The sequence below is a fragment of the Cucurbita moschata genome, unplaced genomic scaffold (assembly GCF_002738365.1).
Source record: "Cucurbita moschata cultivar Rifu unplaced genomic scaffold, Cmos_1.0 Cmo_Scf00016, whole genome shotgun sequence".
Taxonomy (NCBI): domain Eukaryota; kingdom Viridiplantae; phylum Streptophyta; class Magnoliopsida; order Cucurbitales; family Cucurbitaceae; genus Cucurbita; species Cucurbita moschata.
Genome location: NW_019268532.1, coordinates 1,002,034 through 1,139,452, shown reverse-complemented (window position 1 = coordinate 1,139,452; position 137,419 = coordinate 1,002,034). Strand labels below are relative to the sequence as shown.

General features: G+C 36.9%; 18 protein-coding genes across 35 annotated transcripts; 8 read left to right on the top strand and 10 right to left on the bottom strand.

Annotated features, from left to right (window-relative positions):
• Positions 1 to 1,491: 1,491 nt before the first annotated feature.
• On the bottom strand, positions 1,492 to 3,162 carry LOC111454005 (serine/threonine-protein kinase-like protein At3g51990). 2 transcript variants are annotated; one of them, XM_023095271.1, is made up of 2 exons: positions 1,726 to 3,162; positions 1,492 to 1,683 (listed from the first exon to the last, which is right to left on the bottom strand). In XM_023095271.1, the coding sequence occupies exons 1-2, from the start codon at positions 3,099 to 3,101 to the stop codon at positions 1,548 to 1,550; spliced, it is 1,512 nt and encodes a 503-aa protein (XP_022951039.1). In that variant the 5' UTR covers positions 3,102 to 3,162; the 3' UTR covers positions 1,492 to 1,547. The 2 variants fall into 2 exon arrangements, with proteins under 2 accessions (XP_022951039.1, XP_022951038.1); XM_023095270.1 differs by having other exon boundaries at positions 1,492 to 3,162.
• Positions 3,163 to 4,937: 1,775 nt separating this feature from the next.
• Positions 4,938 to 5,920, bottom strand: LOC111454013. The gene is made up of 2 exons (XM_023095281.1): positions 5,690 to 5,920; positions 4,938 to 5,604 (listed from the first exon to the last, which is right to left on the bottom strand). The coding sequence occupies exons 1-2, from the start codon at positions 5,812 to 5,814 to the stop codon at positions 5,202 to 5,204; spliced, it is 528 nt and encodes a 175-aa protein (XP_022951049.1). The 5' UTR covers positions 5,815 to 5,920; the 3' UTR covers positions 4,938 to 5,201.
• Positions 5,921 to 7,794: 1,874 nt separating this feature from the next.
• LOC111454006 (transcription factor bHLH143-like) lies at positions 7,795 to 11,677 on the bottom strand. 3 transcript variants are annotated; one of them, XR_002712343.1, is made up of 5 exons: positions 11,520 to 11,677; positions 10,293 to 10,923; positions 10,011 to 10,157; positions 8,378 to 9,925; positions 7,795 to 8,155 (listed from the first exon to the last, which is right to left on the bottom strand). XR_002712343.1 is itself a non-coding variant. In XM_023095274.1 (4 exons), the coding sequence occupies exon 4, from the start codon at positions 9,905 to 9,907 to the stop codon at positions 8,849 to 8,851; it is 1,059 nt and encodes a 352-aa protein (XP_022951042.1). In that variant the 5' UTR covers positions 9,908 to 9,923; positions 10,008 to 10,157; positions 10,293 to 10,923; positions 11,520 to 11,677; the 3' UTR covers positions 7,795 to 8,848. The 3 variants fall into 3 exon arrangements, 2 of the variants coding, with proteins under 2 accessions (XP_022951042.1, XP_022951040.1); XM_023095274.1 differs by having other exon boundaries at positions 7,795 to 9,923; positions 10,008 to 10,157; XM_023095272.1 differs by having other exon boundaries at positions 7,795 to 9,925.
• An 8,307-nt stretch (positions 11,678 to 19,984) lies between these two features.
• On the bottom strand, positions 19,985 to 22,023 carry LOC111454007 (cyclin-D4-2-like). The gene is made up of 6 exons (XM_023095275.1): positions 21,361 to 22,023; positions 21,092 to 21,178; positions 20,905 to 21,003; positions 20,633 to 20,825; positions 20,434 to 20,549; positions 19,985 to 20,359 (listed from the first exon to the last, which is right to left on the bottom strand). Exons 1-6 carry the CDS (start codon positions 21,652 to 21,654, stop codon positions 20,114 to 20,116), a joined length of 1,035 nt encoding a protein of 344 aa, XP_022951043.1. The 5' UTR covers positions 21,655 to 22,023; the 3' UTR covers positions 19,985 to 20,113.
• Positions 22,024 to 29,535: 7,512 nt separating this feature from the next.
• Positions 29,536 to 38,161, top strand: LOC111454003 (probable rhamnogalacturonate lyase B). Of its 6 annotated transcripts, none has more exons than XM_023095266.1 (18): positions 29,536 to 29,688; positions 30,741 to 30,802; positions 31,481 to 31,832; positions 32,900 to 32,983; positions 33,226 to 33,380; positions 33,473 to 33,526; positions 33,630 to 33,749; positions 33,822 to 33,941; positions 34,029 to 34,170; positions 34,524 to 34,694; positions 34,789 to 34,944; positions 35,227 to 35,333; positions 35,652 to 35,742; positions 35,813 to 35,954; positions 36,276 to 36,432; positions 36,508 to 36,624; positions 37,530 to 37,656; positions 37,737 to 38,161. In XM_023095266.1, the coding sequence occupies exons 4-18, from the start codon at positions 32,942 to 32,944 to the stop codon at positions 37,992 to 37,994; spliced, it is 1,959 nt and encodes a 652-aa protein (XP_022951034.1). In that variant the 5' UTR covers positions 29,536 to 29,688; positions 30,741 to 30,802; positions 31,481 to 31,832; positions 32,900 to 32,941; the 3' UTR covers positions 37,995 to 38,161. The 6 variants fall into 6 exon arrangements, with proteins under 6 accessions (XP_022951034.1, XP_022951036.1, XP_022951032.1 ...); XM_023095268.1 differs by having other exon boundaries at positions 32,894 to 32,983; positions 33,226 to 33,347; XM_023095264.1 differs by having other exon boundaries at positions 32,894 to 32,983.
• Positions 38,162 to 38,863: 702 nt separating this feature from the next.
• Positions 38,864 to 39,428, bottom strand: LOC111454014. Its single transcript, XM_023095282.1, has 2 exons — positions 39,190 to 39,428; positions 38,864 to 39,113 (listed from the first exon to the last, which is right to left on the bottom strand). The coding sequence occupies exons 1-2, from the start codon at positions 39,370 to 39,372 to the stop codon at positions 39,000 to 39,002; spliced, it is 297 nt and encodes a 98-aa protein (XP_022951050.1). The 5' UTR covers positions 39,373 to 39,428; the 3' UTR covers positions 38,864 to 38,999.
• A 2,556-nt stretch (positions 39,429 to 41,984) lies between these two features.
• Positions 41,985 to 58,251, top strand: LOC111454182 (E3 ubiquitin-protein ligase UPL2-like). Of its 2 annotated transcripts, none has more exons than XM_023095543.1 (17): positions 41,985 to 42,220; positions 42,422 to 42,542; positions 44,735 to 44,830; positions 44,921 to 45,124; positions 45,275 to 51,782; positions 51,876 to 52,966; positions 53,033 to 53,335; positions 53,412 to 53,616; positions 53,946 to 54,223; positions 54,329 to 54,624; positions 54,899 to 56,012; positions 56,117 to 56,263; positions 56,396 to 56,476; positions 56,562 to 56,787; positions 56,907 to 57,046; positions 57,635 to 57,741; positions 57,816 to 58,251. In XM_023095543.1, exons 2-17 carry the CDS (start codon positions 42,447 to 42,449, stop codon positions 57,916 to 57,918), a joined length of 10,995 nt encoding a protein of 3,664 aa, XP_022951311.1. In that variant the 5' UTR covers positions 41,985 to 42,220; positions 42,422 to 42,446; the 3' UTR covers positions 57,919 to 58,251. The 2 variants fall into 2 exon arrangements, with proteins under 2 accessions (XP_022951311.1, XP_022951310.1); XM_023095542.1 differs by having other exon boundaries at positions 42,419 to 42,542.
• Positions 58,252 to 59,269: 1,018 nt separating this feature from the next.
• Positions 59,270 to 61,427, top strand: LOC111454184 (coiled-coil-helix-coiled-coil-helix domain-containing protein 10, mitochondrial-like). The gene is made up of 5 exons (XM_023095545.1): positions 59,270 to 59,409; positions 59,749 to 59,805; positions 60,688 to 60,771; positions 60,863 to 61,032; positions 61,153 to 61,427. The coding sequence occupies exons 1-5, from the start codon at positions 59,388 to 59,390 to the stop codon at positions 61,249 to 61,251; spliced, it is 432 nt and encodes a 143-aa protein (XP_022951313.1). The 5' UTR covers positions 59,270 to 59,387; the 3' UTR covers positions 61,252 to 61,427.
• An 860-nt stretch (positions 61,428 to 62,287) lies between these two features.
• Positions 62,288 to 67,407, top strand: LOC111454183 (protein CLT2, chloroplastic). The gene is made up of 10 exons (XM_023095544.1): positions 62,288 to 62,806; positions 62,921 to 63,066; positions 63,373 to 63,410; positions 63,872 to 63,987; positions 65,265 to 65,364; positions 65,443 to 65,478; positions 65,607 to 65,657; positions 65,885 to 66,008; positions 66,810 to 66,935; positions 67,030 to 67,407. Exons 1-10 carry the CDS (start codon positions 62,403 to 62,405, stop codon positions 67,167 to 67,169), a joined length of 1,281 nt encoding a protein of 426 aa, XP_022951312.1. The 5' UTR covers positions 62,288 to 62,402; the 3' UTR covers positions 67,170 to 67,407.
• Positions 67,408 to 68,605: 1,198 nt separating this feature from the next.
• LOC111454538 (protein SABRE-like) lies at positions 68,606 to 89,236 on the top strand. Its single transcript, XM_023096041.1, has 23 exons — positions 68,606 to 68,956; positions 70,150 to 70,261; positions 70,819 to 71,082; positions 71,302 to 71,567; positions 71,702 to 71,921; positions 72,530 to 72,700; positions 72,802 to 72,879; positions 75,262 to 75,510; positions 76,188 to 78,293; positions 79,758 to 81,609; positions 81,818 to 81,918; positions 83,006 to 83,362; positions 83,803 to 83,921; positions 84,461 to 84,707; positions 85,214 to 85,438; positions 86,035 to 86,174; positions 86,661 to 86,733; positions 87,219 to 87,320; positions 87,421 to 87,561; positions 87,735 to 88,055; positions 88,131 to 88,298; positions 88,386 to 88,764; positions 88,842 to 89,236. The coding sequence occupies exons 1-23, from the start codon at positions 68,886 to 68,888 to the stop codon at positions 89,024 to 89,026; spliced, it is 7,947 nt and encodes a 2,648-aa protein (XP_022951809.1). The 5' UTR covers positions 68,606 to 68,885; the 3' UTR covers positions 89,027 to 89,236.
• A 1,040-nt stretch (positions 89,237 to 90,276) lies between these two features.
• On the bottom strand, positions 90,277 to 96,422 carry LOC111454697 (GATA transcription factor 24-like). 4 transcript variants are annotated; one of them, XM_023096207.1, is made up of 11 exons: positions 96,321 to 96,422; positions 95,850 to 96,160; positions 95,019 to 95,105; positions 94,809 to 94,942; positions 94,165 to 94,272; positions 93,928 to 94,042; positions 92,898 to 92,957; positions 92,522 to 92,587; positions 92,352 to 92,426; positions 91,677 to 91,757; positions 90,277 to 90,888 (listed from the first exon to the last, which is right to left on the bottom strand). In XM_023096207.1, the coding sequence occupies exons 2-11, from the start codon at positions 96,138 to 96,140 to the stop codon at positions 90,823 to 90,825; spliced, it is 1,083 nt and encodes a 360-aa protein (XP_022951975.1). In that variant the 5' UTR covers positions 96,141 to 96,160; positions 96,321 to 96,422; the 3' UTR covers positions 90,277 to 90,822. The 4 variants fall into 4 exon arrangements, with proteins under 4 accessions (XP_022951975.1, XP_022951974.1, XP_022951976.1 ...); XM_023096206.1 differs by having other exon boundaries at positions 95,850 to 96,219; positions 96,321 to 96,412; XM_023096208.1 differs by lacking the exon at positions 96,321 to 96,422 and having other exon boundaries at positions 90,277 to 90,732; positions 90,820 to 90,888; positions 95,850 to 96,314.
• Positions 96,423 to 97,554: 1,132 nt separating this feature from the next.
• LOC111454698 (GATA transcription factor 25) lies at positions 97,555 to 103,035 on the bottom strand. Of its 3 annotated transcripts, XM_023096211.1 has the most exons (8): positions 102,843 to 103,033; positions 102,439 to 102,731; positions 102,133 to 102,216; positions 101,917 to 102,050; positions 101,226 to 101,333; positions 100,994 to 101,099; positions 98,425 to 98,484; positions 97,744 to 97,911 (listed from the first exon to the last, which is right to left on the bottom strand). In XM_023096211.1, exons 2-8 carry the CDS (start codon positions 102,724 to 102,726, stop codon positions 97,783 to 97,785), a joined length of 909 nt encoding a protein of 302 aa, XP_022951979.1. In that variant the 5' UTR covers positions 102,727 to 102,731; positions 102,843 to 103,033; the 3' UTR covers positions 97,744 to 97,782. The 3 variants fall into 3 exon arrangements, with proteins under 3 accessions (XP_022951978.1, XP_022951979.1, XP_022951980.1); XM_023096210.1 differs by having other exon boundaries at positions 97,555 to 97,911; positions 102,439 to 103,033; XM_023096212.1 differs by lacking the exons at positions 97,744 to 97,911; positions 98,425 to 98,484 and adding an exon at positions 100,441 to 100,920 and having other exon boundaries at positions 102,439 to 103,035.
• Positions 103,036 to 105,285: 2,250 nt separating this feature from the next.
• On the top strand, positions 105,286 to 108,475 carry LOC111454024 (VIN3-like protein 2). Of its 3 annotated transcripts, XR_002712348.1 has the most exons (5): positions 105,286 to 105,547; positions 105,952 to 106,612; positions 106,795 to 107,114; positions 107,289 to 108,271; positions 108,345 to 108,475. XR_002712348.1 is itself a non-coding variant. In XM_023095294.1 (4 exons), exons 1-4 carry the CDS (start codon positions 105,499 to 105,501, stop codon positions 108,107 to 108,109), a joined length of 1,839 nt encoding a protein of 612 aa, XP_022951062.1. In that variant the 5' UTR covers positions 105,286 to 105,498; the 3' UTR covers positions 108,110 to 108,475. The 3 variants fall into 3 exon arrangements, 2 of the variants coding, with proteins under 2 accessions (XP_022951062.1, XP_022951061.1); XM_023095294.1 differs by having other exon boundaries at positions 107,301 to 108,475; XM_023095293.1 differs by having other exon boundaries at positions 107,289 to 108,475.
• Positions 108,476 to 110,488: 2,013 nt separating this feature from the next.
• On the bottom strand, positions 110,489 to 111,124 carry LOC111454602. Its single transcript, XM_023096101.1, has one exon. The coding sequence runs from the start codon at positions 111,122 to 111,124 to the stop codon at positions 110,489 to 110,491; it is 636 nt and encodes a 211-aa protein (XP_022951869.1).
• Positions 111,125 to 113,252: 2,128 nt separating this feature from the next.
• LOC111454534 lies at positions 113,253 to 118,846 on the top strand. Its single transcript, XM_023096033.1, has 6 exons — positions 113,253 to 113,615; positions 113,791 to 113,989; positions 114,081 to 114,167; positions 114,716 to 115,102; positions 116,891 to 117,050; positions 117,464 to 118,846. The coding sequence occupies exons 1-6, from the start codon at positions 113,560 to 113,562 to the stop codon at positions 118,453 to 118,455; spliced, it is 1,881 nt and encodes a 626-aa protein (XP_022951801.1). The 5' UTR covers positions 113,253 to 113,559; the 3' UTR covers positions 118,456 to 118,846.
• Positions 118,847 to 119,165: 319 nt separating this feature from the next.
• LOC111454487 lies at positions 119,166 to 122,499 on the bottom strand. 2 transcript variants are annotated; one of them, XM_023095978.1, is made up of 3 exons: positions 122,311 to 122,499; positions 120,832 to 121,404; positions 119,166 to 119,828 (listed from the first exon to the last, which is right to left on the bottom strand). In XM_023095978.1, exons 2-3 carry the CDS (start codon positions 121,292 to 121,294, stop codon positions 119,779 to 119,781), a joined length of 513 nt encoding a protein of 170 aa, XP_022951746.1. In that variant the 5' UTR covers positions 121,295 to 121,404; positions 122,311 to 122,499; the 3' UTR covers positions 119,166 to 119,778. The 2 variants fall into 2 exon arrangements, with proteins under 2 accessions (XP_022951746.1, XP_022951747.1); XM_023095979.1 differs by having other exon boundaries at positions 120,832 to 121,403; positions 122,308 to 122,463.
• A 3,960-nt stretch (positions 122,500 to 126,459) lies between these two features.
• Positions 126,460 to 130,636, top strand: LOC111454486 (argininosuccinate lyase, chloroplastic-like). The gene is made up of 6 exons (XM_023095977.1): positions 126,460 to 126,721; positions 126,890 to 127,270; positions 127,566 to 127,714; positions 128,802 to 129,093; positions 129,183 to 129,347; positions 130,318 to 130,636. Exons 1-6 carry the CDS (start codon positions 126,488 to 126,490, stop codon positions 130,567 to 130,569), a joined length of 1,473 nt encoding a protein of 490 aa, XP_022951745.1. The 5' UTR covers positions 126,460 to 126,487; the 3' UTR covers positions 130,570 to 130,636.
• Positions 130,637 to 131,337: 701 nt separating this feature from the next.
• Positions 131,338 to 136,714, bottom strand: LOC111454037 (kinesin-like protein KIN-4C). Its single transcript, XM_023095316.1, has 12 exons — positions 136,405 to 136,714; positions 135,669 to 135,782; positions 135,478 to 135,594; positions 135,299 to 135,379; positions 135,002 to 135,073; positions 134,804 to 134,897; positions 134,685 to 134,716; positions 133,649 to 133,722; positions 132,881 to 132,943; positions 132,635 to 132,776; positions 132,015 to 132,326; positions 131,338 to 131,928 (listed from the first exon to the last, which is right to left on the bottom strand). Exons 1-12 carry the CDS (start codon positions 136,537 to 136,539, stop codon positions 131,920 to 131,922), a joined length of 1,245 nt encoding a protein of 414 aa, XP_022951084.1. The 5' UTR covers positions 136,540 to 136,714; the 3' UTR covers positions 131,338 to 131,919.
• Between the last annotated feature and the right edge of the window lie 705 nt (positions 136,715 to 137,419).

Sequence of the window (137,419 nt, the reverse complement as noted above, 5' to 3'; positions counted from 1 at the left end):
TCGATATTGTCTGTCTTGACCCGTTACGTATAGTCATCAGTCTCACAACTTTAAAACGGTGCATTTATAGATAATGTTTTGTTCGTCTTTCCAAATCAATGTGAGATCTTACGATCCATCTCCCTTGGTGGCCCGCGTCTTCGCTGGCACAACGTCGTGTTTGATTATACTATTTATAACAGCTTAAATCCACCACTAATAGGGCTATCAGGGCTGATAGCGATATTTAACATGCTATTATCTGCTGGCCATGGCTTAGGCCATTATAAATTGGTTTTCGTTATTCTTTTATTCTTTTATTTGGACATATATCATGGGCCTTGTTTAACAGGCCCATGAACAACCACCTCTCAAAGCCCAATTATATCATAAGCCTAATTTATCAGGCCCATGAACACCACCACCTCCTCTCAAAGCCCAATTATATCATGGGCCTTATTTAGACGCCCACGAACCACACCACCTCTCAAAGCCCAATAATATGATGGGCCTTATTTATCAGGCCCACAAACCACCACCACCTATCAAAGCCCAACTATATCATGGGCCTTATTTAGCAGCCCAAGAACAGGACCTCCTCTCAAAAGCCCAATTATATCATGGGTCATATTTAGACGGCCCAGGAACCACCACCTCCTCTCAAAGCCCAATTATATAATGGGCCTTATTTATCAGACCCACGAACCACCACAACCTCTCAAAGCCTAATTATATCATGGGCCTTATTTAGCAGGCCCACGAACCACCACTACCTCTCCAAGCCCAATTATACCATGGGCCTTATTTAGCAGGCCCACAAACCACAACCACCTCTCCAAGCCCAATTATAGCATGGCCCTATTTAGCAGGCCCACTAACCACCACCACCTCTCGAAGCCCAATTATATCATGGGCCTTATTTTGCAGGCTCACGAACCACAACCTCTCAAAGCCAATTATATCATGGGCCTCATTTAGAAGGCCCACGAACCACAAACAACCTCTCAAAGCCCAATTATATCATGGGCCTTATTTAGCAGGCCCACGAACCACCACATCCTCTCAAAGCCCAATTATATCATGAGCCTTATTTTGCAGTCCATGAACACCACCTCCTCTCAAAGCCCAATTATATCATGGGCCATACTTTGCAGGCCCATTAACCACCACCTCTTCTCAAAGCCCAATTATATTATGGGCCTTTTTTTATTTGCACGTGGCTTTATATATATATATATACACATATATTATTTTTTCTGGGAAGCCATTGGCAGATTATCAAACCCAGAAAAAAAGGTGAAGAATAATCATTCATGGCAGCTCTGTAAAAGTGCAAAACATCCATCATTCTTCCTCTTCTTCTTTTTGTTTTTGTTTTATCAAAAGAAAACAAAGCGTTTAATGATTATTTTAATATAGCTCCCCACATGCAAATTTTAAATTACAAAAAAAATAAAAAAAAAATAAAAAAAAAAACCATTAAAATATTAATCACTTTCATTAATTTCAGATTCCCAAAAAATAAATTAAAAAAAAAAACAAAACAAAACCCATTTCAGTTTTGATCTCTACTCTTGGAACAATGGTTTTCCAAGCATTTTTTCCTCATATTTACCATCAAATTCTATCGTCAATTTCGACATTTCAATTTCCACCGCCGCCGCCGCCCTCCGATTTAATTCCACAAATTTTGGATTCTCCGCCGCCGCTCTCCGATTTAATTCCATAAATTTTGGATTCTCCGCAACCCCCACCGACCTCGATTTGCTTAGTTTCAACGTCGGCATTTTCACTGCAACTCCCCCGTGCCTCCGCCGGCCACCCAACGAAGAGTAATAGTTATCGCCCATATTCGAATTAGTTTCTCCCCATTTCACATCGTTCATCGAACCCATTGATCTCGATCTAATCACACGTCTCTGGCTCGAACCAATCGTCTTAATTTTATACTCTGTACTCGAAACACTGGATACTTTCCGGTTCCGCCGGCTTCCAATTCGAGTAGCCCTCACCGGCTCATCGTTACCGTCCGGTTCATCCCAATTCAAAATCAACGGCTGAAGATTCTCCACGTGTCGTTCCTTCCGTCTTAGATTCCTCCACATCGGCCGTACGTTCACCTTCTTCTTTGCTACCGTCAAGCACTCCACCACCTCCGCCATATCCGGCCGCTTCTGCACAGTGGACCGGACACACCTCGCCGCCAGAATCGCCATACACCGAATCACCGCCGGGTCGAATGGCAAGCCGATACGTGGGTCACACAACCCATCGAAGTCGCCGTGTTTAATCATCGGCACCGCCCAGTCAACGACCGACGGCGGACTATGGTCAACGTCGATAGCATTCCGGCCAGTAATGATTTCCAAAAGCAAAATCCCAAAACTAAAAACGTCGCTCTTCACGCTCAAATCCGCCGGCGCGAGATACCCGGGATCGAGATAACCCAACGTGCCAGCAGGGGGCGTACATCTCACGCGCACATCCTCCACGTGTCCCCTTAACGCCAAACCAAAATCCCCAAGCCGCGCGTTAAAGTTACCGTCAATCAAAACGTTAGACGACTTAATATCTCTGTGAATAACCGGCGGATTCGACGCGTGAAGATCCCTCACCGCCTTCGCGACTTGCAACGCGAACAGGACACGTCTGGTCCAACCGGGCGGTCGGGAAGATCGTGAGTGGAGCAGATCGTAAAGAGACCCATTGGGCATAAACTCAACGACGATCAATTTCTCAGTGGAATCGGCGCAAAACCCAATAAGATTAACGATTCTCTGGTTTCGAATCGTCGAGAGAATCTCAATTTCGTTTTCCGCCGGCGTATTTCCGGCGAATTGGCAAGAGCTATGGCATCTATAATGGTGGAAAGTAGAAGATGGGTTTGGGGATTTGGTTCGTTTGACGGCGGCGACGAGCTTGCCAGCGTCGAGGACGGCCTTGTAGACACTGCCGTGGCTCCCTTTGCCCAAGAAACAGTCGGCGGAGAAGCCATTAGTGGAGGAAACAAGCTCGGAATAGCGAAAATGGCGGATTTCAAACGGCTTATTCCGTTTGCAATTGAGATCGCCGCCGCAAGTGGCTATGGCAGAGTCTGCAGAACAGATAGAAAAGAAATCCATTGAAGGGGAAGGGAATGGGAAGAACAAAGGGGGAAATTAATTAAATCCCAATAATTCAATTTTAAAATTAAAATAAAAAAATAATTTAATATTTCATCGTTGTAATAATCAGCCTTTTCTGCATGCAAAATCGTGCAGCTTCGACTTTTTCCTCTTCATTTTTTAATTTTATTTATTATTATTATTATTTATTTATCAATTTCCCGGCTTCCCCATTTCAATTTTGGGTCCACGCTTTATTTCCAAACCAAAATAATAATAATAATAATAATAATAATAATAAAGAGATCATTATTTATTACTGGTTGAGAAAATAAATACAAAATAATTAAAAAATCATTTTTTCTTTTAATTTTTAATTTTATTGGGGGGAATTTTTTGGTTGGCGCAATTACTGAAAAATTGGGACTGTATTTATGGCAACTTTAGTAGCAAGTTTTAGTTGAAATATGCATTAAATGTTACCATGGGAAACACGACGTCGTCTTGATCTTGCGGTGATAAAAAAATAAAATATGAATTATTATGATTTCAAATCAATTAATGGAAATGAGTATTAGAAAAATGCCATTTTCTCTTTAATTAATTAATATTTGGACGAATTTTCAAACTAATTTTGAATTAATAAATACATAAATAAATAAATAAATAAATTTTAAATATTGGGAAGAGTGGGTTTCCTTTACTGACAATTCATTAATGGTGGTGCTCTAAGTGGGTCCATTATATTTGACTAAATATATTTACAATTTTCTACTTTATTTCCACCGAAACCCAAAAGAAAATTAAAAAAAAAACAATTATTTTTATTTATTTATTTTGTGGGCCCTGTATGGAGAAAGTTCTGGTATTGGGCTTGAAGGAGGTCTGGCCCATTGGGCTTACTGATGGGCCTACTTCCAATTCTATAATCCTTTTGAAATAATTAATAATCTTTATTATTATATATTAAGAAAGCAAAAGGAATAAAAAGGATATGATGGGATTATTATATATAAAAAGAAAAAAGAAAAAGAAAACAGCTCATTGACATCTAAGTTATGATAACAAAGATTAGGTTCGATCCCCAGATGAGGTGAAATGGAGTGACTTTATGCCATAATTTATTAAAATTTTTGTAAATGTATTGGCCCACCGTCAACCTCACGATTTTTTGTGACGGTCCAAGTCTACAGCTAGTATATACTGTTCGGTTTGGCCCATTACATATCGTCGTCAATCTCACGGTTTTTTGTAACGCTCCAAGTCCACCACTAGCAGATATTTTTCGTTTCAGCCCGTTACGTATCGTCATCAGTTTCACAATTTTTAAACGTGCCTACGAAAAAGAGATTTCCACCACTAGCCCACCGTCAGCCTCACGATTTTTTGTAACGTTTCAAGCCTATCACTAGTAGATATTGTCCACTTTGGCCTATTACGTATCACCATTGTTAAGGATATTTAATAATAAATTATAGTTTACCATATATATCATATTTGATACAAATATCTAGATAAAGCATTTTTCCATTTATTGTTATTTCCATTATATTCTTGTAATTTATTTGATTATAAATAATATAACTTTCGCGCACCTATTTAGGTGCAGTGGATTAATCAAACATTCTCAACTGTGAATCTTACACATTTTAAAACCCGTGAGAATCACGGCTAACAAATCAAAGTAAACAATATTTGTTAGAAATGGGACTAGAGTCTTACCCTCGTTAACCTATTAAATATAAATTTGTTTAGACTAACGATATAATTCGTCTTAATTATTACAATATTAGTAAAAGTAAGCATAGCCCCCCAAAAAAGAAAAATTATGATTGTGAAGATGGAAGAACATGATTGGTCTGTCACAAAATATGATATGTCGTATTATCCATCCTTCATCTTTTACTTCTTTTATGACGTTATTATCAACATATAATTTAGTGACCTATTTTCTACATATTTATCATTTGAAAAAAAAGAGAAAAAAAAAAAAAAAAAAAAAAAAAAAGAACATCGCTAAAATGCTCTTCCACTCATCCAAGAAGCTTCTGGATTCCCTTCTCTGTTCCACCAACGATTCAAATCATCTGTGTGTTTGGTTTATGCAAGAAACAAAATTCAGCTGGAAACCTCGTCAAGAAGTTTGTACCTTCTCACCTTGTTCCGGAAAATCACCGGCCGTTGGATTCCACTCCGGTGAGAAATCTCCTCCGATCTCGTCCGCCGGAGATTGTCCTCCACGGCGATTGGTTTTCTCCGAGGCGGCGGCGGTGGCGGTGGTTGTGGACGTTCAGAAGCTTCCGGCGACCTCTGTTTTTTGATGGGTCTGGTTTGTAGGGGTAGAAAAGTGCGAATTTGATCCTTGTTTCGGGGGGTTTTGATCGAGGAGTGATCATCTCGAGTGGTTAAGGAAGAAGAATTGGAAGAATTTGGGGATTTGGCTTTGGATTCCTCCTTTTGAGTTAGACACCAATTGCATATTCTGTAACAATCGGCTTTTGGGTACAAATTGCTACAGTACCTGAGACGAACAGCAAGAACAAGAAATGGGTATTAAAATCATGAACCCAATTAAGAACAAACACAAAGAATTTGAAGGAAATTGCCTGTGTTGGGATCTGAATTGGCAGATTTTGCACCGGAAAAGCTCGTCGGAGAAGCCGAAATCTCCGCACATGCAGCACTCTGCTTCCGACGGCGAACTGGCGGGTGCTGCTCCGGTTGATGTCATCTAGAGAGAGAAAACAGGGGAGAGAGAATTGGGAAGCTTTGGTGATGATGAATGAATGAAGGAGTTTGAGGGTTAGAGGCAAATGGGAGTACCAACAAAGCGTGTTTCTGTGGGTGACTTTATATATGGTATGCCATCCTCATTTTATATTAATTTCCATTTTACAAAATAAATAAATAATAGTAAATTTGAGTTCCACGGTCAACAAGTCCTTTCTATTATTATTATTATTTATTTATTTATTTTGAGAGTGGAGAAAAAGTAAGAAGAAAATTCTATTGAAATTGTGTAGAGGTTGGGTCAATGACTCTTGTCTTCTAATATATAAAATAAAAACCACTCTTCAATTAAGGCATGATTATCTCTCTCTTTTTTTTTAATTGTGATGTCCGAGGTAGGCTGGGAGTAGAACAAACTACAATTTACAAGGGTGTGGAAACCTTCCAGCAGACCCGTTTTAAAGCCTTGAGGAGAAGTCCGAAAGGGAAAGCCCAAAGAGGATAATATCTGCCAGCGGTGGATCTGGATCGTTACAAATGGTATCAGAGCTAGGTTCCAGATGATGTGTCAGCCTTCACTCGCTGTTCTCCGAAAGGGTAGACACAAGGCGGTGTGCCAGTAAGGACGCTGGCCCCAAAGGGGGGTGGATTTGAGGGCGGTCCCACGTCGATTGGAGGAAAGAAGGAGCACTAGTGAGGATGCTGGACTCCGAAGGGGAGTGGATTGTGATGTCCCACGTTGGTTGGGGAGGAGAACAAACCACCATTTATAAGGGTGTGGAAACCTTCCCCTAGCATACTCGTTTTAAAGCCTTGAGGGGAAGCGTGGATTTGGGTCATTATATTAATTATCTTTTTTTTTATATATATATTTAGTATATGATAGTTTGATAATTATTGAATTACAAGAAAAAACAAAACTTAGGGTATCCATTAATTTTGAATGTATTTATTTTTGTGATTTATTAAAGAGAGTAAAGTTTTGGTTTGAATTATTGGAATTAAATTTATTTTAATGTTTATCTTAAATGACGTAAATGGAAAGTACATGAATTGGCATTATGATGTTCACCATAATATGAATTCCAATATACCTGAATTGAAAGGGACAAAATAAGAAGGAACATTAAATGTTTTACCTAATTCAAATATGTTTTAGAGTTTCAATGAATTTCCTTCTTAACGTACTACAAAAGAGAGATTCTAATGGGTCATAGTTTAAAAGATTTAATGACATTGGAATGAGTCAACAAAATAATTAATTCCAAAATGTATTATTTTACACTAATTAATGTAAATTGTGGAATTGAGTATTTAGATTTAATTAATTGCACGCTTTGAAATTTAATTAGTCGTAATCCATTGAATCCTTATCCCAATGTTTGAATCTTTGGTTCTTGCCTTTTTTGAAGGAGTGACATATTGATTAATTAAAGGGTTGATCAATAAATAAGGAATACATCTCCTCCAAAATAGATAATATCATATCATTGTGGAGATTCGTAGTAGCTCCTAACAGAACCTCGATATATGAGACATTTGGAGGAAACCAAAAGTAAAGTCACGAAAGTCTATGCTCAAAGTAGACAATATCATAGTTCCTAACAGAACCTCAATACATGAGGCATGAGAACTTAGGATCCATGTGGACAATATCATACTATTGTAGAGATGTGTTAGAGTAGAGATGCGTGGTTCCGAACAGAACCTCAATATATGAGACATGAGAGCTTATGGTCAAAGTGAACAATATACGCAATTGAAGAAAACCAAAAGTAAAGTGATGAGAGTCATATGCTCAAAATGGACAATATCGTACAATTGTAAAAGTTCGTGGTTTCTAACGAGAGAAAATATCATACGATTGTGGAGGTCCGTGATTCCTAATTCAGTTCCTAACAAAACCTTGATTACAAGGCATTTAAAAAAAACTTAAGATCCTATGCTCAAAGTAGATAATATCATAGAAGTTCGTGGGAGAGCACGGACATAAAAGTTCTTTTTTAAATTTATGCGACTGAGGGAGTAATATTACAAACCACAACAACAAAATTTACAGGAGAAATAAAAAAGAAAAGGAAAGGTAATTTGAGATTCCATAATTTTGACATAAAAGGAAGAATACTAACCCATAAAGCATGGCCTATCATCAGCAAAGATGACGTTTTGATCAAATCTCACACGCGTGCCACATCTTGCACACAATCAGAGATGCCATTATCCCCTCTCTTTCCTTAATAATGCACAAACACGCTGCCCCTCATGCTGGCCCCGCCTCCCATCTTTCAACAGAACACATCATCATCATCATCATCTCTTGTTCTTTTCTCCCTCTCTCCTCGCTACACTTGCAGCCAAAAGGAAAGATCAGCAAACACATCGCTCTCATGACCATAAATGCTTGCATGCGACGCTACTACACACGCATAAAGACACCAACCCAAAATTAACTCGATCCCTCAACAATAATCATAACTCAAAACCAAACCCATTTAGATGGTTTTCTTCTCCTTTTCACATTGCAAGGAAGTCCCAGAAAGTGGAAGCTTTGACAGCTTGATTACCTGCAAATTTAAGGCACAAGAGGAGGAGAAAGGAGTGTAGGGTAGGCGGGCTTAGTAAACAAGGGCGTGCACTTCTTTATTTGGGACCTTCTTTTGAACCCCACCTGACCAGTAATCGCGAACCATTCCACTTGTTCAGGTGGGGATGGGGGTGTTCCCCCTCTTTTAATAACAAGACTAGACTAATCATTCTTCTCCACTTTTAAAGACATCTTACCATTGCCACTACCAGCACTACACCCACTTTCGTCGCTGATTTCTAATCATTGGAGAACGGCTTCAGAATTGTTCAGACTTCCCACCTACGATGATATCCAGCATACCTCAAATCTACCTGAAAATCAATCAACCATTTGCATGACGTTTCCCAACTTATTCGCCATGGTCCACCATTGTTTTCTGATCACAAACTAAAACATGTAAACATATAGAGAAATACTGAAAGCATCATCAACAAGCCCAAATGCCGCCTCAGCTTTGAGCCTTAAGAGATGTCAAGTACTGAATTGCCTCGTCTAGTACAACGATGGCCTCTTTGCCTTTCCCGCCCGGAATTAAACTCTGGAGAATCCCTACAGTTTCACGTATTTTCTCCTTTTTCCTCTTTTTGTTGACCTGTGAGGAATCCACATCCTGCATATCCCGGCTCCCTTCATTTCCACAACTAGATTCTGCATCATTCTCGTACTCGGGGGATCTTCGAGTCATCAGTGAACTTGCAGTGTCTGTTAGCGATGTTATATCATAACATCCGTCAATTTTACGCTTCTTAGTCGAACCTGCGGAGCTAGCAACTTCTTCGTTATTTTGCTCACATGGATAATGTATATCTTTAGTTGTCATTGCGCTTGGTGAATGGCCAGTGCTAGTAACTTCATCGTCCTCGTCGAATTCACATTCATCGTCTGAATAGAGGAGAGCATTGAGTTCTTCTGTGTCTTCTTGCATCTCACTCTGGTCTAAAGTTTCATGGTCGTAAGCAAAATTGTTCGACAAAACTTGTTTTGAGTCATAAATGAAGTCTCGTTTGTTTCCAATATCTTCTCCATTAAGTTGACAAGCAGCATTAGGTTGTGGACTCCATGAAGTAAGTAGCTGGAGAGGACCACCACCTCCTGAACATAAAACCAAAGTTGTTTTATCTGCAGACTGATCAACGACAAGAAATCCCTTCTGCTGAGTTCCAGAGCCAGAAAGTGGTGCCACAGCCTCCTTGGAAAGTCCATTGAATGGAACCGCTAGATTGTCAGTGTAAATAGGACTCTTCACAGGTAAAAAGGCTTGCTGTGAAGGTCCCAAGCAATGAAACCAATTACACGGTTCATTTACTGGGCCTACCTGCAACCGAGGGACCTTAAATTCGTTGTTGACTGAAAAGGTTTCGTTCTTCATGACCATATTGTTGCCAATACTTAATGCAGTGGGATTAGGTCGACCCATGGTCGGCACAATCCCGAAAGAATTTAGCAAAGATGGATGCCAATCGGAAAGAAACTCAGTGGGATGTCCAGCTTCCCAAGCTTCGCCCATCCAATCAAAACAATTTACCTAAACGAGATCAATAACAACAGCTAAATATCTGGAAGAACAGAGCATGCCAGAAATTGAAGCAGAGAGAACGAGCAACACATACCAGAAATAGGGTGTAAAAAACTAGTGATTGCAGTTTCCGTATCTCTCAGGATGAACACAAATAAGAAAATAAGCCACCTTAATATGAACGCAAAACTAAAGAATCTATCTACGTGACTGGTTTCAGCAAATGACGAAAGTACTCAGCCTGGAAAAAGTATAAAAATGGGCATGAGTTCATATACAATCATGTTTTTTCATCAAGAAAGAAATGGGATATTAATAACAGCCACTCAAAATCTTATCGTTTATAAAGATGGCATTAAAGGCATTGATTACGAACCTGACAATCCTGGAGAGGTTGAAAGCATGCGATGACTCTAACGATTATGGTGGCAGTTCCAGCAATCCCATTTTCGTGTTTTAATGCTCGAAATCTTGTTTTTGTAGCCGCTTGGCACACCATAACTACAACCCTAGCCCTTGAGTATGGTAATTGTCCAGAGAGGAATAACTAACAGTCTCCGTATTTCGCAAACAAAAAAGATACGCCCACTAAGACCGAATGAGATTCTCAGCTAACTAAACAAAGCAGTAAAGCACCTTCTTCGCGCGCACTTGAATAAAAGAAGACTGAAAATGGAAGTAGGAAAACTAAACCTAATTTCTCAAAGAGAACGAAGGTCAAGAGAAACAGATCAAAAATTTCAACTAATCTGGAGGACATAACAAGGAACGACGACGAAAAAACTGGATCCCATGGATGATAGCTGTTGAAGAATATGAAGAGGGAGAAAGGAAGATCGTTCGCTTCGATCGGAGAAAAATTACAGAATAACTTTACAGTATAAATTCAACGAAATTACTTTGCGAAAAACATCAACTGATAGACTCAAACACCACCGCATGCTGTTTCACCCTTATCCACAAACAGATCTCCAAAAATTCACTCCGTGAACGAAAACTCAAAACTCCTGCAAATTTCAGTTCAATTACCATTATTAACACTTCTCCTACTGAATGAAAATGAGATTCATGTCATATCTAAACACAAAACACAGAGAAAAAAACGCCAGATTAGCCACACGAGAAACAGAATATCACATCATCTCCATAATTGAAACCAATGCAACTCCGACGAATATCTACACACAAAAAAAAATCCAAGTGGCTCCATACATATGGGATGAACAAAAGCAAAACACGAACATCACAAAACCAAATCAGAACAACAGATGAAAACGAAAAGGTGTAAACAGAGGACGCATGTGACCGTATAAAAATTAAAGTCAACCTGACCTTTCAAAAACCAGAGAGGCGTTATTAAGAGAAAAAAGTGTAGAAGCAAGTACAGCAGTAGAGAAGATTCATTAACCAGTAGCAGATGAAAAAGAACAAGAACAAGAAGATAAGAAAATCACGTTTCCAGTTCGAGAAGTAGGCAACCAGAGATGAAATCCAATGCGAAATCTCAAAACAACAGAGTTGAAGAAGGCAGATTACAGTACAAAGCCGGCGAGGAAAGAAAAAAACAACAAAGAAAAAGAAAGGTAGAGAGAAAATCACTTACAGAAAGGAGAAGGAAAAGGAAATCCCCTGAAGAAGCGTCGAAAGAGAGAAGGACGACGGTGTCTGTGCTGAGAGATTTCACAGATCGTACAGTGTACTGAAAGAGCGTCACGGAGAAAGAGGAAGAAGAAACAATGAATACGGTCAAAGTCTAAACTTGTGAATTGCACGGATCCTGTAATTATATATAGAATTCATTTTCACAAATAAATTCCCTCCAATTAAATCAAAATAATAAAAAAAGAGGCCCCGCTCGTACGTGCGCCACGCGCGCACGCTGTGTATAAGTGTGCAATGTGGAACCTCTAAAAATTAGCTACATTTTTTTTTTTAATAGAAAAATGTTAAATTACAAATTTACCCCTATATTCACCCCCTCTTCGGACCCCTCATCTACCGACTCTAATATCATTTGTAACAACCCAACTCCACGACTAGTAGATATTGTTCTTTTTTAGTTTTCCATCAAAAATTTTAAAACGTGTCTAATAGGTAGAGGTTTCCACATTCTTATAAAAAAAAAAATATTTAGTTCCCCTCCCGACCCAGTGGGATCTCCTAATAAAATTTTTATATTTTAATTCTATGTCTAATGTATCTTAAAATATTTTAAATTAGTTTATTTATTATATATAATTTGAAAAAAGAATTTAAGACTTTTGATATATTTTAGATAATATTTTCTCACCAATAAAGGGAAGGCTGGAATCCCATGTTTTGCATTAACACTAATCATATCTACCTTGACCGTTCAACCCTTGGATTCCAGGCCCCACCCGTGAATCTCTATACCAATCATGTGTTTTTCCCATTTTGTTGCCGGTGATCGCAACTTCCTTACCGGATTAAAAGGGCAATAAGGTCTTTTACCGCCATCAATGTCCTGGGAGAGACGTGACCACGTTGCACGGGAATGCTTCCAAGTGTCAAATTTGGATTCTGAATACTCTACATAGGACGTTAGAAACATAAATAATTTTGCGGGATGCATGAGAGTGATGACAAAACATGCTGAAAGAATTCGTGCTGGTCTGTATGGATAGTCTTCACTATTAAGAAGCGAGGAGTGCATTGTTAGATGATAAAAGTCTCACGTCTGCTCATTTAGGGAATGATCATGAGTTTATAAACAAAAAATACTCTCTCCATTGATATGAGGCATTTTCAGGAGCGATGAGAGCTTGTACTCAAAGTGGACAATATCATACCATTGACGAGAGTCGTGTTCGTCTAACAAGGTATCAGAGTCATGCCCTAAACTTAGTCGTGCCAAAAAAATGACTAGGACTCCAAAGGAGGCGTGGTTTGTTCGAGGGGAGGTGTTGGATGATGAAAGTTCTACATCGGCTAATTTATTTGTTCTCTTATAAACAAAGAATACTCTCTCTGTTGGTACGAGGCCTACGAATACTCTCTCTATTGGTATGAGGCCTTCTGGAGAAACCCAAAGCAAAGCCACGAGAGCTTGTGCTCAAAGTTGACAATATCATACCATTGTGGGAGAGTCGTGTTTGTCTAACCTGGGACGTTATGAATATAAAGTCATCTAAACATAAATTAATTAACAAAAAAAAAATTAGAGTTGATTATCGTATTAATAATTTAAATTGCTACGAATTAACTTTATAGAAAGCGATAATTAAATTATGGGAAAAGGGAAATATAAAGAGTGGAGTATGGAGGAAGGAAAGGGGCATAGTGGAGGGACATTAATTAAAACATAAAGGGATAAGAGATTTTGGAGAGGAGATTCTGGTGTGCCCTAAATGTGTATCAATTTAAGTAACCAGGAAATATTATTAAATTATAAAGCTAAGATTTTTAAATTGTTTATAAGGTTCACGGCCCTTTGTTTGGGGCTAAGGGAACAGTAAGGACACTCGCCAAATGCCCAAAATACCCTTTTGGAGGGCACCAAATCATCTTTCTTTTGTACTCAAATGCCCTTCAAAAAGAAAAGGAAAAGGACAGCTCGCCTGCCCTTTAACCTCTTTCTCTTGGGTTATTTTCTCATCATTTTGTGCCGTGCAAAAAACACGTTAAAAGGCGAGATATTTCTACGTTTATGCCATATATGGTCCAATCTGTCGTATCAGACTAAACGAACTGATATCATATTCAAACGAGAACGATCTGATGATTAAAAAAAACTTAAAATAATTGAATGTTACTACACATATCAACAACAATGGTATGATATTGTCCACTTTAAAAGCCTCATATCAATGGAGTCTTTTGTTCGACATTTGAGGATTTACCAATCTATTAGCACGACTAAGTTTAGGGCATGGCTCTGATACCATGTTAGACGGACACGGCTCTCCACAATGATACGTTATTGTCCACTTTGAGCATTGCTTTGGGCTTCCCCGAAATACCTCATACCAATGGAGAAAGTATTCTTTGTTTATAAACCCATGATCATTTCCGCCCGACTTTAAACGATGCATGTGAGTGAACACAAAACATGCTGAAATGCTATGTGTAGTAGGTAACATGAACTCTGTTTGAGCATAAGCTCTCATGGCTTTGTTTTGGGCTTCCCCAAAAGGTCTCATACCAACGTAGATAGTATTTCTCACTTATAAACCCATGATCTTCTATTATATTAACTAATGTGGGACTCACTCCCAACACGGTCATTACACAATTAATAAAATTTTCTTTTGATCTCATCGTATAAATGAATGGGTCTTTTATTATTGTGATATTTAAAAAATGATTAAATTTTAAATAATATGAGTAGTTGAGGTGAGTGTAAGTACATGAACCTTCGTGTGGTTGGTGATACGTATTCCACGTCAGTTTGAATACCATAAATTTAAATTAATTTTAAAAAGTAAATTAATAATAAAAAAAATTCATTATAAGGTTGAATGGATAAATTGGTTGCTTAAAGAAGGAGGCATGGTGTGAAAGTAACATTTAGAATTTTAAAATAAGATGGGAATGGAAAATAATTCATATGCGTTACGTTTACAATATTATAATTTTAATTATATAATGCCCCAATTGTATAGATTTGGCTTGACTTTATATTATTTTGTATGGATAGAGTATATAAATTATTCACAAACCTCCCATACTAATTTTAATATATATCTCTAAATCCCATCTTCAAAAATTATGATTAAAAAAAAAACGTCCTTACACTTTATTTAAAAAATATTCATAAATTTTTCATAGTTTTAACGGTCAAATTAAAATAAATAATATATATACTTTCCGACGTAATTAGTTAATATATTGTAAAAAAAAATACCCTCCAATTAAAAAAAAGAGTTAAAAATTAAGTTAATACAACGTTTAAAAAATGTCATTATTAAAAACGACATTAATGGCATCAACTTTCTATAGAAAAAATAATTCAAAATTTATTTTTACTATCGTGGATAAAAAACATCTAAACACTTTATATATTATCTCTCTTTTTAGTATTAATTTTAAAAGTTGATTAATATTTTTTAAATATAGATATAGCCTTAAAATTATTTTTATAAATTTTAAAATATTTTTAAAATTTTTTAAAAATAGAGTATTAATCAAACTAATGATTTTAAAATACATTTAAATGTTAAAAAGGTAATTTATGAAACAAAATATTAACCATTTTTATCTTTTATATTATTATTTGAAATTTTATTAATATTTGCAAATCAAAAGAATGAAGAGCGCGTGTGATGCAAACATGAGTGTGGTGGGGGCGCGTGGGATATAAAGCCGTGGAGCCAATTTGGTTGTGGATTCTCCAACACAACGTTCACGCTTCCGAACCCTTTTCATTTCTTTTTATTTTTATTTTATTTTTTAATTAATAACACCTTCAATCAACACCACCACCACCACCACCACCACCCTTCCGCACTAAATAAATAAAAATTAAAAAAAAAAAAATTAAAACAAAACCAAAATTAGGGTCCTTTTTATTATTTAAATAAATAAATAAAAATCCAATTTACGGAAAAGAAAAAGAAACAAAGAGAGGGAATCCATGCCTCCACGTTTGATGACTATCAAACATATATTATAAAATGTCCCATTCTAAAGTTCCCATTTTATTGCCAATTATTATCAAATTTCCCAATCATTTCCCAATTTTACATACATCATACCCTTTCTTTCAAGGACAAAAATGTAATTTCACGCTTCCAAATTTATGTTTTAATGGGAGCAGCCTAAGTCCTGAAAACAGGGTAGTGAGAGAGTAATACAATCGTCGTGCTGCTAGGCGAAGCGGTGAACTGCTGCACCCTAGATGGCTAGAATCCAGTATCTGAAAGCATCGCTGGCTTACGCTTCGACCCGAGTAGCATGGGACACGTGGAATCCCGTGTGAATCATTAAGGACCACCTTACAAGACTAATACTTCAGGGTGACCTTCGATATTTTTTTGTTTTATAAAATATCATTCATACTCGGTAAACTCAAACAAAAAATTATACATATAAAAGTAAAAAATATTATCTTCTTCGGTTAAGAATGAGAAATAGAAATAAAATTGGAATCGAAAGTATTGTATTCTCATAAGCTTAAACATAATACAAGCTAGCAACTAAGGTGTATAATTAAAGGAGAATATAAATTAATTAAATATTGATAATAAAATAAAATATACTATAAATCAAATCATAAATAAATAATATTAAGATATATTCCATAAATAATATATACTCTAAATATTATATTTAAATATATTCTATTATATTTTTTAAAAAATTAAAAATAAATAATTTATTTTTAAAGTCGACAATATCATACTATTGGAGAGATGTACTATATATATATATATATATTTGGCTCGAGAAGGCACCAATAGGTCGGGTTTATTTTGAGATAGAAAAAGAAAATAAATAAAATAATTCACATCACCAAACACGTGCAAATGGCGTGCTCATGATTTTCCCGGTAATATGCAAGACATGATGGAGGGTGTGCCATAAGGGGATTAAATTAAATTAAATTAAATTAAAATTTACTTTTTTTTAGCTCTCACCTACTCCACTCAATTACATAATTGTTAATAATAAAGGTTTGGTTTTAATTGGTTTATTTTAAAAATAATATAATATTTTGCAATTTTTTGTTATGGATATTTATGCTCCAAAACCAAACATGAAACAACAAACAACATCATTAAGTTTGGTATCACCTCAACTTCCTTATTTTACACGAAACCACATCCTTAATTTAAGCATAGCTTTAACAAATTAAACAACAAAAATTAAAATTAATAGACGGAATAAAACACAAATACATTAATGAACCTCGACTACATTTAAAATAATAGTGATCTTAAAAATAAAAAAGTTATTTATTATGCTGACTTTATTTATTTATTTATGTTCTAAAATGATGCGTGTTAGTTTATGGAAATAGTCTATAACACATTCGAATAAAAGTGATCATAATGATATGATAGTTGAATAAGACTGATATGAACCCAGAAACATCGATCATACAATATACGTCAATGAATATGTGAAAAAAATATTGTCGAAGTTATCAAAAAATATTTCAATTCATGCCACATTGAATAAGAATGAAGTTTCATGTTATAAATTTTGGGTTGATTTAAATTTTAGACTTTTTATTTACTTTAGTTACAATTACAAATGGTTAATTATGACGGTTAAGTATGAACGTTATAACTTTTGGAATGTCTTTAATAGTTTCATTTTGAGGCTAGCCATGCATATTGTATTGTAAGTAGATTAAAAAAAAAATTTGTGCTTTCTTTAGCCAATGACTAAGTTTCTTTGCAATTATATTAGTTTAGGTTGCAGGTAGAATCATTCAAGCTCGACATGATCAATCTTGTTCGTGAAGTGATTTGAATCTCAAACAAATGTTTTTGATCAGCAATAATCATTCAAGCTAAACATAATTGATCTTGCTTGTGGAGTGATTCGAATCTCAAACAATGTTCTTACCAAATATTCGATCAACAAGGTAATCCAAATCTGACTCCTCTCGCAGTGATTTTCACGTATCAAAGACTGAAATTTTTTTAGTAGATAATATATATATATAGTTAAATAAACATTTAGGGGAAAAAAAAAAGAAAGAAGAAAAAGGAGGGAAGAATGATTACCTTTTTAATTGATTTTTAATCACAATTATTACGCCATTTGACATTTAGTTTAGATGGAAGCACGGTCTTAATCATGCCCACCCGAGATACTCGGATTGAAACACCAAAATAAAATAAATAATTTTTTTTTACATTTAATAAAATAATTTAAAATTAAAAAAAAATTGATTACTATATTTAAGATATGTTGAATGGGGTTATTTATTTTATAGATAATTAAAATACGAATATCAATAAAGTTAGAATAATAAAGTATTAAAAAAGATAATTAGTGAATAAATTATTAACTTCTCGGGGTAGAATTTTTTAACAGAACCGAATATGGTAATTAAAAAAAATTAGATGTTTACTAAAAGGAGAAAACACTTGAGAGGGAAGAAGAAAATAAAAAAGAGAGTAATAATTAATAATAAAGAGTTTGAAAGAAAAAAAGGCACCTGTAACAGTGCCGTAATTATCAGGTGAAACAGTAAAAATTAAAAATGATAATAAATAAATTACATCAGGTGAAACTAAAAATTAGGAGCGCGTGCAGGAAAGGGTAAAACTGTAATTTTGAATCGATTATTAAATGGGGAGAAAATATTAGTGTTTCCGACCGCCAAATCTTAACCACAGAGTCCGCCCATTATTTTAATTAAAGAAATTCAAAAGTCACCCACGCGGCTTGGCGACTTTTTGATCGACATGTCGTTTTATATCAGACGCCATTTCTCTCTCTTTCTCTCTTCACATCTTCCACGCCGTCGGATCATATGACAAAGCAAATCAACGGTGGTCACGCTTCCTCCGACAAATCCCGCAAAAAATAGAGGCTTTTTTTTTATTAGAAATTTAATTGGGAATGGAGATAAAAATGAAGAGAGAGAAAGGGGGTTATGCGGAGAGTATCGGCGTTGGGATGCGGTGGTAGCAGTCAGCACAGCCGGCGGAGTGGTGGGCGGAAGCGCATGCACTGCACCACGCTTGCCTGGGCGCCAACTTCTATGCACCCAAATAAACAATGGCTTTGTTTTTGTTTGGTCAAACCATATTTTAATGTGGCGGAGAGAGAGAGAGAGAAGGACAGAGCTTGCACGCCAGCGCCACTGCTCCCTGCACCCAATAAAACCCTAAAAAAAAACCCTAATGGGTTGGGCTATCATAACTCGGTTTAGCCCACAGCCCCACAATGGGCCAAATTCAAGAGTAGAATGACCCAGAAAAGGCCCAGCCCGTTAATAAGCAGGCCCATGATGAAGCCTGTATTATTTGGTATCAAACAACCGGCCCAATTTGGAATCCAACCGTCCAAATAAAAGTCCAGTCATGACCGGCCCACGATGTGACATTTGGATTATCTTTTAAATCAAGTATTCTTTTTATAAAAATCATTTATTTTTTTTTAACACTATTACCAAATTAATATAAAGGATGAATATTAGTTAAAATCTATATTTTAAATATTATGATCAGCCATGAGCTACCAAAAGGAATCATCGAAGTGATCACTTGTGATAGGATGGCAATGGGCAAACAACCACCAAATGGAATCATCGAAGTAAGGGTGGCAATGAGCGAACAACCACCATAAGGAATCATCGAAGTGATTACTTGTGATAGGGTGGCAATGGGCGAACAACCACGAAAAGGAATCATCGAAGTGATCACTCGTGATGGGGTGGCAATGAGCGAACAACCACCCGAAGTAATCATCGTAGTGATCACTCGTGATGGGGTGGCAATGGGCAAACAGCCACCAAAAGAAATCATCGAAGTGATCACTCGTGATAGGGTGGCAATGAGCGAACAACCACCAAAATGAATCATTGAGTGATCACTCGTAATAGGGTGGCAATGGGCGAACAACCACCCTACCAAAAGGAATCATCAAAACGATCACTTGTGATAGGGTGTCAATGGGTAGGGTAGTGGTCATGTTGAAAGTGGAGGAGGGGAGGAAAGGACGAGAGAGATTTCAGAACGGCAATATAAGGGTATTTTAGTCATTTAATTTCTTACAAACTTTAACCGTTCACAATGATCATAAAATGCCAATAAATTACCGACTCGGTAAATTCTCTGTATTATTACCCTACGCATATGCCCTCTCGACCAAATTATCAGGTGAAATTTTCGACCAAATTAAAAACAGTAAATTTATTAGAGGTAAAATTTTGTAATTGGTAAGCAATAAAAAAAAAAAAATTAAATTGTTTAAGAAATTGTCTCCCTCTACCCTCTTCTTAATTATTATTAATGGAATGGGCTTTTACCATACAAGTGGTCAAAGTAGACAAATGGTCAAACAAAGGGCTCCAGGCTCTGCCCATAGTGAGTTTTAAAAAAAAAATAAATAAATAAATACCTCCACAGAAGATATATTAAACAATTCCAAAATTCATATATATTTATATATATTTTTTATATTATAATTATCCTGTTTTTCAAAATCCTCACAAAAAATTTACTTCAGGACTGGAAGATCACACTTCCCATCACCCTTTTATTTATTTGTTCTAAACTAAAGCTCCACTTCACAGGCTCTGTTCAATCTCCTCCTCTTTGAACCATTTGAACTGTTATGATGTGAAGAAGAATTTGCACATGACCCAACTGCTGTACTTTCATTGCTTTTATAGCTTAAGCACCTCACGTTCAATACCCCGCTCGGGCTCTGCGGCCCCTCCGACATCGACCTCGACTCCTCCTCCTCCTCCGTCTTCCCCGACATCTCCTTCACTATCTTAATGCACTTCACTACTCTTTCCTACACAAAAAGAGACGTTCAAATTCAGATGATGATCGATCAACAATATGATTACTAAACACATTCGATATTACCATGTGGAGTTTCTGCTGAATTAGAAGAGGAATTGCTGTCTCTTCACCTTCTCCAGCTACTGATATTGCCACTGCTGCTGCAATCTCGGATGGTTTGAATTCCAAGAACTCGATCCCTGCGTTCATTTCCCGATCAATCAAAACCATTTCGATACCTCGACACGAACGTATTGTTTATGTTTAGGGAACAAGAAAGGACCTTGAATTATGTTCAATAGTAAACGAATCGAACGGGTGATCGATGTCTTGTCGTCGTGATGGATCTTGCCGAGGTAATGATCGATAAACGAGAACGGCGTAACGGCTTGCATTCTCCACCCCAATGTTGTCAACACTAAAAGCTCCATTCTTTCTATGGTTCTTGCTTCAAACACAAATTTAGATCCACCCACCTGTGATTGAATGAACTCAATTATTAGGAAAACGGTTGAAATCGTTTTCGATCGATCGAGTATCGAGATGATCGTTAACCTGTAAATCCAACGAGATTGGGACTTCAGTCTCCTCCAATTTGGCTGCAAGAGACAGACATGCCACTGCCAGTAGCTGCATTGTCCAAGCTTTGCCTTTCTGCAAATGGCACAAGAACAATAAGACATCGTGTCGAATTGAATCGATCGAACCGAGTTACGGAAAAACGGAGGGCAATTGTTCATACTGGTAGAGTGTAAGCGGAGAGGAATCGATCCATGTAGTTTACGGCTAAGTATGTGCAGAGAGGACCAAAATTGAAATGAGCACTCACCTGTTCATCATCCAAGCAACATAATCAACGACATTGGCTATGAATCAAACATGAACACATCAAACAACCTTAAACAATCAGAAAGAACAATCAAAACATCAGCCAAAACCAAACGAATCAGGAATCAAACCACCATCAGGGAATAACAAAACGATCGATTCACAAGAAACAAGAACACCCACCTGTTCAATCCAATCGACAGCATCTTTTCTAGCCCCGACATCCAACTCGCCGTTTTGCAATTTCATGAGATACCCATCAACAGGCAAGTGGTGGGTTTCCCTCTCCACCATTTCAATCAAACATTCATCGCTTGTAAACGGAAACCCATCGCCGCCGTGACGCCAACTCTGAAACCCATTACTCGTAAGAACATAAGGAGCGACCAGACACTCGTCATCATCGTTATCATCGAAAATACAATTTTCTTCAGCGCATAAAAGATTGGTAACAGCAAGGTCAAAACTAGGCGCCATTGAAGCAAAAAACAGAGCGGAACAGAGGCCAGAAACAGCCGATTACAAAGAAACTGTGGAAAAAATCGCTGTTGATCTTTTTAGACGGAGAAATTGATTGGGAAATAAGAACAAAAAAGCTATTGCGTTGCAGAGGGGCAGAGGCAGATGGGCTTGTTCTTGGTCGTCTTCTTTAAATTCTTTTCAACTTTTTTTAAGCCGGCGATTTCTTGCCGTCCCTCCGCCCCCGTTCCTGCAAGATGGCGCCGGAAAAGACCGCCGGAGATTAAGAAGGAGAGAAAAAGGCGAGGCTTTTTAGGTTAAAGTGGAGAGGGAAGGAGATGGAGAAGAAGGGACATATAAGGAATCAGAAGGTATGAACGGAAGTGATACAAATATACAGTAATATATATATATATATATATACCGTTTATTTATTTATTTTATTTTTCTCAATTGTAAAATTACAGGCTGGATTTAGAGAGAAGAAGGGCAGCAGGTTAGGAGAAGCCATTGGTCCCTTCTCTGACATTCCCAATAACCCAACCAACCCAACTCGCTACTTTTCTTATTTATTTATTTATTTTTTTTATAATTCTTATTAAATCTAATTATATCCCGGTAAAATTACCATTTTAACCTCGTCGTTTCGGTCGAGTTTAAAAATTTTAAACTAACTTTTACGATTTAAAATTTAAAGATTCGTTTAAATGTGAATGTTTTCATTAGATGTGTTTATGTGACTATTGTGATCCGTACCATCAAGATAACAATATAATTATTAACTGTTTAAATAATTAGAGGTTAAATTAAAAAAGATCTCGTGTAAAATAAATTGAGAATTTATTAGGTAAAGTATTGCGGAAAAAAAATATAAGGACTAATTTGTAATTTAACTATAAAAAAAATTGAAATTGAGGGTTAAAATGGTAATTTGTCCTTTTAATTTTGGTTTTTTTTTTAATTTCTTTGGTTGATTATTTGGGAATAGAGAGGTCGAGAGGAGATGCAAGACAGCGTATTTATTTATTATTATTATTATTATTATTATTTATTTAGGCAAAAATATTTTGGAAATCCGTTGTTTTATATTTTAGGAATTACATTAAATAAATAATAATAATAATACGGTGCGATAAATATTGAAAAGCAGTCTCTTTAGGAAATAACTAAATAAAGCGACACGTCCATTCAGAGGGGAAGTGGGGCCTGGTTATTGTGGTAATTTCACAAATGAAGCAGGGTTAGAATGGTAATTTAGTGCACACGAAGAGGGTAGCCAAACGTACTGGGATGCTGTCTTTTTCGTCCCCATGCTGACACGTGTACTGTGGCAGAAGCAGAAGGAGCTGCTGTCTGGGAAGGTGGGCCCATTTTTACGCGCCTAAATTTACGAAACTGACACTGACTTTTTTGTCGAAGTATTTGGTATTTTATCGTATCAGAATTAATTTATTTTATATTATATATATATATATATATATAAACAAAAATAACACAGACATATTCCCTAATATACGGATTCCCCTGTAATGAATCCGTTCCTATAATTAAATTTATTATTTTCTTTAATTCGCATTATTTTTATTATTATTTTATTTAAAATACTAATTTTCACATTGTTATAAGTAATATTTTATTCATTTCTCTAATTATTTGAGACCTTAGGTTAATATTTAAAATTTTAATTAATATAAAAAAAACATATTACGAAAATAAAGCATAAAAAATGAATCATATAAAGAGAAAAAATGTTGTGAACAAAAAATGAGTCAAAGTTGTATTCTTCAATTGTTTTAATTTCCCAACATTTATTTAATTTAAGAACCAAATTTATTTAAAAAAATAAAAATAAAAAAGATGTATATTTTATTTTCTTGGTGCTTTGCTTTGCTTTTTCACACTGGAGCCTCTCGCCTTTTGGTGCACGCAAATCATTTCATTTTAAAAGTTCATACAAATTTCACTAAACCATGTGATCAAAACTTTTTAATAATTTTCGAAATAAAGCTAATATAAATAAAAATATATAGACAAATTTACAGCGTAAGTAAAACTTAGACGAACACGACTCTCCATAATGGTATAATTAGTCGCGATGTGGAACTTTAATCATTCAACACCTCCCCCTCGAACAAAGTACACTCATTTTTCTTTTTGGAGTCGTAGTCATTTTTTACTATGCCTTTGTGGAGGCTCAACTCCTTTTCTTCCTTTGTTCAACATTTGTTTAGGGCATGGCGGCTCTGATACCATGTTAGACGAACACGACTCTCCACAATGGTATGATATTGACTCATTTTCTTCCTTTGTTCGACAATTGAGGATTTACCAATCTATTGGCACGACTAAATTCAGGGCATGGCTCTGATACCATGTTAGACGAACACAACTCAACACAATGGTATGATATTGTCTACTTTGAGTATAAGTTCTCGTGGGTTTGCTCTGGGCTTTCCCAAAATGTCTCATACCAATGGAGAAAGTATTTTTTTTATTATAAACTCGTGATCATTCCTTAAATTAGTCGATGTGGGACTTTCATCATCCAATAGACTCCACTACCCACGTATTAACGAACTACAAAAAAAAATTATCACCTTTTAAGATATAAGATAAAGACAAAATTAAGACGAGAAGAAGTATATAGATGTATATTAATTGACCTCGATTTTATATCATTAAATATTTTTGCTCGTTTGACAAATTTTACAAAATTTAAAATAAATTATTAAAGAAGCACGGAAAATGAGAATTATATGTTCAAGTAGGACATAAAAAAAAAAACCATATAATTATATATACATATACAAATATCTCCTTTTTTTGTACGTCGTTATATTTTTGTGTTTAGCGTTGAAATTATAAATTTTGTATTTTTTAATTTTATAAAGTAATAAAGAAATCCAAAACATTGGTAATAACATATTTTAATATTATTTTATTAGTAACAACATTAATTTCTTAGGATGCTTGTCCTTGGATTCACCCAAGACCAAGGGCATCCATCCCTACTCATTAAGGGCAACTTTCAAAATTACAACCCTAAAGACACTTTAGAGTATCATTTTCTCTCTCTCTCTCTCTCTCTCTCTCTCCTCCCTTTTTCAAATGCTCTTTTTGTCACCTTTGGAATTTTACCCTCTTTTTTAACCTTTTGCTCTCACACTAGCATGCCCCATATTCTCTTGCTTTTCGAATATAACGCTTTTTGGTCGAATACATGAGCTTTCTCGTTCTATAAATATGTTGAATTACAAATTTAATCTTTATAATCTCGAAAAAGTTAGATCATAAATTGTGAGATCTCATATCGGTTGTAGAGTGAAACGAAACATTTGTTATATGAGTGTGAAAACCTCTCTTTGACGCATTTTAAAATTAGGACAATATTTGTAGCGGTGAGGTTGGGCTGTTATAAATGATATTAAACCCAGACACTGGGCGGTGTGCTAGCGAGGACGTTGGACTCTTAAGGGGAGTGGATTGTGAAATCCCACATCAGTTAGAGATGAGAACGAAATATTTCTTAGTAAGGGCGTGGAAACAAACATTTAGGGGAAGCCCAGAAGGAAAAGTTCAAAGAGAACAATATCTGCTTGCGTGGTTTGGACGGTTACAAATCTTAGGGGTTGGATTGTGAGATCCCACATAGATTAAAGAGGAGAACGAAACATTTCTTTTATGGATGTGCAAATCTCTCCCTACCAGGCACGTTTCAAAATATTAAGGGGAAGTCCAGAAGGGAAAGTCCAAAGAGGACAATATCTGGTAGCGGTGGGTTTAGACTGTTACAAATGGTATCAGAGCCAGACATCAAGCGATGTGCTAGCGAGGACGCTGGCCCCCATGGAGAGTGGATTGTGAGATCCCACGTCGAGAACAAAGCATTCCTTATAAAAATGTGGAAACTTCTCCTTACCAGACACGTTTTAAAACCTTAAGAGGAAGCTCATAAGAGAAGTCTCAAAAAAGACAATATCTACTCGCGGTGACTAATCTCTAGTTTATCAAACTATATCCACAAATATGCAATAAATTTTTAACATTTTTTCAGATCAAATTTGTAATTTAACTTTAAAAAAAAAACACTCAATATTTATTATTTTTATGGAAATATTAAAAAGACCATAAGGGAAAGTCTACTTATAAAATAGAAGCCACATTTGAGATCCGAGCTTTTCTTATTTATAATTATTTAAAATTTATGTATATTAATTATAATTATCGAATATTAGGAGGATGGGAAGGCATTATTATATTAAAGGATTTAAATTCCACCATTTGGACACAACCTTGGCCTTGAGATTCACTACTTGAATAAACAAACTCAGTAATTAAGTGTGGGATTAAAAGGATAAACATGGATTATTATGTTAATTAATCAATTTCAAACCAATTCCTCAACATCCGCCCCATCTTCTGTGTTTTTCACAATAAATTTCACCCCATTTTATTAAATTATTTTTTCTTACTTTTAATAAATATTAAAATTCATTTAATTCTCCGTTATAAATTCATGATCATTCCCTAAATTAGCGGACGTGGAACTTTCATCATTCACCACCTTCCCTCAAACAAAGTACGCCTCCCCTTAATCGAAGCTAAGTTTAGGACATGACTCTGATACCATGTTAGACGAACACGACTCTCCACAATGGTATGGAGTCAGTGGATTTATGATCATTCATTAGTAAACATTTTAGTAGAGGTGTACATGGATTGAATTGGGTTGGAAAAATCTTTTGGACCCACTCGAAATTTTGAGTTAGCTAGGTTGGTGACCTAACCAACCCGAATAGAGTTCACAACTCAATTTGGGTTGAGTTGGGTTGGATTATCAATTTGTTTTTTTTTTAATTATTTAAAAAATCATACTTATCTATAATACATGTTATGATAATCAAAAAATTCACAAGTCGATATCATTAACATTGGTTATAAATGTCAAATATTCATAATATTAAAAGTAGGGTACGGTTGGATTGTAAACCTATTTTGGAGTTGGTTGGGTTGATCCGGTTGGATGAAAGTCGTCCCACATCGGCTAATTTAATGAATGATCAAAGGTTTATAATCAAATAATACTATCTCCATTGGTACGAGACCTTTTGGGGAAGTCCAAAGCAAAGTCATGAGAGCTTATGCTCAAAGTGGACAATATCATTCCATGGTGGAGAGTCGTATTCATCTAACATGGTATTAGAGTCGTGTTCCTCGATTATAGGTATCACTCAAAGTGGGGAATATCATATCATTATGGAGAGTCGTGTTGTCGTGTTCATCTGACCAATCCAACCGCGTTGTCGTCAAAATTAAAAAAATATTTTATAATTTTTCGATTCTTAAATAAATATATTTTTTTCCCATCAATTTTCCTTTTGGCAAATTGATTTAATTTTACTTTTTGTCTTTTAAATTTTGTTGGGGAAGGTTTAGGTAATAAAGCAATGGATTTGGCATTGGCTATGTGGGCAATAAATTATATTATGTAAATTTAAAACATTTATATCAATATTGACTTTTTAATTTTTTAAATTTTAAATTTTTTCAATTTTCATTCATTAATTTTATTTTTTTACTTTCAAAATTTTTATAATTTTCCATCTGACTGTTTTGCCATTATAAATCTGTAAGTTGTAATGTCTAACTGGATGTCACTTGAATTGAATCATAAAGATGTCAATTATAGGTTTATGAATATGATGAAATTTAGAGGGTCCACACAAAATACTTTATGCTAAATTTTATAGTATAGTTTTTTAATTAAATTTATAGGGTATATACATAAATATTACCTTATATAATAATAACTACGTAATAATAATATTATTAGATTCGAACTCCCGTGTTAGTTGAGAACTTGATATTGTTTTCGATACCTAATTGTCTCAAATTGCTTTTAACACTGATCGTCGTATTTCCTCACGTGTTTTCTATAAAAAAAAATTAAGAGGGTATCCAACGAAGGATTAATCCAAACCATACGTACATAATGGAGCTCTTATGATAAAAAAAAAAAAAATGTAACAACCCAAGCCACCGTTAGTTGATATTGTCTGCTTTGGCCCATTACGTATCACTGTCAACCTTACGTTTTTAAAACATGTCTTCTAGGGAGAAGTTTTCACACCCTTATAAGGAATGTTTCGTTCCCCTCTCTAACTGATGTGAGATCTCACAATCCACCTTCCTTGAGGCCCAACATCCTTACACTGCTCGATGTTCAGCTCTGATACCATTTGTAACATCCCAAGCCCATCGCTTACAAATATTATCTGCTTTGGTGTGTTACATACCGCTGTTAGTCTCACGATTTTAAAACGCGTCTACTAGGAAGAGGTTTCCACACCTTTATAAGAAATGTTTTGTTTCCCTTTTCAACTGATGTGAGATCTCATAATTCACCCCCTTGAGAATCCAACATCCTTACTGTCACACTACTCGGTGTCTAACCCTGATACTATTTCTAACAGTCCAAGCCAACCGCTGGTAGATATTGTCCGCTTTGACCCATTATATATCGTTGTTAGCCTCACAGTTTCAAAACACATCTATTAGGGAGAGACTTCCACACTTTTATAAGAAATATTTCGTTCCTGTCTCTAACCTACATGGGACCTCACAGAAAATTTGTCCATTTTTAAAAAATAGACTTTTAGTTAACATTCAATGTTCGATTTCTTTCACACTTAAGTCTTATGGCTTCGAACAATCAAATCCACAAAAAAACAAACAAAAAGATTGATTATTGAGGTTATAAGTCAAATAATGCGACATGCCCACCTCCATCACTTACTAAAGTGACAACAACGTTTGACATTTATACTAAAAAAAAATAATGTTTGATATTTATACTAAATTATACAACTAATGTTAAATAAAAGTCGATGCTATATAACGCATGTTATCGACTATTTTTTTATTCAAATAAAGCCAACCCCTATAGTTTATTTGAATCTCGTACATTAATATTTGTCCAACATCTCGAAATAAACTTTATGTATTTTACATTTTTGTAGGTTACATAATTCATATTGCATCCCGTTCCATTCTTTTAACAAGGTCAAAGATCAATAATTTACAAAATTATTGTAGAAATATAAATACGCTACACACATACTTATTAGTAGCTATACATTTTTATTAAAAAAAAAAAACATAGTAAATATAATAAATAAAAATTATTCGCAAAAAATAATTTAAAAATTTTAATATATATACTAATTATTATTATTTTTAATTTGTCATATTTATAATACATAAGAATATTAATAGAGATTTAAAAAAAATAAATTTAATAAAGGCACTCTAGCTTGGTATAGAGTAACCAATTGGATGAATTAATTACGTGGCGGTAAATTATTGGTTGGATGTCTAACTGAGCCGCCAGTAATTAATTAATTAATAAAGTAAGACCATGAAGTGAACAGTTAATGTACTAAAAAATGTATTAAATAATTGAGTTGCCGTATTAATTTTGAAATACAAAGGTTAATGTGATGTATAACTCAAAAAGGAAAAAAGAAAAAAAAATGGTATATTTATATATTATTTAGAAAAATAATAAAAGCTACTAAATGATTTTGAATAGTTGTTGAAATATATCAAATAATAAGTTCCCAATAAAATTTCAATAAATATTACTATATGTTAATAATATTCACATCAAATTATTGATGTTTTGTATTATTTTGATTATTTATTTATTTCGTATTATTTAATAATTAAATTAAAAAAATTATTAATTGAGATTATGGGCCGAAAGCCCATTTGAAATGGGCTTTAAGACAAACTTGGGTCCATAAAGTTGAAAAGGGCCCAATGGTGGGAAGAACAAGACGGGGGTGACAGAAAAAAGGCGCGACACGCACGAGTAGAGATATTAACGAGAAATGGCCTTCACTCTCTGCAGTAGAGACGCGGCTCCTTTGCTCTCGGCCTCTGCCGTTGTATGTTCGTTTGCCGTTCAGCTTCCGGTTCTCCAATCTCCTCATCTTCCTAACGGATTCCTATCTTTCTCTCTCTCTCTCTGTCGTTTGCGTCTCTCTTGAGGTACTTGTTTTTTGATTCCTTGCTTTTTCTCTTGATTCTTTTCTTCTATGTCTGTTTCTTGATGTGAATTTGATTTAGTTACTGGTTTGTATGTTTAGATTCTTTGTTTGATCAGTGTTCTTGTTGGTTTACTAATGGAAAACGTATGTCAGTTCGAAGATTGCCGGTCAAGTACCGGCTGGGGATGTACATTTGATAAAAATGGAAGGGAGTAGTGCTGCGGTCCCTAGTATTTGTCACAAGTTAGTGCAACTTATTTTAGTTTGAATTAGTTATGGAATATATGATATTCCTAATCTTCCAGAATATATTAGTTAGGAAATATATCTTAAATATCGTAATCAGTTGAATTTGAATAGTTTTATTATCCGGATTTAGTTAGTTTATATTTTCTTGGTAGATATTATTTAGTATCTTGTATCCTATTTAAAGGTCGTGAATATCAATGAAGATAGAACATTCGATCCCAATTCTTTTTCTCATTCTTAAATCTGTATTCTTTCGTTGAGAAATAATATTTTCATATCTATGCACACTTTTGAGCGGTAGATATTGCGACAGTATTGTTGTTTATGTCACTGTTTCTAACAGTAAGTCTTGCGTTCTTTGTGGTCGGATTAAACTAGATGTTTTTCGTCGCTATATCTTTTTGTTTTGTGGTTTTTAGTATCTTCTGTAAGGTTGCTTGTCAGTCAATCTAGTGATCAGTCAGTCAGGCTCTTTTAGCACATATTGGTGTAGTGATCGAATAGTATGGGAGTTGGCGGTATGGTTTCAGTAAACTTGTTATGCCAGTAATGTCTTCACAAGGCGTTTCTGGATGAAAATTATGTTAGCTACTGATGGAGTGAATGTTGATAGGATATTGTTGATTATGAGCTAGATATACTTAGCGCATTGAACAAATAATGACCAGACCGGGTCAGCAAACGAAGAATTATATCTCGACAGTTAATTGGCTTCTTCTAGTGTTAATAAATACTTGGCAGAACTGTACTTCATTTTAGTAGATGTTTTATGTTTCTTTATAGTCATTATCGCTATTTCTGCAGGTAAGAAATTGGCTGAAAGCATTTTCAAGAAAAACTTGCTGCTTGTATTAACATAGTACCTGGTACGTGCATATTTTCCCGCCTCTGATTGTCATCTTAGTTGATAGAATGCATTTCTCACAGTGTGGAAAAGACAGTATATCAACAATATTTATAATTCACGCTTGGAGAACATTTGATGTTGTCCTATAAGTTCTCTGTTCATATCAATGAAGTTGCTTCTGAACATTGAAAATTTGAAGCTTCCTGGATCTTCCCTGTAATATTCCATTGCTGTTTTTCAGTGAAGGAAACTTATTAGGAATAGTTCAGTTGATCATATTGGGAAACAAAGTTGTTTTTCTTTTGATCAATTCTCACTTACTAATTGTTTTTGAACATTTCCTAATTGCTAGTACTTATTCTTTGTCAACTCATGTACTTCCGGAATGTTTTTAAAATCTTAGCTAAAATTTGAAAACTAATAAAAATATAGTTCTTAAATATTTGTTTTCTTTTTTATTTCTGAAATTTGACTAAAATTTTAGAACTATCTTTAAGAATGAAAAACTAAACAAATAAGAGAGCCATAACTCATAAGTAGCAGAAAACCAAAAAAATAAGATCTTAGTTATCTGTTTCTTGTGGAAATCTGAAGGTGTTAAGACGCTTTTCAAGGTGTGGGCCTGGGGGAATCAGGGAGATTTTTTAAAAGCCATGTTTTGTCCCTTCCAAGGATTTACTTCCATTTTCTTACACAGGGTGCCTGAAGTTCTTGCTTTGCCTATCAATGGTGGCAGCCTCAAGTACCTAGACTGGATCAAGAGCAGCACCAAGGACTGACTTCCTCTGCTTTAACAAGTTAATTTGATTATATGAAACCCTTCCCTCCCAGCGTTATGTGCAAGTGTGTCAATAAACTCATCTGTCGTCTTAGTAGTTGAAATATATGTGTTGTCTTCTAAATAAGAATTGAAATTTGGTAACCAGTTAGATATCTTTTGTCCTTCAATCTCTGTGCATTGGGCTTTACTCATTCCCTAAACTTACAGAAAACATGGCTTGGCAAAATTTGTGGGAGAAAAACTGCGGGAATATTGGACTTGATTCGAGGTCAGAAATCTCAACCTCAAAACTTCTCACTGTTTCGCATTTCATAATGATTTCCAAGAAATAATTGTTGGTTGAATTCTTTCCTATATCGTCTTGCAAATAACTCCACTTGGTCAATAATTTTATGTAAAAAGTTGAGACAAAAACTAGTGAAAATGTTTCGCATGTGGCTATCCAAGGTTTATAAGATGGGTGATTATACAAAGGTTTATAAATGGCGTTCCATATCTCAAGCTGTGTTTTTTTATTTCTTATTTGTTATTTGTTTTGAATCCATGTTCAATCCACGTCTTAGTTGAATTTCGAAAAGTTTTGATAGCTTTCTCCCATGGTTTTCCGAAATTTCTTATATTAAACCCACAGAACTTTTCATTTTCAAACGAAAGAGCATTGTTGTACTTCCGATCATGATTAGCTTTTTCTTCCCTTTTTCTTGATCCGTCGAATTCCATTTGAGCTCTCTACTCAATGGGGACGTCAAAGACTACCCATGAAGGAAATACCCAATTTTCATTGATAATTTAGTTACTTTGGTCATTAACTTTAGCTAGTTCCCATTAGCATTGGGTAATAACTTTTTTCTTTTTGGGACAGTTGCATCCATAACTATTCACAAAAAGAAATCTCTTGCGATGCTAAACTTCGATATACTTGAAAGTATCATTTAAGAAAACAAAAACTTATTTTTAAAAGGAAGTAAAAAGATGATCTAATTCGTTTAATATTTTAAATTATGTCGCGATAACTTGAAACTCAACTAAACTTAATCAAGAACATCAAGAAGGGAAAGTGAAAACTAGGATGCAACAGGAGTTTGTTTTTGACTTGCAACTCTAAGTAGCGAATCTTACACTTCACGCCTAATTGGCGACCAAGTAAAGATATAGAAAAAAACAGACCAAAAAGATTCTTAAAAAAGTTTGTGGTTTTGGACCTTTTTGTTTATGTAAAGCTAAAGAAACCCAACCCTGAATTCCACATTCAAATGTAAGTAACCTCTTCTTCCCCAAACTTAACACATTATCCTCAACTTCCCAGAAATAAGACATTACTTTTGTTAGATATAGAGGTTGGCTTATCTATCAACCAGTAGGTCGAGGGCTGTCAACATGCCGCCACTGGGTGTGCAACTCTCCATTGCAGAACATCAGGTACGTCCATCCCTCCCTCTTTCTCTCTTTGTGTCCTCTCATTTTTGTTAGGAATCACGGATATTCACAATGGTATAATATTGTGATGCTCAAAACTTTATTTTTGTTTTTCCCCTCAAAGTCCTTATACTAATGAAAATGTATTCTTTATTTATAAACCTATTATCATTTCCTTAATTAGTCAACGTGAGACTATCTCCCATCAATTAACACTTTTGATGTCAAAACCGAGAAATGTGCAGGTGACAATGGACAATGGCATAGTCCAAGTCACGTTGTCAAACCCAGATGGCATAGTGACCGGAATTCGATACAATGGAGTTGACAACTTGCTCGAAGTTCTCAATGACGAATCTAACAGAGGGTATATTATGAACGAAAAACTTGCTTCATATAAGTCAGTAGGTGTTCCTATTGGCTTGTTAATTTGACCAATGCTTCGTTGATTCAAAAATATATGCAACCTAAGGACATGTTCCATGCATGCAGGTACTGGGACCTCGTGTGGAACCCATCAGCCTCTGCAACTGGATCGTTTGATGTGTATGTATTCTGCTTTTTTGCTCACCAACTTGCCTTTCTTGCTGATCTTCTGGCCCGCAGTTCTTTGGTTGTATATTTTGAGTTAGCCAAATTTGCTTTGTAGGATAAAGGCTACAGATTTTGAGGTTATAGTGGAAAATGAAGACCAAGTGGAGCTCTCCTTTACGAGAAAATGGGATCTGTCTCTCGAGGGAAAGCTTGTGCCGTTATTGATTGATAAAAGGTTGAGATTGATTCAGATCTTGATTATTAAATTGCAAACTTCTTTCTCATGAATGGATTTGAAGCTATGTAGGTTTATAATGCTTCGGGGTTCATCTGGATTCTATTCGTATGCTATTTACCAACACTTGAAAGAATGGCCTGGTTTCAACCTTGGTGAAACCAGACTCGCCTTCAAACTCAGAAAAGACAAGTACGAAATTCTCAATAATATTCCACTGAATGTTTACTTTAAAGCATTCTTGTGGACTTTATAGTTATTCTGGACAATCTTTTGTAGGTTCCATTATATGGCCATGGCAGACAACAGACAGAGATCCATGCCACTTCCAGATGACCGGTCACCACCGAGAGGCCGAGCTCTGGCCTATCCAGAGGCTGTCCTGCTCGTCGACCCCATCGAATCCGAGCTTAAGGGAGAGGTCCATTATTGAATCTATTCTAATTAAATGTCATTTTTGTTAGGAACCACAAACCTACACCGTGACATGATGTTGTCCGATATTGTCCACTTTAAGCATAAGCTCCTACAACTTTGCGGTTGGTTTCTCCAAAAGTGTTCATATCAATGAAGATGACCTATAATCATCCTCTCTAAATTAGCGAATGGGACTCCCTCCCAACAATCACAAAACCCAAACAGCCTAAATTTAACTTAATACCTTCTCTTACTTAGCTTGGAAGAACGAAATTTTATTAAACTAATGGGAAAAACCAGAGTCGTGGAAATGTAAATGTGTTCTGATTCTTCTTCTCATGGTTGTGTACTGTAAAGGTGGATGACAAGTATCAATATTCATGCGATAACAAAGATAGCGGCGTCCATGGATGGATATCCACCGACCCGCCAATCGGGTTCTGGCTAATCACCCCCAGCAATGAGTGCCGTTCCGGTGGACCCGTTAAACAGAACCTGACTTCGCACGTCGGCCCGACCACTCTTGCTGTAAGCGATTTTTCTTGTTGCCTCCATTCATGACTTTAATGTTTGTGCGCATCAGAAGCCAGAGACTAAGCCAAAAACGACCGTATTGAATCAGGTTTTTATTAGCGCCCATTACACGGGAGAGGATCTGGTGCCGAAAATCGGAGCCGGCGAGGCATGGAAGAAAGTCTTCGGTCCTGTGTTTATCTATCTCAACTCCACTTACGATTCTAGCGACGCCCTTCAGCTCTGGGAAGATGGCAAATCACAGGTTTTCTCTTTTAACTCTTCATTTTCGTTGAAAATTCTTAGGAGAGAAAAGGAGTCCCACCAGTTAATTAAGGGTAATTAAGGGTGGATCATAAATTTATATAAGAAAGAAATACTATCTTTATTAGAAAACCATAACAAATTAGACAGTGTATTTGTGGTTATCCATTGTGCCTATTTAGTCCACAACAAATTACATAGATTTTAATTAGTTTAAAGAGTAAATTTGTATTTAAAACTAAATTATCGTTCAATCGAAGACTAATTTCTTCCCTACAATAAGGCATCGATTGAAGTCCAAAGTTGGCCATACAGCTTCCCTGCTTCGGAGGATTTTCCAAAGTCAAACCAACGGGGTAATATCAGTGGCAGACTATTAGTCAAAGATAGGTACACATTTTCCATTGAATTTTATTATGAAATTTAATTTTAGAAATAAAAATATTCTTGAAATATATTTTATGGGTAGTGTATTTTATTTTTAGGAATGGGTTGGTATATAAGTTAGTTGGTAGCTTGTATCTTTGCATGTAGGTAGCTAATACAAGTATGTAGAGTGCTTATATAGTTGTATCTTATTAAATGTTGGGAACATTAATGAATATCTTATTTTCGATTCCATTTATATTTCTCATTTTTAACAGATTTTTGTTGAATTTTTAGTTCTTAATCCAAAATTGATTAGTTAAAGTAAATGACATGATCTAGCTACGTTAGTGAAGACTACATTCCAGCAAACGGTGCGTTTGTTGGCTTAGCTCCACCAGGAGACGTAGGTTCATGGCAAAGAGAGAGCAAGGTAGACATTCATATTTTTTGAAAGAAAATATGAACAATATATATTTAATTCATCGTTTAAATATTATCAGGGTTACCAATTTTGGAGCAGAGCAGATGAAGATGGATACTTTTTCATCGACCACATAAGGCCTGGCGACTACAATTTATATGCATGGGTCCCCGGTTTCATTGGAGATTATCGTTACGATTCTATCATCGACATATTAGAAGGTTCTTGTTTTCTTACTACGATTCAACGATCAATTGATTCCAATTAACGTTAGAGATGGTTGGAAGATTTCCACGTTGGCTAATTTAAGAAATGACAATGGGTTTATAAATAAGGAATTCATCCCTATTGGTATGAATATTTTTTTTTGGAAAAATTCAGAGTAAAATCACGAGAGTTTATATTTAAAGTAGACAATATCATACTATGGTAGAGTTCCATGATTCCTAATAATTAACTCTATACGTGTGAGAATATAGGTATCATACTATGGTAGAGTTCCATGATTCCTAATAATTAACTCTATACGTGTGAGAATATAGGTAGTCAGATAGACGTGGATGAGATAATATACGAGCCTCCAAGAGCAGGGGCGACACTGTGGGAAATTGGAGTCCCGGATCGCTCAGCAGAAGAGTTCTATGTTCCAGATCCAAATCCCAACTACGTCAATAAGCTCTATCTTAACCATTCCGATAAGTAAATCAATCTTCTTGCCATAATTATACATTAATCCCTTCGATTGATTCTCAAAGTTGATGGTTGATTTATCAGGTTTCGCCAGTATGGTCTGTGGGAAAGGTACAGCGAATTGTATCCCGATGCAGACTTGGTGTATACCGTCGGCGTCAGTGATTATACCAAGGACTGGTTCTTCGCTCAGGTTACCAGGTGTGCTTCTTCTTTCTCATCTAAAAGGTGCTGGAGATATCAAACTCGTCTGGTCTCGAAAAATAATTGAAGTTGTCTTCTCTAACTCTAGAAAATCAAATTGATAAATTGTAACTTGTCATTTTTGGGTAGCTAGGGAGAGGCTTACATACCCACCCATTATAAAGAATGTTTCGTTCTCCTCCCTAACTGATGTGGGATCGCACAATTCACCTCCCTTCAAAACTCAACGTCCTCGTTGGCCTCGTTCCCTTCTCTAATCGATGTGGGACTCCCAATCCACTCCCATTCGGGGCTCAGTGTCATTACTGGCACACTGTCTCGTGTCTACCCCCAATCCATCCCCTTCGAGGCCCAACGTCCTTGCTGGCACACTGTCTTGTGTCCACCCCTCTTCCTGGTTCAGTCTCCTCATTGACACATTGTCCGGTGTCCTTTCGGGATTCAATTTCTTAACTGGCACATCACCCGGTGTCCTTGCTTTAATACCATTTGTAACGGTCCAAGCCCACCACTAGTAAATATCATTTTTGGATTTTTTCTTTTGGAATTCTTCTCAAGATTTTTAAAACGCGTTTGCAAGCACTCGTTATAACGAATGTTTCGTTATTCTCCCTACGTGGATCTCACGTAAATGAGTATTGAAAATGGGCTTGTTGCAGTTGTTGTCTTCTAAAACCTGAGTCGTTTCACGAAGTCCAAATCAACGATATCATGAACATTTAACAATATGAGAGAACAAGTCGTTTAGAGTATCAGATTTGAGTTGGAAGCAGGCGGCTATATATGAAACCAAATTGAGCAGTGAAAGATCAATCAAAGTTGTATCTAATCATATGTATTAACGTCTATTAACCACTGTCAAGAAGAAGAAAAGAATACAAACAGCTTCTGTTGATCTACAGGAAGACAGAAAACGGAACATTCAAGGGAACAACATGGCAGGTGAAGTTCGAGCTGGACAACGTGGACAGCCAAGCAACTTACAAGCTTCGGGTCGCACTGGCCTCCGCTTCTATCGCGGAATTGCAGGTTTACAAAATTAAAATTTGTTCAACTTTTGCAGAGTTTCCAACCATTAATTATTGAGACGAAAGTTTGCTGTTTTGAAGGTTGGAGTAAATGACCCGAAAGCAAAGCCGGTGTTCTCAAGTGGGCTAATCGGAAGGGACAATTCGATCGCTAGACACGGCATTCACGGCCTGTACTGGCTCTACAACGTGAATATTCCGGGAAACCGGCTGGTCTCCGGCGACAACACCATCTTCTTCACGCAGCCGAGAAGCACCAGCCCTTTCCAAGCCATTATGTACGACTATATTCGTCTGGAAGCTCCTCCGCCTCCGTCCTCCGCCCATGGTTTGTTATAATATTCCCTTCTCATAATACTGCTCCTTTATTGCCCCATCACCATGCTCTGTTTTTTCTTTCTTCTTTATTCACTATTTTTAGATTCATTCCCTCTTCGAAAGCAATTATGAACTATGAAATCCCATTTACGAAATGTATAGTATTTGTAAAAGTTTTTGTTGGGAAGCCAACCTCCATTTAGTTGTTAAATCGGGTAGGGAGAATGGATGAGAAACATTAGAATTCGGTAGGGAGAAGGATCCATCTAGTTGTTAAAGATACATGTTGGCATATGGATCTAATGGATGGAAAATGTTAGAATTTGGTATGGAGAATGAATGGAAAAATATCGAAACCACCAATTTTTCCAACGGTATAATAGTGTCTATTTTCAGTTTAAGCTCTTGTAACTTTTCTTTTAATTATCGTATCAGACAGACTTTCTTGGAGTTCTCTTCAAGGTTTTTAAGACGCTAGGAAAAGGTTTCCATATCCTCGATAATATAGACTTTCCTAATTATCGTATCAAACAGACTTTCCTGGAGTTCTCTTGGTTTTTAAGACGCTAGGAAAAGGTTTCCATATCCTCGATAAGGTAGACTTTCTTAATTATCGTATCAGACAGACTTTCCTGGAGTTCTTTTCAAAGTTTTTAGGACGCTAGGAAAAGGTTTCCATATCATTGTAAAGGTATTTCGTTCAACTCTACAGTTCACATATCACATTTGGTTTCTCTAAAAGGCCTTTATTAGCCGCGCAACGGAGACAATCAATTAATATAGATTGATCCAATGATACATTGATCAGGTATTATAAGAAACGTATTCGATTCAATTCGATTCTTTTGAATGAATAGATTCATTTGAAATCGCAACTTACGAATATTGAATTCAAACAGATGAAATGGGAAATATACATAAATCATAGAACTAATTATACAAAATTTGAAAAATGGTAAGAAGAAATGGTTACAAGGGGGAGGGCTAAACTTCTGATGATCCATTCTAAAATATTATGCACGCAAATTAAGTTCCCTTCTTGGCGTTCTCCGCGGCCTCAGTAGCTTCAACCTGCATTTTAGCCATCTTCAAATCTGCTTCCGCCGCTTCCTTCTCGCTCTTCGCCGTCATCTTCTTCCCCTGCCAAACTTCATTTTCCGTTAACACAGTTCCGAGAGCTCAAATAATCACAATTCAAAATAGTAACAGAACCAACCCAGCCAACGAAAAAAGCTTTCACATAACGCAGTGCCTCTTGAGAAGACGCATAAACGGCCCTGCACCCCTTCTTAACGCGATCCATCACCGACGCTTCTTCCTTCGAGCCAGAAAACCTCCCTGCTCCCTCGTCTTGCGGCGGCGGCGGCGGCGGCGGCGTTGAAGCTCTTATCTCGTCCATGGTTTATGCGCGCATGGAATGGGGCTATGGTTGCATCTTATGAGCAGGGACAGAGCCAACGCATGTAGCAACTTTGTGCACGTGCCAACTCCTCAGCCCGCCCACGTTTGTTTAGGCTATACAATAATGTTACAAGAAAGTAAGAAGGTGTTATACGGCATTTTAATATATTAAAATAATCACTGATTAATGTATTTTTTTTTTTAAATCAAGTTAATTTTTTATTTTTTTATTTTGAATGAAAATGCTAAACGAACACGACTCTCCACAATGGTACGATATTGTTCACTTTGAGTATAAATTTCATGGCCTCATACCAATTAAGTTAGTATTCATCACTTATAAATCTACGATCATTTCCTAAATCAGCCGATGTAGGACTTCCATCATCCAACAATATCAATATTGACTTCTAAACGTTTTGAAAATATTATTGGTGTTTAAAAAAATGTTAAACAATATATATATATTTTTTTTTGATGGTTGACAATTTTTTTATGAAAATATTATAATTTCGTTTCAATAATACTTTTGACGGATAAGAAATTTTAAAAACAACTCTTACTAAAACGTGTTTGTTCTCGTTCGTTTGTAAATTATTATTCTTTTTATATGAAAGTGAATAAGAACGAACAAATTGTTAACACTAGAAAGATCGTAGTAACGATTGATCTAACAAGTTGCAAAGCCCAAAATCCACAATCACAAACATCTCTCGAAACTCTCCGATACAAAATAAAGAGGTTAAATGTAACAGTCTAAACCTCCCGCTAGTAGCTATTGTATGTTTTGACCCGTATCATCGTCAATCTCATAATTTTAAAACGCATCTATTAGGACGAGGTTTCTACACCTTTACAAGGAATGTTTCGTTGTCCTCTCCACCTAGTGTGGGACCTCACATTAAATTATTTTAAATCACGATTAGTGCTTAAATCTAAAAATCACTTACGACCTTGTGATCGATTTAAACTTAGAGTTCTCTTCAACCGGTCAGAATTTAGTGCAACTTATTTCTAGTTTGAATTAGTTAGAATATTGATTTAGTAATATTTAATATTTGAATAATATATTAGTGAGAGAATATATCTTAAATATTCATCATCAGTTAATTTTGAATAGAAGTATATTTTATTTTATTCCCAAGATTAGATTTAGGAGTATATTTTATTTTATTATCAACATTTAGTTAGTTTATATTTTTCCTGTAAAGGAATATCTAATTCTGATTCTTTCATTCTATAAAGGTTCCGGTTCCGGTTCAGTTTAGGAGAGGAGGACGTTGATCAAACTTTTCCATGCCTAGTTTCGGTTAAAGACCCAGAGCGGGCTGCGGATCTATACCAAGCCCGTTACGCCATTATTCATTGAGGTTGATCCCGAAGTTACGTTCGAAACCGTAACAGTAGTCTCTATTTATTCACATAATGAACGAGACTTTGTGTTCACAGGATGGATTTCATTAACACGTCTCGACCAGAAATAGTATTCGCAAGCATACCGCTTTCTGTTCAAGAATCGGTAGCGGTTTTAAGGAAGACTATCGAGCTCATGGATAAGCGGCTATCATCTCTATGCTCATTCTGACTTTAGCTTTTCGACTTTGATTAGTATTAATGAAAGCTCGCTCGACTTGCATACTAGCTGCCTTTCTGACTAATATAATAATTTGACTTGTGAATTTTCGAGTTCTAAACTAAGTACATTAGGAGAACAGTAGTTTCCTCTTATTTCCTTTTTATGAATATGGAATGATCAACATTCCTTCTCTGGAAACCCATCTCGTCATAACCAAACTTCATATCTCGAACCAAGCCCGAGGAGCCGAGGAGAGATATATACGAGACCATATCTCGCCTTTTTTCACCTTCAAACTTTCCCTTCCTCCCCCTGAGCTCGAAACTCTAGTGGAGGACGAATAGAAACCAATTTGTGTAGGTCTTCATGAAGAAGGGCCTTTTTGACATCGAGCTGATACAGTGACCAAGATCTATTAGTTGCAACTGAGGCTGTGAATATCAATGAAGATAGAACCTTAAATCCCAATTTTATTTCTCATTCTCAAATCTATATCAGTAATAATATTTTCATATCTATTCACACTCTTGAGTGGTACATATTCAAAATTTCCCTTCCACCCCCTGAGCTCGAGACCCTGGCGGAGGACGAATAGAAACCAATTCATGTAGGTCTCCATGAAGAACGGCCTTTTTGACATCGAGCTGATGCAATGACCAAAATCTGCTACCTACAATTGAGGTTGTTGTGAATATCAATAAAGATAGAACCTTCAATTCCAATTCTATTTTTCATTTAAATTTAGTAATAATATTTTCATATTTATTCAGTACATATTAAGTCACAACAATCATCGTAATATTCACTCCTAATTACTACAAATATAATTAATTAAATAGTGAAAATTAGAAGAAAAAAGGAATTATTTAAAAACAAATTTAAGGAATAAAAGTATTTATTTGGAATATTATTATTGAAGGAGAAATGTGATGAACGGGAGATCTGTGGAAGAAAGGAGTTGGTGTCAGCTTCCCACCATATATATATATATATATATCGACTTTTCTTCCTTTCCAAGGGTTCACTATTCAGAATTATACACATTTATACGTAACAATACAGCGACTCGCGGCTAGGCTAGCGACCCCCACCCCGCCCCGCCCCTTCTCTCTCTCTCTCTCTCTGTCCTCTTCTTCCTTTTCTCCCATCGTTTCGCGGTTTCCACCTCTCTCTCTTCCTCTCAAAACCCCATCGATTTGCTTCTTGCTGTTCAACACTCACCAATTTTCGGATGTGCGCGTTTGCGTTCTCATTCTATCTTCTTCCTCAGGTACCGCTCCTCTTCGTTTCTCTCTCTAACTCATTCACTCCATATTTTGTGTGTCACACCCATTGCAATTATTTTGACTTCAGTGTTAGGGTTTTTGATGCTCCTGTTGCTCTGTTTGATTGTATCGGTTCTCTTTATTCTTAATTTTGATTGCATCTTTTCATTTTTTTTTTTGTTTTTTTCCCCCCCTTTTTACAGTAGTTGAAAGTCGAGAAGACGTGGTGAGATGACTACGCAAAGATCAAGCTTGCCGTCGAGGCTGCGGCAACTTCTATCCGGCGAGGGCTCCTTTGGTCCCTCTGTTAAACTCGACTCTGAGCCTGTTAGTTTTAAATTTCTTGTTTTTTTTTTTTTATATAATTTTATTCTCGATGAGTGGTTTCATGCATTCTGACTTCTATGCCGCTTTCCGATGGATATTATCTATCCATTGCACTAATTGGTATGCCCAACTAGCGATTACGTTAATTTGATTGTCGTATATTTGGTTCGGATGACTCGATTTTCTGGGAAAGGGCGTCAATGGCAATTTTAGGCGACTATTGTCTCTCAATGTTTTGGTAGTAATGTGGCGTTTAGTTGATGACGAGTGCAGATTTTGACTGAGGAATCATTTACGTTTCTTATGTATTAATGGAGATATTTGTGTTATACTGCAGTATATCACACTTTTCAGCACGATGTAGTGTAGTTTAAGTTAATCGAAGAGCTTTTTTAATTATGTCACATTTGTTGGTAATGTTTTTTTCACTTCATAAGTTATATCACATGCTGCGTTCACGTTTTGCGGGTTTTTTTTTTAATGATTTTAAACAATGAGCGAGCAATTTTTTATGGATGAAGCATTGACAATTTAACTTTAGAGGCTATTATTTAAGTAGGACATTTATTTTCTAGATATTGACATTCGACACATGCCATATTCAGTCATATTTTGAATGCCCCAAAAATTGGATAAATATATTTGTGTAGGGCTGGATTGAAAAAGCTAAATTGTAGTGTCTGATATCCCTGCAAGATTCAATGAAGTTTGATGTATATGAGCTTTTATTAGATATTGTAGCTTGGTTTCTTATTAAAAAGAAGGAAGATTGATGTATGGACATGTGAAGTTCCATCAAGTCAGTATTGGTAGGGAACAAAATTTTCACAATTTTTTTAATCTGATATTTCTATTACTTTTTAATACCGTCTGTGAGTTTTTTTTTTTTTTTTTTTTTTTTTTTTTTTTTTTTTTTTTCATTTCTTTAAAAACATATTAAATTCAATTAGATAATTACGGCAATGATTGATGGATGAAGATGTTAGTACTCCTTCGCCCTCCAAGTTCCCACAAGGAGAAAAAGAACCGTACTATAGAAAAGTTGGATCTTAGAAGTGAGAATTTTGTGCACAAATTGAGCTTTCTTTACTCATGAACAAGACCTCCTAATCTTCAAGAAGATAAGGAAAAATCTTCCATAGGAAGCTCGGACACTTTTTCTTTGAAGTTGTTATTTTTCTCCTGCAGAACCGAACATAAGAATTTGAGTAAGCGGTGATATTACTACTGTGGTAGTGATGTTGCCCTAAAAAGTATGAGTTCTTTGTTTGTTTTGTTCATCCTCCTCGGAGATGTCAGGAATGGTGGCAGATATTAGCCATTAAGGGCTTTGGAGTTGCTTTTTTCAATTAAATGATGAGTGCTTGTGTGTGTCTTTTAAAAGTGATTTTGAATCGTAGGATAACAATATTCAATTGTTGCCTAGTATTGTAAAATTGTTAAAGATAAGTGTTGCAACTTTTAGAATGTGTGGATCTTACCACCTTTTGGGCTCCTCTTGGTACACACTGTCTATTTTATTTTGTAATTTTTCCTACTTCCTTTGGTTCAAGCCAAAACAAAATGGTTATAACTTTATATTGATGGTTTAAAGGCTTGACACTTATGCCAGCTTCAAGGTGTAAAATTTGTAGATGAGTTTTATGCCTTCATGAAACAATAGGCTTCAAGTTCTATGTCTCATTTACGCCTCATGAAATAACTGGAAGAATAACATGAATTTATTACATTCTTCCAAATTAGAAGGTTCACTAATGCATTTTATGCCAACATACTACCAAGTAAATAATTTAGCCCGTTCTGATTTTACCATAAAGACTCTAGGGGTGGAGCAAAGTTTTTCCTTAGGGAGGGGTAAAATTCACATACCTTTCATTTATGAAGCATGTTATACAGACCTCTACATTAATGATATCTCCCTTTCATTTTTGCTCACACTGCTCTCTTTTATTTATAATTTTCTGCTAGGCCTTGTTATTTTGAACCAGAGGCTTTTTTTCTTTGGTATAGTTAATTGTTTGGCCTCTTTTTGGAGGGCTCTCTTTTTTTTTATGGCCTTTGTGTTCTTTCATTTTCTCTCCATGATAGCTTGGTTTCTCATCAAAATAAAAACTCTTCGCTCTCTTTTCTATCTAATCTACTATCCTTTTTTTTTTTTTGGTGACACGATTGGTCTATATGTTGCTTTGCAGCCTCCAAAAATCAAAGCTTTTATTGACAAGGTGATCCAGTGTCCATTGCATGATATAGCAATACATCTTTCTGGTTTTCGATGGGAATACAATAAGGTGGTAAATTGTCGATACTTTTAACATGAAGTTTTAGTTCCTTGAATGATTTCAGATATCCAATATAAGACTTGTTTCCTCGGGTTTCAGGGTAACTATCATCATTGGAGGCCTCTATTTCTGCATTTTGATACATATTTCAAGACATATTTATCTTGTAGGAAAGACCTCTTGTCTGATAAAATTTTAGAAGATGATAGCCCATTTCCCAAACATGCAATTCTACAGATTCTGCGCGTCATGCAGATAGTATTAGAGAATTGCCACAACAAGGGATCCCTTGATGGATTGGAGGTATGTTATGCTGATGTTGATTCACTGTGCTTTTTTACATTTTGGTTGGTAAAACTTTTTATTTTGCCTCTATCTTAGGATTGTCCTACTACCTTTATTATAAGTCCTGAGTTTCTTCATAATTCTGTTTTTTATTTCTTCCTCCAACAGTATTTCAATCTCCTACTTGCATCAACGGATCCTGAAATTCTTATAGCTGCGTTAGAAACTCTTTCTGCCCTTGTTAAAATAAATCCCTCGAAGCTTCATGGAAGAGGGAAGTTGATTGGTTGTGGTTCTGTAAATAGCTATCTTCTCTCTCTCGCACAGGGATGGGGAAGCAAGGAAGAGGGCTTGGGTTTATATTCATGTGTTGTTGCAGATGAGATAACCCGAGAGGAAGGACGTTGTTTATTTCCACATGATGTTGAAAATGATACTAATAATGCTCAGTACCGGATAGGTTCGAGCCTATATTTTGAGTTGCATGGGTGTGGTGCCAAAAGTAGTGATGAAAGCAGTTCAAGTTCAAGCTCTTCTAATTCCAGGGTTATACACATACCAGATTTACATTTAAAGAAGGAAGATGATTTGACGGTGTTGAAACAGTGCATTGAGCTGTATGATGTACCTCCTGAGCTTAGATTCTCACTTTTGACCAGGATCAGATATGCTCGTGCCTTTCACTCTTCTAATTTAAGAAGACTGTATAGTAAAATATGCCTTCTTGCCTTCATTGTACTTGTTCAGTCGGGTGATTCTCATGACGAGCTTGTTGCTTTCTTTGCTAATGAGCCAGAATATACAAATGAACTGATTAGAATTGTACGGTCAGAGGAAACTGTTCCTGGAACCATCAGGACACTTGCAATGCGTGCTCTGGGAGCTCAGTTTTCTGCATATTCATCGCATGAACGGAGGATTTTAAGTGGATCTAGCATTAGTTTTGCTGGGGGGAACCGTACAATACTCTTGAATGTTCTTCAGAAGGCTATTTTATCATTGAAAAATTCAAACGATCCATCATCTCTTGCCTTTGTGGAAGCGCTCCTTCAGTTCTACTTGCTCCACATGGTTTCCTCTTCAGCTTCAGGAAACAATATTCGGAGTTCAGGGATGGTTCCCACTTTCCTACCTCTATTGGAGGATTCTGACCCTTCCCATTTGCATCTCGTTTGTCTTGCTGTGAAAACATTGCAAAAGCTCATGGATTTCAGCAGCTCTGCTGTATCTCTTTTTAAGGAGTTAGGGGGAGTTGAAATTTTGGTTGAAAGGCTGCAGACAGAGGTACATAGAGTAATTGGCTTAAGTGGGAATAATATAGATTCAATGATTATTGGTGAGAGCTCCAGATGTAATGATGACCAGTTGTATAATCAAAAACGGATGATTAAGGTTTCACTGAAGGCACTGGGGGTTGCTACATATGTCCCAACGAGCTCTACAAACACTTTACCTGACATTCTGTCACTGATATTTGGCAATGTAGATAAATTTGGTGGTGATATTTATTGCTCGGCTGTGACTCTAATGAGTGAAATCATCCATAAAGATCCTACTTGTTATCCTTTGTTGCATGAGTTGGGTCTTCCAGATGCATTTTTAGCTTCAGTGGCAGCTGGAATACTGCCTTCTCCTAAGGCAATTACTTGCGTTCCTAATGGGATTGGTGCAATTTGTCTTAATGCCAGAGGACTGGAAGCAGTGAAAGAAACTTTGGCACTGAGGTTCCTTATTGACATTTTTACCAAAGAAAAATATGTTTTGGTAATGAATGAAGCAATTGTTCCTCTGGCTAATGCAGTGGAAGAGCTTTGGCGCCATGTTTCATCATTGCGAAGCAGTGGAGTTGATATTATCCTTGAAGTAATTGAAAAAATCACTTCCCTTGGGGATAAGGACCCTGTTGACTCATCAGGAAAGCTTAATGGGAACACTGCAATGGAAACAGATTCTGATGACAAAGACAATAACAGCATTGTTACTGAAGAAGTGATTAATACTGAGCAAGTCGTTCAATTATGTATTTTTCATCTGATGGTACTGGTTCACAGGACAATGGAGAATTCTGAAACATGTAGGATATTTGTGGAGAATTCTGGGATTGAGGCTTTATTGAAGCTGTTGTTACGACCTACCATTGCTCAGTCAGCTAATGGAACTATTGCTTTACATAGTACAATGGTTTTCAAAGGTTTTACCCAGCATCATTCTGCTCCCTTGGCACGTGCGTTCTGCTCCTCGCTTAGAGACCATCTGAAGAAAGTCTTGACTGGGTTTGACTTGGTTTCTGGATCATTTTTGCTTGATCCCAGGACAACACCAGATGAAAAAATATTTTCTTCACTTTTTCTTGTTGAGTTCCTTTTGTTTCTTGCTGACTCCAAAGACAATCGATGGGTGGCGGCATTGCTCACTGAGTTTGGCAATGAGAGCAAGAATGTATTAGAAGATATTGGACGTGTGCATCGACAAATTTTGTGGCAGATAGCCCTCCTTGAAGATGTAAAACCTGAGTTAGAAGATGAAAGTACAGGTTCTATTACTGAGTTGCAGAACTCTGAGGTCCATACAAATGAAATTGAAGAGCAAAGGTTTAACTCTTTCAGGCAGTTCCTCGATCCCTTGTTAAGGAGGAGGACATCTGGATGGAGCGTTGAATCTCAGTTTTTTGACCTTATTAATTTGTATCGGGATCTTGGTCGTGCCCCTAGTTCTCTTCAAAGGATGGGTCCTAATGGTTCTCCACTCCTGCAATTTGGAGCCAATAATCAACGACGTTCAGAGTCTTCTGACACCATTGGGGCCTCTAACAGAAAAGAATATTCCAAGCATAGAACTTGTTATGCTTCTTGTTGCGACCTCGTGAGATCCCTTTCTTTCCATACTACTCATTTGATTCAAGAGTTAGGGAAGGTGATGCTGCTTCCATCTCGTCGCCGTGATGATGTGGTAAATGTATCGTCTTCCTCCAAGGCCGTGGCTTCCACTTTGTCCTCCCTTGTGTTAGATCATATGAATTTTGTGGGTCATGTGAATGCTTCTGGATCTGAGGGATCAATATCAACCAAGTGCCGTTACTTTGGGAAGGTTATTGATTTTGTTGATGGCATATTACTGGATAGACCAGATTCCTGTAATACTGTTTTGCTAAATTGCTTATATGGTCATGGAGTTGTGTCATCTGTTCTGACCACTTTTGAAGCTACAAGCCAGTTGCTTTTCACAATAAATAGAGCCCCGTCTTCTCCTATGGAAACCGATGATGCAAATTTAAAGCAAGATGAAAAGACAGATAATGATCATTCATGGATTCAAGGCCCCTTAGCTAGCTATGGAAGACTCATGGATCACCTGGTGACCTCACCGTTTATATTATCTTCATTCACTAAGCATTTGCTTGCACAACCACTGACTAGTGGTGATGTTCCCTTTCCTCGCGATGCTGAGACTTTTGTGAAGGTCCTCCAGTCCATGGTGCTGAAGGCAGTCCTCCCTGTTTGGACCCATCCTCAGTTTATTGACTGTAGTTGTGAATTTATTACCACTGTTATATCTATCATTAGGCATATATATTCTGGGGTTGAAGTTAAAAGTGTCAGTAGCAATTCCAGTGCTCGTATTGCTGGCCCTCCTCCAAATGAAACAGCAATTTCGACAATTGTTGAGATGGGTTTTTCAAGGGGTAGGGCAGAAGAAGCACTGAGGCAAGTTGGATCGAACAGTGTAGAATTGGCTATGGAGTGGTTGTTCTCCCATCCAGAGGAGGTCCAAGAGGATGATGAACTTGCTCGTGCACTTGCCCTATCATTAGGAAACTCTGAATTGGAAATGAAGGAACCTGTTTCAAGTGAGGTCTCAAAGCAGATAGAAGAATCAGTCCAACTCCCTTGTACCGAGGAGTTGTTGTCTACATGCGTAAGGCTTTTGCGAGCAAAAGAAACTCTAGCATTTCCAGTTAGAGACCTGCTTGTGATGATTTGCTCTCAGAATGATGGTCAAAATCGGTCTAATGTGATGTCTTTTCTGATTGAGAGCGTGAAGGGCTGTGATAAAATTTCTGATAGTGGAAATAGTACAACATTATCTGCTCTTTTTCATGTTATTGCCTTAATCCTTAATGATGATACTGTGGCACGAGAAGCTGCCTATCAAAATGGTTTAGTTACAGTTTCCTCAAATCTACTTTCGCAATGGGATTCTGGATTGTCTTTTGGCGTTAAAGTTGAAGTTCCTAAGTGGGTTACGGCTGCATTTCTTGCCATTGATCGGCTTTTGCAGGAGGAGAAGAAATTCAATCCTGAAATAGCAGACCAGCTGAAAAGGGATAATGTTGGTGGTGACACTTTGACCATTGACGAAGATAAACAAAATAAGTTGCAGTCTGCCTTGGGACTTTCCCCAAAGTATATTGATGTTGGCAATCAAAAAGAACTTATTGAAATTGCTTGCAGCTGTATCAAGAAAAGGCTTCCATGTGAAACAATGCATGCTGTTCTGCAGTTATGCTCGAGTCTCACCAGATCGCATTCTGTTGCTGTTAGTTTCCTTGAAGCGGGGGGGTTAACTTCCTTGCTTTCATTGCCAACAACTAGCCTCTTTCCTGGGTTCGACAGTATTGCATCTACCATTATCCGTCACATCCTTGAAGATCCTCAAACTCTTCAGCAGGCAATGGAATCTGAAATTAGGCATACCCTTATCACTGCTATGAACAGACATCCAAATGGGAGGGTAACCCCTAGAAATTTTTTGTTAGGTTTAAATTCTGTTATTTCAAGGGATCCTGTGATATTTATGCGGGCTACTCAATCTGTCTGCCAAATTGAGATGATTGGTGAGAGGCCTTACGTTGTATTGCTGAAAGATCGTGAGAAGGATAAAAGTAAAGAGAAAGACAGAGACAAGGAAAAATCAATGGAAAAAGAGAAAACACAGAATCATGATGTGAAAGTTCCTTTGGGCAATGCTAATCCAGCCACTGCAGGAAATGTGCGGAGCAAGTTTCATGATTCTAGAAGTAGTCGTGTTCATAAAAAATCCTCTCAAAACTTCATAAATGTGATTGAACTTCTTTTGGAGTCTGTATATACGTTTATACCTCCTATGAAAGATGATGTTACTGTGGAGTTGACCAGCGGTGCCCAAGCATCTTCTGATATGGACATTGATGTTGCTGCAGTTAAGGGAAAAGGGAAAGCCATTGCTTCGCTATCTGAAGATGATGCAAATAGCCAGGAAGCTTCTGCATCATTGGCGAAGGTGGTGTTTATTTTAAAGTTGTTGACAGAGATTTTGTTAATGTATGCCTCCTCAGTTCATGTCCTGATTCGGAGAGATACTGAAGTTTGTTGTTCCAGACCTGTTCATCAAAGGGAATCTAATGGCGGATGCACTGGTGGAATAATTCATCACATCCTTCATGGATTTATCCCATTATCACGAAATTCTAAGAAGGAAAAGAAAGTTGATGGTGACTGGAAGCATAAATTAGCAACCAGGGGGAGTCAGTTTCTGGTTGCCTCCTGTGTCCGTTCCAGTGAGGCAAGAAGAAGGATTTTTGTGGAGGTTGGTTCTATTCTGAACCAATTTATTGATTCATGTAATGGATCTAGGCCACCCAGCAGTGACCTTCAAGCTTTTGTTGACCTGCTAAATGATATGTTAGCTGCCCGTACACCCACAGGCTCATACATCACTACAGAAGCTTCTGCAACTTTTGTTGACGCTGGTCTTGTTAGGTCTTTCACTCAAATTCTTAAAGTCCTGGATCTAGACCATCCAGACTCGCCTAAAGTTGTTACAGGTGTTATTAAAGCCCTGGAATTGGTAACCAAGGAGCATGTTCATTTTGGAGATTCTAATGCAGGAAAGGGTGATAGTTCATCTAAGACTCCTGATCACCATCAACCTGGTGGTGAGAATATTGGCGAGACACCCAGGGCAATGGAAACAGTGTCACAGTCCAATCATGAATCAATCCCAGCTGAGCAGATTGAGCCGTATAATGCTAACCAAATCTACGGTGGTTCCGAGGCTGTTACTGATGATATGGAGCACGACCAAGATCTTCATGGGGTTTTTGGGGCCAATGCCGAAGATGAGTGTATGCATGTAACACCGGAGGAAGCACGTGGTCTTGAAAATGGTATTGATACAGTGGATATTCAAATTGAAATTCAGCCTCATGTGCCAGAAAATCTAGATGAAGATGACGATGAGGAGATGTCTGGGGATGATGGTGATGAAGTAGATGAAGATGAGGATGAGGACGAGGACGAGGACGAGGAGGAGCAGAATGATCTGGAAGATGATGAAGTCCACCATCTTCCACATCCTGATACAGACCATGATGATCATGAGATTGACGATGACGAATTTGATGAGGTACTGGAGGAAGATGATGAAGATGATGAGGATGATGAAGATGGAGTTTTATTACGACTAGAAGAGGGTATTAATGGAATAAATGTTTTTGACCATGTTGAGGTATTTGGAAGAGATACTTCTCAAAATGAAACTCTCCATGTAATGCCAGTTGAAATATTTGGCTCTAGACGTCAAGGGCGCACAACTTCCATTTATAATCTTTTGGGAAGAACAGGAGATACTGTTGCACCCTCACGCCATCCCCTTTTAGGGGGTCCTGGATTGCATGCTACTCCTTTTAGACCTTCGGGTAATCTTTTCCCATATTTTGCTACATTTTATGTTGACTGTATACTTATATCATGTATTTATTTTTCATAACAATTTGCTTTATTTGTTTCAGAGAATAATCGGGATATGGTTATTTCAGAAAGGAGCTTGGAAAACAATTCTTCAGGGTTGGATACTGTTTTCAGGTCTTTGAGGAGTGGACGCCATGGGCACCGGCTAAACTTGTGGGCCAACGACATCCAACATAATGGTGGCTCTAACAATGGTGTAATACCCCAAGGCCTTGAAGAGTTGCTTGTTTCCCAGTTGAGGAGACCAACTCCTGAGAAGTTGTCTGAACTTGATGCAAATGCAGAGCCTGATAATAGAGATGGCAATGGACAAATACAGACATCAGAACCTAGTGGAAGGTCTGAGACTATTGTTGAGAACAGTGGGCAGCATGGTAACGATAATTTACCACCACCTGTGGCAATTAACAGTTCTGATGGTACCAATAGTAGACCTGCTGCAAGTGAATCCCTGCAAGGAACTCAGGTGATTCAACAATCACAACCTGTTGAAATGCAGTTTGAACATAATGATGCTGCTGTGAGGGATGTTGAAGCTGTGAGTCAAGAAAGTGGTGGTAGTGGTGCAACTTTTGGGGAGAGCCTTCGGAGTCTGGATGTTGAAATTGGAAGTTATGACGGTCATGATGATGGTGGAGATAGACAAGGTTCTGCTGATAGAATGTCATTGGGTGATTCACAAGCTGCCCGTATGAGAAGGTCCAACGTTTCTTTCACTAATTCTGCCTCACTAAGTGGAAGAGATACATCCCTACATATTGTGACTGAAGTTTCAGAAAATTCAAGTCGAGAAGCAGATGAGGAAGGACCGGTTGGGGAACAGCAGACTAACAGTGATACTGGTTTGGGGGCAATAGATCCGGCATTCTTGGATGCCCTTCCTGAGGAATTGCGTGCTGAAGTTCTTTCCACCCAACAGGGTCAAGTGGTGCAGCCGCCAAGCAATGAACCACAAAATTCTGGAGATATTGATCCAGAATTTCTTGCTGCACTTCCTCCAGATATTCGAGCTGAAGTTCTAGCACAGCAGCAAGCACAAAGGCTGCATCTATCCCAGGAACTGGAGGGCCAACCAGTTGAGATGGACACTGTGTCGATAATTGCTACATTCCCTTCTGATCTTCGAGAAGAGGTAATATGTTACTTTGTGGGAAGGTGGTATTTGTTTGTCAGCTGACATATTAGTTATAAACTGCAGGTTTTGCTAACTTCATCTGATGCTATTCTTGCCAATCTCACGCCTGCTCTTGTGGCTGAGGCAAACATGTTACGTGAACGATTTGCACATCGATATCACAACCGTAGTCTCTTTGGCATGCATCCTAGAAACCGCAGAGGTGAAATCACCAGAAGAGTTGAAGGTATTTCTGGTTTAGACAGAACTGGTGGAAGCATTTCCTCTCGCAGATCTCTTGGATCTAGGCTCATTGAAGCTGAAGGAGCTCCTTTAGTTGATACCGATGCTTTGCATGCTATGATAAGGTTACTTCGCGTTGTGCAGGTATCATCTCTTCTTCAAATGCTCTTTGTTTGCTTTTCTATTTTGCTTTCATTTTCTAATGAATTCCATTTTTCAGCCTTTGTATAAAGGTCAACTGCAGAGGCTACTTTTAAATTTATGCGCACATAATGAAACCAGGACGTCATTGGTGAAAATTCTTATGGACGTGTTGCTTTTTGATAGAAGAAAGCCTGCTAACCAGTCAAACACTACTGAGCTTTCATATCGCCTTTATGCTTGCCAACGTAATGTTATATATTCACGTCCTTCATTTTTCGATGGTGAGGATTTGTTTTCTGTTTCCATTATTTTCTCTTAGATTCATTCCTTTTTAGCTAATCAAAATTTATTAATTTTTCTTGATTGGTTTTGTCCGTTTGCCGAGTAGTAAATCATTTGCAAGTTGAAGGTAGTATATCTAATCTGGTGCTTGTCAATATACATTTTGATTCAATTTATCCTTTAATGCAAAAATTGTATACAGTTGCGAAAGTGGAAGTTTTTCATCATCAAACGAAATTTTGAGTTTGGTTTTTCCTCCGTGATCTATTTTAGCTTGGGTGTTGTCACCTCCCTTGTAATAGCTATGCATTTTGTCTTTACTTTATAGGTGCTCCTCCTTTGGTGTCAAGACGTGTTCTAGAAACACTGACCTATTTGGCCCGGAATCATCCGCATGTAGCTAAGATATTACTTCAGTGCAAGTTTTTCAGACCCACCTTACAGGAATCAGAGAATGTAAATCAGGATTGTGGTAAAGCTGTGATGGCAGTTGACCGAAATGAAATAGACTGTAGGCCGCAGTCTGGAGGTTACTTGTCAATTGCCTTACTTCTAAGCCTTCTAAACCAACCTCTGTATTTGAGAAGTATAGCTCACCTTGAGCAGGTAGTGCAGTATATTGAACTGCATATTTATTTTCTTTTATTGGTCACATTTGGCACATTCAGAAGTTAAAACTATTTTTCTGGCGTCCTTGTATTCCTTCCTCAGCTGCTTAATTTATTGGAAGTGATCATTGACAACGCTGAAAGCAAATCACATTTATCCGATCAACCCACACAATCTACTGTTGAGCAACCAGCTGCTCCTGAAGTTTCCTTATCCGATGCTGAAGTGAATGGACAATCTAGTAGTGTATCCTCTGGGGTTGGAACATCATCTAAACTTGGTTCTTACTTTAAAATGGCAGCTTCAGCTGCTGATGGTGAATTTGATATTCATAGTATTCTTGCAAACCTGCCAGAAGCAGAATTACGGCTTCTGTGCTCACTGTTGGCACGAGAAGGGTATGATTGACAGCTGCACCTCTCCGTAGAATTGTTTATTTGGACATGATTATTATCTAGTTAGAAGAGTATGGTAGTTATGGAGTCTTCTTCTTCATTGTACTGTTTGTTTCCTTCCTTCCCTGTCTTTTATAAATATTTTTTTTTTCTTATCTTAATGAGTGGTAAATCTAGATTCCAGCTTGTCCTAGGTTTTGACATGCGGAGACATTGCTTTGTGCTTTTTTATGCAAATAAATCATGTGCTTGGCTTAATGCCTTTTATGTTGTTTAGGTTATCAGACAATACTTATGCTCTTGTGGGAGAAGTGATGAAGAAGTTGGTAGACATTGCTCCAATTCATTGTCGCCTGTTTATTACTGAGCTATCAGAGTCGGTTGAAAAATTGACAAGATCTGCTATGGATGAGTTGCACATGTTTGGAGAAGCGGTGAAAGCACTCAGCATATCATCTTCTGATGGAGCTGCGATATTAAGAGTTCTTCAGGCATTAAGCTCTCTTGTTGCATTACTGGTTGAAAAAAGAAAAGATTCTTCAATTCTTCCCGAAAAAGAGCATGCTTCTGCTCTTACTTTGGTTTGTGATATCAATGCTGCTTTGGAGCCCTTGTGGCTGGAGCTGAGCACCTGTATTGGCAAGATCGAGAGCTATTCAGATTCTTCCCCTGATACGTTGGTATCATTTCGTACTCCTACATCTAAGCCGACTGGTGTGACACCCCCACTTCCTGCTGGAAGTCAGAATATATTACCATATATTGAGTCTTTTTTTGTGGTGTGTGAGAAGTTGCATCCTGCCCAGCCTGGTTCAGATCAGGAGTTGAATATTGCTACAGTTTCTGAGGTTGAGGATGCTGGCGCTTCTGCTGTGCTGCAAAGAACTACAGTGCCAACCCAAAAAGTTGATGAAAAACACATCGCCTTCATTAGGTTCTCAGAGAAGCACAGAAAACTGCTGAATGCTTTTATTCGACAAAATCCTGGGCTGTTGGAGAAGTCATTCTCCCCTATGTTGAAGGTCCCTAGATTTATTGATTTTGACAATAAGCGTTCTCATTTTAGATCAAGAATAAAGCATCAACATGATCATCATAGTCCTTTAAGAATTTCTGTTAGGAGGGCATACATTCTTGAAGATTCATACAATCAGTTGCGAATGAGGTCAACACAAGATTTGAAAGGTAGGCTGACAGTTCACTTTCAAGGAGAGGAAGGCATTGATGCTGGTGGGCTTTCAAGGGAATGGTATCAGGTATTGTCCAGGGTTATCTTTGACAAGGGAGCATTGCTTTTCACGACTGTTGGCAATGATTCAACATTTCAACCGAACCCCAATTCTGGTTACCAAACAGAGCATCTATCATATTTCAAGTTTGTTGGGCGAGTGGTCAGTGCAATTTTTTTTTTTTTTTTTTTTTTTTTTTTTTGCATTTAATGGATTTAGTTAAACAACTTTGACTTTGCACATGGCTCATTGGTTTCTTTTGCCAGGTTGGCAAAGCACTTTATGATGGACAGCTTTTGGATGTCCATTTCACTCGATCGTTTTACAAGCATATTCTGGGAGTCAAAGTTACCTATCATGACATTGAAGCTATTGATCCCGATTACTACAAAAACTTGAAATGGATGCTTGAGGTACTGATTACAACTGTTTATACTTATGGTTGATAAGAATTATGCCTTCTAGTATTGGCACTTCTATAATGATAATTTTTCTTTTTGAGTTATTATTGAACTCGTGTGTTTGGTCTTTTTGTTGCTTTCCAGAATGATATCAGTGATGTTCTGGGACTTACATTTAGTGTTGATGCCGATGAGGAGAAGCTGATCCTCTATGAAAAGACGGAGGTAATAGTTCTTGTTCTCAATGTGTGGCCTGATGTAAAACGTATACCATACATTTTACTAAGATTTGGCTATCTTGTTCCATTAGGTGACTGATTATGAACTGATTCCTGGTGGTCGGAACACTAAAGTAACAGAGGAGAATAAATACCAATATGTTGATCTAGTTGTTGAGCATCAGTTAACAACGGCTATTCGGCCTCAAATTAATGCCTTTCTGGATGGTTTCCATGAAATAATTCCTAGGGAACTAATATCTATTTTTAATGACAAGGAACTTGAACTGTTGATTTGTGGGCTCCCAGATATTGATCGTAAGTGCTCTGTTTATTCATTGTTCTATAAACAATTCTTTACAAATTAAAATTACTTTCTGCCTCCGAATTTTGAAGATAGAATTCTCGCTCAAGTTTGTGTGATAATTTGTTTTCAGTGGATGATATGCGAGCAAACACGGAGTATTCAGGATATAGTGCTGCATCTCCTGTCATTCAGTGGTTTTGGGAGGTTGTTCAAGCCTTTAGCAAAGAAGACAAGGCCCGCCTTTTGCAGTTTGTGACGGGCACTTCAAAGGTATGCTGATTTTGCTCAATCACTGAAACTAAATATGAAAGGAGAGGGGAGGTTAATTTCGTGCCCCCTCTCTTTATTATTGTGATATGAACTCTGCAATTTTCATCCGGTAGACAGGCTGGGATTAATAGTCAAATAACTGTTCAAAGTTCTGTCAATTCGGTTTTAAAAAATTTATTGCTCTGAAAACTTGTACCCTGGATATCCATTATTTGTTTACCGAGGGCCGGTGAAAATGCTCTTCATATCACTCGAGAAAGGTCGGCCTCATGATGTATGTTAGTATGTACGGGTTGAACATATTGTGTTTGGTTGATTCTATCTTCTTTTTCATTTTTACTTATTACTCATGGACCTGTTCTAAATTCGAGATGAACCGACCCGAAATCGGATCAAAATTCTCTCTAGTTCATTATTCACCATTACCTAGCTGATTTTGCTGTATTTTAACCTGTCGCATACATGATTTCATAATCTATCCGCACATTCACAAAGGCCACCAAATGTAGAACCCATTCTGAGATTTAGTTTCTTCTGCATTTTAATTGTAACTGTGGTCTGAACATTCTCTCTGTAAAATATTCACAGGTGCCTTTAGAAGGCTTCAGTGCTCTGCAAGGAATTTCAGGTTCACAAAAGTTCCAAATACACAAGGCATACGGTAGCCCAGACCACTTGCCATCTGCTCATACATGGTAATAAATAAATGGCGACGCTATATTTGTTACCATCCATGAATTTTTTTGGCTTATCATCTTTGCCTCTACAGCTTCAACCAGTTAGATTTACCAGAGTATCCGTCAAAGCAGCATCTGGAGGAAAGACTGATCCTTGCAATTCACGAGGCAAATGAAGGATTCGGGTTTGGTTGAGAAGATTTGAAGTTCTGAAAAGGATATAAAAGAAGGTATGAGAACAGAGTATATATAAATATATAATTGCATTTGGAAGCTGGGTGAAAAGAGGAATTAGAGGAGAGGTGGTGATGGTGGCTTATGACTTGTTGAGTTCATAATACTGTTTATAATTTTACTGTACAGTCGTAAATCATCACTAAAGTAATTTTGCTTCCGCAGTTGAAATTTTGTTTTACCTGTTTCTCTCTCCCCCTATGTTTTATTAATGTTGAGAGAGAGAGAGAGAGAGAGAACCCCTTTATTCTTTACCTGTAGATTCTTTGTTCATCAATATTTTGTTCTTCATTATTTGTCAACCTCCTTATCGCCTGAACTCTATTTATTTGTACAAATCTTGCCTTTTTTTCTTAGTTCATTAGTTCATTAGTAGGAGGGAGGCTATCTTTACAAATCTATTATACCAAAATACGTATTCTCTGTTCTTGATTCTTGACATTCCTTTTGACTTTTAATTTTATGTTTAATATATTCGTTGCAAATTTGGTTCATAGAATTTTGTTCAGGTAAGGTAAAATAGAATTGTTTATATGGTTTTAGAAGTTAGAATTTTGTTGGGATAAAATTTCAGCTCAATTGTTAACTTTTTAAATCAAATAATCTTTCTTTGCCTAATAAATAGCGGTGAAATTACTTTCTTTCCATTATCAATAGGGGACCATCCCATACCATAGGAAGTTGCTTCTTGGAACAAGCACAGGTTGACCGCTATTCAATTTTATGAGTATATAATAATTTATATTAGTTAAAAAACATAAGTTTAGATAGGGCTTCTTATTCTTTCGTTTATAATGTCATTTTAAATTGAATATTGAATACTTAATGAATAGAGAGATTAAATCAAGAAAAAGAACGAAGAATTCAGCATTGTCCTTATATATATCGTATTAACAATCGAAAGATGGTCCTTATATATCGTATTAACAATCGAAAGATGGTAGAAAGAACACAGGGTTTCTTCCTATATCTATGAATTTTTTGGTTCTTCCAATATCAATAAGTTCTTATGAATCTTTTGGTTCTTCCAATATCAATACCTTTCCAATACTTATTATAGGAACGTAAATGATAGAATTTGTACGTAAAATTCGTATTTAACTAAAATATATATATATATATATATATATATTTGGAAAGGATATTAAAAGGGTTTCCTTTATTATTTAGTTTTTCTTAAATAAAATAATAATTACTTCAAATTTATGCGAGAGAACATTGGAGAATAGTCTGTTTGCCCGTTGTGTAAGGTTGATCCACGTGGCCGTCTCCAATAGGTCGATTACGCGATTCTGGAGGAATATATAAACGGCGGGAAACAGAAACCCCACCAAAACCAGAAGCGCAGATCTCATCGACTTTTAGCGATAGCCGCCTCCGCTTCCGTTACTTTTCCTCATCACCGTCTTCTCGTGTTTTCGTCCGCAACCATGCCTCGTCGGAGCTCTGGAGGTCAGTATTCCGCCGCTTTCTCCTTCATCTCTTCTTATGCCACTTATCATTTCTGCGTTCAGATGATTTTACTCTCCCAGATTTCTTTTTCCTTTTTTCTTTACCTCCTTTTGTGTATAACAGTTGGTTGGATTTTTGGTCAAAAGAAATTTTCGTTGATGTATCTGATTTGAAAACACGACTGTCAACAATTTTTTTTGTGGCAAAACTAGGGTTTGGAGGATTTGTATTCTTTATGTTTTGAAAATTCATTGAATAGCGATGAATATTTGAGCTGTGTTATTTGTTAGAGCTTACTGATGCATGTGGTGGATAGTTAAACATTACTTGTTATTACAGGACGATCTGCTTCCCGTCCTGCCCCGCGCGCTCCAGTTCGCAATCCTCCGCCGCCAGGTAGAATGCCACGAATTTCATATGATTTTATTCTCATAAGAAATGTTCTATTTTTAAGAACTTTTTTGATGTAGAAATGTTGAGTTTGTCTGGTAGCCATTGTGAGTTTCTGTGTTTTAGAAGGTTTATGTTTATCTTATGTATGCCTGTGGTGGATTGGGTTCTTGACCGGGCTTCTGTACACCTGTGTTACCGTGTTCGGATTTTGAGTCTTCAGTTTGGAAAGTTAATAACTTGAAACTGGTCTGGAAATTAATTCTTAAACAAAGATCTCGAGAAAAGGTCAATAAGTTGAACCTACCATAGTGAAATTTTATAGCTTGAAAACTCTGGAGTTGGTGGGGTGCGGTAATCCGATGAGGGGTGTTAGACGAACACGACTCTTCACAATGATATGATATTGTCCACTTTAAGCATAAGCTCTCATGGCTTTGCTTTGGGCTTCCCCAAAAGGCCTCATACCAATGGAGAGAGTATTCTTTGTTTATGAACCCATGATCATTCCCTAAATTAGTCGACGTGGGACTTTCATCATTCAACAAGGGAACCCTCTACATTTGAGCTATATGAAAAATGATAGCTGCACTTGGGTTCGCCTTCCACGCTCAGTTAATTGATCAGTTCCCTTTTTGGGAGGCTTAATAAGTATTTGAACTATGTTACTGCAGATATTCGTAAGTAGATTGCTAATAATCAATGATATGGATTCAAGGTCATTGGCAGTTGTATAGCTGGAGTCTTTGAATGTTGTATTACTCTCAATATGAGTGCAAATAAATATGCTGTTCTTTTGCATATTAAGCCGAATGTTTCCTTATGTTTTTGACAATTTATTCGTAACAATATTGTTTTTTGGTGCTAAAATTGACTTGACTTCTGCAGCTCATTCGGCTCCTTCACCCGCACCTGTACAAGGTGGTGGAGGTGGGTCTATGCTGGGAGGACTTGGTGCCACCATTGCTCAAGGTGAGTTTAGAAGCACTTGCACTTTTCCTTGGAAGAAATCATTTTAATGCTATCATTACCATTGCTCAAGGTGAGTCTATAATGCTATCAGGTTTGGCCTTCGGTACTGGAAGTGCGGTCGCTCACAGGGCTGTCGATGCCGTAATGGGTCCTCGAGTCATCCAACATGAGAACGTTGATTCATCATCTTCTCCAACACCTATAGCAAACAATCCGGGAGGTTCTGGAACTTGTACCGTTCAATCAAAGGCCTTTGAAGATGTAGGTTCCATGTTCTATCTATTGTGATTTATAATGACTTTCTTTTTGAAATGCTTTGATGAGAAAGCCATTTTGATGATACTCAAGCAACTTCCATTTTCTTTTGTTTTTCGTTTGCAGTGTCTGAACCACTATGGAAACGACATTGGGAAGTGCCAATTCTACTTGGATATGTTGAAGGAATGTCGCAGGGGCTCAGGTTCTGTTTTGGGTGCTTAAAACAATTGATTTTTGGAACAACTATTATTATTTTCTCACTCTGTTCCATTCGGATGACCGCAGTGAGCGGTGTCATGATCATGTTTGTGTTGTGACAGTGTCTTCATTTTACGATCACTTCTATTAACTTCAATAAAAAGTGCTTTATGATGAAACACTTCACCATTTGGTCTCAATTGTTTGGTTTTGTGTTTTGAGCGTTTCCTTGTGGTATTAGAACTGCTGTTTGGTTCATTTACTTGATGAACATCTTAAGAATTAGCAAATTATGAAATGAAAACAATGGTATAGGAATTAATTGAAGAATGTGAATTTACGATCCGAGTGTTCGATAGTGTATGTATGGAGAGAGTTTGATGAACGTTTGTCGAAAGGAAGTTGGATATGTGCGTCGACCGTTAGATGGTAATTGGAGGCAATTGGATGTTGCAAATGTATCGTGAGAAACTGAAATGCTTTGCAAAGTCATAAGACTATGTGTGGGGACAGAAATTGGTGACCTAAATTGGTGACCTAAATTGGTGACCTGATGACAGGGGAGTTGACGACTAAAGCTCAGTGAACAGCGGCTATAACTATAACAGTCCTGAGGTAGCAAAATTCTTTGTCCAGTAAGTTTCGGCTTGCACGAAAGGTGTAATGATCTGGGCATTGTCTCGAAGAGGGGCTCGGTGAAATAGACATGTCTGGGACGGTCAAGTATTTTATATCTTTGAACAAGTTCATGTAAGTTCGTCAAAATATAATTTTTCCATGATTGTGTTGTTTCAAATAGGAAAACGCTATGATTTCACAATATGAAGACCGCTTATGTATTAAAAATATAATCCTAAATTATAATAGACTCCAAATTAAAATATAATCGTATTTTAGTTAAAATATTAATCTTAGAATTTTAACAAGTAGTCTACAATTATTTAAAATTTAATAATAAAAATAACAATACTTAATTCACAAAAATCCTTAATATATATATATATATATATATTTTTTTTTTTTTCTTTTTTTTCTTCTAAGAAGAAATTAGTTGCATTGGAGTTTAATAAGCCATTGTTTTTCCCTCTCTTTCCATGTAAAGAGATGCCTCTATTAGACATCTGATGTAAGGATTGACGGAGCGACTTTCGCTGAGTTCACAACAACTCTCATCCATGGGATTGCCGTTTACGTCGTCGCTGAATGCAATTTCTTTCCAGCTCCCGATGTCTCGCCCTTTCGCGCTTCCCGTCGATGCACCGAATTTCCGTTCCGGTTTCTTAACGCATTCGCCGATGGGAAAATGGAGTCATTTCCCGAAATCATCGTTATCATCTTCACTGAGGAATTTTGGAATCAGGAGAAGAAATAGTAGAGATCGATTCAGCTCCGCGAAGAATCTGAATTTCATTCCTCATGCCTTCAATGGCGACTCAGATTCTCCCGCTAAAACGAAGATTATAGTAGTAACCTCTGTACTTACCGTATTACTTGCTACCGCGAACCGTGTGCTGCACAAGCTTGCTCTCGTTCCTTTGAAGGAATATCCATTCTTCTTAGCTCAATTTACTACGTTTGGGTAAGTCGTTCATGCTCTGCCTCGATATTTCTTTTGTTACTGCTTTTAAGTTGTGTGTTTATGCATCTTACTGAAACAACTCTTGGAATTTTGTCCTGTAATACGTGGAAGCAGATATGTTATAGTATATTTTAGTCTATTATATCTGCGGCGTCGGGCAAACATTGTGACTGATGAAATGATATCGCTTCCGAAATCGCGATTCATGGTCGTAGGTTTTCTTGAAGCGCTTGGAATTGCAGCAGGGATGGCTTCTGCAGGTATCAAGATTATACATTACTTTAGATTTGGCCGATGAGTAAATATTTCCATTTTAGGCGGCTGTTTGATACATTTTCATGTCTTTGCCCGTCCTTATGTATGATGATTTGTAAATGTTTGAGGGATGTCCCCTGCTTTTCTAATACCTCAAACAGAGTAGGATAGAAACACTGATTTCTAGTGATATGAATGAGAAAAATTTAACGATTAAGCTGCTTTGAAGTAGAAAAAAAAATTGCACCATTTCAAGCTTTGAATTTGCGTTTAGAAGTCGTACTAAATGCTATGCTATGCATTATTTACAGCTTCGCTTCCCGGCCCAGTAATACCTATACTTAGTCAGGTATCTCCTTTTATTGTTCTTTCTCCAAAGTTCTTAACTAGACAAAAATAAAAACCCATTTCAGTTGTACTCGCTGAAATTAAATGTTGTATTTGGTCTATCAGTGTTTTTATAGTACTTCATGAATGTGCTTAAGTTACTAACTTGAACTTGATGACTATAATTAAAACCCTCCTATCAAGTTTATGAATCTCATCTTCCTTGGCGCTCTCGTTTTCTCAAGCTTCTTTCAATGTTTCCTTACATTTAAATTTGGGTACATTTTAATTCAACTACATTGATCAATATGGTCTTAATCACCTTCTCTCGCAAAGCTGTGATATTTGATTCTAAGATCCCTCTCTTACTAATACCCGTGAACAAACTCACTGAAGGGTATACAGGCAGAACTGATATGTTCACAGTTTTTTTCTTCACATCTTATATTGGCACCTTCTTCTAATAATATATTTTTTTTGCAGACTTTTTTAGTGTGGCAGCTCGTCTTTTCTGTCATTTTACTAGGTAGAAGGTACTCGTTGAACCAAATTGCTGGATGCGTTATTATAACAGCCGGTGTAGCGGTGGCTGTTGGAAGGTATTGTCTCTTTATTCAGAATGTATATTTTGGCATTTGCATGTGCTTAAGAAATCAGATTAGCTGATTAAACAATTAGAGATGATGTCAAATTTGGGTTATCTTAATGATTATTTCTTGATAATTTAAAATGTTCTGAATCTCATATTTCCCTGTACTTTCTGTGTTTCTTGGCTGATTCATGATTGGGTTTCAAGAATCGCAGGCCATTAAAATCGGGTGTTGTTGTTGACGATAGTGTATTTGGAAGTGCAAAGTCAAGTGTCGATGCAAAATTTCTTGTAGGCCTAGGTGATATAATTGCTAACTGAGTACCATAAACTTCTCAAGGAGATGTAATTTTACTTCCTGATAATAGTGATAAACCGGCATCTTCTATGTCTGTTTACTGGAAGATAATTTTGTGACTGAGAGCGCTAGGGAACCCTCCAAAGCATTTGGAGAGCAGGGCTTCATTTCTTTTCTTAACACTGCTGAACCCAACCCACCAAAGAAAAAGGAAAAATGAGTCTACCACACCAAGAAATAAGGAAATGAGTCTACACTTCATTCAATGGTTTTCTTCTCCTAATTCACATCCTCCGGAAAAAGATCCCTTAAATCCCTGTCGAGAACTGTAACTGTAAGCCACTTTGCACAAACACAGAGAAACTAAAAAAGCAATAGGTTAGCATATATGAGAGTGCATTTTGAATGGGAGTGAGTCTACCACACCAGGAAATAAGGAAATGTTTGCATGTACCCTACTTGCGAATGAATTTTTTTAATCACAATTGACAAAAATATGATGAGTTTAGAATTGCCTCCTAGATTACTGTCCAAATAATGTAACAGATCCTTTTATAAGGCTCCAAATTTCTAACTTGTAAGGCTTCCTCCAATGCTGGATCAAGTAGATTTGAACCTATCTCACCATCAATTTTGAGAGGTTAACTTAGAGGTCAGGGCTTAAAAAAATCTGAAGGATTCTACGAGGTTCACATACTTTTCCATGTTGAACTCAAAACAGTTCCATAATTGCTCCCATTATCTGTTCTAACAGGAACATTTTTTTTTTTTGTAGTTTCTGGGGCGTTTTGTACTTTTATTACTGTCCATGAAATATTTGCTTCTTACACACACACACACACATCTATTATATAAAATACCTGCACTTAAGAATATTGTTCTTTAATTTATAAACCTACGTAGCAAAATGTAATTTCTCTCGTTAATAAATTTTTTTCAGACATGGAACTTAGGCTCTCAACAGTGATATGTGCCTTTCATTATTTCAGTGGGTCTAATGCAGGCCAAATGCTGTCTGGAGTTCCACCTCTATGGCCAGCATTAATGGTAGCTTCTAGCGCTTTTCAAGCTGGTGCCTCAATTATGAAGGTTGCGATGGTCATTTAACGTTGAATGTGCAGTTGGAATATCTATTGGAATGGACACTGACTTTGTATTTATGAACAGGAATTTATCTTCATTGATGCTGCAACCCGTCTTGGAGTATGAAACTTTCTTCTATAATTTCCAAATTTGTAGCTATTTGAGCATTTCATTTCTTAGGCTGTATCCTAGAGGTGAGTAATATTTGCTCTTGTTTTCCCGAATAATTTAATTTGTTTGGCTTGTAGGGGAAGTCACTAGACATTTTTGTGGTCAATTCATTTGGATCTGGATTTCAGGTTAGAATTTCAGTCATCTTGAATTTCTGAAGTTTACTTGTCTGGCTGGGCAACAGTCTTGTATTATATTCAAGTATTATTTGCAAAGATCACACAATAATTATGTTCTCGATTTTTTTAAATCACGTTCAAGAGAAATGCTTGGGTTTATGGATAAACTCATTTCTTGAAATCTCATATTCTGGTCTATTTATTGTTGAGTTTCAACAGTTGACATTCACGCACAGGCACTTTTTGTACTTCTCTTTCTACCATTTCTTTCCAACATGAAAGGCATACCTGTAGCCAAACTTCCCTCATATCTGATGCATGGTGCTGGTTGTTTTCTAAATGTTGGTGCTGAAAGACCAGGCAAGCTCTTACAACCTTAATGATCTTACACACTTTGCTATTATCATCTTACATTGTTATGGATACTAATTATGATTTGGTTTTTATTCATCATAGATATGATGTGTTAATTGTATAACCAGACCGTTTATTATGCGTCCAAAATGAAGAGTTGCATTATATTTCTTTACCTCTGATTATTAGAGCGCCCTGTAAGTTGGTAACTCAACCTTAACTATAACTCTATTCAAAATGAATCTAAACTCAAATAGACCGCCTTTTGTCAGACAAGGAAATGAATTGTCAAGGAATTGAAGGAATTGTGATATTGTTTCTACTTAAGAAAGAGCTATTGAACCTAAACCTCGGTTTTTTTTCTTTTGCTTTCAAGACTCAACAAATGAAAGAAATAGAAGCTCATTCGCCTGAATTCATTTGATTCTTCTTTTCTTCTATTCCCCTCTTTGATTTCACTTAAGATTGAAGAAGAAAGATTCATTGTCAAGCCTCTCAGGTGGGAGAAAGCGGTATTCTTACATTTTTTACGAACTTTCACTCTTAGGAAGATCTTTCTTGAAAAAGCTCTCATAGCTGAATATGAAATACATAACTATCCACATCATTTTCTTAAGATTTCATGCGTGTATCCAACTCTGAGAAAGGATCGTAAGCGTAAATCAATGTGCTAGTGACTCCCGTTGGCTTGAATGGATTCCTTGAAATGATGAATTAGCTTCTTCGACTCATAATAAGATTTGGGTTTTGCATTTGAATAGAAAAACGCCTAGCCAAAACTAATGGTATATGCACTATTGTATGCAGGTTGTGGAGGAGCTCCATTGCTCCCACTGCTTTACGTGGTTACAAATTTATCTTTCAACATAACTTTGCTCAGCTTAGTCAAGAAATCCTCCGCGGTCATTTCTTCTCTCGTTGTGATGCTTTCAGGTACTTTTTTTTTTCTCTGTTGAGTATATGAACTAATATTAGACATTGTTATATCATGTGCATTAGCTAAAGGTTGGTCTTGTTGGCATTGCAGTGCCTGTTTCAATCTATATTCTATCACTTCCATTGCCATATCTACCACAAGGCGCAACCTTAAGCCCCCTCTTTCTCACTGGGAGTTTGATGCTCGTGTTGGGTCTTGCTCTTTACTACAGTCCACAGCGTACGAAGTAAGCAGAGATTGGTTGTCGTTACTACTACTCGACTCGGCTTGTAGAATCGTCACGGTGGCTTGACTCGTTCACATCTTCTGAATTAGAAATTGTAAAAATCAGTGAAGGAAATGTAGTCTATGAACCACCATTGAGTTTGACGCCAATTTGTTGCCAGTTCTTGGAGTTATATAGAAATTTTGTATCACAACTTTCAAGTTGCTATTTGGAGTTCAATGCATTCCTCTGAGTTCTAGCTATTATGGCTGTTAGTATGCCGTTTAAGATAAATAATATCACAACTTAAGTTTAAGATAAATAATATCACGACTTAAAAAAGCAAAAGTCATCGATAATTAACGACCAAATTGAGTATAAGCCATTAGATGTAATATCGACTCAAATCAATAGATTAGAGGTTTGAATCTCTCTACTTTTAAATATTCTCAACTAAACAAAGAAAAATGTTAAGCATTCCAATTGTAAGAGCGAAGCTCTACCAACTGAGCTATATCCTCCGAGTCAAGTGGGACCTGCATGAAGGACCCCGAGCCAAGTGGGACCTGCATGCAGGAGTCAGATGCTTCTTCTATTCTTTTATTCTTTTCCTTGGCATAGCTGGGCCATCCCTGGACTTGAACCGGAGACCAATCATCGCACCTAAGGTCCAACCAATTGGGAGAGAATCAATAGATTCCTTTTCAGGAGCGACTCATCATTCCCAAATGCAGCATACAACTCTCCGTTGTACTGCACTCTCCAAATGACGTAGATAAATGAATTTCATCCAAACATTGAATTTTTTTAACATAATCTATAAGTCCGAACTTGTCCATGTCTTAATATAAGGATAATGTTAATTTTGATTGAAATTTATGGGAAAGTATTATACTCTTTTTAATTATTAATTTTTAGAACAAGTAGCGATTTTTATCTTATGATCCTAATACATTTTTGTTTTAAAAAATAAGAAAATATTGTACGAATCAATTACATTTAATAAACTATTATAACTTATAGTACTAAAATATATATATATATTTTTAAACTTTAAATTAGAAATTTTTGGACAAATTTTAACTTGCATAAAAATTGGATTTGAAATTAATTTATAATTTTTAAAAATATATAATATATAATATATATTATGAATGTAATTTGGCGGCGAGTTGATGGAGCATATGGGGAAGCAGCGGGTAAAGAAGGTTCCCGCCACGAAATCTCAACTTCCAAACTCGACGTTGACAAACGAATCCATCCCTCGCTGTCTGAGCAGGACACGTGGCCCATTTAAAATCCTCCACGTCGACAAATTCAGCACTTTTCCCGATTTTCAGACCTCGGAGCTCACGGACATACCGTACTCTAACCGCATCCGATTCCCACCTCTCCCTCTCCCGCTCCACATATTTTCGTCGTAAGAACAATCAAACCGCCGAAAAAAAAGAAGAGGAAAGGAGAAGGCTAACCAGTCCATTTCTCTGTTCACCGAGCACTTCACGGATCGGATCTCTGCCAATCCTATTAATGGAAAACTTCCGATCTCCTCGCCGTGAAGACTCAGTCGTATACTGGATTGTTCCTCAATTTTGGACTTCAGTTCTAGGATTTAATTATCTGATGTTTACGTTTTGACATCAAGTTATGTGCACTCGTTGCACTCTGCTTAATTCGTCGGAATTTGATCACCTGATACTCTCCCACGCCTTTTCCGATTCCACCACTCTCTCTATCAGCCATGGCGGTTCCGTCTTTCAAGTTTCTATTCGGATTCTTCATCGTTTTGATTATACTATGGCTGATTTTCATGTGAGTACCTGAATTACATTTGTGGTTCACTGGTTTCTACCTGATTGTGTCGATCGATTTCGTTTTCTTCGTACGCTAAATGCCATTGCACTTTATGGATATTGGTTGATTCAGTTGTTTATTGCTATTCTTATTTTTCAAGTAGACTCTATAATACGTATGTCTTTTTCCTCTGGTTTGGTAAGGGTGGGGGATGTCATTGAGACATATTGTTGATTCATTTATCCGGCATAAAATGCGAGGGAGTAGATATGTCCTTTTTAGCTTGTCATATGGCTGGGCTCCTGAACTTTGCAATACAAGCTGAATTTCTCGCATAAAAAAGGAAGGCCTGTGGGTTGGGTAGTTAAATGAAACAATGCTTTTCGTTGATGGAAGGAAACCAATACAAACTTCTATTCTGAGATAGGAAAAACAGCCCAAAAAATTCCGAAAAAGGATATATTGAACATCAATCACAATTAAGATTAAGCAGTTCTTTCTAAGATGTTAAGGAAACCAATTTCAAAGTCATCAAATAACACCTCCCAGATCAGAACCCACCAAACTGATTGGATGAAAAAATCAAGTCAAAGTTTGATCCTCCTACACGTAACATTTGTACAAGCATGTATGAGAAGTAATTTAGGCTCCTTAAGAAATTGATTGATCTTTTATTTCTTTTGAACAAGAAACAAAACATGATTAAAAGGTGAAGTACAAAAGTCCCAACTATAGGAACTGTAGACAAAGAACAAAAATATAATAAAAGGGGGAAAAAACTAAACGTCCTAAAAGTCCTCCAGTTCGAACATATATCAGAGGATGAGTAGTTGACATCATTTGACTGCATCGAGCTCTCTGTAGAAGAATCTTTTGTTATATATGTTTAGTGGAAGCTAGCTAGATTCAGACACACAAGTAGATAATGGAAATAATTAAGCATGGCATTCAGAATAGTCATGCTAGTGGAGTCCTGAGCGAGGAATAAGGTTTTGTCATTTATAGAAATTTATCCATCTGTCATGTGACAATTCTGTTACTGATTTGTGGTTATATTTAATTGTTTTGATCTCTCCACGATCTTATGATTCTATTCCAATTCTCAATAGACAGATAAGCATTCTTTAAGATTCCGTCAATATTGATTATCTCAATTTGGATTCTAAGGGATTCTTATTCCTCATAGCAATAAAACTTCTATTGTTTTTCAGGTTTGCTTCTAGATTGGTGGCTTTGATTTTGAGCAAGGTTGTTGGAGCATCAGTAGCATTTCGTGTTGGAGGGTGGAAATCTTTAAAGGATGTTGTGATCAAGTTCCGGAAGGTTTCATTTATATTTGGAAGCTTTAAAATTTCATTTAATATTTAATTATATGATTTTGTAAAGTCTAGGGATTCAAGAAAAACAACTTGCTCTTGGAAAGCCTCATGCCCTTTCGAGAATATGCTAGTATTAGTAACAGGCATTAGCCTTCTGCCCTCACGTCTAGCTTTGTGCATGTGTGCATTGGTTAAGAAATCTGGGGAGGGTACTATTGTCAAATCTGAACAAATATGGTTAATTCAATCTTAATTTATTTGAATTATTTAGTTTTGCCTAATGGTCTACAAGTGAAGCTTTTCTATCAGATTTTTTCTTAAAAAAAAAAAAAAGAGTTTAGAGGAGGTGTCATTAATTTGATGTGGTTCTTGACCATCCAGTCCAAAAAAGTTTAAAATGCACTATATGAAGGTTCTCAAAAACAGTGACATCACTGCTTGCTAAGTTAGGACATTCTGCAATGCAGATAGATTTCTTTTTTCCTGTGACTCTACTTTATTAGGAGATCATTGCTCAGATAGAATTGTGAGATTTTTATTGTTATCTCATTTTAACTTCAGGGTGCAATTGAATCAATATCAGTTGGTGAAATTAAATTGAGTTTGCGCCAGTCCCTTGTCAAACTTGGCGTGGGCATTATTTCTAGGGATCCGAAGCTACAGATATTGATATGTGACTTAAAAGTTACTATGAGGCCTTCAGTTAAAGGTGTGCCAAAGTCGTCTAAGCCTCGGAGTTCCCGCCCTAAAGGCAAAGGAAAGTTGATGGTTGTAGCCAATATTGCAAGATATTTGTCAGTTTCAATAACAGATTTGGTTCTAAAGGTATGCAAAGTTCTGAGACTAATGTTTGCGATGTTCTTTATGATTTTTAGGTTGAAACACATGATTCTTAAAGGTCCTGCTATATTTGTAGCTAGAACGTTCTAGAATTGATCATTTGTGCCTTTTTGTCTTCTATTAATACTAGTTTTGGTTAATTTGTTACTCTTATAGTTTCTTTTGCTCCTTGTTGTTTGTGCAATTGGATCTTGAAAATTGCAGACTCCCAAAGCTACCATTGAAGTCAAGGATTTGAGCATTGACATATCTAAAAGTGGTGGAGAAGCAGCAAATTTAGTTTTCAGGTTACAAATATTGCCCATATCTGTGCATCTTGGTGAACCACGAGTTAGTTGTGAACAATCATCCAACTTGAAAAGTGAGGGATGTATATCTGCTGTCAATTCATCTTTTGCCACTACGGATAAATCTTCTGCTCCTTTTATTTGTGAAGAATTTTCTGTGTCTAGTGAATTTGGACCTGACAGGTACTTCCATTTGCCATTTTCCTATCATTTGTGGTTTTCTTTTGGTGTTTGATTCTCATTATTGTGATCTACAAAAGCAGTGTCTGTTAGAAAGCTTACATTTTTATTTTATTTTATTTTATTTTGTGACTTAGGGAAGCTGGTATAAGTGTGAAGAATATTGATATCGCTTTTGGAGAGGTCAATTTAAACTTGAATGAGGAGCTATTTTCAAAAAGCAAGAAGGAAACGGACTCTTCTTTTCCTTCTGATAAAACTGTAGAGTCAACTGCTGATTCTCAACCTACAGTGAAGCCCCAGAAGAAGCAACCACTTGCATCTCTTTCGAAGTATACCTCTGTTTTCCCAGAAAAGGTTGTATTCTGATTGGGTACTCTTTGTTTATATCAGTAAGCATTTTAGTATTTGAGTGGTTTTCAGTCTCATGGCACTTTTCTATTGATTAAGTTTTCTTTTTAGGATATAAAAGCAGAGCAGTTCACTAGATTTTCCTCATGTGCATATATATACATAGGTGTTCTTTGTCCATTAAGTTTTGTATTACAGCTTTATACATATTAATCTCCGTTGGTACTCTTTCTTGTAATCCTTTGGTTGTTTGAGTATAGCTCATTCCTTGTTTTGTATGAGCCCCTTTTTTGTGATATAGATTCGCTTTTGATAAATATGTGAAGTGTACAATATGGAAAGAATCCTTAAGATCTTTCGATCTTTTTTTTTTTTTAAATAAGAAAGGGTTGTGTTGCTTGGTTCTGTAACTATTTATTTGTTCCAATTCAGAATCTGAATTTTTGAACTTTGAGGTAGTTAATAATTTACAGTAAGCACATAATTCACATCCTTTTTTAGTCTTTGATGATAATGTGTAGGCTCTATTGCAGTTCTGTAGCTCTTTTTCTGGTTGAATTTATCACAGCACAATGATTTATAAAGTGAAACTAAAGCGAGTGGTTCTTTGATAGGTCTCCTTCTGCCTTCCCAAACTGAATGTTATGTTTGCGCATCGTGAGCACGAGCTTGTTGTTGAAAACAACATAGTGGGCTTTCAGTTTAAGATAATCAAATCACCCTGCTTAGAGGATTCAGGAGAGACTGCACGTCTTGATCTACAAATGGAGTTCAGTGAGATTCATGTATTGTTTAAACTTTTGTTGTTTTGGAAACTTGCAGTTATTAATTTTTACATTGTCATGTTGCTTGACTGTTTTCTTAACCGTTTTTGGTGTGATCTCAGCTACTTAGAGAGGCTGACACTTCCCTTCTGGAGATACTGAAAGTCGATGTAGTGACCTTTGTTTATATTCCAATACAAGTGAGTATCCTTATTTACAAACTTCAGGTTGTTTATTTTCTTCACCTCGTGCATAAACATAATGTGTTCTTTGGTGTTTATTCAACTTTAACAAACGTTTGGTCTTTGTCTTGTCAAATTGTAGCTTAATGATTTCCTGTTAAATTAAGACATTTTCCTTATTTGTTCTGGCGGCATCAATTGAAATTTTAATATTATCTAATATAGCCTTCCTTTCTTGTAAAAGCCCACAAATGGTTGATCATAAGTTTTGACTTCCATAGTGGCCATAATTCAAACATTATAAGATGTTTGATGCAAAAAATGCAGCCCATGATAACCATCAAGCTCAATTCTCAGCTTCTTTGCTGCTTAATACCCTCAAATATGCTCCAAGCAATTGATTGACCACCTTATATTACACCATTTATCTAGGACTGATGTGCTGTACTCTTCCTAAAGGTTACTCATTTAAAAATAAAGCTACGTCCACCTGACTAGTTTTTGATAGCCTGTGATAGCAAAATTTAATGGAGAAGGGCTGAAACTTGATCTTTTGGAGACTTTCCTATGCCAAATGGAGAGATATAAGGATGTGTAGAAAGAGTTGCCATTGGAGATCGGAGACAGAAAGATTTTACCGTGGTCCTAGAGGTCTAAAAAGGCCATTCCCACTTGTTTGAGCTGCTAGTAAGCTTAACCTTTGGAAGGAGTGGGCAAAGGCTACCGCACTGCATAGTTCCATCACGTTTTAAGGTTTTTTGTGAATGTTATCACAAGACTTGCTAGATGGGTTCCATACCTCTCAGATAAAAGAGAGTGCTCAATTATTAGGTAGACCATGGAGCTTAAAAGAGCTTGTATAAAGGTGATTCGTCATCTCATCCCAAAGAACAATGCAAAAGGAGGTGACCATACATCATTGCCAACAAAGCAAATGGTCCCTACATTTATGAGTGTATCAATAGGTCTTTTGTGCTCCCTCACAACGTGCACAATCTTTTGGGCTTCTATTCTTGTGGGCATCCATTTAAAAATGAGAGTTTTATTTGAGATTTCATTTGGAGAGAGGTGGTTATGAAAAAGGCAGCCATCTTGTGAATTGGAAATGGGTGTCTTACTTCAAAGTTTAATGAGAACATTAAATACAAAACCATTGTCTTCCTCTCGAAATGGCTTTGGAGGTTTGCTGAAAAAGGAGATGCTCTTTGGAGGGAGTTAATCACCAATATTGATGGCGTGGACTGGATGGGATGGACTACAAAGGCTTTCCAGCATTCTGTACTAAAGCTCTTTGGTATTCAATTGCTAAATGTAAAAGCAGCTAGAAGGCAAGGTCATTTTTATGTGTGGTCACAACCAGAAAGGATCCATATAAACCAATTATCCAAGCGTTCTCTTGACTTTTTGGGCTATATTTCAAGTGTGCGATTAAATCCTTCAGTGGTATGGAGTCAGATGCTAGAAAATTCATTTCTAATAGATAATGCTACCAAGAAAATCGATACACTAGTTCCTATTATTACTCTGCTTGGATCATTGGCTAAAGCGAAATCAGAAAGGGAAACAATGTAAGATTTTGGGAGGATCTGTGAGTGTCTAATGCTACTGGAATGTCATGTGGCTCCAAATTATCTTGAAGATTGCTTGATTTGGAAGGGGAACTCTAGGAGAATTCACTTGTAAATCGCCACCTTTTTTCTGTGAAGAATAGTAATAAATTTTCAATTATCAGTAAAAAGTTTGTCAAAGAATCGCCACCTTGGAGAATTATTAGCCTTTCTTGCAGTGTTTTTATTAGCCTTTCTTGCAGTGTTTTCTTTCCCAGTTTGTAAGTTGAAGTATTGTGGTGCAGAGCAGAACTTTCAACTCATTTTCTGGATGTGGGTAAGCTTTGATAAATGTGAACAGTGAAGTTGGAAGCAGATCTAAGAAAATGTAGTTTTCACAACTTTTTTTAGCCCAAATTTGATCAATTGCCCATGTGCTCGCCAATGCATATGACATATTAATATATATATATATATATATATATATATATATATTCTTTATAAGAAACGGGAGGCTGTGTTAGCATGCCAAACAAAGACAGCCCGAAGGCCATAGGGACGAGATATCCTTTTGCTAAGGGGGCATTAAACAGAAGGCCTCCAGTCTTTGTGTTTCCACCTGCTTGAGTTGCTACCAAGCTTAGCCTTTAGGAAGATGGCATGTCAACGCAACACTTCTTTTTTTTTTTTTTTTTTTTGCAGATATAGTTTCCTTTACTCATATTTACTAAGCTGGAGTTGTCTGTTCTTTGTTGGTCTGTCCATATTCTGTAGTAGCTAAGTGACACCCATCATTAAGAGTCATTTTGGTTGAACTTTTTCTTTTCTTTCGCATGATTCTTGTATGTTTCAGCCAGCATCACCAATCAGGGTTGAAGTGGACTTAAAGTTGGGAGGTACTCGGTGCAACATAATAATAAGTAGACTGAAACCATGGCTGCGCCTCCATTCCTCCAAAAAAAAGAAGATGGTCCTGAAGAAGGAAAAGCCTTCTGAAAAGCCGAAGTCTTCTGAGTCCAAAGCCATCACGTGGACATGTACGGTATCAGCCCCGGAGATGACTATTGTGCTTTGTAGTACAAGTGGTTCACCGTTATATCATGTAAGTAATGTGCTTAGATCTATTGTCTTCCTTTTATCTTAGAATTATCAGTGATTCTAGTCTGTTCTGTGCTCTAAAATTCAATAATTCCTTGTAGACGAAATGAGATATTTATTCTGCAGGAATGACTGTCCTTTATAGGTTTCATTGCTTGATTTGCAAGCAATTGCACCGTCATTGTTGCTTGCAATCTTCTCTCTCTCTCTCTCTCTCTTTGCTCCTTTTTCATTGAGGGTTGATTACATGGATGAATATGATGACGTGGTGCATGCTACCGGTATTTTAGCTTGGTTTATATCCATTAGCACTGAAAAGTTGATTGAGTCGTAGGTGGCAGAAGTACTGCTTGCTTAAAATGATTTAATGGTGAGGGATGTGGGATAGTCTTAAACCACATTCTCATATTCACAAAATTTTTCCAATGCTCTAGATTAATGCACTGGAAATCTTAGAAAAGTTTGCCAAGGGAAGTTTCAAACTGACTGGTTTACTCCTGAATTTAAGTTAGCACTCCAATCTAACATAACCGTATTTTTCAGTTAATTACATGGATTCTTTCTTAAGTCTCATCTCTTTTGAGTATTTTGTTTCCTTTTCTGCATAGTTTATATTATTTAATCTTCCATTAGTTAAGCACTTTGAGCATATGCCATGCTCATTTGTTCATGTTGTCGCAGGGCTGTTCACAATCTTCTCATGTGTTCGCAAATAATAGATCAAATATGGGAGTTGCAGTACATATGGAGCTTGGTGAACTAAATTTGCACCTGGCCGATGAATACCAAGAACGCTTGAAGGAAAGCCTTACTGTGGAATCAAGTTCAGGCTCTTTGATACACATAGCTAAGATAAGTTTGGATTGGGGAAAAAAGGATATTGAACCGTCTGAAGAAGAGGGTCTTAGAAGCAAACTAGTGTTGTCTGTTGATGTGACTGGTATGGGTTTCTATTTTACATTCAAGCGTATTGAATCACTTGTTTCAACTGCTATGATTTTACAATCACTTCTTAAACAATTCTCTGGTTCCCGGAAGAAAACTACGCAAAGCCAAGGGGACCGTTCAACTAAATCATCTGGGAAAGGGACCAAACTTCTAAAACTCAGGCTTGAAAAATGCTCCATAACCGTTTGTGGGGATATTGATTTGGAGAACATGACTGTTGCAGACCCTAAACGTGTCTATTATGGATCACAAGGTGGTCAAGTTGTTATGACCGTCAATCCTGATGGCACACCCCGTTATGCAAATGTAATGTCTACGATGTCTGATGAATGCAAACGGGTGAATTATTCCATAGCTCTCGATATTTTTCATCTCAGTTTATGTGTGAACAAGGAGAAACAATCCACACAGGTAGAAGTTGAGAGAGTTAGGTCAATATACCAGGAGCATTTGGAGGAACATGGGAAAGATACAAAACTGACATTCTTTGACATGCAGAATGCTAAGTTTGTACGGCGTTCTGGTGGTCTCAAAGAGATTTCTGTATGCTCGCTTTTCAGTGCTACGGATATTTCAGTTGGGTGGGAGCCAGACGTACAGCTATCTCTTGTTGAACTTGGACTACAGCTGAAATTACTCGTGCATAACAAAAAGGTTCAGGGAGATAATAACGTATCTACTGAAGATGCTTCAAACACAAAAGATTCTGAACAAAAGACAGAAACCATCTCTGAATCTGGGCAGCCTGAGAAACAGAAGAAAAAGGAATCAATATTTGCTGTTGATGTGGAAATGTTAAGAGTTTATGCACAGGCTGGAGACGGAGTTGATGCAGTTGTTCAGGTTCAGTCAATTTTTTCTGAAAATGCACGTATAGGAGTACTTCTAGAAGGACTCTTACTTAGTTTCAATGGCTCCAGAGTACTCAAAAGTAGCCGAATGCAGATTTCACGTATTCCTAATGTGTCTACTGGTACGTGTGATATGAAAGTGCCAGTTACCACTTGGGACTGGGTTATTCAAGGTTTGGACATACATATTTGCTTACCTTACCGGTTGCAGTTGCGGGCCATTGATGACTCAGTTGAGGATATGCTGCGAGCTTTGAAGCTTATTACTGCTGCCAAAACATCTGTTATTTTTCCAATGAAGAAAGAAGGCTCAAAAGTCAAAAAGCCTAGTTCAACCAAAGTTGGGAGTTTGAAGTTTTGCATACGTAAGTTAACTGCTGATATAGAAGAGGAGCCATTGCAGGGATGGCTTGATGAACACTATAAGCTAATAAGAAATGAAGCTTATGAAGTAGCTGTTAGGTTAAAATTTCTTGACGATTTAATTTCTAAAGCAAACCAAGTTCCAAAAACTGCTGAAACAATTGATTCTCCTCAAGAAAGGAAGACGTGCTATAATGGCATTGAAGTTGATCCACAAAATCCATCAGATGTGCTTAGAATGCGAGACGAGATACATAGACAGTCATTTCAATCTTATTATCGTGCCTGTCAGAATATATTGCCATCAGAAGGTTCAGGTTCCTGTACTGAAGGGCTCCAGTCTGGTTTTAAATTCAGCACTGCCAGAACTTTTCTTATGTCCGTTACTGCTACAGACTTGGATGTTTCCTTAACGAAAATTGATGGTGGAGATGATGGAATGATAGACGTTCTAAGGAGGCTTGATCCTGTCTGTCTGGAAGAAAACATACCATTCTCGCGGCTTTACGGGAGAAATATACTCTTGAATGCAGGCTCTCTTGCAGTGCTGCTGAGAGATTACCCATTTCCTCTATTTGCAGCAACTTCTGGTAAATGTGAAGGCTGTCTCGTGATGGCACAACAGGTAATTTTCCTTCTGCCTTACTTTTACCAATATACACTCTTATGACTTGGTTACAATTGTTATGATTTCTTCACTCTTTTAAAATACACGATCCTTTTTTTTTTTAAGGGGGTGGGGAGGTGAAGAGGGAGGGCAGTAGGCTGGTATTGTTGTTCATCATAGCATGCATTAGTTTTGGAGTTTGTCAATTATTTTTCCTTTAATTTTGAGTTCCTTCTCTTGGATTTAACTAATGTGCATATAGCTCTCCCATTCTTGCAATATAGTACTGGAAAAAAGTAGAATGAATACACCTATATGGTAGGTTTTCTGGCACGTTTCTTGTTCCCAGCTGCTGTTGCTTATGAGAGAGCCCCCACCCAAGGAAACTACTTACAAACGGCCTTCCAACCAATAATAATCAAGGAGACTCAAAATTCTCGCATTTTTTTTGCATTACTTTTCAACAGAATTCTCGCATTACTTTTCAACTTCCATCCCTCAAACTCCAACAGCCAACCAACGATCCTATTTGGGAGACGAATTTGCATGTCAAAGTAGTCATCTGCCTCTCCCAACAAGGTCTAGTAAAAGAGCAACGCAAAAAAAAAAAAAAAAAAAAAAAAAAAAAAAAAAAAAAAAAAAAAAAAAAAATTGACTCCTCACAACTCAAACAGAGTGGGCGAAGAGAAGCACTAAGGGCAAGATTTGGACTCGCTTTTGAAGTCATTACCATTCAATATTCCATGAGCCATCCATTCACCTTAGGAATTTTGAAATCCCGAATCAACTATATGTAGTGAGTTAGAGATTAAATTTCAAAATGATTTTGGGTTTTTGTTAAAATGATTCACAAAAAATTAACAGCAAAACAAATAATTTTAGGTGATAAAATATGATACTGAATGTTTCCCGATTAAAATAGAATACATATGAAAGATCAGAAAGCCAAAATAATTTTTTTAAAATAAAATTTAAATGAACTTTTTTTATATGTCAATTGGAGGTTTCCTCACTCTGCCTTTGTTGGAGATTTCCTCAATTTCATTTATCCATGAAATTATTTTTTGAGGCTGCTGCATTTAGAAAGATAAAGAGAGTAGTAGTTCTTTACAAGGTCTGGAAATATGGTGGGGAGGGGAACAGTAAATTAGAGTTCTCCTGATTTTAAGTGAAATGTATTCTCCCCGCAAAAGAAAAAGAAATTCCCTACCTAGCCATATTTGGAAACTGTACAAAGAATGAAAAAAAAAAGAGAGAAGCAGACTAGAGTTTTCTTGAATATTTGCAATAAAAATAGTTTAGCTAAACCCTGTTCTCTTTTTGGACCCTCTCCCTTTGAATGGTTGGTTAACATGTTAACATTATTTATTTATTTATTTTTGTGCTTATCCCAGGAATAGGGAACTGTGTACAATAAAAAGGAACATGTAATTCATGAATTCGTGTCTCGTAATTTTGACAATATTTTTGCTTTTCAACTAGGCTACGTGTTTTCAACCTCAAATATATCAAGATGTGTACGTTGGGAAATGGAGAAAGGTGCAGATGCTACGCTCTGCTAGTGGTACAACTCCTGCAATGAAGACATATTCAAATTTGCCCATTCATTTTAAGAAGGCAGAGCTATCTTTTGGAGTGGGATATGAACCTATTTTTGCTGATATCAGTTATGCTTTCACTGTGGCCTTACGAAGGGCTAATCTTAGTGTCTGTAATCCTGGTCCACTTATTCAGCCTCCAAAAAAAGAGAAGAGCTTACCATGGTGGGATGATATGAGGTATTACATCCATGGAAATATCACTTTGTATTTTTCTGAGACACGGTGGAATATTCTTGGAAGTGCCGATCCTTATGAAAAGCTTGAAAAACTTCAAGTATTAACTGGTCAAATGGAGGTCCAGCAGTCAGATGGTCGCATCTTTCTTTCTTGCCAGGAATTCAGGATTTTAACCAGCAGTTTGGAAAGTATGGCTATTACTCGTGGTCTAAAACTTCCTCAAGGCATCTCTGGTCCGTTCCTTGAAACGCCAGTTTTCACCCTTGAAGTAAACATGATCTGGGGTTGTGATTCTGACGCTCCATTGAACCATTATCTACATGCGTTTCCTGTTGAAGGAAAATCTCGTGACATAGTCTTTGATCCATTTAGGTCCACATCTCTGTCACTTCAGTGGAGTTTCACCTTTAGGCCGCCTCTTCCTTCGAGTGAGAAACAGTTGTTTGATAATATCGATAAAACTAATTGTTCTACAAAACTGAGTTTTGGAGCTCATGATCTTGCTTGGATGAGTAAGTTTGGGACTTTGAATTACTTACCTCCTACCAAACTCCGTACCTTCTCTAGATGGGCCCGTTTTGGTGTTCCCAGGATTATAAGATCTGGTAATTTGCCCATGGACAAAGTAATAACCGAGTTTATGCTAAGAATTGATATTACTACTCCTGAGATAAGACATGTCCCATTAGATGACGATGATCCAGCAAAGGGACTGACTTTTAGTATGGCAAAGCTGAAATATGAAATTGGTCTCAGTCGGGGCAAGCCAAAATATACATTTGAATGCAGACGGGATAACCTTGATCTTTTCTACCAAGGACTTGATCTTCATATGCTAAAGGCTTTTACAAATAAAGAAAATTGCAGCAGTGTTGCAAAAGCAGTTCAAATGACCAGAAAAAATTCACAATCTGCTTCCACAGATAAAGTCCCTGTGGAGAAAGGCAACAGTACAAGCAGCTCAACTGAAAAACATCGTGATGATGGATTCTTTGTGACGGCTGATTATTTCACAATTAGGCGGCAGAGTCCAAAGGCTGACCCTGCTAGGTTATTAGCTTGGCAAGAGGCTGGAAAAAGAAACGTTGAGATGTTGTCTGTAAAGACTGAGTTTGAAAATGAGAATGAGAGTGATGAACGTGCACGATCTGATCCAAGTGATGATGATGGATACAATGTAGTCGTAGCTGATAATTGCCAGCGTGTTTTTGTTTATGGACTCAAACTTTTATGGACAATTGAGAACAGAGGTGCTATTACTTCTTTTGCTGGCGGTCTAACCAAGGCATTGCAACCTTCAAAACCTTCCCCTTCAAGACAATATACACAGCGGAAACTACTTGAGGAGAAACTACTTGCGGAGAGCCAGCCGAACGATAAAGCTCAAGTGTGTGAAGATGAGGAGATCTCTAAGGCCCCTAACAATGATGATACAGTTGCCTCTTCTACATCACAGCCAGAGGCTTTGGAATTGCAACCAGCCACATCGCAAAGCGTTAAAACAGAAAACATTTCGTCTACAGATAAAGGGGAGAACGTATCATCTCCTGCACCTGGTACATCTTGAGCATTCATTTATAGCAGAAATAGTGGCTTTATAGTTCTTATCAAAACAATAACATTATGGTATCTACCTTGATGAATATTGCTATGACTGAAGCATGTGTCCGGGATATGTAGGGTCATATTGGAAAAAAGTTGGTCGAAGTGTTTAGTTAACAAATGTTTTGTGGGCTATAAGAGGTAACACTTTTCTTTTTCCAGGAAAAGATGAGAAGTTAGATGACAAAGAGGATGAAGGGACTCGGCTCTTCATGGTGAATGTCATAGGGCCACAATTCAATCTTCACTCAGAAGAAGCTAACGTAAGTACCCTCAGACTCCCTAACTTTATTATGAGGATTAAATTCCTCGTGCTTTTTCTGTATGTTTTTTATTGTGAATAATTCTTGAATCATGCAACTAATATCACTCCAACTGAGATTGTTCTTGTTCTCACCTGTGATTACTGTTTAATGTTTCTTACAATTCTTGATTTAAATTTTTTTCATTATTTTTCGTTTGCATGCATGTAATGCTCAAGTACAACGATATGGATATTACTTACTAGGAAGATGTCTATCTATATTATGATTTTACATTTTTTTTTCTTTTCTGGTGTGGGGTGAAAAGGTCGTAATTTAACCCATGAAAAATGCACTCTAGCTTCAAAGTGATATAGTATTATAACTCAATATATGCATTGGCATTCCTCTCCTGTGCTACTTTATCGTCATCATTCCATCATCAGAATGAGAAGTTTCGGAATGTTGGATTATATACATGAGTGTTCTCTAAACCGCTATACTCTGACCAGTTGTTTATATTAGACGATAAATCATATTATTGTATATCATTTGAAAAAGAATGGAATTTTCAATTCCTTCCATTCTTTAAATTTTACTAAAACAGTTTTAACGCGTGGAATTAGTGAACCTTTTCTTGTGTTAAATCATCATTTCACCCAAATATCTCAAGTTGATGGGTTATGGTAAAACTTAATCATTTACTAATATTTAACAATCTCCCTCACTTGTGAGATCAGAGATTTATGGAAGGCCCAAAAACTTAAATTCAATATTAATCGGGGAGGAAATTACATTAGAAGGGTTTCAATGTAGGACCTCCTACTGCAAAATCACCGCTTCACTCAACAGCTTAAACTGATGGGTTATAGTAAATTTAATCTTTTATCAATGTTTAACGTCTTGCAACTCTCATTTTCTCTAGATTGAATTTCAAGTTTCATTTGAATTGTATTTAAATGGGGATGCCTTCTCCCCTTTTCTTTATTTCCTCACATCGATGAAATATATTCTTTCCTATATATATATAATTTATTATATTTTGTTTTCTGCGTCACATGCAAAGATGTTTTTAATGATGATTCATATTGTTCTGTTGTTGAAACAGGGAAGGTTTTTGCTTGCTGCTGCTACTGGGCGTATTTTAGCACGATCATTCCATTCAATCGTCCAAGTTGGCCATCACATGATAGAACAAGCTCTTGCCGCTGGAAATGTGCAAATTTCAGAGTGTGAACCTGAAATGACATGGAAACGGATGGAGTTATCGGTGATGTTAGAGCATGTTCAGGCTCATGTTGCACCAACTGATGTTGACCCAGGGGCTGGATTGCAGTGGCTTCCAAAAATTCTAAGAAGTTCTCCTAAAGTAAAGCGAACTGGAGCTTTGCTTGAAAGAGTGTTTATGCCCTGTAACATGTACTTCCGATACACAAGGCACAAGGGTGGAACTCCTGAGTTGAAGGTTTGTCATTTATCTTGTATTACTTCAATTATCTTTTTTATCGCGTTTCCACGAATGATGAGAAGGATACAGTTTGACATGTAGAAGAACATAAGAGTAATTAGAAAATGATCTTACTTTGAGCTTGTCTTTTAGAAAAGAACTAATTTTTCAAACTAATGGAAGTGGTCTTTCCTAGAACATTCTTTGAAAGTTTTGTTGATGTTACCATTCCCTCAAAAAAGTAACAATAATAAATGAAGAAACAAACTTTCATTCGGAAGAAATGAAAGAATACACAAGAAGTAACAAAAAGCTCATTGATCCTAATTAAGGCCCCATGAAGTCAAGATGACTTGGAATATTAAATATTTGGCTTGTAGAGTTAAACTTGCTTAGTCTGCATACTAATTAGTCTTGAACTTAAGTATTTCTAATGTGTTTGCATGATCTTGTTGTAGGTGAAGCCATTAAAAGAGCTTACTTTCACTTCTGAAAATATAACAGCAACAATGACTTCTCGTCAGTTTCAAGTTATGGTTGACGTGTTAACAAACCTTCTTTTTGCACGTCTTCCCAAGTATGTGATGAATTTATGTCTATGCTATCAGTTTTTTCTGGAATCACAATATTATGATGATATGCTGCTGTATTTAGCTGGAATTACATCTCAACTTCCCCTCTTGAGTTACTTCATACAAACGTTTGATCTGTTGTATCATCTTTTCAATATTTATTTTACTTTTTTCTATGTGATTAATTCAACACTCAGAGACAATAGCTAGGTATAATACCGCTTACAGCCTTAAGGCCATTACCTTTATTGAATTCTTATTGTAATATTATCAGAAGTCATTATTATATATCATCTAGCATTCTGAGTTGATACCCTTTTTTCTATTTTTAAGAATCTCTGTTTTATTGTTAAAATTATTGGTAACCACGGCTTTCCATAATTTGAATTGTTTTATTAGTTTTTATGTTTTTTTTTAAATATTATACAAGAGTTACATGAACTGCAAAGTTCTTATAACAGCAACAGTACATGATGTTCAAAAGTATAATTTTATTTGATTAATTTGCTTGTACATGTATAATGATTGATTCCCCTAATTTCAGGCCTCGAAACAGTAGTCCTTCATTTCCTTCGGAAGATGGTGAGGATGTTGAAGAGGAAGCAGATGAGGTTGTCCCTGATGGTGTTGAAGAGGTAGAACTTGCAAAAATAAACCTTGAAGTGAAAGAACGGGAACAAAGGTTACTTCGGAATGACATCAGAAAACTGTCTCTCTATTGCGACGGTAGTGACCTAAATCCAGAAAAAGATGGTGAGATGTGGATGGTTTCAGGCGGAAAGTCCTTATTGGTGAGCAACATTTTGGGTTTTTCTTGTTATTTCATTTTATGATTCTAAACGTGGATTATGATTTTGTTAATTTTTATATGTTGTTAGAAATAGTTTTTATTTTGAACTTTTTCCGCAAAAAGTTTAGCTCTGCTTGTGAACATGCGTGTTGGTTTGACTGTGGTTGATTTTTCACAAATTAAAACTTCCATTATTTCCATGGATTTACAACCTACGTCCTTGAACATACTTTCTTTTCTTCCTTTGTTTTTGTTTTTTTCGTTTTTTTTTTTTTTTTGGTTTTTGTTTTTTTTTTTTTTTTTGCAAATTAAAACTTAAATCAAGATTTCTTTGGAGTTACAGTCTACATCCTTGCACATTCTTTAGGTGGTGACGGTAGCCTAGTCAGTGACGTTTTGCTTATAAGATACTCTTTGCATACACTTCAGTTGCTAGTGCATAACCCTACTCTTCTTATGTCTTATTGTTTAACTCGATAGATATATACTCAAAGTGCATCTTTCCAGGTGCAAGGATTGAAGAGAGAGCTTGTAAATGCACAAAAATCTAGGAAAACGGCATATGCATCGTTAAGGGTGGCTCTTCAGGATGCTGCTCAGGCACGATTGATGGAGAAGGAGAAGAACAAAAGTCCTTCATATGCTATGCGGATTTCTTTGAAAATTGACAAAGTTGTCTGGAGCATGCTTGTTGATGGTAAACCTTTTGCAGAAACTGAACTAAATGACATGGTGAGAGTCTAAAAAGTCCTTCATTTCTAAATTTCCTATGCATATATATACAGAAACATACATATAAACAGCAAAAAGAGAAGCAGAAGAATTTATAAATGCTCTTCTCTGAATGTTCCCAACTCTAAAAATGCTCGTCTTTCAGCAAGTTTCTCTTGATATCTTATTATCTAGAGTTCTTGTTAGTTTCAACTAGGATGGTGTGGTTGGGATGTCTCATCTCCTCCTTTCTGTATGATTCTCTTTAATAATACATTTTCATGTTTCCTATCCAAAAGAAGTTGCAACTATGCTAGTTGGTTTAGATGCTTCATGTCAAGAATATCACGGTTGTTTGGTTTTTCAAATTTTTACAAATTAACCAGGGTTACAGGATTGGTGAAATCTCAGCAGTAAAATCTAGTAATATTATTTAAAAATTGCTGTGAATTAGCTTGAGATCAGGCTTGATGTATACTAATGCTTGTCGGTTTTTTTTTTTCTTTTCTTTTCTTTTCTTTTTTGGGATGCTATTCAATAATATTTTTGTTATATATCTACAATTATGGTAATGCTTGATTATTGTAAGTAATACTTGTTACCATCTGTTACTACAGTTTTATGATTTTGACCGTGATTACAAAGATATTGGCATTGCTCAGTTTACTACGAAGAATTTTGTTATACGAAATTGCTTGGCCAATGCCAAGTCTGACACGCTTCTATCAGCATGGAATCCTCCACCAGACTGGGGAAAGTACGTTCTTTTTCAGCTCTTTTTTATCTGTTTCTCCTGCCTCTTGGTGAAAGTATTACGTTCTTTTTCATCTCTTTTTTATCTGTTTCTCCTACATCCCTATCCCCTTAGTATTTGGTTTTCACTGGATAACATGCTAATTTCCTTCTGAAGTTCTCCTATAATCCTTGCTTTTGGATGATTCGAGATTATTATTTTCAACCCCACATGGATTATTATTCGCATGGATGATTCTGAAGTTCACTATTGGATTGTTATTATTCACGCCTTCATGGGTTGCTGAATCTCTCTGGTTGACCTTAAGGCTGATGCACTTACTTCAAGAAAGTCTAAATGCAAGAGTGGGATTGGCAATTCTGTTATTTATTGGATACTCGAATGCCCCTTCAAAATGAAGTTCCTGGTTTTCCTTGTGTAATTAATTTAGGTACTAATTGCTTCATGTGGTTCTTCAGAAATTTACAGCACTTACTTTAATGGCTGCAGATTAGTCATGGTTCGAGTGCATGCAAAGCAGGGAGCTCCGAGGGATGGAAATTCACTTCTTGAGATGTTGCAGGTAATATAAGTGCTTTTGTTTTCTCCAAATGTTTAAGTATACTTCGTACAAATTTATTATAGTGAGCATTTCTTTTATAGGATGCATAGTATGAGAATGTTTGATTCAATGACATCGTCAATTTGGATGTTTTGCGGTGGTAGCTAAAAGGACCCTTTGAGCTTGTTCCATTCACCTTATCTTGTATGTTCCATTAGCTTTGTGGATGATCATATAGTTAACTATGGTTGCATAGGAGGTGTGGATGGGTTGCAGCAACTGATTCTCTTTTTTTTTTTTTTTCTCTCTTTTACTTTGAATGGTTTGTTGTATCATGAATTCTTCCGGTGCATTTGTCGTATGAACCACTTCAACATTTGAAAATAATATCATAGTAATTTCTGTTTCCCAAAAAATGTCAATTAAGCAGAATTATCTTCATCATTATAATTTTGTGATCTAATCCACAGTACATGATTGTTTTCTGTTATTCTTTACTCTTACAGGTAGACATTTATCCCCTCAAAATTCACTTGACTGAGGCAATGTATCGGATGATGTGGGGGTACCTTTTTTCAGAAGAAGATCAAGATTCACAGAGACGGCAGGTGAGTTTGAAGGCCTTGTTTCTTTTGGGATCCAACTCCTAGGCGAAAGGCAGCCTTCTACTTTAGTTTTAGATCATGAGTGGCTCAATTTTTGCTGCAGGAAGCTTGGAAAATTTCTACGGCTGCAGGCTCAAGGCGCGTAAAGAAAGGTGAAGTGTCCACATCAAAAGAGTTAGAGATGTTCTCCAAATTAGGTTTCTCCCTCGGTGGTCAAGCATCTGCCAGCGCCGAATCCTCTCAAGTGAGTTTATTAAGCTCACTTGTGGCTCATGGAGCCAGTTTTCTTTTCTGATAATAATTAATTATCTTATGATAATTGGTTTCTTCTGTTGAGATCGCTGGTATTGATTGTAGTTGTATTCCTTCTTTGTATCATGCGCCTTTTTTCATCAAGTGTCCGATACTTTCATGCAGGCATCAAAGTCACAAAACCCCAAGTCTACTGCTGGCAGCAGTTCAGGCTCCGAGTTAAGAAGAACATCTTCTTTTGATAGGTCTTGGGAAGAGACTGTGGCCGAGTCTGTTGCTACTGAACTTGTCTTGCAGAGCATCACCAAAAGTGGACCATTGGGCTCTGGTGAGCAGCCAGATGAATCAGCTAATAAATTGAAAGATCCCAAAGCTCCCAAAACAGCTGGTCGCTCATCCGAAGAGAAAAAGGTGATTAAGCCTCAGGATGAGAAGAGAGCCAGACCTCGAAAGTTGATGGAGTTCCACAATATCAAGATTAGCCAGGTTAGTTAGCTCAGTCTATAAATTTGTCGTTGAATTAGTTATTGAAACAAATCACTCAACGAACTATTGAAACAGGTTGAGTTGCTGGTTACCTACGAAGGATCAAGATTTGTGGTCAATGATCTAAAGCTGCTGATGGATACATTTCATCGTGTTGAGTTCACTGGCACTTGGCGTCGGCTGTTCTCTCGAGTTAAAAAGCATATCATCTGGGGAGTTCTAAAGTCTGTTACAGGAATGCAGGTGAATTTCTCATCACCACCTTTAAATTTATTATATTCTAGATTACTTCGGTCAGTTATTTACAATCTAACACCTCCACTCATGCAGGGTAAGAAATTCAAAGACAAAGCACATACTCAAAAGGAACACCCCAATCTGCTGGTTCCTGACACCGACTTCAATTTGAGCGACAACGAAGGGGCTCTAGTACTAAAGTCGGACCAAAATCCAGTAACCTGGCTTAAGCGGCCAGCCGATGGGGCAGGTGACGGATTTGTTACATCAATCAGGGGTCTTTTCAACAATCAGCGTCGCAAGGCCAAAGCATTCGTATTGCGCACAATGAGGGGAGAAGCTGATGGTGATTTCCCAGGTGACTGGAGTGACACTGAAGCTGAGTTTTCGCCTTTTGCTCGGCAGCTCACTATAACTAAAGCAAAGAAGCTTATTAGGCGCCATACTAAGAAGTTCCAAGCCAGACAGAAGGGTATCTCCCCCACTTCTCAACTCTCTTTCTTTGGTATCTTTATTCTGTCTCTGACACCGAGAAATGCAATGTCACAGATTCATCTCCTCAGCAGAGGGACGAGTCCCTGCCCTTGTCCCCAAGGGAAGCCATCGTATATGATGAAAGCGATTCTTCTAGCGGCTCATCATTTGGAGATTTTACTGAACAGGAACAGCTGCAGCTTGAGCAAATGAAAGAGGAGCTTATGGCAGCTGGAGCAACAAATGAAAGAGAAGCTTGAATCCTCCTTTCATGGAGAACACAAATAATAGCCCAGATATCTACAATGGAGGATGGCCTATGGAGAATAAAGCCGCCCCATTTTTCTAGTTTATCTACCTATATATATATATATATATAGGTTTCAGTTTGCTCATAAATTTTTGAGCAACTGGAAGTCCAATTTTGTCCCTTCATATATTATTTATGGTATATAATAATAATAATAATGTTTGTTTCCTAAGTTCTCAAGTGGCAGTTACTTTCATTATTGAGTAAAATTATTTCTTTATTTACACTACGATTAAATAATATTCTTTTCTCCAAATCCTTTGTAAAAAGAATGGTAATGTGACTAAGAACAAGAAACGAAGATGCATATATGATCTTTTTTTTCTTTTTTTTTTTTCTGTTTTTTTTATATAAATGGAATGCCCTCTTTGAAATAAATTCTCCTAGATAGAGATTAAAAAAAAAAAAAGTATTAGATGAAATCAGTTTAGAGAGATTATCAATTCCATTTATCTCTTTGGATTGTTATATGAATCTTTCTTTCTTCTAGGCCAATCCACCATGGGCGATAATTTGGTTTCGATTCGTCTTGATTCGACCAATTATTTGCTATGGAGGCATCAAACCTCTTCATCACTTCGTGCCCTTCGTTTATTTGGATTACGTTGATGAATCAATCGCCCTTCCACCATAGAATTACTCATGTTTATTCAAAAACTTGGAAAACTTGGTTGTTTTTAGGATCTAGGTCCATTATTCACTCAACGAATTGGTGGTTGGATATTCTCCGGATAAAAGTCAAAATATGGTTCTTATGGGGGGTTTAACAAAGCATGTGTTAATTACAAAAAATACTTTTTTATATGCTTTTGGTCCAAAGATGAAATTCTTAATTTTTGCAATAATAGCCTAATAGCCTGTTCCACAGCAGGATTAACCGCTGGCACCTTTTACACAGAGATCAGTAATTCCTTTCTTCAATGGCGTTCAAGAGATCACGTCTGGATTGCTCTGATTAATGCCACTTTATCTTCTTCATCTTGCAATTGTGTTCGGCTTTGTTTGCAATCAAGAAACTGTCTATGATTCTTTTCATAAATAAAATGTAATGTGAACCAATGGCAAAACATCTCAAATCAGTCTCCTTTCAATTTTGTTCTGTACATAACCAAGAAGAACACTACAATCTTCCCAATTTTGCACATCCATCATATACTTACACAAAATAGGTCCCCGAAGGGGGAGGTCCATCAACTGGAACAACAGGGCTAGTAATGTGCAAGTTTATTCTATTACCAATTGCTTAATAAGTCATTGTATATAATAACATTGTCAACTAGAAGCAAAACAAAGGTCTATCTTAAGATAACACAACAAGGATTTGATCCCTTCATCATTATGACGATAAATTATGGAAGAAGAAGACTTCCAATGAAATTGAATCAAGAGTAACCACCCTACCAAATGAATCACTCAGATCATACACTGATGGAAGAACTCAAGTGTATCCTCTAACAACTCGACTTGTACAGTGAACACAAACAGTTTCTGGCAGAAATATCAACATCGTCGGACAATCTAACGTTAGCTGAAAGCAGCGTGCAACCTCCTGGGGTCGAAAGATGACCACTGCACACTTGAACCTTATGTCATGGACGTTTTTGTAATTATACAAGTCCTAACTGCCACTCCATTGTTGATACTAACTTTTAACATCTAGGATTTATGACGGCACAAGAAATTATTAACAGCCAACGTATTATTTGAAATCTCCTTGACCCGTTGCCTAAGCAAACGATTTACCTTCTAATCAAAGTTAGTGGGGATGTCTATATCGGTATCCGAAGGATTAGGAAGTTCAATAAGAGGTTCCTGAAGATAAAAACTAGTATAAGTAATTGAATATCGACCCAAAAAATATTAAATGCAGCAAATTCACATCACTTAACTGAATTTACAATCTATCAACACCAAATCTAAAACAAGATGATGTTGACAATTGGCTTGGCGGCCATCAGATGGTTCATACAAGTAATCTCCTTGAGGAATCATTGGAGCACAACAAATAATAGTACCAACAACTTATAACTAAGTTTCAATTCAGGGCTTGCAAGAATTTTAGCATCTAAACATAAAAGGTCAGCTGAGCGCCTTGGAGCATATTTATTTGATTACTTCACCTCTGTTAAAGGCCTCAAGTAACATTGTCCTAAGAAATGAAAGGCAAGTGGGGCAACAATGGTGTTTAAGATAGGTTTAGTATCAGACTATTAGGACAAGGATTACTTTGCATCAAACCAAAAAATGTTAATTTATACAGCATGACAAAATAAAATGAAAGATAATTTGTTGTATTTATCCATTACATACAACAAATTATCTCTCGCTCCATCACATGAAATTGGTTTAGAATATAAAATGCAGTAGCTCATAATTAAACTTCTTTTCAGGCTATTATTTTGACATAACCCATATGTTGTTTTCCTAACATATGATGAATGGTTTAATGTGATGTAGAGAATTTATACAGCATGACAAAATATGTTCAATTCCAGATATCAAAGCAACCTGGATGAGACATCCAAAGCGCTAGCCTTGCAAGGAATTAAAATGAAAGATAATTCATTGTATTTATCCTTTAAAATAAAAATAAGCAATACCTGCTCATCATCGTTTGTTGAATCATTGACAATTTGCATGGGCAACGAATTTGTTTGGCCACCAGTGGTTTCATTTATGTCCTGCACCACAAGGAACATCAAGTTACTTCGGAGTTGCACACTTTTCTTGTCAAGTATGAAGCTAAGTGCTCAAGGTTTTATTTTGTTTTCATCTCCAAAGTCTTCAAAAACATTACAAAAACAAAATTTTGAGGGTAACCACTGATACTGCCAAGCTTCAAAAACAGCAAATGCGCAGAATGGTGCATAGAACATCAGCAGGTTAACAAGTTTCTCCATCAATCAAGCATCCTTGCTTTTATTGATCGAGTGTTCAATTCAAGAGCAAACGGAACGAAAAATGGCTTATGAAAGTACACAATAGGGTGAATAATATAACTAACTACAAATCAAGGATAAGCTTTTTCATGTGAAGAGAAATACATCTGACAAGCACCTTTATCAATAAAGAGTACAGTGTCAACACGAGTAACTGGGTGGACGTGCTGATTTTCATAATGGGAGTTTGATAATTTAGGGTGAATGGGCAGAGTTAACTACTCCAAGGCAAGAGAAAACAGGGGTAGATAAAGATCCAACAGAAACTTTCAAATGCAGGTAAAAAAAAGTCATATAAAAGCCGGAGGCTTAAAATCAATTGAGATATGGGCATACTTCCTCCTCATCTAGGTCGACGGAAGGATTACTCGAGCCCTCAGTCATAGTTTTACCAGGATCCTCGGGAGTTCCCTGCATGCATATTGTATGTGCATTGGCTTGCAGATAACACAAGCTAGCCAAATGGAAGGAGTATTTGTAATGAGAGAAAAATAGAGGAGTAGTACATGTTCATCCGGGATGCCCGAAAATTCTCCCTCCATGATTGTGGGTTTGACATCCATTGGGGTTTCCTGCAAATCAATTGAAGACAAACTAAATCAATGGAATAACAGCATCCAAGCTCTCTATGAATCAAAGACAAACTAGTGATAAAATGTAAGATTTCAATCACCAAAACCCCATTTCATAACCCTTTTGATTTGGTTTTTGGTTTTGAAAATTAAGCTCATAAATACTACTACCACCTATAGGTTTATAGGTTTCTTTGTTATGTTATCTACTTTTTACATATGTTTTCAAAAACCAAGCTAAAGTTTTGAAAACTAACAAAGTAATTTTCAAAAAGTAATAAAAAACAGTGATTTCTTTTATATCACATACAGGTTCCGTGTGATCCACAGACACATTTCTCCCTCCCTTGCTAAGATCTCTCAACGTGCCCTGTACAACAAATAAGCCGGTAAAAAAAATGAATAATGCTAAAGAAAATGTTGCAGAAGATAAGGGCCAATAAAGACTGCATGAAGAAATAGAATATATAAAGATTTTAAATCCATAAAGTATTCTTGGATATAACCCTGCCACCTTCATGATTTTTATAAAACTACCTTCTCTTCAGTCTTCAGATAGGAATATTGCTTGGAAATAACAACGAGCAACTTCTTTCGAGAGGCTGCTCCTCAAGAAGGGGTTTTTCATTTTGTTCAACGGAGCAAAGTAAAAAACTTAAGCTTTAAAATTTTAATGCTGATCATGTTTCCTTTGGTGTCGAAAATGGATGTAATGTCAAATTTAGGAAAATCTTTGAAGGGCAATTCCCCCTTTCTTAGTGGCCCTACGGCCCTTTCCAAGACTTTAGAGTGTTTCTTAACAGTAATACCCCACTATAAATCAGATCGGGACCCAACTAGCAACCTAAATCATGACAGAATCTGCATAACAGATGCACTCCAAGCACAGCTATCCCCTTCTATGCTAGCTGGAAATCTCCTTGCCCCTCGGAAGATAAATGGAAACAGATCTTTAACTGAAAATATTTTCCTAGATCTCAAAGAAGAGTGATGTTATCATTGATTTTCATCTATGTGAGGTGATTTGGGAAGGAAGATATATGAGAAGATCAAGGAATTCTCGTGGGATCTCTTGTTGGGCAACCTTTTGAATTCTTTTGAAGAGTCTATTTTTTTGCCATTGATTCTTGCTGAAAACAATTGAAGCCTCTCAGTTATTACAGCAATATCTCTACTGCACTAGTTAAAAAAACATCTGTAAATTTCTTGGCACACGGTTTTCTCTATTTTTGTTCTGTTATCATAAATGCTCCTTTAAAAAATAATAATAAAAGGAAAAGAAAGGAAAATATATTCACAGATGTAAGTGGACATTTAAGTTAGAAATGTGTAATATAAACCTTGTTGGCCCACATCAAACCACATGCATTGCATAAAGTTCTTGGTCCAGCAGGGCCACGACGCATTGCAGGTGTATTGTTCTCACTAACACCACAATGTTGACATTTCCGCAAACTGAAAAATATTTTAGAAATAAGGAATATTAATGAAGGTATATATATATACATACATCCAAACAATAGATCGTTGAAAAACAATTTCATACTCAGTGATAACAGACTAAAACATGAACTCACACAGTTTCTGAACGAGTACCATCTTGGAGGCAACTATGTGCTGACTCCCAACTTGAAGCACCTGAACTTTCTTTTAAGGATGCAAACTGGCCATTCTTACGGTGCATCCTAGAACAACGACGAAAAATAATAATAATAATTAAATGTGCATGGCTATTAAAACTGTTTCACCAAGTGGTGAGATTTTCTTTTATTTCCCAAAAGATCAGAGTAACATTAGTTTCTCGAAAAGAAAAAAGGTTGTCACGCATACCCTAGTTTTAATTAGAGTACATAAATTTCTGTATAGGAAAGTTACATTATAATCATCAAGTTCAGTCCAATGAGAGATTCTATTCTAACAGCAGCAGAACAAAGTCCAAGATAGACATTTCAATGCTACCAAATAGGGGACGTGTTCACACCCCAATCTGGATCACAAATGTTGGATGCAAAAATTCACCAGAATAAATATAGATGGTGTATTATCTAACACGCTATATCCCTCAGTTGAGACCTAGAATTTTGTAAACTATATCCCATAAGCATCTTGTACCGAACGATGAAGAAAAAGAGGATGGGAACAACTACAAATGCTAATGTGCAAAGTACAAATTTCTCACTAAGATTTTGATTCCATGCCATAGTAGCCCAAGTCATCTTACCTCTGTGCAACCTCTTTCCGAACGGTGTACCTAATTTTCTTGTCAAAACATCTCTCTTTCCGTTTTTCACGAAATCTAACCAGCGAGGCTATTCTCCGTGATAAGTTGGAGCGCTTTGGGGTGTCAACCATACCCTGAAGATGGTAGGCAAGATCTAATATATGAATATAACCACATAATATGAAGTAAAATTTCCATGATTAGCATTACCCTGTTCATATGATCATATGGTACTTCCATTGTGGGTACACTGGTTGGTACGTCACGCCCTCCAAGAAGTAAGAGCACGGCTTGTACCTATGACATCAAAACCAGGTAACTCATCCAAAGTTAACACATTTCAAAAGTATAATAGATTATTATCCCCATACAGTCAAAATATTTATACTTCAAAAATTTCTAGCAAACAACAAGATGCCAATTCGCCATCATTTTACCACATGCTCCATATTATCGCTTGACAAAACAAGAAAAAGTTTCCGCCTTCATTTCCATTGTATGTTCTAACTGTTCCTTCAAAAGTTGCTTTCATTGCCATTCTTCTTTGCTTTTTTTTCTCTTTTTTTCATAGAACTTACTTCTCGCCAACGTGGTTACTAGCTTTAGCTTTTACTTCATCGCATTGTAAGCCAATGATAGAAAAAACTTGACATGACCAGGAAAGGACAGATAAACATAATTCTGATATCTGCGATTGATTGTACGATATACCCTTTGAATTAAGTACGAATATTCTATCAGTCAGAAAATTTGAACAAAAGTAGTAATGGATGTCTACCCAAACTCTCTCTCTCTCTCTCACTCACTATCATTTTTCTTTCAAAAAAATAAAAATTCCATTCCATTCCATTCCAACTCCAGATGATTACGTCCTAAGCTCTGTTCTTGGCTACCATAGCTTGTTTTGAAAAAATTCAGGCACTAAGAGTAGCAAAAAGACACCCATTTAGGTTCATGAAAGTCTCAGCAACTCCAGCTAGTTCAAATTAAACATAACTACGAGAATAGGAGCATATGCTTATTTTGATAACAGACGAATACCTTTTCGGGAGTAACTGCAGGGAACACATAAACCTCGCCCTCGAAAGAAAGCGTAAGTTCACTAGTTCTAGACGCCATAACCAACCCCCCAAGGTTCGCGACGCTCACTGAAGTCATATGAGCCTCTTCGACATCATCCATAACGTCACCGCCGCCGCCGCCGCCGCCACCACCACCACCACCACCACCACCATCTTCATATTCACCGTCGTCGTCCCCCATCACTGTAGAAACTTGGACATGTTCCTGGAAAGGACGCGCTTGCAAAGGCTGAGGATTAGCAGCCGCCATGAATTTGTCGAAAGCCCTAACTGCACCAGAAATGAAGCCCTAACCATCAACCAGCTTCATGAGGCAAAGATGAACAATTCCGCGAAATTTCGAAAACCCAGAATCAATCGAAAATTCGAGCTCGAATAAGCTTCAGAATCCAAGAGGATAGAAAAATTCAAACAAAAAATAAAGAACTACCAGAAATGGTTAAAGGAATTGCAGGATGTGCCCTTGTATTTCCTTGGAGAGACTCAAAATGGGTAATTTTCTTTTTAATTTTCAGCCTTTATTTTCTTTTTAAAAAAAATAATCATAACAAAAATTAATGACGGCGACGGAGATTTTTCGAGTTTATAACATAAATACTGGGGTATTATACCCTGCGACGCATGTATACGACGTTCTTGGCGCCCTCATCTTCAGCCGTTTATTTGAATAAAAAATCTGATGTAAAACGGGACCCACATGCGTTAACGGTTTAGATGGGTCAGCGGGTGAAGGACTGTACTTTCATCATTAGATCCAACGGCTGGTAGCAGCCACTAAAGTCGTGGGATAATGTCTGAAATTATTTAGGATATACAAGTGGGGCCCACTTTTTGATAAATAACGACCTTACTATGTTTGGTTCTCGTTGACTCGATTTTGCCCATTTCACTTTCAAGAGAAATTCGTAATATAATTAATATTCTAAATTCTTAAATCTTAGCTCCCAAGTTCTCATATATACTATGGCTAATACTATAGTATTAGTATTTACGTAAAATTCCTGTGACCCATAAGATTTTAGGGGAAAAAAAACTAACGTTGACTAACTCAACATGTTTTGACTTATTGGTTTAAGGAAATTAGTGATTAAGTACTATTGAGGATGATACGGAACAAAATCTGATGCGTCTAAGTTTTCGACAGGTTGATTGATCGAGACTAAAAAATCACCTTATGTAAATTTTCATATAATGGTCGATGTAAGACCGGGTTACAGAGGATGCATAGTAACATAGCTCAATAGACAGTAAAATATGGCAAAGATGAGATTGGTCTTACCATAGTAAGACTAGGGAAGCTCCCAAGCTTCAATGAGTCTAATTGTCTTGTCTACAAAAAGATTTGAGCAACTTTCACTATGTCCTTTTCTTTTGAATCATAGGAAATGATTCAATCTCGATCGGGGCCTGACTATTCAAGAATTTTTTCAAGACTTCTGTCTTTGTTAGTAAGTGGATCGGCGAGGTGCCAACTAACCTTTGTCCCTATCCCTCAATCAATCAATGGGACAAGGAGAGGGGAGAAGTTGCAAGACCGAAGGAGAAAGAACCAAACAAACACCTAGATTTATAACTATATATGACATTTTAAATTGAAGCCTAAAACAAATTAATTGTGTAAATAATAAATTAGTACTCTAAAGGAAACATAATTGAAAAAAAGATGGTAAAAAGAAAAGGAAGAGCAATTGGTAGTAGTTCATAAGTGTAGGTATCAAGGTGACATAATGAGGAGACCATCTGTTTCTCGTATTTCAATAGAAAGCATTGCTATATCTGTACATTCTACAGCCCTGGTTTTCTGTAAATTACCAAAACGAGGGCCGGAATGAATGAAGAAAAGCCAGAAACAGGCATCATCATGGCCTTTTTTTCTGTAACCAAACGTAATTCTAATGCTCAGCCATCAAAGCGGAGTTATCACCATTTGAGAAAGAAACGAGATCGTTGTGTGCATGGGTACCCTGTCTGCAGTCCAAGTCTTTGACAGGAGCAGCAGCAGCAGCAGCATCACTTTCAAACTAAAATCAAGGAAATTAGTTGAATTGGAATATGAAGTAATACGTATACAAACCCAAGAGTGTGACAGTTCAAGCCCACCGCTAGCAGATATTGTCTGTTTTGGCTCGTTACGTATCGCCGTCAGCCTCACAGTTTTATAACGCGTCTGCTAGTGAGAGGTTTCCACACCCTTATATCGAATGTTTTGTTCCCCTTTCTAACCAATGTAGGATCTTACAATCCACCCCCTTGGGGGCCCAACGTCCTCACTGGCACAGCACCTTGTATCTATCTGGCTCTGATACTATTTGTAACAGCCCAACCTACCACTAGCAGATATTGTCCGCTTTGGCCCATTACGTATCGCCGTCAGCTTCATGATTTTAAAACGCGTCTACTGGGGAGGTTTCCACACCCTTATAAGGAATGTTTTGTTTCCCTCTCCAACCAATGTGGGATCGGTCTCACACAGAGTGAGTTCTCAAGAAACTAAAACAAAGACAAGAAGAAACAACTCTACGACAGGCATATACCTGCCCGGCCGGAGTCACCCGATGGTCCTGACTTCTCTTCGAGAGATCCCTTAAAGTGCCCTGCAACGTTCAAGAGAACAATGAATTCTAAGTAATAACGATGCTTAACTCAAACTGTGAAAGGGAACCAGAATCAGATATTAAAACAATTTTCAATCACTGACTGCACCATTGAAGTAGCAATTTGACACGACATACATATTCATGTTGATCAGGATATGTCCTCAAGATAAGTATATAAATTTGTACACGTATGTATTAATGTATTTTGGTAAGGTCATAAGGCAATACCAATAATCATAAAATGTATTCATAGGTAAGCATGTTGTCACACACAGTAAATACGCACATGTCTGCTTGCGATATTACATGCACAAGAGCAGTAGTAGTTAAGAAACCACTGCACTTTTCATACCCAAGTTTTGTGTCTACCCAGATCAATCAGCAGCAGTTGTTAAGAAACCACTGCAGTGTCAAACCAAATATACTCGATTGAATAGGTTCTAACTCTTAGTAATCCAGTATAAAATCAGAAATGCTGACAGTTCTGACTGAAGGAGGGACACCATTATTATTATTGTTTACATATGAGTATCTAGGACAACATGCACACACCTAGACTATTCTCACAATACAACCACTTAACCCTGTTATATTTGGTTGTCAAGATAACTGGTAGGACATTAAATCCTATAGATAGTTGGTCAATACATAAATAGCCTGAAATTGGGGTTCACTCCAGAGTTCTTAAAAAAGACTGAAGTACCATAAGATAGAAGTACTCGAAGGGTTAGATTTTTTTGAGAAGGCAATCGTTGAAAGATGCACCCATAAAACACATATTTGTTTAATCCTAAGAAATGGTTTGTGAGTAGGACAAATGAAGGGTTGATTGACGAAAGGTTGGTGACGAAATATAAAAGAAATGGCTTCCTTCCATGATCAACAACAGGCAATTGTGCTTTATCAAAGACACAAATTTTGGGCGCCTATAATAACCTATGAGAAAGTAGGTTGGCACTACACGAAATAATGTGTAAGGGCCAAGGGAAGAAACTTGGATTGGACTTATAGCTGCATATCTCAACAATTTCTTTATATTTGCGAATGGGAAGACCAACAGGCAAGATGTTGGCTTCCCGGGCTCAATTAAACAGACCTTCCCAAAGCCTCAATCAAAACTCCCCCCATGTCTTTACCTTGGTGGTTGATGGTTGACGGATTAGGTGATTGATGGGTGATGGATTCGGTGTTGGTGAACACAGTATATACATCTAACTTGTCTCCAGAACAATGTGCGCCAGAAGAAGAGAAAGTTGTACAGTCGTATGAAACATACTAATGTATTACAATATGCCTCCAGTCTGTCCATTAATTTCATTCTATCTTTTTTAACCAGTAAGCCTTAAAGTTTTAAAGAGGCAACGAACAAATTTCTTGTGCATAGTTGAGAAGATGCCTGGATGGGACAATAAACCTCAGTAAAAAAGAATTGTGTAACCGTCCAACCACAATTTACACTTGTTCACAAAGAATGTAAAAAGTTGCAAGGAAATAAAAAAAAAGCATAGGGAAAATGCAGGATTGGAGGATGAAAGTCACTTAATGAAGTGGAGTTGGGCATCCCTTCCACAAGATTTGGGATATCAAGGGAATGGTAGGACCAGGTAAGAAACGAATTTCAAGAACTTAACCAAGTTTAAGAGGAACGTCTAAAGAAAATGCACGGACAAGATGAACTGTAAATGAAGCAACAAAGACGGAAAAAAGGGAAAAACAAGGATAGAGAGCGAAATACAATTAGTGAACAAGAAAATCTAAACAACGATCAAGGGAGGTGATGCAACCAAAACCAAGAATCAAAGGAGAAGTATCTGAAAGAAATCTCAACTAAATCCCTATTAATGAAACTAAATCCGTATTGATACCATGGTCTCTACTTGTAGACAAGTGAAAGCCCAATAACTCAAATAAACTAACCAACTGACTACAAAAATAAAATGATCAACTCAGATGAAAATTACCAAACTACTCCTGATTACACTGCATCAAGAAGCAGCAAAAGAAAATAACAAGGGACAAAGGAAGAGATACATGAGGTGGTCAGCTAGGTAGTAGAGACACAGAAAGATCGAGTTAGACTAACGAAAGAAAATGCACATGCTGGTGTGAGTGGTTTACCGTAAAAATTGTTAATCACGTCAACAGTTCTTATTAAAACCCAATGGCTGACTAAAAAGACCCAAACTAACCTAGACACTGTGTGTGTCATGACTTTTTTTCTGTTCCCACTCGTTCCAAGTGCAGCTAGAATCATTGTGCCCCATACAGAGATCCATAAAAATTGTAAATCTTAACTCAAAACATCCAAGCAAACAAGATATCAATAACAAAAAATTTCATACATGTATGAAATAGCATAAAGATGACACATCTTACATCATAAAAGCCAATAAGTCCCTTGCAAAGGTCTGGCATATCCATCAGCCAGACAATCTAGGGAAAATAAAGCTTACCTTAAAATATAATTACTAGTACAAAATGTTCAAATTTTCAGGAGCATACTAACCCTGTTTGCCCAAAAAAGTCCACAGGCATTGCAAAGTGATCTAGGACCAGATGGTCCACGCCGCATCATTGGGGTAGCCATTGAACTTGTGCCACAATTTGTGCATCTAGAGAAAGCACAAAATTGCAAGGATGAAAATACAATTGCTATAATGTTGAATTCTAGAGAAAACATCTTAGTGCTGAAACAATTGTTTCAGATTGCTATAATTTATAAGACCATGAAAACTCACAAAGTTTCTAGTGGACTTTCTTCTTGAACTTGCTCTGAAACACTACCATGGCTGTATGAACCATCAGGCTTCTTGGAAGAAGTAAACTGTCCTTTGTTGCGTTGCATCCTGCAATTGTTTGGACAACTTAAGTAAGAGATCAAAAACCCAAAGTTCTTTAGAAAGCAAAAGCTTAGAGAACACACAACATGCACGAACTAAAAAACTTCTAATGCATGAAGTTGCTGTAAAATAAACGTAAGGGTTATCTAACGGCCTAAGCCCACAGCTAACAGATATTGTCCTCTTTGGGCTTTCCTTATAGGGCTTCCCCTCAAGGTTTTTAAAACGCGTCTAGGGATAGGTTTCCACACCGTTATAAAGAATGCTTCATTCTCCTCTCCAACCGATGTGGGATCTTACAATCCACCCCCCTTTGGGGCCAGCGTCCTTGCTAGCACACCGCCTCGTGTCCACCCACCTTCAAAGTTCAGCCTCCTTGCTAGCACATCATCCGGTGTTTAGCTTTGATACCATTTGTATCGGCCCAAACTCACCACTAGCATAATTTTTCTGGCTTCCCCTCAAAGTTTTTAAATTGCATATGCTAGGGGAGAGGTTTCCACAAGGAGAACGAAGAAAATCGAAATCAAAGAATATGCAACGGGGAAAACATAATACAGCCAGTAACTTAACATGTTCATCGCCAAACCTGAAAGCAACCTCCTGACGGACACCATATCGGACTTTTTTGTCAAAACATCGCTCCTTCCTTTTCTGCCTAAACCGATTTAACGATGCTGCCCTCTGCGGTTGACTACTACGTCCGGGGAAGTCCACAGCATTCTAGAAAATGTGAAAGGAAACAAAATCAAAACGAAAAACAAAATTTCTCCTAAAGGAATGGGATGCAAGTTTCCAGCAGTACCCTCTGACTCTGAGTTACCAAATCCACGCTTTGCTGACCAGAAGATAGTTCGCTACCACCCAACAATAATAACACTGCTTGAACCTACAAAGGATACGACATGTTAAAATCTTAAAATTAACCAACCTCCGGCTCGATTCTCCCACCCCTTGTAGCCGCCATAGAAGTTGAAGAAAAAACGGAATCAAAAAGTATCGAACTCAATGTACTCCAAGTTCAAGAAATATCGACTCCATTACAAAAACTTCAGAATATCCAGAAGAAAAATGTCGATAACTAAAACCCTAAATCTCATTAACACGGTACCTTCTCAGGAGAAACCGCATCGAAAAGATACACTTGACCACGGAATGAAAGTGTGAGCTGGCTTGAACCATCGCTGCGTTGAATAGCCATGTCTGAACCATCACCGGCGGAAGCATAAACGGCATCAGGGTTAAGATCCTCAATCATACCGCCTACTCCAGCGCCGTCTTCAAGAGCGTGAGCTCCATATCGAACAAGGCGATTATCCAAGGGCTCGCCGCCGTCGCCACAGTCAGGGACGGAGGCGATCTGGTCGCCTACGGTCAAGGGTTGAGGACGTCCGTACATTAACTCTGGCAGAAACAAAATCAAGGGTGTTTGAAGCACATTGCAGAAATTGAGAAAAAAAAAAAAAGGAACGGTCTGAAAGAGAATTGATAGAACACAGAGGAATCGAGGCCGACCAGAAGAGAAGGAGGAAAAAGAGAGGATCGAATGTGGAAATGTCGCGCGAAGTGTGTAGTTACAGTGTAGAGCGTTGGTTGCGTTTGGTGACTCCACAGGAAAGCGAGAAGGGCGAAAGGACAGTGAACTGTGAAGAACATAAAGAGATCCTAATTGGTGGCGGAATTTACGAAATATGCCCCGAATATTGGTGGGTTGAAAATCAGCGACCTTATAATTTATTAGGGTTAAATTATATATATAAAATACCCGCCTTTTTCTTTTTATCCTCTTTTTTTTTTTTTTTTTTTTTTTTTTTTGTCAAAATAAGGATTAAATATTAATTAAAATAACAATAATAATTTTTTTTTTTTTAATTTACTGAAAACATTGTAGTATCTAGACACCCGTTCAATCCTACCCCTAGTAGATATTGTTCTCTCTAGACTTTCCCTTCAAAACTTCCCCTCAAAGCTACTAGGGAGAGGTTTCCACACCCTTATAAACAATGTTTCGTTTTTCTCCTCAACCGATGTGAGATCTCACAATCCACCCTCCTTTAGGGCCCAGCGTCGTTGCTGGCAAACCGCCTCATGTTTGACTCTAATACTATTTGTAGTAATCAAAGCACATCGCTAGCAGATATTATCTCCTTTTGGGTTTTCACTTCCAAGCTTCCTCTCGAGATAAATACGTCCACTAAGAAAAGATTTAAACACCTTTATAAAAGAATGTCCCCAACTGATGTGGGATCTCACAATTCACCCCCTTCAGGGTCCAACGTCCTTGATAGCACACAACCTCATGTCTGACTCTAATACAATTTATAAAAGTCAAAGCTCATCGCTAACAGATATTATCTTCTTTTGGGGTTTCCCTTCCAAGCTTATCCTCAATATTTTTAAAATGTGTTTACTAGAGAGAGGTTTAAACACCCTTATAAAGAATGTCCCCCAACAAACGTGGGATCTCACAATTCACCTCATTCAGGGCCCAACGTCCTTCCTAGCACATCGCCTCGTCTCTGGCTTTAATACCATTTATAACAGTCCAAGCTCATCATTAGCAGATATTGTCTTATTTCGACTTTTCCTTCTAGGCTTCCCTCAATATTTTAAAACGTGCCCACTAGGGAGAGGTTCTCACACCTTTATAAAGAAATATTTTGTTTCCGTATCAAATCGATATGGGATCTCACAATTACCGACACAGAGACAATGCACCGTCACCTTAGAGTCAACGCCTAACATGGATTCAAGCCAACCCTCATGGAAATCATACCGAAAGGTTGAAGGTCAACCTCAAAAGTCCGAGCTAAATCCAATTTTTTTTTAAAAATAAGAACACAATTAATTCAAAATTTAAATGAACTTTATTTTTTACTTATTGATTTAAATATATATATATATATAATATATATTAAAATCTACACGTTTAATGACTTGGAAATTGTTATTTCAAAATCAAATAAATAATAAATAAAAAAAGTCATATAGGAGCCATTGAATGGCTGCTGGGTAACTGCATCCACCTAAGAAACGACCTAAATGCTCATATATGGACCCTGAATATATTTGCATGGAAAGTTGCAATTTGTTACCTACAAGTGGGGCCCACTCCCACCCACGCATTTTCCACTGTCCGATCTTAAATGTAGCGCGTTGATTCGCTGGCCCACATGAAACCAACCATGTGGATTACCGCACCATAGCATTCACTCCCTGAGAAAAAAAGTTCGTCTCCTTCGCGGCCCAGCCAAAAGGCTTTGTGATCAGATTCAGATTGTTCCCCGCCTGAAACAAAATAAATAAATAAAACAAAAAGGAAACCGAAGCCGAAATTCTCGACCACGTCAAATCGTACCATCAAGCGCGTGTTTTTCACGCGCCAAAATTAATTTAAAATTTTTCATTCTCCTTTTATTCCTTAAGGTATTGAAGTTTTATGGAATGTCATTCATATTTCTATTTATATGGAAAGAGGAATTGTCATTTTTACCCTTTTATAAAAATTAATAAATTATTTTTAAAAAATAGAGGTTCGTTTCTTCTCCTCAGAAAAGCAACTTCAGATCTTTTCTTCTTTCGGTCGACAAAGCAACTTGGCTCCTTTCTCTTGATATCGGGGACACCGTGTTGAAAGGTGAAGGCTTGCATCGAAGAGTCGAGAGCGTCAACCACCTGGAGTGTGAGAACCCACATGGGTTAAAGAGAAAATGAGCATTATTTGTAAGGGCGTGGAAACTTCTCCCTACCAGACGCGTTCTAAAAACCTTAAGGAGAATCTCTAGAGGAAAAGTCCAAACAAGACAATATCGGTTAACGATGAATTAGGAAGATATTAGAAAAAGGGTTATTTCGGACATTTCATTTTTACATTAGTGGCAATTCATATTTGTCAGTTCATAAACTTCACTCATTTATTTATTTTATTTTATTTTATTTTCCACCATGATTCTCTCTCTCCTTTCCTTTTTCACCCTCTCTCTCTCTCGCTTTCAGTTTTCCACTATCTCTCTCTCTCTGTAATTTCCGTCTCCGTTCGTTGTGCTTAGAAGAACTTTATCTTGTATTCATTTTGTGTTCTTCCCCATTGGAGACCTGTTAATCGTGCAAACTATACGCAATTTTTGTGTTTCCTTTTCTAATTTTGTGTTTCTTCGTATTGTTCTGTACAATGAGCGAACCAGAGGAGAGGTTTTCCGGTTTAGATCCAGCGTTTGCGGGTAAGTTCTCAGTTTACAGTTTTGTTTTTTGGTTTTTTTCTTCATAAGGAGGTTGATGGATGTTCGACTTTGCATTTAAGCGCTCTGCTGTATCAATGTCTTTGCACGTTCTTGGACGATGTCATTCACGTTGTCTGGCTTTTGGATTTTTTTTTTTTTTTTTTTTTTTTTTGCTTCCTCCCAAACAGTACCTCCATGCTCAATGTGGCTGTTTATCGACATTGTTTTTGTAGTGGAGTTTCTTCTTTTGGATCATCTTTATCGTAGGCCATTGCATTGCACGATTATTTTGGTGGATGTAATTTGTTATTTTTGTTTGCCTGATTTTGTTCTTCACTTCTGCTGCTGTGTGCTTGGTCGAATGTATATTCTCAGTGAACGCATGAGCCATGCTTTTGTTTCAGGTTATGGTCTTGACTCTGGAAAATGCGGCAGCAAGATTAGTATGGAAAAGAAAAAGGAAATAATCCATGAGATTGCCCGGAAGTCCAAATCCGCACCTGAAATCCTTAGGTCTCTTACTCGAAGTGATTTACTGGAGATCATCTGTGCTGAAATGGGGAAAGAAATGAACTACACTGGATATTCAAAAGCTCAAATGATCGAGTACCTTTTGAAGCTGGTCTCTCAGAAATCCGACAGAGGTAATACTTATGCATCTTTACTAGACAAAGCTCAAACTGGCCACAAGAGGCCTCGAAACACGAACCGAACATCTGTTCAACTCTTGGATTCGAATAATACTTCCATGGAGACTGATGAGGAAAGTGTTGAAGTCAAACTTTGTCGGAATGTGGCTTGCAAAGCACCTCTAAATCCAGAGTTTGCTTTTTGCAAGAGATGTTCATGTTGCATTTGCCATTGTTACGATGATAACAAGGATCCAAGTCTTTGGCTGACCTGTGGCTCTGACCCTTCTAATGAGAACGATTCTTGTGGAATGTCATGTCATTTGGAGTGTGCCCTGAAGCATGAAAGGACTGGAATTGTGAAGAATGGTCTCTGTGAAAAATTAGATGGAAGTTTTTACTGCGTCTCATGTGGAAAGATCAATGGATTGATGGGGTATGTCATAGTTTGCTCTCTTTTTCTCTTAAGTTAGAAGTCCAACATGCAGGCTCTATATAAACTGAATCTGATATATAAAGAAACCGAATTATTCTTGTCGATTCGCTAGCCACTTTGTGAGCTAATTATATCTACATTTGGGTTAGTTTATCAACTGATTAGAAAGTTGCTGATTTCAGAAGTTGGAGAAGACAACTGGTAAATGCAAAGGAGGCCAGAAGAGTGGATGCATTATGTCTAAGACTATCCTTGTGTCACAAGATTCTTGTAGGGACAAATCTATACAAAGAAGTGCACAAGACAGTAGAGTTGGCCATGAATATGATGACAAATGAAGTGGGACCCTTAGATGAGGTTTGCTTGAGGATGGCAAGAGGCATTGTCAACCGGCTATCCTGTGGTGCGGAGGTCCAGAAGCTGTGTGCTTCTGCTGTGGAGGCCTTTGATTCCATGTGTTGTGTCCCTTGCGTGGATGGTATGCAAAAGAGAGAATCATTGGGTAAGTACCTCACCTTTTTCAGAAATTTGAAGTGTGAATTGATGTTCTTTGTTCTTTAAAATTGATTGAAGTCAAATTTGATTAGGATGTGATGCTTAATTTCAATGTTAATTTGCATGATTACTTGGACATACTTGGTACTTGATTAATGTGAGTAATTTCATTAAGGTGAAGTGTTTTTGACAGACTGCGAGATCCTATTTGAAGATTCTTCACCTACCTCGGTGATGGTCGTGCTCCGATATGATGATCATGTGTTAAGGGACTTCTTAGGCTGCAGGCTTTGGTACCGTAAAGCTAACATGGAGGATTATCCAGACCAGCCATCTTTCATTGCATTGAAGCCAGAAAAAAACTTTAAGATCACTGATCTTTCCCCTTCAACCGAGTACCACTGCAAGGTCTCTTTATTTAGTAGCACACAAGTTTTTGGTGTCTGGGAAGCCAAATGGGTCACGCCGAAATTATCGACGCCGCGTCCAGCTTTAGAGAAGCATAGAAATGGAGAAATTAAGAACACTAATCTACTTCATTCTCAGGTGGATTCGAAAAACAACCTGATTAATCTTCACTCATTGGATGGACTTGACAAGAGGAGGCTTTACAAATATCCCTCTCTAAAGAACTCAATCACTTCGATGAAATCGATATCAGTTTGTCCTTCAACACCTTGTAAATTAACCGAAACGCGCATCATGCTCGGTTTTAATTGCACAAGGCGAACTGAAGAGTCCGACTATGATTATTCTGTTAGAATGGTGAAATGGCTAGAGCATGAAGGCCACATTGACGTAGATTTTCGAGTCAAGTTCCTAACTTGGTTCAGCTTGAAAGCATCAGTGAAAGACCGAAGAGTTGTTAGTGCTTTTATCGACGCTTTGATCGACGACCCACCAAGCTTGGCGGGACAACTAAGCCACACCTTCATGGATGAGATCTTCTGTAACCAAAAACCAGTTCCCAAGCATGAATACTGCCATTGGATATGTCGTTAAAAGCTCAGGGTAGGGTAGTAGGGCTAATCTCTATGTAGATTTGAACATAACATATTTTGGGTGAAGCAAGCGAAGCGTGTAGAGGCCATTTTGTGACAGACCGACTGTGTCGCTGATTTGGTTTGGCAGTGTCTCCTGAGCAATGCACGTGAAGCTCCTCAGGTTTTACTTTCACTTCTGTACTTTCACATTCATTCAGATGCAAATTATACGGTTCAACTTGTTGATGGAACAGGAAATTGTATAGAGCTTTGCTTCTATTTACCTTCTCGGAGTTCACGTGGGTTGGACTCGTTCATTGATGACTTGGATTGCCAAATGGCATCTTTCTGCACAAATGAAATTGCAGGAAAGTATTTCCTTTTATAGCTGAGAGGCTCATTAGTTTTTTGATTTGTTTTCACAATTATGTGCCAACCATTGATTAGTTTTTTGGACAAACATTTATAATCAGAATATGACATGTCACGACGAACTTCCGTGAAATAAGTATAATTTATGTAGTTGAAACTATAGGAGAATTCAAACTTTTGATCTATAGTTCATCAGGTGGCTCACATATTGCCCTCTCGACCTTTCCTTGAGTATAATAGGCATGTTGTGGCCCATTTTGTTTAGCGTTTGATGAGATATTAAAGCTAATTAGTATTTAAGTCGCACTATATTTAGTAACACAAAAGGAAAGTGCAAGAAAGCACCTAAAAATGAATGAAGGTTGGTGTTTGGAGAGACAAATGAGGTAATGAAAACTTAGACAATAGTGTCTAGAGCGCAGGTGTATACCCAAATTTCATCTTGAGCTTTAGGCATGAGCACATACTTAAAACTATTATCTTGAATAGGGACGTGTACGAGCATGATTGGTAAAGTCGACGACTAGATTTGATAAAGCATGCAAGTGTCACCATAAAGGAACTAAGGTGCTAACCATCTTGAAGGGACTTGTATGGGTGAAGATTGGCATTTGAAGGGACTTGTATAGATGTAGATTGGCGTTTGAAGGGACTTGTTATCGTGAACAATAGTGTCTAGGTCAATGTGAGATTCCACATCGATTGGGAAAGAGAATGAAAGATTCTTTATAAAGGTGTGGAAACATCTCCCTAAGCCTTTTAAAATTTTTGAAGAGAAGTTCGGAAGGGAAAGCCGAAAGAAGACAAATACAAGACAATATCTGCTAGTGATACGCTTGAGTCGTTAGAGTCGAGGGTAATTGTAATGGGCTAAACTAAAGCTCATCGTGGCCGACCCATAACAGTGCAACCTATGATGATGTTTGTGGCGAAGTTGGGATCCAAGAACAATTGCATTCGTTTGTCGTTTACCCAAACGCTAAAATGTTGTATGATCAGAGGGTCGTGAGATAAGCTCATAGAAGAATTCGTGCTTTGATTGATATTGCCATGGCTAAACTAGTTGCTTGAGCGTCTGAGGTGAAATTTATCATCTCTTTCTCGCCTTCGATGATGGAATTATCGAAAATAAAAATAACATTTTTACCTTCCACAAAATTAAAAGCTTAACATAATCTTATATCAAATATTAATTTTAGAAACTTGTGAATTTATGAGAGATCTATGTATCCAAGTATAAAAAAAAACTAATTTGACACAAATGTTAAAGTAAGATGAATAAATGTACCACTTAATCAATTATATATGAACTGAAACTAATTTTGGAAAGAAAAAACTATTTTCAAAATATGTTCCAAATGATTGCAAACAGCCCCTTGTTACCTGTCTGGAGACTCCTCTGCTGGAGCTGAGGATTGCCTTTCCAACAAGAAGCTTGAATTGTAGGAATTATTAGAGGCACTTTTGCTAAAGGGAAACGACTATGATGATGAATCTTTTCAGAACAGTCCGAACCACTCGAACCCGAAATGTTTCTTTCAGACAGGATTTGGAAAATATTTTATGAACCGGGAATTCTGTAATGATGCGGATGATAGAATTAGATGACCGTCTGAGAACTTATAAATTTCTTAATTTCCTTTTTGGGTTTGTTCTAATCTCAAGATTTACAAGAACTACAACTAAAATTGAGGCAAATCAACAGACATTGAATCGAAGACAAGGAAACGGAGAATTGAAGAACGCCTATAACTAAGAAACGCAGAAAATATAGATCCAATTCAAAGGCTTGTTCATAACCCGAACTATAAACTATCAGTTTCAGAGAAGGGAGATCTATTTTGGAAATGCATTGCAGCTAGAATTTCATCTCAGAAGCCAATTCAGCGTCTCAATCATTAGATAAATAAGGGAGATCAATCAGTGGTAACAGGAATGCACGAGAATGGAAGTGATAAACCTGATTAACTTGAGAGATGTTCTTCCAGCGTTGACCTCATACAGACCATGGAAGACATCGGCTTCATCACGATGATGATAGGCGTTCCAATGCCTCCCGGGCTTTGGATAATCGTGGCTCGATGTTCAACGCTTCTTCATATGCTTTCTTAGCTTCTCCTCTTAGTTTCTTCATCTCATAGCATTTCCCCAACCAACAATAGGCATTCGCATTCTGACTCAGCGTCACAGACTCGGTCAAGTCAGCCAAAGCCGAGTCAACTACGGTTCGCCGATTCGTGGACATCTTCAACTCAGCTCGTTTGTACAACGCGTCGCCTCGCTCCTCGTTGCTGAGCGACTTAGCGGCGAGGGGCGACAGAGCCGTATCGAGTGATTCAAGAGCAGAGGTCTTGAATCCTTGAATATCGAGAGCCAAAGCCTTGAGGATGTGAGCAGCGGCATCCTTAGGATCGAGAGCGATGGCCTTATCGGCTTCCGCTACCACTTGTTCAGCCAACGACGTCGCCGATGAGCGCGACGGAGCAGATCTTGCTCGAGCGAGAAGCTGAGCGCCTCTCACGAAGTGTCGTTTGGATTCGACATCGGAACGAAAACGAAACCGGAGCTTCGCAAAGAATCTCTGTGGAATATTATGCATCGCCAAGAACATGACGACCATTACGAGGATGAGAGCAATTTGAAGAAGTATGTCGGCCACCATCTTTATAGACCTCTGAACTGCCTGTAATTTCTTTCACTCTGCTTCCAATCAATTCCGGGCAGTGGAAGAACACCGAATACACTCGGAATCGGATCTGATCGGAGTTGAGGCGTGAATTTTGTGGAGGTTCCACCGTCGTCAGAGGGCGGCGTTTTTGGGTTCTAGTTCTTGCACATCACCTCTACACCTACGAAAGAAGCAAGAAATAACGAGTAAATATCATAAATTCGGTTGTTGCGTTCATTTAAATGGCGTGCTGCAAATTCACAAATTACTTCTTTACCCCTCCTGTTTGTAAATTGCGTTAATACCTATTTGAAATTATTAAAACCACATAAAATTAAATATTAAATTAATTTAAAATAATTAAAAAACATGTTTATACCAAATTGTCACTTTTATTAAATGTATTTGTATAAAGTTAATAAATCATTAAATTATGGGTTAAAATATCATCACTAGTCCAATAGAGTCAAGCCCACTGATTGTATAGAGATGGGAGGTCTAGTATAAATACTCCTCCAGCCTATCGAGTTTTCATCCAAACAATAAAAAGTAGTAGTATTCTACCGAGTGTCTTGTATTCTCTTCTCGATTGGTCTTAATAAAGAGTGCGAGTGTTTCCCACAGAGAGTTGTGCTCAACAATTTAGTATCAAAGTCATGCCCTAAACTTAGTCATGTTGATAGAATCCTCAAATATCGAATAAAGAATTGTGAGTCTCGAAAGTGCAGTAAAAAATGATTAAAGTGTCGAACAAATGGTGTACTTTGTTCGAGGGCTCTAGAGAAAGGAGTCGAGCTTCGATTAAAAGGAGGCTATTCGAGAGCTCCAAATGTACTTTATTCGAGGGGAGGATTGTTGAGCATTATTGGGAGTGAGTCACAGGTTAATTTAGTGGAAGATCATGAGTTTACAAGTGAGGAATATTATCTCCATTGTATGAGGCCTTTTGGGGAAGCCCAAAGTAAAGCCATGAGAGCTTATACTTAAAGTGGACAATATCATACCATTGTGAAGAGTAATGATTCCTAACATTATTAATGCGTCTTAGCTTATTATTGTAACAAATGAGAGCATATATTTAAACATTTAATCACGTAGTCAAAATGTTATGTGTCATGCTCAAGTTGACATTGCAATAAGAAAGAACAAGATGTTTCTTTTGTCCCTTCCAGGCGATCGGAAAATAAAGAAATAGTTCCAGAAGAAATGAAAACCAATGATTCGTTATTGTAACAGATAGCAACAAACATTTCATCCGGGAAAAGCAAAAAATTAGAAATAAAAAAAAAGTACAGAAATTCTTGACTGTCGTTTCAAGCTTTCAAAACAAGCAGAAAAACAATATACCCTTGTTCTATGCCCGGTTCAGCAGCTCGAAGTTTGTTTACTAGAGGTACGAGAGAAACTCGGGAAGAGTGAAGGCAGAAATAGATGGTTCAAACCCCTTTGGAAACTATTAGTCAAGCGTCCCATATATATTGAGGGACTCCATATCATTCATTATTAAAGCGACAAGGTAACCTTAAATCGATAAACGGGAATGCGTTTCCTAATAATAATGAAAGCTACGTTATTCCTTTGTCACCCATTCACTTCTTTTCACAAACAACTTTTCTTCTGGTCAACACTTTGACTTCCCGTACTCTTTAGTCACTATAGACAAACATTGCTTCAACGACCATGTTGTCTTTAAAAGTAGAAGAAGGTCAAGAAGGACAATACTCGTACAATAGTAGAATGGTCCATTTGAGCTACTACTGATTTCAGCTCGGGATTCTTAGAGCTCCGAATAAAGGTCAAAGAAAGTAAAGGGTAAGAGACATGCAATAAATTGAATAAATAAGCTCGATAAAGTAAACAAAGAGCTCAACAATTAATTTTTAGTTTAGCGGAAAGCTAACTCCCGTTTATATATTATAAATAGATAAATAAATAAATAATGAAAATAAGAGACCAAAATTATTGTTTTTTTTTTTTTCATTTAAAGAAAATATGGAATTGAAAGGAAAATATAAAAAATGTCATTGAATTGTTTCTAAAAAAACTAATAAAATTTAATAAATTGGAAATTGGAATGGCACAAGCATTGCCGCGATTTCTGTTCGATGGACTATATTTGTACTCGATACCGCTTTTATCGACCGGCGGCGCCGCGACCCGACGCGGCATTTCGCGCGTGAAAACCACGCTCCACAACTATTGGCCACAGTCTCTCGCTCTCTCTCTCTCTCTCTCTCTCTCTCTCCGTACTCGTAGTCGTCCTCTGTTCCCTCTTTGTTCTCATCTGAGTGTTCACAATTCTCTCTCGTCGGAGATTTTTCCCTCTTCGACTGAATCCTTTGCTAGGGTTTTGGCCGATTATCAGAGAGAACGAGAAGTAATCTTCAGTTGTTATTGGCCATTTGTATGCTCATCGCATCAACCAGAAAATGAAGCTTAAGAAACGATCTGTCAGCGAGAAAGACATTTCCACTTTCCTTCCGAGGTAAGTGGTTCAATTTCGCTTGTTCTGAGATGAAAGAAGCAGTGGATCTCTTTGATTGTCTGAGGAATTAATTATTTTCCCAAATAATCATGCACGTACCTGTTCACGAGATTATATGCGGTGAATCTTTGTGTATCGAGTGGTTTGTTTATTTGAGATTTCGTGTGTTGAACAGGTACTCTCCGACGACGGTGCTGACGTTGTTACAAGAAGTGTCACAAGTTTCGGAAGCGAAGCCGAAGATTGATTGGAACGAGATAGTTAAAAACACTTCGACCGGAATTTCTAATCCTCGGGAATATCAGATGCTATGGCGGCATTTGGCTTATCGTCATGCGTTGCTTGATAATTTGGAAGACGAGACAGCACCTTTGGTCAGTGGAAGTTAATTTTCTAGTTTTTCCGTTTGATTTGTCTATGTTTCTACACTTTTATTAATTCCTGCAATTTGACAATTGCTAACAGGAAGATGACAGTGACTTGGAGTGCGAATTGGAGCCGTTTCCATCGTTCAGCTGCGAAACTTCGACGGAGGCTGCGGCGTGCGCGAAGGTAAGTAGATTAAATCCACAAACGGTCTTCCATTCTCAATCATCGTTTTCATTATTCTCCTCATATGTTGGACCTTAGCATGCTTGGTTGAAAAATCCTTTACCAATAATTTCTTTTGCACATACCACACAGTCGCTCTCGAATGCCAATTATCTTTTTCAGTTGTCATCAAGTGAGGCTTTAACTGTCTTGAGGACAGAAAAGTCGAAAATTTGGAAGAGCTATGGCATAGCAATGCTTTTAAGAGGCTATTCACAATCTCAAATGCATTGAAATGGGTGAAACCTTGATCGTGGGGAGTAGAATAAACTCGATTACAATGAAGTTTTTAATTGGCAACAATGTAAAATTTATAATTCTAACATCGTCATCAATTTCGTCGGTATAGTTTTTGGTTAAGGTTGTTGTCATGTTGACCATTTAATCTATTTAGTCTTGCTGTGTAGATTAACATCTGTTTTTAATGGCTTGTTATGTCATTTGGCTTGGTAGTTTTTAGTTTTAAGTCTGTGAGATCGACTTAATGTGTGGATAATTACTTCTTTCAGGTATTTATCGCTTCTGGTTCTTCAAGTCACTTGAGCCTTCCAAGCAGTAGCACAATAGAGGCTCCATTAACTATTAACCTACCGAGAAGTTACATGGCTGGGGTTCAGTTCGAAGATGCAGACCCTGCTTGCTCTATAAGAGGTGCGAGCATCACAGTGCCTATTTCTGTTCAGCGACAGCCGGTCCTTACCTCACCATCTGCCGAAGGATTGACCACAAATGGATCAACGTATGGCAATAATGCATCTCGAAGGAAAAGAAAACCTTGGTCCGAGGCAGAGGATCTTGAGTTGATGGCTGCAGTGAAGAAATGCGGTGAAGGGAATTGGGCAAACATCTTACGTGGCGACTTCTTGAGTGATCGAACTGCTTCACAGCTATCTCAGGTCTTTTTCTTGTTTTTCACCTTTACTCATGTGTCGGTAGCAAAGCATGCTTTAGGGAGTGTTCACTTATTTATCTCTCTTTTTCATTACTGAAAAAACTATTACCATCTCTCTTTTGTCTGATAAACTCTTAGTTTGTTAGCTTCTCGCATTGCCTCAAGTTTATAGCATTTTTAGGGAAATGTTCCTGTCCCATATTATTCCTATGCTCTGCAATCTGTATAGTTTCATTATTCAGCTCCGCATGTCTTGTATATTTCTCTATCATCATTCAACTGACATATGTATTGTAGTCTTTTCTATCTTAACTGACCCTGGATCGTGTAGCAAAAGTGTCATCTTTGTGTGTGCTTTCCTCCATGGATTGTTGTCATCGACATCTTTCTATCAACTAGGGATCCTTTTTTTCTTAAAAAAAAATTAATTTTTCAATTTTTTTTTTAATGTTTCATGTTTTGACGGAGGTAGTGCTTATCTAACTTTTCACCATCTCATTTTTCTTCTTTGGGTGGGGGGTGGGGAATCTGGGAAGAAAATATCATCAAAGTAGGACAATAATAGGACAACCTCTGAGTATCTTGGTTAGAAGCTTGATGGTTAGGTTGTGCTAATGACAGTAATACAGTGGCACACAAGTAAAAACTTTAAAACTTAAGCATTATTGCAGGAGTCTGAATATTCCTATCAGAAAGAAGGTCTGGTCTTAACATGAAGTCAAATTTCCCATTTCATTCTATTCCTTACTTTTACACTTGGTATTTTGTTAACTTTAGGAGACAAATTTGAGAGACCGTTCCACCGAACCTTCTATTCGTCTTAGTTTTGTAACCATTAGTTTCTATCAACAAATGAGAAGTGAGCGAAAAGTGAAAATGAAACATCTTATGAGGTCCAGTAGTGCACACTGCTATTATGATTTCTTATTATCACCATGACTTGTTGCAGCAGATATATATTTCAGAGAGGAGACTATACCTATTTGTAATATTACCCTCACCAACCTCCCATACAACCACCCTAAGGTTCCGAACAACTTGAATAGATGGAGAGCTAAAGTCCACTCGTTCGGCTTATTCTTTCAACCATAACGGCTGGCAATTTGGATTAAGAAACCAATAGCAATTTTTTTTTGTAACCTCCTGTAGTGCTTGATAATTTGACATCCCATCTCTTTTTGTACTTCTCTCTTGGTAAATGAAACTTTTCTTATGTATAAAAGAGAAATGCCAGTCTAGATGCATCATGGATGGATACAGTATTCCTCATTACAATGCTTCCCTCATTGTACAAAACGGTTCAAATTTTTTTGCTATCTTCATGTGTGAAGTTACAACATTGCTTAGTAATTAAATTTTCATAAAAGTTCTTGTTCCCATTGGTCCATTTATAACTCCCAAAATCAAGTTGATTGTGGCAATATTTTCTTTCTCGAAATCTTAACATGCTGCCTTACCATTCTATTTTACATTTCTCATTTTGTTTAGTCACGCCAATGCTGCTTAACCATGACTTCCAAGATACATTAAAATGAAGCAACCAACCACAATCGATTGTCCGTTGTCTTCTAGTCAGGCCAGAATCTGGGTTCGACCCAGTTGACCCGGGTTCAAATCCCGGCAGCGGAGTCTTTTGTAGAGAAATTCTTACAATTCTTTCAAATTTACCATGTAATTGGTTTGTCATGTCTTTCTGTAGCCTGTATCATCCATGTAACCTATGCTCAACTCTCCAACTCCAATTAATGATTATCTCGTCCCTGGAATATAATCCAATTCTTTGGTCCTGTAGAGATGGGCAATTATTAAAAAGAGACACGGAAATTTGAATGTGGGAGCCAACACGGCTGGTACACAGCTATCTGAGGTGCAGCTGGCAGCTCGTCATGCAATGTCTTTAGCTCTTGATAGGCCAGTTGGTAGCTTGAAAGCAGCTCGAATAAGTGGCTCAGGTAACTACTATCTTCTATAGGTGGAATTTTAGTTCTCTATTTCAAATTTAGGAAAATGGGCTAATCTCTAAAAAATTATTGAATATATATGCATTTTATAGAGTGTATTATAGATTATATTTTTATACTGTAAAAGTAGGGTTTGTCACATCCTCATCAGCCTGTTAACTCTATTATGCGACTATGAGATGTGGTTCATGCGTTTGAGAAGAAATGTCTTATTTGAAATAGTTCATGTTTAGGGTCACATGAGTTTCTTCAGCTACTTGACTTTGATGGATGTGTATGTCTAACGATTAATGTTCATGAAACTAAGATTTGATTCCTTCTGCTGTTAATGCAACAAGTTTCTGATGTTTCTCATTTTTTACAAATTCAATGTTTTTTTTTTTTCTCATTTTCTAAACGGCCAGCCAGTACAAATACGATAGGTAATGGTAGCTCGCTTGCTCCCGTTGCCTCGTCTGAACAAGTGCAAGATAAATTACATCAAAGGCCTACTCATACAAAACCACATCCAGTTGGATCATCAAGTCTAACAGCCAAAGCTCAAGTTACCGCATCCAAGAAGATGATTCCTAAGTCTTCTTTTGATTCAGACTGTATTGTTAAAGCTGCTGCTGTTGCTGCTGGAGCTCGCATTGCTTCACCGGCAGATGCTGCATGTTTACTCAAGGCTGCTCAGTCAAAGAATGCCATCCATATAATGGCCAAAGTCCCTGCTTCAACCAAAACACCCACTCCTGCCCGGGGGCCAAACCATTTAGAAGCTCATCCTAGTATTAAGACCACCACCCTTCCCAACACTTCTGCAGTCATGCCATCTGTGACTCACGGCGGGGGCCCTGTGAAGATCACGTCTTCAACAACTGCTACATTATCGAGTGTGCCAACGGACCAGAATATTTCTGTAGCCTCTGTCACAGCAGCTGCTAATCCATTGTCAGAAAAGGAAACCAAGACAACAGAAGAAACTAGAGGTCTGGGTTTAGGTGGTGTGCAGGCCACAGCCCAAAAGGATTGTCGTTCCAGGCAATCGATATCTGAGAGAGTTCAAGAAGAAAAGCCAGCTGACTTAGGACCACCTTTGAAAAGGCAAGCTACTGAGACTAGTAATTGCAGTAGCTCACAAAACACGTCAACAGCCGATGTTGATATTAAAGTTGAAACTGGCAATCAGGTAGAAGAGAGACAAAACGCTAATACCAGTATGATTCCCGGTTCCACGAATCAGCAAGGAATCACGAATCAGTCACAGGTTGAGAGAACGAAACTGCAGGATATGGACATCGACAATGATGGAAAGGATAGGCCAATCATGAAAACAGATGGACGTAGCGAAAATTCAGTGCACAAGGAGGCTGCAAGCGAGATTCCGAAGGGAAACACCAAGGATACGAACTAAATCTATCCTACCCCAGATGAAGAGAACAATTCTCTTCAGTTGTCGTACACGTGGTCTCGGAGATTTTCCTGTCAAGTTTATCACCAAGCATAGTGAATTCATCGTTTTCGCAACGAGCTGCGATGGCCCCCCCTCTTTGCTAGAAGTGCTAGCTATTCATTTGATATATCATCTGCTTGCTTCAACTTGCATCCTCCACTGTAATCATGGAGAAGCAGCATCCATTTGACCTGACTGTACCTGTATTTATTTTGATTTGTTCTTCAATTCTTGTTTCAAGTGTTTCTAACTACAAAATTTTCTGCCTCATGACTGATACATGTCGAGATCTGAACTCGGGGTTCGCTGTTCTGTTCATATGCTAACACGGAAAACTTGGTATCGTTTCTTAGACTTGAGTTCAAATTTAGGTGCAAGTTCTCCAACAAGATGTTTATTTTGTTGCTTTTGTTGCATTTGTTACTGTAAATGTTGATAAGAGGTCAAAGAATACCAAATAATTCATGCAACAATTGTCATAATTCGACAATTCGATAGTAGTTGACATAAACCATCAACTAAGATAAGAGTCGGACTAAGATAAGAGGTCAAAAATTCAGATCTCCACTTTCAAAAGTTGTTAGAACTAAGAGGTCAAATATTCACACTTCACAACGAAGGTGTATGTATATATATATAAAGAATATTACATTGAATAGGGAGAGATTAACTGTGTTACTATGTGCAACAAATTTTACAAATGAGGTCACCATATACAGCGACGTTTAAATGAACCAAACGCACTCAGATCACACAATGCATACACACAAATGAGTCACTATTTACAGCAACGTTCAGATCAATTAAAGTTAAAGACTTCCCACTTTATACATGAACTGAACTTCAAAGAATTACACCATACCTCCACTCACTTCCACCTCTTTTTTAATGCTCTTTTTCTCCAAACCTTGGCTGCTTGGCTCAACCCTTTCCTCCTTTCTCCCTTCCATATTTACAAAGGAGTCTCGAAGTATTTACATCCCATTTTCACAAGCTTCATCCCACATCACTCTTCTTAAGAGCATGCTCAAAGGAATGGAAAAGATTCGACCTGCACAACCTGCACCCACTGATTGGAATCAATGGATCCAATCTTCTCATCCAATTTGCTTCTTAGTTGTATATCAAACGAAGCCAGAATAGATAGACTTTTACAATCTTTTTTCTTTTTCTTTTTTTTCCATATTTTTGTAATTTTTGAATAGCTAAAGATCACAGAATGCTCTTTCTTCTTGGAACAGGGCATTAACATCCGATGCGTACAGCAATTATAAACCCTGTGCATCAGCAGCTCTGAAGAGAGGACAGCCATTGTTCCATATATTTCTTGCTCTCTGCTCCATCACAAAGTGCAGTGCAGACAAAATCAGCTTAGAACAGACATAAAGCAACCAAAAAAGAAATTTCACATGTAACTAACTACTACTATTTAGTATTATTCACATTGGTCAGAAGAACAATCATGTAATATGAAAGGAAGGTGAAATCAATCAGAACAAGGAAACTGTGAATATTGCTGTAAAGGCTCAAAACAAATAGAATATAGTTCTCTGAAGTTACATATTGAGAGTCTCTGTACGAACAAGGTGTATGAGAAATTTCCAAACTGAAAGATGTTGAGTTTGATTCTATCATTCTATATTTGTCATTATATCAGGATATATGTCTATTTGCTACCTCACTTGCACATATAGAGAATAAATTAAACTACTGGATTGGTTTGAAGGGTTAAAATCACTTTTCACCTAATGGCTCCTACATGTCCTCCGGAGATTCTTTACTTAACACCAGAAATCGTAACTAGCATTCGAGAGATCTTTGCTCACTACATAAATGTACATAGTGTTATGCTAGCTCTGCTACAAGAAGTGCAAACAAGGATCTGATGCCATCCTTTTCTTGGAAAAAAGGATCGATCACTCAGTTGTTCTTTGATTTGCTGATATTTTCTAATGCCCATGTGTCAAGATTTACTAAACTGAGGGTGTCGCATTTCAACCTATTGAGAATGTGTCAAGAAGAATTTTTTCCTAGAAATTAAGTTCAGAAAAGGAAATAGCATCATCTTCCTAAAAATAGATGAGTCTGTGGATATGAGACAACAGCTAAATTACATAAAAGATTTTTCATTCTTTCGAATATGGCTACGTGAACTGATGTCCAACATTTGCGGTATAAGTTGATTCTAGATTATGAAATTAAGCTATCAGGGGATATGTATGAAGTTCTTGGGTTCACTATACACGAAAGAGAACTATAAGAATATTTTGGAAGGCAAAAGCAATAACTAACACCCAACCCCAATCCAAATGCAAGCATGGAAGAAGCAACTCTTACCTGCAGAAAAGCTATCGTTGATGTTCCCAGAAGCACTTAGGATACTGTTCTTTGTTTCATCCACAAAATCATTGTAAACGCGTCCATAACATGGAACCAGTACTGCAAAACTGTTGTCTGTTTCATCATCGCTCTGGAATCCAGGTCCATGGGGTTCTGACCATCCAATTGACCAATCCGAATCATCAGATTCTGACCCTGAAACACATCCTCCATCAGATGGAACAAGAACAATGTCGTATTCCCTATCAATTTTCCTTTCTTCTCGACTATGCCATTTCCGCCTCACCCTTCTAGACGAGGATGATATGTTGGCACCATTTGCTAAAGGAAATTTTAGAGTATCCGGTTCCCGAATGACTGTATCTAGTGAAGCGTTAAAAGCGGATCCATTAGAGGTTCGAGGTTCTTTATGCTTCCCGCTCCACGACCACCAGGAGAGTTGGGGAAATGCCACAGACATGTGTGAATTCAATTTTCTTTACTAATGAATAACAAGTCTCTCCAATGAAAAACACGCTAATTACAGGTAGATTCCAAGGCCAGGGTTGTGAAATGGAGCAGTTTTTTTTCCTGTCAAGGATAGAAGAAAATGATCAACTACATCTCGGAACGACAAAAAGAAAAATTGTTGCAATCATAGATTGTACAAGTTAACAAAAAGAAGAAACTAACAAGTAAATTCCATAGCACGTAATGTAGCATAGATTAAAGAATAGAGTCTTGAATGTATCCAAAGGATCCAGCAAGCTCAGGAAGGAAAAAAATACGAAAGAAGGGAGATATAATGGACTCTGTTCCACCTTACTTCACGCCTTAAAATACAAAATTCTTCAAGAATTTTAGCAGAAAAACATGACAAAACAGGCAACGACTCAATTTTCAAAGTCCAATTCGCGTGGCAATCCAGGTAGATGCTTTCGCAGAATTGGAAATAGACAAATCAAAACAATAACCATTACCTATAAACTACCTTGACAAGATCGAGCTGTAACCAAAAGAGGAAACGCGGCTTTACTAAATTTATCTCCCACAAAGTTCACAATTAAGGCCGACAACGATCTTTCTTCCCATTTTTAATTTGAGAGATTGCTTCTACTCAAGAGGTTGGCAAGATCAAGAGAACCTATAATATAACATTGTTCCTATTTTAAAAAATGATGAAGAAAAAAAAAGCAATCGCGTTCTCTTGTTAGGTTTCAGACTCATTCAAGCACCGAAAATTTAAACGAACAAACAAATACCTCTAAATCCTTAGAACTCATAAATTCCAAACACAGACAGAAACTTAAATCAATCTCTTCCTGAAGCAACCTCCTCCCGCTAGTAATTGACTTTCCGAAAACTTGCTTTTCAAACATTGCAACCGAAAGTAACAAAAAGGAATCCAGAATTCTTGCGCAGAATGATCCAAACACACAATCTATAGCGATAAGGCAAAAATTTAAAGCTAAAGAAACATAGAAAGAGCTATAATACCTTAACGAACAAACCTCAAAGCAAAACCTCCGATGGCTACGGTCTTCTGCAAATGGACGATTCAGAGGCCGACGAATTCAAATTGAACACCGAAAATTTCAGCCAACTGATCGTCAAAATTGAAGAAGTTAAAGATGAAACGCTTTTTCGATACAGTCGGATCCGTCGATGCTTCTCCAATGATCATTTGACACCAATCAAATTTCACATATTAAATATAAATTACGTTTACGTGGTGAGAAAGGCTGCAAGGAGGACTTTATCGTCTGCAAAAAACAAGGTTGAAAGTCAATACACGGCAACACGTGGACGGCTAGGATTTAAAGAATCAAATTTCTAGGAAGAATCTACGTCACCGACGCGAGACTACATTTTGGATACTGTAGATATGGGAGTAGAGGAAAACGAATATGAGAAACTATTGCCAGGTCGGATTTGTGGTGCTTGGACTCTTTAAATAATAGGCCAGAAATTATTTATTTATTTATTTAATTAAATTATTCAAAATATTATAAATTTTAGAATATGTTTTGATGACGTCACTCCTTAATGATGAATAAAAAATCACCCTTGATTTAATAATTGGTACTTAAAATGTATAATTTATTGTATTTTTATATAATTTAAGTTTATATTTATGAAAATTGGCGTTGAAGAATATTGACCAGAAAACTTGCGTGCCACGCTGCTCGACCAACTTAGATTACCCAACCTATTCATTTTCGTGTACTTTAGAATAACGAAAAAAATATCAATTTAATTCGATTTGTAATTATGTGTGATGTCCTATGTTGGTTGAAGAGGAGAACAAACCACCATTTATAAGAGTGTGGAAACCTTCCCCCTAGTAGACGCATTTTAAAGCCTTGAGTGGAAGCTCGAAAGGGAAAGCCCAAAGAGGACAATATCTGCTAGCGGTGAATCTGGGTCGTTACAAATGATATTAGAGCCAAACACCAGACGATGTGTCAGCCTTCTCGCCCTTCCTCGAAGGGGGGTAGACACGAGGCGGTGTGCTAGTAAGGATGCTGGATCCCAAAGGGGGGTGGATTTGGGGGCCCTCCGATATCCATGGGAGGAAAGAAAAAGTGTCAGCGAGGACGCTGGGCCCAAAGGGGGTGGATTGTGATGTCCCACATTGGGGGGGGTGGATTTGGGGGCAGTCCGATATCGATGGGAGGAAAGAAAGAGTGCCAACCAGGACGCTAGGCTCAAAGGGGGTGAATTGTGATGTCCCACATTGGTTGGGGTGGGGAACAAAACTACTATCTATAAGGGTGTGGAAACCTCCCCTAATTGATGTGTTTTAAAGACCAAAGAGAACAATATCTACTAGCGGTGGATCTGGGTCGTTACATTATGTTTCAAGCATGTATTAAAATAATAATAATTATTAAATTTATTAAATACGATACTATAGAAAATAAAATTAATTATATTAATTATTGAATACTATATTAGCCGACTCTTCTAAGTTATAGCGCACAAACAAAACTTTCCATTTTTATACTTTTTAATAAATAATTATTATTGTTAAAATCACCGGGAGATTTGTATTTATTGGCAAATTGGGCCCACCAGAGCCCAAATCACTTCCGCAATTGGCAAAATGGGCCCATCAGGGCCCAAATCACTCCCGCAAATGACAGACCAAGCATTTTTTAAAAGATTATTTTTATTATTGTATTTGGATCAAATTATTTTAAAAAATAATTATAGTTTGTGTATTTTAAAAAAATACAATTATTTCAATATTATTTCTTTTAAAAACTATATTTTAATATTTTTTTTAAATAATAATTTTGAAAGGTTTTATAAATATATTTTTTAAAGAGAGATGAAAAATTCGAAGTTACCACCAAAAAAAGAAATAATAGGCTATCGAAATTTGAGAGCTTTGGGCTTTAAGGCCCAAAATGGTGGGCCCACTCTCCCTATTATTAGTTTCTTAATCATTGAACGAGGGCCCATTACTATTGACCAATCAAACGGTGACACGTTAATATATACTTTTATTTAAATTAAACTCATATTATCATTTAAATTTCTAACATAAATATAAAAATTTTAATTTTGTATTTAATAAATAAAAATACAGCTACTTAATATATTCAATAATTTTCAAATATTAAATGATCCATTAATTATAGAATTGAATTTTAAATTACTACTTTTAAAATTTATTTTACACAAATAAAAATTAAACATTAAATATATATTTTATTCAATTATTTGGAATGAGTTAATATAGGGTTGACAAATGATCCAAATAATTGTAAATTATGAATTTTGAAAAGCAAAATTAAATCAAAATTTAAAAAAATTAAAAAATATAGTATTTTAGATTATAAACTCAATTTATTTTTATTAAAATAAAATACTAATATTATAATTATTATAACAAAAAAAATCATAACTTATTAATACTTAATTTTGTTTCATCAGCTATAAATATATTAACACGTTGAACGGTTATTAATTTTTAAAATTATTATTAAATAGATATATAAAAACCCTATTTACAAAATTTATATTTGAGATTAGAAAGAATCTAGACATAATTTTAATTATTTTTTGAAAAATAAATATTTTATTACTATTATTTTCAACCAATAGATTAGCTTTATTTTCAACCATTTTTTCTTTTATAAAAGAATATTGAATTGGCTTTTAAAAGTAGGCTAAAGTAATTGCACTTTGAATTTTGTATCTATTTTTTAAAAAATATTTATAATAATAATAATAATAATAATAATATCCCTTTTATTATTTATGCTTTAAAAAAAATTATGTCCATGTGCTCTGTTTTCTGAGTAAGCACTTTCGGGTCAATTCGGGAAATAAACATTTTAAATAATTATAAAATTATTAATTTTTATAAAAATTTCAAAATTTTCACACGGGACGTGCGAATGATGAATCGCAAAGGCTAACTTCATGATAGAATTCTTTAGTTGGATGCACGGTTTCAATGTCTCGAAATGAAAGATGGCTAACTCTAGAGCGTTTAGTACCTTATCTTTTAAGGAATCGATTAAAATCTTATATCATATTAGAATCACGCTTATTCAATAAATAAATACAAATTTTAAAAATGGAATCGTCGTCTTTTTAGTTAATATTCGGATAGTTTTTCTATTCCAAAGTTTATAATTTATTTAATAATAGGTATAAAAAAAATGGAAAGTAATGGTACACTAGACATACATTTTTTAAAAAGAATTTCAACCATATTAATAAATATAATATTTTAAATAAAGATAACATGAAATAATTTAAAATAGGTTTTTCATTCGACCTCGATAGGTCTGAGTGTCCATGTTTTAATGTTTTTAATAAAAATAAAATAAAATTTAAATATGTTAGTTGGATACGACTCTCTAAATGTATGATATTGTCTAGTTTGAGCATAAACTCTGATGACTTGAGTATTGATTTATTATAAATTCATGATCATTCCCTAAATTAGCTTAAGCGGAATTTCATTCAACAGAGTGACTATAGCTTTCTTTTTCTTAAAAAAAATCATCAACTATTAATTACATGATAAAGTAAATTGTAAAATAGATATAGTCAAAAGTTATTTACCATATATATGGTAAATAGTTATTTTATAGTAAGAATTATATCTATAAATATAATGTACTTTCTATAGTCTCTGTATTCTCTCTTACTGTATTATATACGTGTAGTCATCCCTACAAAATTCAACATTCTTGCATTTTTCTGTCCTGTTATCTATATTATATAAATTGGAAATACTTATGTATTATATTTAATTAGATAAAAATGTTGAAAAATAATATTGGGAGAATATATTATTTATTGAATATATTTTAGATATTATATCTTAATATTATTTTATAGTATATTTTATTTTATTTTTAATATTTAATTAATTTATATTTTATTTGTTTGTCAGTATTAATTAATGGTCTATATCATATTTAAAGCTTACGAGAATTCACTTCTTCCATTCCAATTCTATTTCGAACATTAAATAATTTTAATAAAGAGGTGATTTATAAAATTTATATAATTTTCAAAAGTTAGGAGAGTGAGGATTAAAAAGGTAGGAGGTCCCGCTACTGAGCACCGTCTGACCGAGTGTCAGAGAGCCGCCACCTGTATAAAAGCCTGTCGCTCCTAATTGTTTCTGTGCTCATTTCGCATAGACATGGCAAACCTCGATGTTCGGTTAATCACTGAGGCTAACGGAGCAACATCGTTGCCCGGATCCTCCGATTCTATGGAGCTTGAGGCCAAGGAAATTAAGCTTTGGGGCGGCCGCTTCCAGGAGAGCGTCACAGATGCCGTCGAACGCTTTACAGAGTCGATTTCTTTTGATAAGGACCTTTACAAGCATGATATCCGCGGGAGTCGTGCTCATGCATCGATGCTCGCCAAGCAGGTCTGTTACTTCTTATTTTCATTTTGTAGTTTCTGTGAAGCTCGATTCTGTTTTGTTTCTGCGACGGAATGTTTAGTGTTTATTTGTGGCGTTTGTTCTACCCTAACAGGACTGAATAACGATAATGCGCTGCGCATTCATGATAATGGTTTGTGGTTTTGGTTGCAGGGATTGATAAGCGTCGGTGACGAAGACAGTATTCTAACAGGTCTTGATGCGATCGAGAGGCGTATTCAAAATGGCGAGTTCGTCTGGAGAGCTGATAGGGAAGATGTTCACATGAACATTGAAGCTGCGCTTACTGATTTGATTGGCGAACCTGCCAAGAAACTTCATACTGCTCGGAGCCGCAACGACCAAGTCGCGACAGATTTTCGCTTGTGGTGCCGCGATGCCATCGACTCCATTGTCGAGAGGATCAAAGATCTTCAGATTGCGATGGTGGATTTGGCAATTAAGAATGCAGGAACTATTGTTCCAGGTTATACACATTTGCAGAGAGCACAGCCCGTCCTACTTCAGCATCTTCTCTTGGCATTCGTTGAGCAGGTATTCAACAGTACTTTAGCTCAGCGTCTTAAGTTATGGCTGAAATCCTAAAATCAATGGTTGCTTTGCTGCTGGTATCGTTAGCTGCATGGTTTCGATCTTCCCTCGCGATGTGATGGTTACTTATAGAACTTTATAGAACTATTGATTTCAAATTTGCTTCATGGTTTATCATTTTCCTAATCTTAAGGAACTAAGCCGGAATTAGGATTGGAGATTATGCTTGTATTTCACTTTTAATAAACTCTACAGAAATCTGATTCTGGATCTACAAATGTCATTTCACGTTTTGTAGCTTGATCGGGATTCTGGTCGATTGCTGGACTGCAGATCTAGACTGAATTTCTGCCCCTTAGGAGCTTGTGCATTGGCTGGTACTGGCCTCCCAATTGATCGATTCATGACTTCGAACGCTTTAGGATTCTCATCTCCTTTGAGAAACAGGTCAGTTGTCTAGCATCTTACTTGTAAAGTTGTTCATGGCGGTGATGTTGATGGCTGGAATATCCATGTTTGCCGGAGGACTCTGTTAGGGATTAAGCATCTCACAATGGTATGATGTTACCCAAAAAACCTCATACCAATGGCACCATTCCCTAAATTATCCGACGTGGGATTCCCTCCAACAGTCCTCCCTCAAACAAAGTACACGATAAAGTCTCCCTTAAGGTCTATGGAGCCTTCAAACAGTCTCTATTTGATCGAGGCTCGATTCCTTTATCTGGAGACCTTGAACAAAGTACACCATTTGTTCGACACTTAGTCACTTTTGACTACTTCTTCAACACTCACAACTTCTTTGTTCGACACTTGAGGACTCTTTTGACATGGTTAAGTTTAGGGCATGACTCTAATACCATGTTAGCAATCACAACTCTCTATAATGGTATGATATTGTTGCATAAGCTCTCATGGCTTTGCTTTGGGTTTCCCATGACCGTTCCCAAAATTAGCCCAGATGGGACTCCTCCCAAAGATTAGATGTGAGGTTAGACTTGTAACGAACGAGGTCCTTGCTAGTAGATATTGTCCACTTTAGGCTTTATCTGCTAGCAGTGAACCTGGGTCGTTACAAATGGTATCAGAGCCAAACACCGAACGATGTGCCAGCCTTCTCGCTGTTCCCCTAAGGAGGGTAAACACGGGGTGGTGTGCCAGTAAGGACGCTGGCCCCAAAGGGGGGTGGATTTGGTCGGTCCCTCATCGATTGGAGAAAGGAAAGAGTACTGGCAAGGATGCTAGGCCCCGAAGGGGGGGTGGATTGTGATGTCCCACATTGGTTGGGGAGGAGAACAAAACACCCTTGATAAGGGTGTGGAAACCTTCCCCTAGGAGACGCGTTTTAAAGCCTTGAGGGGAAGCCCAAAACGGAAAATCCAAAGAAGACAATATCTGCTAGCGGTGGACTTGGGTCGTTACAAGATTTCTGCAGTTCTTCATATTTTTCTATCTGACATGTAAATTTCATACAAGATTTCTGCAGTTCTTCATATTTTTCTATCTGACATGTAAATTTCATCGTTCGAGATAGTATCGATGCTGTTTCAGATCGGGATTTTGCAATGGAGTTTCTTTCTGCCAATTCAATTACAGCCATCCATCTTTCTCGTCTGGGAGAAGAATGGGTACTGTGGGCCTCAGAGGAGTTTGGATTCATCGCACCTAATGACTCTGTTTCAACTGGAAGTAGCATAATGCCCCAAAAGAAAAACCCGGATCCAATGGAACTCGTTCGTGGAAAGTCGGCTAGAGTCGTAGGCGATTTAGTAACCCTTTTAACATTGTGCAAGGGTCTTCCTCTTGCATACAACCGCGATCTGCAGGTTTGAATTTCTTGACAATTCAAATTTCCTTTTCAGAAGGCTTTCTTTCACGTTCTTTTCGTGTTATTAAGTTGTTCGTGCTGAGACAGGAAGACAAGGAGCCTGTGTTTGATAGTGTTAGGACAGTTTTAGGGATGCTTGAGGTTTCAGCTGAGTTTGCTCGGAACATCAGTTTCAATCAGGACAGAATAAAGAAGGCGTTGCCTCTTGGTCATCTTGACGCAACCACACTTGCAGACTATCTCGTGCATAAGGATAGTATATATATATATACTGTCTTTTACTCATCTTTGTTAGAAGAGCACTTGGCAAATGTTAACACTATTATAGAGAAATGGCTTAACACTACCGGACGACAAATGTGAATACTTGTCTGATAAAGAATCAGTAAGATTCGGATTACCTTGTTAATCGAATATCTCAAAGCAAGAACACTTGTTTGAGATTCGAATCATTCCACAAGTAAGATCGATCATGTCTAACTGGAATGATTCTAAATATGCCACTAAACTAAATAGAACAAAGAAAAGGTAAGAACACTTAGCCCTAATCATAAAGAATAGCTCAAAGGGAAAGTAAAATTCAGATTATCTTATTGATCCAATATCTCAAGGCAAAAATACTTGTTTGAGATTTGAATCACTCTACAAAATTGATCATGTCAAGCTTGAATGATTTGCAAAGAAACTTAAGGGAAGTACAAATGCTACTTTTACTACATTTTTCAAGTCTCCCTAACAAATATAATATACATAGTTTATATATCCCATAATGAAAACTTTTTAACTTTACTGAGACATTTCAAGAGTTGTAACTTCTATAGTTTATGACTATAATTATAATGTATACATAATCATAATTAGCCACCATGAAAATAAACCTTTAAGTATTTTCATCTACAAAAAAAATTACTCATGTTATTAAAATTCAAGAAACGAACATAGATTCAACACATGGCATGTTTTGATTAAAAGATTCTTTCAAGGACCCCAATGTTGCAACAGTGAGCTTTCTTTGATACCAAAACAGTTACTTACATTTGTTTCGAAAACTGCTGTTTAGAACAATTTTCTTTTAGGGGATTGGCAAAAGCAAATATTCCTAGAGGCTTAATTCGTTACTCGACAAGAAAAAAAGAACAATTTCAATTATTTTAGAAGATGGGTCCTTTTCAAATTTTAGAAGTGATTCTAAGTCTCTGATTTCATCCATCTTCTTAAACAGGGAGTCCCTTTCAGAACATCTCATGATATTGTAGGCAAGTGTGTAACAATGTGTCTTGGAAAGAACTGCCAGCTGAAGGACCTGAGTCTCAATGATCTGCGAATGTTGAGTCCGATCTTTGGCGACGACGTTTACGAATTTCTTGGAGTAGAAAATGCAGTTAGCAAATTTTCGTCTTATGGCTCCACGGGATCGGAATGTGTTGCCGGTCAACTCCAATATTGGATCCAGAAACTTGGCACTGGTCAGTAGAAATTAGGTTCGATAAGCCCAACGTCCTTTTACTTTAGATTTCTGAATTTATTCTTTATTCCGTATCTTTCTAAGTCCAGCACTAATAGATATTGTCTTCTTTAAGCATTCGGTTTTAAAATGCGTTTGTTAGGAAGGGATTTTGTTCTCCTACGTAACCGATGGGATCTCACAATCCATCTCCCAAAGATGGTCCGTGTTCTCGCTGTCATATCGATGTCTGGCTCTAATACCATTTGTAACAGTCCAAGCTAGCTTCTTGCTAGCAGATATTGTCCTCTTTGTCGAGGATTATTGGAAGTGAGTCCCACATTGGTTAATTTAGCAAGAGTAAGTGCCACGTTTGTTAATTTAATGGAAGATCATGAGTTTATAAGTGAGGAATACTAACTTCATTGATATGAGGCTTTTTGGGAAACCCAAAACAAAGCTATGAGAGCTTATGTTCAAAGTAGACAATATCATACCATTGTGGAGAGTCGTAATTTCTTACGCTCTTTAGACCTTTCCTTTCGAGTTCTCTCTCAAGGTTTTAAAATGTGTTAAAAGGGGGAAGTTTTCACACATTTATAAAAAATTAAACATTTAATAGATCTTTAAACTTTCAAATTTAAACATTTAATAGATCATCAAACTTTCAAATTTGTATCTAACCTAATTCAAACATTTTTACTTTTATGTCTAATATATCTATAAATATTAAAATGCCGAACAAATCAAATCAATGACTTTTTAGACCCTAAAAAGTAGAAAAGACTTGATAAATACAAAATAACAAATACGATATAAAATCAAATGTTTAGTAAGGCTATTTTAGATACCTAAACATTTCAAATTGTCACCTATTAAGTAAGTAACAGCCAATATCCTATTGGATGAAGATCATATAACAAATGAAAAGAATAACAGCACGAAAAGAATACATCTCTGACCAGAATGTAGGGGTCCGAAGCAGAATCTCATTCAAGCAAAGGATGCTCTATCCTTGACCAAGTTTCTGCCTCCTCCCCTGTAACAATGTCCGATGAAAATTTAAATAACAAGTTGAGAGAGCTGAATACAACATTTCGTGTCCAATTAAAAGAATTGACCGAAGTTAAAGGGTAAAAAAATCAACGCTAATAGCAGCAATTTGCATCAAATGATATCATTTCATCAATCTGAGACAGTTCTGGCTCAAGTAGAGGGCGAGGAAAATCAGTAGGTCCTCATTTTTTAGTATTAGCGGTAAAACTCCAAATTAGGCCATTTGTGCAGTGTTTTAAGGTGGATGGGCGGATCAGCTCGGCAGCAGGAAACTCAAATGTAGCCATTCGCCCTGCCTATGTTCATTGGCAAGTAACATTACGTCTAATTGATCTGCAGAGTTCAAATTTGTTGTTAATAAAGATAGAAGAAAAATTAGGATGTGTTCAAATAATTTAGTTATAAAAGCCATAACTTACCAGTAAATTTTTTATGTCAGATAAAGGATTCATTTGTGGCCCAAATTCATCGACCATCTCACTTGGTTTCTCATCTCTGTTGCTGCACTTTCCATGCGCACATCCACATGATGACCCACAGCTGCTTCCGGTTGATCGGCATTTGCACTTCGTTGTCTTGCACAGTGATTTCTTGCTGCAAGAGCAGCATTCTGCTTTTACAGCTCTCTTCGTCGCCACGTTAAAACCGTGCCGATGTTCTTCTCCAGCTATAGAGAACTGCTCGAATAGATTAATACTCCCATTGCTGGCAGAGGATGGACCGGAATCATCCTAACATAAAACTATATGATCAGTTCAGCTTCATAGAATTCATATCATGTTTTATGCTTAGAAGTCTCAGTTGTGTGAGTCCACGTTGGCTAATTTAGAGGACGATCATGGTTTATAAGTAAGGAATACATCTCCATTGGTATGAGGCCTTTTGGGAAGCCTAAAGCAAATCAATGAGAACTTATACTCAAAAGTGGACAATATCATACTATGGTAGAGATTCGTGGTTACTAACGGTGTTCACATGAGATGGGTAAGGAAGCTATCAAGCTCAAGAAAATGGCAGCCTACAAGCCAAATGCACTGACCTTTGATTCACCCTTTTGAGTATGATTGAACTTCTGGATTCGCATTTGGTTAACCAAGCCACTTAATATGACCATCTGTTCCTTTAGTTCAGCCACATCTTGATTGTTTCCCAATACGTTATCAGTCTCCAATGATTGGTACCTGAAAAGGCAGGAATCAAAAGGTGAATGAAGTTCTGGAGAAGTGAAAAACAGTAGTAGTCCTACTAGAACTGCCTCAACCTCACAACATTTCAAAACATTTACCCTGTTTTTTCTTGCTTTAAGGCATCTGCTTCTTCCTGGAGTTTTGCAATTTCCTTATCCTTCCTAACCACAGAAAATTGTGAATATAAACATCAAAAATCAAGTTGTAGGCAGGTAATTAAACTTTGCAGTCATTGATTAAGTACAAAAGGCAAATGCCACATTTTAATAATGAGGATGCCAGTGCATAAGGAAGACAAACGATTTATTTATTTTTACTTCATAAGCCAAATGGCCAGAAGCTCCAAGCATGTCTAGCAGCACCAAACAAAATTCTTGTAACATTTTAATTCCATGAGTTGTGTAAGTTACTCTCATAAAATGAGAACGTTAACTCGGCCAAAATTCATTCAGAACAAATAAACAAATAAAGTAAGTAAAGAATTATTTCAAGCTGCAACAAGAATTAAACATGTCGATGCAATCAATTTTTCATCTGCAATCAAGGACCGCGTTTCTGCTTCACCATCTAGTCGACCAAGCAAGAATAAACGAAAGCCAATTTAATTTTCACTATAGTTTTTATTCATTTAAAGAATCACTGGACTCAATATCAAGTCACAGACATCTTACAGTCCAAAAGAAATTTTTAATTCACATATAGATGAATTTAAAAGAAACATGCCTAGCCCAACCATTCAATGGTCACATGTGAAATTAACGATGGATTGAACCAAGCACAAGAACCAATTCTAATAGAAGTAGAATTTTGGATTGAACAGTAAGGGTGGTGACATTTTTAAAGGAAAGAAAGCATCAAATACTCACTCTTCTATTTGATGCTCATACTGGGAACACAGCTCATGTAAGCTTGCTGTGACTTCGAATTCATTCTCAACAGACTGCACGAAAATTTTGCAGTTAAACAAAAATCACCAAAGATGCAGTCGTGATTTATTTATCCAATCTCTTTCTTTACATCCACATGGATAATATATAATTCATTTGTGCTTAAAGCTTTTTTTTTTTTTATGGAAGAGTATACTGTCAAAAAGCACAAAAAAGAAAACGCTTCAGTCACTAGAAAAATCTTGTTGGGAACATCTTCAGGGATCACATATGCACGAAATTCAGGACTCTTAGAACTTTTGGTCATAAGTCATAACTCATGAGTCACAGCCAGCATAAAGCACTTGTTATACGCTTTAAATCCAAATGAATTTTGATATACATATATCATAAGCAATACACATTCATATGCAGGAGTGCACGAGTAAGAACTGCTTTTCTACTCAGACCAAAAGTTCCTAGAGGTAATGCCGAGATGTGCAGCTGGAAGCTTAAAGTGTACTGCCCATTTCAATAAAAGTTGTCAATGTTGTATCCACTAACCTAAATGTTTAACATGCGTCGTTTTACTTAATTTTAGTCTCACGTTACGGCAGATTAAAAAGGGAAGCCTCTTTAAGTTCTAAGAATACCACAACAGACGCAACTTCAAACAAAACCAGGAACTGTTAAGTAATTCATGATAATTCTGAAATGCGATCACCAACAGAAGATTTTCTTAATGCCAATTATAAATACAATACCAACACGAAGATTTGAAGAATAAAACAAAGCCTACAATGGTATGCAAAAAAAAAAAAAAAAAAAAAAAAAAAAAAAAACTGGAACTAAGATATTGTTAGAGAAAGACTTCACAGTTACAACCAAAAAATTAATTCGTTTGCAGATATGCACCAACAAACATGATTATACGATGTACAACCGCAGTGATATGACAAGTTAATCCACCCACAATCGCTAGCTGATTGAGGCATATATAGACATGCAAACATCAAGCTGAAATTCCACGAATTACCTGACTAGAAGTAACATTTTCCTGTCTGGCACCTGCATATGATACTCCAAAAGGGAGAAAAAGAAGTGAATACGGTTAAGTAGAAAACAAACTTGATGATGAGAACGTTGGTTCTTAACCTGTTCTTCTTTGAGCAGAAGTTCTTCGAGATTCCAAAAGGTTTCTCATCTTTTTTGTAATTTCAGAAGCTTCCTCGGTCTTCCGTTGCAGAACCTCAAGAAAGAAAATTACAAAACATTTAACATGAAACCGTTCTATAAAAATTAAAATAGAAGTTGAGAAACACAATAGATCGGCTCCAAAAGAATATGACTCACCATCTTTAGTCTTTGGTTTGAAGTTCGGAGCTTATTCATTTCATGCTCATTTCTTCTATTCTCTCTCTTGAGCTGATAGCACATTGAAAAACATTGTTCAAAAAATAAATTAAGCTACAAACAGTCGGTCTATGGGAAAAATGATATATGGATGTCAATAACAGAGATAAAATCCATAATCCAAACATCTAAATGTGAATTTTCAAACCACATATAATATCAATACTAAATTATTTAGAGCAGCAGTCAGGATTACAAGATGAACAGTGATGGTGATATAATATGTATTTAACATACCTGAAGAACTTCCTTCTCCAATGAACCTTTACATAATCTGAACTGCACAGACTCTAGCTTCATCTTGCATTGTAGTTGAACCTAAATGAAAATTTTCTGTTGGCAATGGACGTAGACGAAGAGAACAATAGAAGAGTTTCACATAAGCATGAATAATATACTGTGCAGCAATATTTTACCTTCTGAGCCTTCAAACTCATGATCTCAAAATCTGTCTGTTTAGTTGCTCCATCACCTTTTGGCCTTCTGGTTGAAAGCTGAGACTGAACATCTAGTTTCTTCTTCAATTCTGTGACCTGCGAGAGTTTAATATGGGACTGGTTAATTGCATGATAATCAACATGTGACAAAAAAAAAAAACACGTTGCACCTGATCTTCAAGAACATCCAACTTCTGAATATAACCTTCTCTGAGTTTTTTAGCACTATTCGCAGCGCTTGATGAAGCAATTTCTAATCTGACTTTTAGATCTTTAATTTCTTTCTGCCAATTGTCAGATGCAGAAAAGTGAGAAAGCAATGACCGTGTAATCGGTTGCAAAAATAAATTCTAGAAATGAACAACAACCACATTCTCTCTCAGAACCAAAAATTGATGTCAAAATATGCTAACATATACTCTTCTCCTATCATTTTTTTTTCTTGTGCAGGTGTAGAATGATGTTCTGCTCAAAAAGCTCTCATCAATTCAATCCCATTGAGTGAAGCACTAGATTCTGTAGATCAAGTAATCAAAATTATTCAAACAAAATAGATAAATCGAAATTTGTGGCACTAGAGTTACAAAAGCAATATCGAATTTCAGATCCTGAACAGGAACGACGTTGGACTATCATCTCACTTTAACAGCTTCCAGAGAGATCAATGGTAATGTCATTGTAAAGTTTCCTCATCTATTAAAAGTAGTGAACCGCTGATTTTTTGTATAAAATCATTCGCTAAAAATCAGTAAGAGGAGAAACTTAGTCGATATTTTCATTTCACTACGCATTACTCTAGCTTGCCGAGTTTCTGTACATCAAACAATGAAACACAATCCAATTGTTTGCTCTCAAATTTCTGAGCGGTCAAACGGAGTGGATTACAGCACAAGAAGAATTAAAAACCTGAAACGCTTTATTTTCACGCTCGAGCTCTTGAATTCTCTTTTCGTAGTCTATACTGTCCGTAGCCGATGTGACCGAGGACGACGAGGCATCGGCTTCTCCCTTTTGCTTCGTTGGACGGCTTGCCTTCCTCATTTTCTGCCGCCGGCAGCTTGTTTAAGGCAAAATATCACTCTGAGATTGAAAAATTACCGAGAAATGGAGACTGACAGCGCTAATCGGCGCTCTCCTAACTAGCTACGGAGTCCACCGTCGAGAGGTTGAAGATGAATCGAGAGGATTTTGATTTCATTCCACTGATCCTTTCATCACTCTGGAGTTAGAGCAGTTGAATTTAGCGATGGAGGGAAATTGGCTCAAAATTCAATTTTTGCCACGTCAGAGTTTGTGTGTCCCCACTCACGCGCCAGCAATTTTAGTGATGAATTATTGTTTTATTTATTAAATTATGCCAACTAAAATTGACCGGATAAAAAATTTAAAACAAAATAAATAAATAAATAATTCAGAATTTTAAAATCTCATTAAATATAAATGAAATATTATATATAATAAATCATTTAATTTTATAAAATTATGAAAATGTCGGGTCGAACCGTGATTGAAAAGAGCCAAAGAAGAAGATAGGCATGGAATTATAGCGTCCACAAAATTCCAACGGGAAGAAAATGAAATGACAACGTTGACCGTTGCCCTATTTTAAGGCGTAACATTAACGTGGTCCTAAATTACATTACTGCAAAAGCTTCATTAGTTGGACGCTTGGAAGGAACACTCAACCAAATATCCACAAGCAATCAAAATTGACTCCGTTATCGAATATCCATTTCAATTTCCTCTCGAATCAAAATTGACACCATTTTGTTGGTCCTATGGAAAAAATCATTTTATATTATATAAATTAATTTAAATAACTTTTTTATCTCATTTGTATTCAAAAAAAATATTTATATCTATATATATATATATATATATATTAAATATTCAATTTCCTTGCTCGTTATTATTTAAAAAA

Coding starts and splice junctions, on each gene's coding strand:
- LOC111454005 (XM_023095270.1), bottom strand. CDS start 3,101: ATGGATTTCTTTTCTATCTGTTCTGCAGACTCTGCCATAGCCACTTGC.
- LOC111454013 (XM_023095281.1), bottom strand. CDS start 5,814: ATGACATCAACCGGAGCAGCACCCGCCAGTTCGCCGTCGGAAGCAGAG. Junction 5,605..5,689: donor CAATTCAGATCCCAACACAG/GCAATTTCCTTC, acceptor TGTTCGTCTCAG/GTACTGTAGCAATTTGTACC.
- LOC111454006 (XM_023095274.1), bottom strand. CDS start 9,907: ATGGGCGAAGCTTGGGAAGCTGGACATCCCACTGAGTTTCTTTCCGAT.
- LOC111454007 (XM_023095275.1), bottom strand. CDS start 21,654: ATGGCGCCTAGTTTTGACCTTGCTGTTACCAATCTTTTATGCGCTGAA. Junction 20,550..20,632: donor ACTATTGAACATAATTCAAG/GTCCTTTCTTGT, acceptor AAATGAACGCAG/GGATCGAGTTCTTGGAATTC. Junction 20,360..20,433: donor TTCAGCAGAAACTCCACATG/GTAATATCGAAT, acceptor CTTTTTGTGTAG/GAAAGAGTAGTGAAGTGCAT.
- LOC111454003 (XM_023095266.1), top strand. CDS start 32,942: ATGCCGCCACTGGGTGTGCAACTCTCCATTGCAGAACATCAG. Junction 34,171..34,523: donor AATCCGAGCTTAAGGGAGAG/GTCCATTATTGA, acceptor TGTACTGTAAAG/GTGGATGACAAGTATCAATA. Junction 35,743..35,812: donor CATGGCAAAGAGAGAGCAAG/GTAGACATTCAT, acceptor AAATATTATCAG/GGTTACCAATTTTGGAGCAG.
- LOC111454014 (XM_023095282.1), bottom strand. CDS start 39,372: ATGGACGAGATAAGAGCTTCAACGCCGCCGCCGCCGCCGCCGCCGCAA. Junction 39,114..39,189: donor AAGCTTTTTTCGTTGGCTGG/GTTGGTTCTGTT, acceptor GAAGTTTGGCAG/GGGAAGAAGATGACGGCGAA.
- LOC111454182 (XM_023095543.1), top strand. CDS start 42,447: ATGACTACGCAAAGATCAAGCTTGCCGTCGAGGCTGCGGCAACTTCTA. Junction 52,967..53,032: donor CTTCTGATCTTCGAGAAGAG/GTAATATGTTAC, acceptor TATAAACTGCAG/GTTTTGCTAACTTCATCTGA. Junction 56,264..56,395: donor ACTTGAAATGGATGCTTGAG/GTACTGATTACA, acceptor GTTGCTTTCCAG/AATGATATCAGTGATGTTCT.
- LOC111454184 (XM_023095545.1), top strand. CDS start 59,388: ATGCCTCGTCGGAGCTCTGGAG. Junction 59,806..60,687: donor TCGCAATCCTCCGCCGCCAG/GTAGAATGCCAC, acceptor TGACTTCTGCAG/CTCATTCGGCTCCTTCACCC. Junction 61,033..61,152: donor AATCAAAGGCCTTTGAAGAT/GTAGGTTCCATG, acceptor TTTCGTTTGCAG/TGTCTGAACCACTATGGAAA.
- LOC111454183 (XM_023095544.1), top strand. CDS start 62,403: ATGGGATTGCCGTTTACGTCGTCGCTGAATGCAATTTCTTTCCAGCTC. Junction 63,067..63,372: donor AGCAGGGATGGCTTCTGCAG/GTATCAAGATTA, acceptor CATTATTTACAG/CTTCGCTTCCCGGCCCAGTA. Junction 65,658..65,884: donor CATTTGGATCTGGATTTCAG/GTTAGAATTTCA, acceptor ATTCACGCACAG/GCACTTTTTGTACTTCTCTT.
- LOC111454538 (XM_023096041.1), top strand. CDS start 68,886: ATGGCGGTTCCGTCTTTCAAGTTTCTATTCGGATTCTTCATCGTTTTG. Junction 81,610..81,817: donor CGTATCATCTCCTGCACCTG/GTACATCTTGAG, acceptor TTCTTTTTCCAG/GAAAAGATGAGAAGTTAGAT. Junction 86,734..87,218: donor CACTTCTTGAGATGTTGCAG/GTAATATAAGTG, acceptor TTACTCTTACAG/GTAGACATTTATCCCCTCAA.
- LOC111454697 (XM_023096207.1), bottom strand. CDS start 96,140: ATGGCGGCTGCTAATCCTCAGCCTTTGCAAGCGCGTCCTTTCCAGGAA. Junction 92,958..93,927: donor GTTTGATGTGGGCCAACAAG/GTTTATATTACA, acceptor TTTGTTGTACAG/GGCACGTTGAGAGATCTTAG. Junction 91,758..92,351: donor TCGACCTAGATGAGGAGGAA/GTATGCCCATAT, acceptor CTTGTGGTGCAG/GACATAAATGAAACCACTGG.
- LOC111454698 (XM_023096210.1), bottom strand. CDS start 102,726: ATGTACGGACGTCCTCAACCCTTGACCGTAGGCGACCAGATCGCCTCC. Junction 102,051..102,132: donor TGGTAACTCAGAGTCAGAGG/GTACTGCTGGAA, acceptor CACATTTTCTAG/AATGCTGTGGACTTCCCCGG. Junction 97,912..98,424: donor GGGTGACTCCGGCCGGGCAG/GTATATGCCTGT, acceptor CCTTGATTTTAG/TTTGAAAGTGATGCTGCTGC.
- LOC111454024 (XM_023095293.1), top strand. CDS start 105,499: ATGAGCGAACCAGAGGAGAGGTTTTCCGGTTTAGATCCAGCGTTTGCG. Junction 106,613..106,794: donor AAGATCAATGGATTGATGGG/GTATGTCATAGT, acceptor TGCTGATTTCAG/AAGTTGGAGAAGACAACTGG. Junction 107,115..107,288: donor GCAAAAGAGAGAATCATTGG/GTAAGTACCTCA, acceptor ATTAAGGTGAAG/TGTTTTTGACAGACTGCGAG.
- LOC111454602 (XM_023096101.1), bottom strand. CDS start 111,124: ATGGTGGCCGACATACTTCTTCAAATTGCTCTCATCCTCGTAATGGTC.
- LOC111454534 (XM_023096033.1), top strand. CDS start 113,560: ATGAAGCTTAAGAAACGATCTGTCAGCGAGAAAGACATTTCCACTTTC. Junction 115,103..116,890: donor CTGCTTCACAGCTATCTCAG/GTCTTTTTCTTG, acceptor TTGGTCCTGTAG/AGATGGGCAATTATTAAAAA. Junction 117,051..117,463: donor AGCTCGAATAAGTGGCTCAG/GTAACTACTATC, acceptor CTAAACGGCCAG/CCAGTACAAATACGATAGGT.
- LOC111454487 (XM_023095978.1), bottom strand. CDS start 121,294: ATGTCTGTGGCATTTCCCCAACTCTCCTGGTGGTCGTGGAGCGGGAAG. Junction 119,829..120,831: donor CAACGATAGCTTTTCTGCAG/GTAAGAGTTGCT, acceptor GTGATGGAGCAG/AGAGCAAGAAATATATGGAA.
- LOC111454486 (XM_023095977.1), top strand. CDS start 126,488: ATGGCAAACCTCGATGTTCGGTTAATCACTGAGGCTAACGGAGCAACA. Junction 129,094..129,182: donor CATACAACCGCGATCTGCAG/GTTTGAATTTCT, acceptor GTGCTGAGACAG/GAAGACAAGGAGCCTGTGTT. Junction 129,348..130,317: donor CAGACTATCTCGTGCATAAG/GATAGTATATAT, acceptor CTTCTTAAACAG/GGAGTCCCTTTCAGAACATC.
- LOC111454037 (XM_023095316.1), bottom strand. CDS start 136,539: ATGAGGAAGGCAAGCCGTCCAACGAAGCAAAAGGGAGAAGCCGATGCC. Junction 135,380..135,477: donor TGAGTTTGAAGGCTCAGAAG/GTAAAATATTGC, acceptor ATTTTCATTTAG/GTTCAACTACAATGCAAGAT. Junction 134,717..134,803: donor TTCTGCTCAAAGAAGAACAG/GTTAAGAACCAA, acceptor TATCATATGCAG/GTGCCAGACAGGAAAATGTT.